General features: G+C 46.6%; 4 protein-coding genes across 4 annotated transcripts in view; all 4 read left to right on the top strand.

Annotated features, from left to right (window-relative positions):
* LOC146208620 (protein Wnt-5b-like) overlaps positions 1-6,500 on the top strand; it is a 378,372-nt gene extending 371,872 nt beyond the window's left edge. Inside the window, exon 7 of the mRNA XM_084595465.1 lies at positions 3,236-6,500. Coding sequence (XP_084451591.1) covers positions 3,236-3,432 — 197 coding nt within the window. The 3' untranslated portion in view covers positions 3,433-6,500. The remainder of the gene's footprint in view (positions 1-3,235) is intronic.
* Positions 6,501-12,126: 5,626 nt separating this feature from the next.
* LOC146208619 (uncharacterized) lies at positions 12,127-12,871 on the top strand. Its single transcript, XM_084587303.1, has one exon. The coding sequence runs from the start codon at positions 12,127-12,129 to the stop codon at positions 12,865-12,867; it is 741 nt and encodes a 246-aa protein (XP_084443429.1). The 3' UTR covers positions 12,868-12,871.
* Positions 12,872-12,910: 39 nt separating this feature from the next.
* Positions 12,911-16,009, top strand: LOC146208618 (uncharacterized). Its single transcript, XM_084578969.1, has 4 exons — positions 12,911-13,498; positions 14,588-14,663; positions 15,176-15,877; positions 15,912-16,009. The coding sequence occupies exons 1-4, from the start codon at positions 12,911-12,913 to the stop codon at positions 16,007-16,009; spliced, it is 1,464 nt and encodes a 487-aa protein (XP_084435095.1).
* Positions 16,010-93,070: 77,061 nt separating this feature from the next.
* Positions 93,071-142,273, top strand: LOC146208617 (protein Wnt-7b-like). The gene is made up of 6 exons (XM_084578957.1): positions 93,071-93,199; positions 96,960-96,997; positions 108,553-108,773; positions 116,109-116,307; positions 117,363-117,645; positions 140,225-142,273. Exons 1-6 carry the CDS (start codon positions 93,071-93,073, stop codon positions 140,819-140,821), a joined length of 1,467 nt encoding a protein of 488 aa, XP_084435083.1. The 3' UTR covers positions 140,822-142,273.
* The last annotated feature ends 1,906 nt before the right edge of the window (positions 142,274-144,179 follow it).

Below are 144,179 nucleotides of genomic sequence, written 5' to 3'. Positions count from 1 at the left end.
GCGGCTGCGTTTCGATGGAGGCGAAACGAAGTGGCGTCCGTGTGCTGTGCGATGTCAGCGCACGTTAAAGATCCCCAGGTGGTCGAAATTACTCCGTAGCCCTCCACTACGGGCCCCCCTTTCTCTCTATCCACTTTCACTCCCACCTTTATCCCTTCCCTTACGGCGCGGTTCAGGTGTCCACAGAGCAAGTGTGACAGATACTGCGCCTTTCCCTTCCTATGAACCAACCAACCAACCAACCAACCAACAACAACAACAACAAAAATCCGGTGGTGCGGTGGTAAGACGCCCGAATACTGTGCCGGAGTTCCCGGGTTCGAACCCGACCTTGGCGGCTGCGTTTCGATGGAGGCGAAACGAAGAGGCGTCCGTGTGCTGTGCGATGTCAGTGCTTTTGTTCTTGTGGCGGTAGGAAGAAGGAAAAAAAAAATGCACGAGCCTGCTACCGGCTCTGTTGTTGTGGCTGTAGGAAGAAGGAAAAAAAAAATGCACGGGCCTGCTACTGGCTCTGTTGCTGAGCCACCTTCCGGCTGCTGGTCGTGGACTCCAGGTCACGCCTGGCGGCGACTTCCGCTGCCCAGGTCGTAAGCCGCTGTTGAATATGCGGCTCCGAGCTGGCCAAAATAATTTTATTTATTTTTTTGGCCTTCACTAATAAAGTTTGTACCACCACCACCTGAGCCGCCACCGCTGCCTCGTGAGAAAATAGGTAGCTGAGCCATACCCGTTGCCTCGTGCGGACAAAAGAGACAATAGAGAAGAAAGAAAAAGAAGAGGGAGAGAAAGACGCGCGCCGCAACAGCCGTCGTCTACCACCGAAGCGGTGGCGGGTGTAATGACGGCCTACAACAGATAAAAATTCGGTGTCAGGCTAGCCCCCACCGCAAGCGGTGGTGACCTACCTGTAACAGCCCCACCAGGGCGAGGATCAGCCACCCTCCACCCCATGTCAGTACACGTTAAAGATCCCCAGGTGGTCGAAATTACTCCGAAGCCCTCCACTACGGCTCCTCTTTCTCTCTTTCCACTTTCACATCCCTTTGTTTTCTTACGGCGCGGTTCAGGTGTTACAGAAACAAGTGTGACAGATACGGCGCTTTTTTTTCCTGTGAACCAATTATTGTAGTTGAAAAAATTCGTGGAATGAAAAGGCAGCGTTAAATTCGCTATCGCGTGTAGTCTTAAACTGAAGCGGGCAGGGTTAAATGAGATCGAAGTAATTTAATAACAGAAAAGGTGGAGATTTCGACCAGCGGCAGGGGTCATGACTCGCTACTCCGCACTGGGGAAAGGAAGGAGAGCTGTTGAAAGAGTCTAGTGAGTAGGGGAAGATTTAAGAGGGGAGAGGAGTTCAGAAAATCCATAATACCAGTGTGAAATTGGTACATGAACATCTGAGATGAGCCTCAAAGAGCGCATTCGCCAAATGGTATTTCAAAGGCAGCCATAATGTGCATTCGCATTTCGTATGTCATTTACCAAGTGTGTACGACTCTTCCACACTCTAAAATGTATCTGCAAACATGGCGGCGCGCTCTGAAGTAGGACGTTTCCCTTTGGAGTGAACTTATCGTTGTCGCGAAGTTTTTCAGCACGTTCACTGGTAAACGCGCGCTAAGCTTTTGTTTGATCTCACTTTTCCTTAAAAAACATCAATTAGCTGGTAATGCTCTTTATGTTTTTATTTCATATCAGGATTCTGTTGCTCCTAGGCGTTAAGAGGAATGTCGGTTTATAGACAAAAATGGCTCCAGCGTTAAAAACCAGATGATGCCACTGATTGGTAGTTTCCTCCGCTTCTTTTTGTATGTACGCTGAACTTAAGTGCAGATGTTAGTGTAACGTCAAGGAAAATTCTACTCTGAAGCTTCTCAATGTTCATTGAATGTTCGGTGCTTCGACAGAATCTATTTAGACTCTTTTCGAACCATATCTGCATAGGCCGCAAGCAGACGAAGGTCAACGCCGCTTGCGGCGGGGACTAGCCAGCCACCGATTTTTCTGTTGTAGGCCGTCATTGCACCCGCCACCGTTTCGGTGGTGGACGACGGCTGTTGTTGCGGCGCGCGTCTTTCTCTCCCTCTTCTTTTATTTCTTCTCTCTTTTCTCTTTTAATAATTGTTTCAGAGGAAGGGAAAGGCGCAGTATCTGTCACACTTGTGTCTGTGGACACTTGAACCGCGCCGTAAGGGAAGTGAGGAAGATGGGGGTTAAAGTGGAAAGAGAGAAAGTGAGCCGTAGTTTGTCCAGCCCCGCCGGGGTGGTGCAGTGGTAAGACGCCCGGCTACTGTGCCGGAGTACCCGGGTTCGAACCCGACCTCGACGGCTGTGTTTCGATGGAGACGAAACGAAGAGGCGTCCGTGTGCTGTGCGATGTCAGCGCATGTTACAGATCTCCAGGTGGTCGAAATTACTCCGCAGCCCTCCACTACGGGTTCTCTTTCTCTCCCTCCACCTTCACTCCCACCTTCCTCCCTTCCCTTACGGCGCGGTTGAGGCGTCCACAGAGAACAAGTGAGTTACCGCGCCTTTCCCTTCCTAATCAATCAACCAGTATTTTATCCGCACGAGGCAGCGGAGGTGGCTCCGCTACCTATTTTCTCTTTTGTCCTCACGAGGAAGCGGAGGTGGCTCAGCTACAGAGCCAGTAGCAGGCCCATACGTCTTCTTTTCCTCTTCCTACAGCCACAACAACAACAACAACAGTGCAAACGACGAGGCGCGGCGGAACACGCTTAACGCAATCTCGTGACTGGCTGAGGATGGTCTGTAGTTTCCGGCCACACTTTTCAGTTGTTCTCTGCAGTTTTCCTTGCTAGTATGCCCCGCCGGGGTGGTGCAGTGGTAATACGCCCGACTACTGTGCCGGAGTACCCGGGTTCGAACCCGACCTCGGCGGCTGCGTTTCGATGGAGGCGAAACGAAGAGGCGTCCGTGTGCTGTGCGATGTCAGCGCACGTTAAAGATCCCCAGGTGGTCGAAATTACTCCGTAGCCCTCCACTACGGCTCCTCTTTCTCTCTTTCCACTTTCACTCCCACCCTCCTCCCTTCCCTTACGGCGCGGTTGCGGTGTCCACAGAAAACAAGTGAGACAGCTACCGCGCCTTTCCCTTCCTATAAAATAAATCAGTAAATCCTTGCTAGTATTATGGTTTGTTTCTGTATTCTCCTAATGCTGCAAATTCTTACTCCAAACGAAAAAAAAAAAAAAGAAATGAAACGTTTGCGCAGGTTCCCTGGGCACCGTCGGACGGCGCTGCAACAAAACCTCGTCGTTCACGGATGGCTGCGGGCTCATGTGCTGCGGCCGAGGCTACAACAGCCACAAGCTGAAGCTACGCGAGCGATGCAAGTGCAAATTTCACTGGTGCTGCTACGTCGAGTGCAAGACGTGTGTCAGCGTAATCGACGCGCAGACCTGCAAATAAGAGAGGGGATCCCACCAGCGACTCTGCCGTGGTTCGCGCCAGCAAAGCTGAACTTGAACCGATAAATGTGACAGCTTCTGTGTACTTCTCTAAACGGGATACAAGATCAACGACCAACGCTGACACATGTTTTCTTCTTCTCGCTAACTCGAAATATTCTGCAAGGTGCGAGACCCAAGTTGCGTGCCCAAGAATCTTCTCCTGGTTGCAGTGATGCTTCTGTGTCTCTGGAGGGAGGAAGGACTGCCTCATTCCTGTAATAACTAATGAGGCCAATGAAATGGATCACAAACTGATATTACCTTGCGTCAACACAGGATAGTTGTGACTACGAGCTAGGATTTCTCAGAAGTGGTCGGTGCCTGTGAAGTGGCCCATTTTGGATTTCTGACTTTGAACCAGCGATTCACTACGTTGAAAGGTGCACTCAGGTGGATAAATAGGTGCACAAGGGTGCGACGTTATTGCATGCATATCGTAATTGTGAAGCTATCCCTGTCCTGTGTCTGTCTGCCCAACCGCAACCTATCAGCACAGCGTGCAAGAAACTCACTGAGAAGGAAAAATTGTTAGCAGATATTTTGTCTGGTTACGATTCTTTTACCTCTCTTTTTTTTTTTTTCACACAGACGAGGATGAGTTTTCTTCGATGGTTTGTTCAAGATAGTGAGGTGACGTGAACGCTTCGGCCATTGTAGTGTCACGTGCATCTGTTTGTTGTAATCGTGTCAGGAAGCGGCGTGTTTTTGTGTTTCACTGTTGAAAACATAATACCAATCACCTGGTTTTATCTCGCATATTATTTATTCATTTTTACTGTTTTCCTCACGCTGTACTATCAGTGGTCACAATCGCGTGTTGCCGCTTTTAGATCGCTTTGGAATCAAAGTGCTCTAACGCTACATTGCACCCAGCGATTTTGTACAGGCACATTTGAAAAGCGCCACATTTATTCTCATATGTATCTGCTTAGCGCATACGGCAATGGTTAGTCGTCTGAGCGAGTTAAATTTCGATAGTGTCTATAGAGAGCGATGCTTGCAAGGAATAATACATCTCTTTAGCGTATTTGCATTCACTAGACATAGGAATATGCCAGCACTCTGCTAGTCAGTATAAGTAGGTGTTGCCGCTGACCTCAGCAGAAGCTTATTCACAGCGGCTGGTAGCCAAAATTACCCGTTAAGGTTCATGATCATAGCGGATTTTCAACAATGGCGCAAATTTAAAGAATTTCAACAAACACAGACATGTGATCAGTGGTCGTTTCATTGCTTTTTCAAAAATCCAATCGCGTGGCCTTGATTTGTTAAAGGGATTAGCTTCTATAGGTATAGCACGCCGAAGCGTTTAAAAACTCGCTTCTTCTTTAGCAAGAGTATGCGCACGTGGTATGTTTAGAAGCCACCGAATAGCGGCTGCAAACAACAACAACAAAAAGAAAACGAATACGAGAGACTGTTCCCCGTACACTGCTGATCAGGTCAGAGGTCATGGCCGGAACGTCCTGTGTTCCATGCGTGTCACATAAATGAACAAAAACTTGACGTGCCTGCTTTGAACACCGGATGTAACAGTTGGTAACCAACGTTCCCTTAATCGACGTGACAAAATACATCCTGATATTTTTTACAAGTTTAGTGGACTAACCCAGCCGGCCGCCGTACCAGTCACTCAGGAGCTCCATCAAAATTTGTAGAAGGGCTGGATAGATCACTCGGCGTTTACACTCCGAGCAGAACGCTGACGTGTCACGCAGGAGGGATCCATGTTCTAACCGCAGTGAGTGGCAAACGTAGGGTGTTGCTGATGTAAGTATGCATTCCTACCTTGCACAGTGTCCAGTCATTTGACGTGGGATAGGCTGATTCACGTTGTAGAAGACGTGAAAACGGACGCCTGTATTGGTGAACCAAGGAAACATTCGTTTTCGCCGCGCATAAGGTTGACTTTGACGGCATCACTGCTGGTGCAAATGGAGCACCGTCTACACAAACCCCGCAAAGGCTGCAACGCGCTAACTTCTTAAACTCTGACGGGAAGTTTAAGAATAAATGTGAATGGATGCGATAATTATACACCGCGGGTGCTAATAGGACGAGATATACGGTTATCCGCGCGGCAGATCTCAGATACTGTAGTGAGACAGTGGAGAAGAAGGGCGGAAGGAAGGTACAGGGTCGTCCACTTCTAGCTAGAACACGGTCACTGCTTTTAAAGCAACATTGTATCTGACGCAGGCAGATATCGATGCAAAGCGATGCAAGCACACAGAGACTGCTGCTTCACATGGCCAGCCACTTTAGATTACTGCGTGGCCGGGTCGGATGCAATGACACCTTGAAAGCAGTGACCGTGTTCTAGCTAGAAGTGGACGAGGCTGTACATTCAAAAACGGCGAAGCTGACATTCTTACGCTTGCATTGCCTGGCGGCGAAGGCACGTGCCCCTTTGCGGGACATGTCCTCGTACACCGCAAAAATCGTGCTTCTTGGAGCTGAGTACCAGGTTCAGTGATGGTGTTGCACGTGTCTATAGCTCCTTGTTAAACCGACACCGCAGTAAAAACAGCTGGAAATTCCCTTTAGCAGCTACAAATGCAAAAAAGAAATACACTCAGACTGTGCCAAGGAATATGCGCATGGGTGTATTTTGGAATCTTTATAAGAACTAATTTTTCCGATATGATTTGTATCATAACATGCACTTTTGCACCGGACTATGTATTCAAACCTTCAACTGTCAGTGGGCGTCAGTTCCTTGCAATTGCACGACCGCATGCACGCACCTAACGACTACTCCGTCGTGATGGCGCTCGATTACTGTGCCCAAGAATAATCCTAGCCGCGGCGGCCGATTTCCCATGGAGGCGAAAATCAAGGCTCCCGTGTGCTGTGCGATGCCATTGTACGGTAAAGAACCTTAGATGGTCGAACTTTTCGAAGGCCTCCACTACGGCGGTTCATAGCCTGAGTCGCTTCGGAACGTTAAACCTCGTCAACCAAGCCAAACTACTCAATGACTAATTAACCCCTCCCCCCCCCCCCCCCCACCTCGCTCCCTCTCCACACAGCACACTAACACAAATGAAATAAAAAGTACCTTTAGCCATCCTCTCCATGTCCGATTCGATTGCCTGAAAAAAATTCTCCATCAATATAGTACCCACACATCCTCACCGTTTTCAACGAAGGTATAGCTTTTAGAAACTTTTGTGCGGAAATTCGTGAAGTATATGCCTGCACGATGAGATTGCCATTGAGAAGGATAACCTCCAGTGTTAGTTTAGTCATGCTGCTTACCGGCACCTATAAAATCCGCCTTCGTGAGGCATGACTCATGCATCGACAAGAGCATGACGTACAGTGGCCAGGCCGTGAACTGAAAGCTTCCACAACCATGACCGCGATTTCCCTTGCCACAAAGCTTTGACTTTACTTTCATCTCGTGTACATTGCCTATGGAGTGCTCTGCGCTATGCTGTATTTTGTAAATAAAGTTCATGTCGATATATAAAAACATCAAGCTTGTCCCTAGTACAGAATTGTCATTTGTATGTCCTTGTAAAATTCAGGGACATTTGTTTGTGTTCCTGTCATCTTTGCACTACTGACCTTTCCATGTCTTCCCTTAAAGGCCCACTGTCTACCCTCCGGTCGAAAATATTTTCTTCCCCGGTGACTGTGAGACTTCGCCCCTAGAACGCAAGGCCGCTAAATGTTTTTGAAAAGAGTAACTAATAACGCAGTTGCAGCCAACGCAATCACCCGATTCTGTCATGCTTCTCTCCTTCCGTTCCCTCGCAAAGGTTTTTCACTCTCCTGCCCGAGGTCGTCTAGCCTCCGCAAGACAAATTCCCCTTCCTCCTCCGCGTTTGGCGGGAGGTGGGGCGTGGCACTCCGCGAGCGGGGGAAAAAAAAAAGAAAAAAAAAACGGCCGAGGGAGCGCGCGCCGCTGGATTCAGTCTGGCCGTGGCGAGGGAAAAGCGCGCAGCGAGCGGTAGACACCCATCCTTCTCCCGTCAGTCAGCGAGACGGACCAATGGACGTCGTTCGCGGTACGTACGTCATTACTGTGGCCCGTCGGGCCAGCGCAGGAAACGGGGAAGCTGGCTTCCCAAAGGAGAGCATGAGAGAGCTTTGAATTGTATTTTCGATGCTTTGCGGCGGGCGTGTCACTGTAGCATTTTGCACAGACTATCTCCAGTACCTGATTGAAACACTGGGCTCTTTTGCTTAAAAGGGCCTTCCCTGGACAGTGGCCCTTTAACACAAATCGTTACAATGTACTCATGTTCATAACACTCCTAAGACGAGATCATCTTTAAATGGTGCACGTGTTGAAATGGTATATAACGAATCGATCGCTATATCAAAATCTTCCTAAATATTCTTGGCAAGCACGTGCTAATATTACCTAATATACTAAACGCTTTCGGCCATAAAACCGATATATCAAAGTCCCGAGTATCCGCCGCTTGGCGTGAAATCCCAAGGTAAAAGAAAGCAACTGTCAATGAGACTCGTGCAGCGATTCGAATGAAGAGGCTTGTGGGTTCCAAGTACGTGTCACCTAATTTGTATTCACTCCATGCCAAATGCGAGGTGCATGTTCTAGCAGTGCGCCACCGCTACGGTGGAAAAGGGTTGTCTGTTTTATGCACTGTTCTAGATAGATTTAAATTGGTCGATGACTGAACGACCTCTCGACAGAAAAATTTCGTCTGCAATGGAGACTCACTATTGCTCGGAAAGCCAAACATCATGCCAAAGACGGCGTGAACATGAAGAAGAAGAAGAAGAAAAAGAAAAAGAAAGGCAAGTGGGTTTTCAATCTTCCCGCGGACTTAACGGCGGTGACCATCGACGATGGCGGCTGGGCGGTTTGGAGAATGCTTCACTGGCTTTGCCAGCAAACAGGAAAGTTATGTCTTCGAAGCAGCTGATTGGATTGGACTGGATTGGATTGGATTGAAAGGGGCATAAATGTAGCAATTGTTTATCGGGCACTACCTTGTTTTTGCTAATTTGGAACAAGATTAAAAATATATATTTATGGTTTAATCCTAGCCCAGTGAAACAAATTCAGAGATGTTCAGAGTCGCCTACGCTAATCTCCAGTATTTTTTCGTTCACTACAGTTGATTAATTACTAAAGATTAAATAGTTATTTTTTTAAATTATTGGCTTGAGAAAAAAAGTGTAAATGCAAAAGTTGCAGATCCTCTCAAAAACGAATAGCTACTTTGTTTCCAACACGCTACAACTTACTCCACCCCATTTGTCGGCCTTCAAAAAAATGCTATCACGTGGCCAGCTGTTATGTTTAAATCATTCGCGAAGTGCATACAACCAGCTTCATCGTAGTGAGCATGGCCCAGAAATGCGGGTTTTGTTATCGCAGACGCGTCTCGAGGCTTTAAAGTGACGCCACAGTCACGATGAAGTTTTTAATTTTTTTATTTATTGCGCCAGGTGTTGTTTTCGGCTGGTAAAGATATCACTTTACGTAAGCGCTAGTTTGATGAAAACAACTTAGCTAGCTTTTTTTAGAGAAGATCTTCATCTTTTGCATCGACACTTTTTCTCCCAAGCCAGTAATTTAAACAATAGTTAATTAGTATTTACTAATTAATGAACCGTAGTGAACGAAAAAATAGTGGAGGTTAGCATAGGAGACTCTGAACACCTCTGAATTTGTTTCACTGTGCTAGGGCAAACCGTATTTAAAAAAAAAAAAAAAAAACTTGGTGCAAGTTAGCTGGGACACCCTATATATCTGTATATGGTATAAGGTTTCTGGATAACCGGGAATATCGAGTAAATGTCTAATGAGGGCATTTTGGCTCGACTTTGCACGAGATGTGTTTGCGACTGAGATGTGTTTGCGTGTGTGCACGAAAAGATGATTCGAAATTAGGACATATTCTAGCGAATTAATTGAAACGATCTGCCTCCCTTCATAAAATGTAAATTTACTCACATTACGGCAAGCAAAATCTGGGCTTCGCTAAGCACCTATTCGGTTCCGCAGGAAACATGCGCCACCTCAAACATCCAAAGACGAGGCATTGTTCCTGGTGTCATGCATCCATTGCGCCCTTTAGCAAACTTTGGGGGTAACAGGTGCGATGCAACCCGGTGTTGTTATTTCTCTCTCCTCTCCCGCGATGTTCTATAGAAAATTATACTGGTCCCCTTTTGCTGCGACAAAACTTGAAAATAAATCATTAAATACATCAATCAAACAATCATTGGCCAAAGAATTCTGAAATGGCCCTCATTAAGCTTTTGTTATGCTGTCAGCTGTGAACTAAGCGCGTTGTTGCAGCACACGTGTGTAATACAAAGAAGCCTACCCATCGTCGTATATGGATGCTTTCTCTAGTCTTTGGAAGCCAGCTTTTCTGCAGAAAATCAAAAATTGTTCGTCCGGCCAGTTACAGAGGCAGGGATCAAGTGCAGCGTTGGAGGCACCAATAGTCATAACAATGTCTTGGCCTCTTCCTGCCCGCCAGTACCGATTCATCATCATCATCATCATCATCATCAGCCGGACTATACCCACTGCAGGACGAAGGCCACTCCCATAATCCTCCAATTAACCCGGTCCTGTGCGAGCTGCATCCCCTTTACCTCTGCGAACTTCTTAACCTCATCCGCCCACCTAACTATCTGCCGCACCCTGCTACGCTTTCCTTCCCTTGAAATCCAGTTTGTTGCCCTAAGCGACCATCGATTATCCTCTCTACGCACTACATGCACTGCTCATGCCCATTTATTTTCACTTATTTTCACTATAATGTCATTAACTCGAGTTATTTCTCTGACCAATTCTGCGCGCTTCCTAATTATTGGCGTCCTGCCCGCCAGTGCCGATTGTTGTCACGTAAATGAACTAAGAGCAGTTGTGTAAAATTAGTGCTTCGCAGGTGTGTCACGTGTTGCAGCCGAGCCAAGTTGTGGCTCTCCAAGTCGTGCACATTAGCTTTGGGATATAATGAGTATTCAGCGCTAGGGGGTAAGGTGGTATGGTAAGGTGGTAAGGGGGTTTTCGCTATGATGGAAAGCTGGCTTTCTCTGTTTTACAAAAAGTTAAAACAAATCTGTGAATAGTTTGTTTGTTTGTTTTGGCGGTTTAACGTCTCAAAGCGACTAAAGCTATGAGAGGCACCGTAATGGAGGGCTAGGGAAATTTCTTGGTGTTCTTTAATTGACTCTGAAAAGAATGAAAAGGAAGCAAATTTATCCTTGCGAACCTGCAGCCTACCACAGCAAGTTCACAAGAATAAATTCACAGATTTACGAAACGCCTGTGCGATACGCCGACGGTGAGCTCAACAGCTAATACTAGAAGTAAATAGTCATTGCGCCAGCTTTATTACAAGCGAGTGGCAGATAATTTCTGGAGCCTGCGAGGAATCAAAGTTTGAGGTGGAAGCCTTAAATGTTCTTTAGTTTCTTTTCACTTAGAGCTGTAGCGCATATCGCCATCACTCAAGACCAAATCTAGAAGCTAAAACCAGCTTTGCTTTGCAGTATTGTTATGCCAGTTCACGGAGTTTGCCGCCAAGATAAATTATGTATATAGATGAAAAAGCATCTTGTCACGCACGCTAACAAATATAAGCATAAGTTGTACTTTGTTAAGTACAAGACACCATATATTGCATATTTATAAATGCTGTACAGAATGTACAGGAGGTCACTCTCTATATCAATATCTCCTTAAATTGACTCTCTGTTTACAGTGAATTTTCTTCATCTTCTAAAGGCAGCTCTTTTTGCATAGAGGGTATGCGTTAACAAAGAGACACTGGAAAACTTTGCTGATAATTCGACCACGTTCCCACGTTCCCAGCAGGAGCATTGATTGCCCGAACGAAAATAAAATTTCCGTATTATTTTATCGCTTCGGCAAATCCTTCAGCGCTATTATGTTTTGCTGCTGTCGAAGTTAACTGGAACATTTGAGCACCTTTCAGAGCCAAAAACCCGAGCAGATTCGTCCGTGTGATCGGGCTAAAGTGCGTAGGTACTATAAAAAGCAAATGAATGGAAGCTTGCAAATGCTCTAGCGCAGACGGAAGAGTACGCACGGGGGGTATGAATTCGTCGAATGAAGCTTGGAATATGTTAACAAAAAAGAGGCTAGTCATTCACCAAGAAGTCGCTGATTCTATAATTATTACTCGCCTCTCTGCGTCATAAGCAACATGAATGTCACATTGAGCGAGATGCAGTCAGACGCTGTCATGTACGGAAGCCGTGTCTCTCATCCGTGTCTGTACGAGTATACAACTTCCTACTCTCGCTGCCGTGATGTAACTTAGGGTAAAATAAATTTAGTTGTCAAAGCGTGCCACAGTGTCTTTTCAGTTTTTGCGCATCTCCTTTATGAGATGCGCCAGACCGGAGGAGCATTATTTTTCATCGCAAATATTTTTTCTTTCCAGACAGCTATAAAATTTAGAGGTCAGAAGATCGCTCATGAAATCCATTATATCAGGCTTGTGTGATAGCCTGATGACGGAGCACATGTCATGCGCAGTGCTTGCGCCGCGCTATGGAAACCTATAAATACGATGGCCATCAATAAACATCGGCTCTTCTTGTTCTGGCCGCCATGCTGTCGAGTGCCTTCCTGACGATCTGATACATGGTGTCAGAAGTGGCCAGGTAGCCACGGTCGATGATGGACCTGCTGAAGCCCCCAGAACCCTTGCAGCTCTCGGGAAACCTGTCTCAGAACTGGAAGCGATTTAAGCAGAAACTGGAACTGTTCATCAAGGCGACCACGTCTAAAGAGGATCCTAGAACCGGTGCAGCAAAAGCAGCGCTCCTCTTAAGCGTTGCCGGAGATGACGCGCTTGAAGTCTTCAACACGTTCAAGTTTGTGGCTGGTGAAGACAAAGAAGATTATGACACCCTGGTCACGAAGTTTGAGGCCTACTGTGCTGAGGTAAGCAACGAAGTGCATAAGCGTTACGTATTTCGCTCGAGGAAGCAAGGGGATGGAGAACCGTTTGAAAAATTTATCCGAGATCTCAAGAAACAGGCAACGCAGCGCAACTTCGAAGGTCTGAACGATTCAATGATCAGAGATCAGATCGTCTTTGGGACGAACGATTCAAAGTTGCGTGAAAAATTGCTCCGTGAGAAGGGCCTAACATTGATAAAGGCTGAAGAAATGTGCCGAGTAGCGGAATCAGTGGCACGAAGAAATCAGATCTGGGAGAAGCCAGATAACAGTATTGACGCAGTCTCTCGGTATGTAGCGCCATGTCGTCACTGCATGGATCCACAAGAGAAGACTGCACTCGACAGAACTGCGTATCGCTGCAAGAAGTGCAACCGACGTGCACGAACAACGGCAGTGTCCGGCATATGGGAAAAGATGCAACTCCTGCCGAAAGCTCCACCATTTTGCAATTAGTTGTCCGGCCAAGGCAGTCGTCAGCGAAGTCAGCGAACTTAACATGAACGATGAGTTCGACGTTCTTGACGTTGGCATCGCAAGCAGCGACAGTAAGGACTGGACTGTGAAAGCCCAAATCGCAGGTCGTGAAGCACTCTTCAAGGTCGACACCGGATCACAGGCAAGCATTATACCCTTTTCAGTATACCGCAAGCTACACATTGCCGAACTGAACCCTACGAGCTCTGTGCTGCGAGCCTACAATGGAGGCGTCATCACAAACTTTGGAACAACCGTCCAAAAAGTGACAATTGGGAACGCCGCCACTACGGCAAAGTTTTACGTTGTGAAAAATGGTCGTCAGGCCATACTTGGGCTTGAAGCAAGCGAAGCATTGGGTCTGGTGCGGCGGTCAATCGACACTATCAGCGCTTCCGCTGAATATGGAGCACTTAAAGATTTTAAGCACGTCTTCGAAGGGTTAGGTTGCATGAAGCAACCCTACAGCATGGTACTGCAGCCAGCTGCTGTCCCGGTCGTCCAGCCAGCGCGGCGGGTGCCCCTGTCCTTGCGTCAACCCCTGCGTGACGAGCTTCAGAGAATGGAGGCGGCCGGCATCATCAAAAAGGAAGACAACCCTACCGACTGGGTGAGCCCTTTGGTCTTGGTCAAAGAGAAAGATGGCAGACTTAGGGTGTGCATGGATCCCAGAAGGATTAATGAGTATATAAAAAGGCTGCATTACCAGCTTCCCAGGCGAGAAGATATTGAAGCGGAATTGACAGGCGCCTGCTTCTTTAGCTGTCTAGACGCAAATTCTGGATTTCACCAGATACCACTCGACAAGAGAACATCAAAAATATGCACATTTGCCACTCCTTTCGGTAGATATCGTTACTTGCGTCTACCGTTCCGCATTGCATCTGCGCCGGAAGTTTTTCACAAAATGCTCGGCCAGATGCTTGAGGGGCTACCAGGAGTGCATGTGTATATCGACGACATTCTTGTGTGGGGGGCTACACGGCAAGAGCATGACGAGCGGCTAGTGGAAGTGTTAAAAGCCGCCGAAAAGGCAGGACTGACATTCAATGCCGAAAAATGAAAGTTTGGTCTAACCGAGGTTCAATTTCTGGGTGACGTGATTGGACAAACTGGAATTTCCCCAAGTCCGAAGCTAGTGCGCAATTTGGTTTAAATGCCAACGCCAAAAAGCAAAGCCGATGTACAGCGCATGTTAGGAGTAGTCAACTACTTTGGAAAATACGTGCCTTGCTTGTCTGACAGAACAGCGCTGCTACGAGCGCTTATCAAATCTCAAGTCGAGTTTGAATGGACCGAAAGTCACGAGAAAGAATGGAAAAGCGTCACGCAGGTACTCGCGACAGAGCCCGTATTAGCAATATTTGGCCCTAAAAAGGAAGCGAAAATAACATGCGATGCATCCGAAGATGGCGTTGGGGCGGCACTTCTGCAGTGTCACGGTGGTTCCTGGCGACCTGTGGCCTATGCATCCCGAGTGCTAACACTTCCTGAGCAACGTTACGCACAAATTGAGAAAGAAGCGCTCGGAATTTTGTTCGGCTGCGAGAAGTTTCACCAGTTTGTGTACGGACAGAGGGTTATTATTGAGACCGACCACAAACCACTTTTATCGATTTCTTCTAAAGGAATTTGTGACATGACCCCATGATTACACAGATTCTTTTTAAGACTTCTTAGGTACGGCTATGTGCTGCAGTACGTTCCGGGGAAGCACCTCGTCCTGGCGGACATGCTGTCACGAGCGACTCCGGCAGGCGAAGTTGACAATGCGGGTGCTACGGAAGATGTAGAAGTTCACGCACTTCAGCTCCTGAACTGCATGGTCACGGAAACAACACAACAGGAACTGGCGAAAGAAACAGCTCGGGATTGCTACTTGAACACTGTCGTCACCGACTTATCAACAGACAAATTAGAGGTGAACTGAAGCCTTTTTCATCTGAACTGTCCGTTATCAGCGGATTACTCTTCAAGGGTACGAAAGCCGTCATACCGAAGAGCATGCGACGGGAAATGCTAAAAAGAATTCATGCTGGTCACCTTGGTTTGAACAAATGCAAAGAAAGAGCCAGACGTCTCGTTTTTTGGCCGGACCTCAACAGTGACATCACTGAGCTGATTCAGAACTGTTCAACGTGCAGAAAGTTTGCGTACAAACAAGCCAAAGAGCCCTTGCTCATGCGCTTGGTGCCACAGTGTGCGTGGTACAGGGTCGGAGCGGACATATTTTGTTTTGGGAGACATTCTTATATTGCCGTATATGACTCTGTTTCAAACTTCCCAGATGTCGAGAAACTTCCAGACACAAGTGCAAAAAGCGTTGCGGCTCTCAGCGCTATTTTTGCTCGATATGGCGTTCCTGTGGAACTCTGCACGGATAATGGACCCCAGTTCTCAAGCCAAGAGTTCGCGGTCTTCTCCAAGCAGTTCGACTTCGCACACGTCACGTCCAGTCCCTACTACCCACAGTCTAACGGTCTCGCAGAAAAAGGTGTCCAAGTTGTGAAGCGCATAATGAAAAAAACAGATGATGCAGGAGACGACTTCTGGCTAGGCCTTCTAGCCTACCGCTCAACACCACTGGCCGATGGTCAATCCCCTGGTGAACTTTTTCAAGGGAGGCGCCTTCGATCTAATATTCCAGATTTCGGCAAAATCACGGCCACCCATGTGGTGAAGCATCGTCAGACATGCGAAGGGCGGCCGTTGCCACAACTTGCTAAAGGTGACGTGGTGCGACTAAGAGATACGACTTGGTCACAGAAAGGGAAGATTGTTGGACAAGCTGCTCCGAGGTCATACCACGTCATGACTGAAGATCGTCGTGTTCTTCGACGAAACAGGAGACACCTGCTTCACACTGACGAGAAGTATGCTGAAACAAGTGACGACGACACCGACAGCATTGGTAGCGTAACACCACAGCTTTCCAGCACTGACACTGCTACAACACAGCAGCCCTCTTCCAGCCCACTTCCAGCCCATGGTGCCACGCCCTCAGCGGCATGTCACCCTTCCAGATCCAACCAGGACGACCACCACTCTCAGAAGGTCGACTCGCACCATACGACCACCGCAGCGCCTTTATTATGATGCTGCTTTTAATCAATTAACATGAATATTTGCTTTGATCTTGTGTTAACCATGGAAGGATGTATCAGGCTTGTGTGATAGCCTGATAACGGAGCACATGTCATGCGCAGTGCTTGCGCCGCTCTATGGAAACCTATAAATACGATGGCCATCAATAAACATCGGCTCTTCTTGTTCTGGCCGCCATGCTGTCGAGTGCCTTCCTGACGATCTGATACATTCATCATTATTATTTTTCCTTTATCACTGTGAAAATAAAATTAGCGGACTTTTTAAGACCATTAATACAAGTAGTTCTATAGGCCCATTTACCGTCTCAACGGCATTCAAACGGTCCATGCAAGTAAATCGGGGGGTATGCGCAGCCTGCTTACGTTAGGATACGGCATAATGGCGATGGAAGTGCTGAAGAGGCGCTGAATGCTGTGGGGGAGGTCATCGGCACGCCCAGATAGATAGGACAGCCCGATGTCGTCGATGAGTCGGGTGACGTCGAACCGGACTGTACTGCTGGAAATCCCCTTTGCCTGTGGAAAAGGTTGCGGGTGCGAACGTAGTATATAGCTGTGGACAATGTGCATTTCATTGCAAAAGCATTTGACTCCAAGTGCAAACCAAATGAAGGAAATAATCGCCCAACGAAATATGCTTGATCATGTGCGCACAAAGCACTAATATCAGTTCAATATGTCTAGAAGTGCCTAGCGCTGGCGTTACCGGTCGAGGGATTGATAGGCAGCAAACAAGAATTCACTTTGCGTTTACTTTCGCCAAACGCGCCTTAGACCCGCAAAGAACAAAAGTTATAGAAATTCAGTTGTTGCGGTGCAGAATATTTATTAGAAACACACTCACGAAAGAAACGGCAACAGACCAGTCGGCGAAAGCAGGATTAACAGTTCCCGTGCGCCTTCCAAGAGCACGCGTCTTTATTCTTATCTGCAATAAATTACGAACCTAACTTAAATCTGCCCACGATGTCCATGAACATTTTGGTGGATAGCTTACGAATGAGTCTACTGCGATCCGAGAAATCAGCTATTTTAAAGCTAACATTTTTTTTTTCTCCGCCGTGACCGTTTTGTAAAAAGCAAAGGACAGTTTGATTGAATTATGGCAGTGACATCACAGTCTGCTGGCTCCATCGAGCGAATCAGCTTGATCGTCTTGGCGTACCTGGGTTCCTCAAATAATGTGATAAAAAGAGGACTGCAGGTGTTTAACAAAACATAAGAGTCACACACGTTGCTTAGCTCCGCGCACCTTTCCGAAGAAGATGAGGTGCTCCTCCACGGTAAGATCTCCGTATAGGATGTTGCCCCAGGGCAGTAGGTGAGCAGCGTCCTTGCTGCGTCGCCGTTCAGGACGACGTCGTGTGCGCCGACGGAAATGGTTCCAGATCTGGGCGGGCGCTATCGACCCTGGTAGGAAAGAGGTGCGCCAGTGGTGCACAGCGTTACATTAGACGCTCTTTACCGGCGCTTCTCAGACACACCCTCATGAGTCGCGCATACTTATTTGTCAATTTCAAAAAGCAATTAGGCAGACTTGAAGCCATATTGCACGGAAGGAGTGTCCTCTGAAAGCAGCAAATAAAGCGAAATACCGGAAGCCTGCCGGATTTCCCAAGCCCGTTAAAGCACCCCGTATTCCGTTCGACCAAATCGGCATGGATCTCCTTGACCCTTTCCCTTTGTCGCAGGCGGGAAACAAATGGATAGTAGTCGCTACTGACTACCTGACTCGATACGCTGAGACAAAGGCAATCCCTCATGCCACAGCTTCCGAAGTAGCCGAGTTCATGCACAACATAGTCTTGCGGCATGGCACCCCTTCATACGTCATTACCGACAGAGGGACAGCTTTCACTTCGCAGCTCATCGACCGCATATTTGAGCTGAGTAGCACGACCCATCGCAAGACCACAGCGTACCACCCACAAAGCAATGGTCTTACAGAAATATTGAATAAGACGATTGCCGACATGTTGTCAATGTACTTCGATGTGCAGCACAAGACCTGGCACGAGGTTCTGCCACGTCACATTTGCGTATAATATAGCCTTACAAGAAACAACGCGCTTCACATGAACCATTTCGACTTGTTTACCGGGACGCGAAGTTCAGAGCATGCTCGATTCCATGCTCCCGTGCCCAGATGACGACCAGCTTTCCTCAGATGCCCAGCAATATGCCATCCGCGCTGAGGGAGCCCGCCAGCTCACCCGTGTGCACATCGGGCGGCAGCAGACCACTGACGCGCACCGTTACTACCTCCGGCACCGCCAGGTTGACTACAAACCTGGAGACCAAGTCTGGGTATGGACACCAGTTCGCCGTCCAGGCTTGTCAGAGAAACTCCTTTCCCGCTACTTCGGGCCGTACAAAGTGTTGCGTCGTGTGAGTGACCTCAGTTATGAAGTTATTCTAGACGGTGCCGCACTTTAAAAACGTCGAAAGCCCAGCTCGGACATTGTGCACATTGTGCGGCTGAAGCCGTACTACCACAGATAGCGTATCGCCACCCGATGTGACCACTCTCTTGCTTTTCACACCGTTTTTACCGGCCGTCCTCATTTTTTTACCCTTTTTTTTCGGAAGGGGGGGGGGGGGAGGGGGTTAATGCCACCTAGCGTTGCCAGGTGGCGCATGACTGAGGTGTGAAAGGAGGACGAAGTTGAAAGGACGACGAAGTGTCGCTTGCGCTTTTGCGTCTGTGCTGCTTGCTGCCGTTGTGTCTGGGCTACCCCCTGCTATCCTTGGTATCCTTAGTCACTGTGTACATGACAATATATAAATAGAAAACTACATAGTATGCACCTTGAGCAAGTATACAAAGGGCGACCAATCATCATTTATATCATGACATTAGGTGAAATTTACGGGTTTTCATATTATTAGCACATGTCGACATGGTTCCCGTAATAGCACCACTTGCAAATTTCAAGTGCGAGAACGACCTTTACGCGGTTTATGCTTTCCTACCAAATAGACGCCGATAGCTGGGCGGTGCGCGACGTGCCGAAACCAATATAACAATTTAATAAGTCTAAAAGAAGAGGCACTTTGGCTCACTAAAATGCTTCAAGGCTGAAGCCTTTCCTGGCGCACTGTTAGGCATTGACTGCGAGACTGTTTGTGATGCCTATAACCAATTGCCCAATTAGCACAATCACACTAATTAGCTAATTAGTGTATTGTAGTTCAGTCATTTACCAGTACAAGGCATGCTTATCAGTAAACCTTAGCTCCGGTTCAGCAAGCGCAAACTTCCGCTAATTGTCTAATTAGTACTACTCAGTAGTGTAATTGACTCTGATTTCGCTCAATTGTAAGTACACCCTCGCTTGACTACGTCGACATTTAGGAAACTTATTAAGGATTAAAGGCTAATTTCCTAATTACCTAATTAACTAAACTCAGTCCCACTTGGAGCATCACTATACCATGCCTTTAATTGGTTGCATAGTTACTAGCCAAAGTAGAATTGGCCTCGTTTGAAATTCGCGCACTGTGACGTCACGACCATTCAGACCAATTGAAAAGCTTACATTTCTGTCTACAACGCCAGCTTACAACGGTGAGGCACTAGAGGCTTCCGCCTTAAAGTAGATAAAGTAGTTAATATGCCATTATTTCTTTTGAGCTCTTGCCAAAAATTTGAGCTCTTGCCAGCAGTATGAACACGAATACTTTGTTATGCTATTGAAATATGCTGCAAGTGATATGATTCTCGGTGGCGTTTTAACACTGCTGTACTTTATCATCTCTTCATCATACTTACCGATCCGCCATGGCAGATGATTGGTTTGGTTTTGTGGGGTTTAACGTCCCAAAGCGACTCAGGCTATGAGAGACGCCGTAGTGGAGGACTCCGGAAATTTCGACCACCTGGGGTTCTTTAACGTGTACTGACATCGCACAGCACACGGGCGCCTTGCTTTTCGCCTTCATCGAAAAGCTGCCGCCGAGGCCGGGATTCGATCCCGCGTCCTTGGGAACAGTAGTCGAGCGCCGTAACCACTGCGCCACCGCGGCAGGGTCCATGGCAGATGAGCAATGATTGTAGTGCTTCTGTACGGAGAACGAGGGCGTGGGTTGCCCACCGAAATAGAACATCGACATTTTGATGAGGATGAAAGTGTAACTCACTGGAGCACTAAAATCTCCGTGTATGCCAAGAAAATTCTTCGGGGAAGAAATTAGAGATTTCACGCTGCCAAGTGGATAAAATATGCCGCGTGGATGCAAGATAGGGCACTGGCAGTTGCGGAAAATAATAATTTTTAGCCAATTTTAAGACAGCTTTTCGTGGTGTCAATTTACCTTTAATCTAGCTTTGATACCCATATGTCAGTTAATACTGACAGTGAAACAGATGCAGCTAATGGTCACCTTTAAGCAAAAGCGTGCGTTCAGCAGATACGCACTCTCATCACTCTATTATCATACCTGACAAAGGAAAGCGAGTTTTCAAAAGCGCAGGCCCGGATTACGAAAAATGGGGGCTCTGGTCTAATGCACATGTAGGCCCTCCTCCCCCATTTTCGTCGCATGGAGGTCCTTCCCTTCTCCACTCGTGCACTGCACTACTGGAACATATACCCGAATATCATACTAAGTTCCCTAAATTAAAAAAAAAAAGAACAAGATGCGATCGGGGTTCATGCAACTGTTATGCATTAGCATTGGTATACAGAACAAAAATGCAACCACACCAGCGCTCAGACAAGGAGGTAACAGGGAATAGGGAGGCACTGTGGCCCATATCTTTTCTGTTGCCCACTCCGAAAGCGAGAGAAAGGGAGAGATGGAATCATTTGAAAGTTGGAGGTCGTGGGGTTTCTGGCGAGAAAAAAAGAAGATTCTCTTCCTCGTTACAAATTTTATACCAATTACATTTTTTTGCATGCTGCCTCCGCTCCCTTCCCCTTTCTCTCTGTCTCCCGACGCCGCTGAACAGAGGCACTGAAGGCAATTAAGCCATGAAAAACATTTCTCAAGTCCGCACGCAAACGCAGATCGCCTCCTAAGAAAGGGCCCTCATGATTGGCGGGGATTTAAACCAAGTTACATAAGCAGGGGTCCCATCTCATACTTGTGGTTTTCTCGCCTCACGTCTATCATTTTAGTTTACGCTGTGTGCGCATGGTTTCACACAGTTAAACGTACAAGAATAAATGTGCCCCCTGCCCCATTTCTTGGAGGCCCTAGGCTGCAGCCTCCCCAGTCCCGCTTTTAACCCAGAACTGCAACACTGGTTTGCATAAAGTCATGTTTTTTTTCTGCCCGGTAACAAGGCTGCACGCACGGTAAATCACAGCAGGTATCAATTGAACGAACACTTAACTTGTGAGCTGGGCCCATGTCTGCTGATCACTGCACCTAGTTAGGCTCATTATTATGGCGGCTTTTGACGATTACGTGCGTTAGACATAGAGGTCGGACTTTTTGATTATTTATTTTTTGATGTCTTTGGTAGCGTAGGAGGGCAATTAAACAGCTTCAGCTTTCATCGTTCTATCCCTATTCAGGTGACACTCGCGGCATTACAGGACCTCCAACGTTCTCAGCTTTAGTCGAGGTTGACGCTAGTGAACTCTCTCAAATAATCTCAAGTGCGTAGTGTAAATGCACTCGGAAGTATAAAATGTTGGACAGCAGTCTCCTTAGCGTAGCTGGTAGAGCCCAGGACGAGAACATCGTGGGCTTTTACCACACCGGCGGCTTATAACTGCTTTCTCCTCCACTTAGCAATCAGTTATCCGTTCCGCTATGAAGCGAATACACTTGTTATTTTCCATTAGTCATCTCCACAAATACAAAAAGCAAAATATTCTTCTATGCTTTCCTTCCGTGTCTGTTGGCTTCTGGGTCATTCCACGCGAATCGTCCAAGGCCCCAAATTCATCACTAATTGTTATCGGATGTGTTGGCAACTGTGCGAGAAATCTTTCGTCGAAGTATTTTTCTAAAAAAAAAAAAAATTGTTGTTGATGTAAGCGCTCTTTAAATTTTCCGCGAAGGCTGAAAAAAAAAAAAATCTACTTCAGGCAGGTCTCTTTTCACTAATTACCCGACGCATTGGACGTATAAGATAGTTTACAGCAACGTAAAGGTAGCCTTCCCTGTAATCTTTTTATCTGCCGACTCATTACTTCCAGAAACTGGCCCCAGAGTGAATATGCTAACCGTAATATTAGGCGGTGACACGTAGGTGTTCTGCAGTCAAATCACACTTCTGCAAGATCCGGCAAGCTCAAAAAATAATTTCTACTGCGAAACAAAATTTACTCGCATGAAAGCTTCTAGAATAAGACACTGAATAAGACATTGACTGAGTCATTTCAAGTGTTTTTATCTCGAAGGAGTTAATTTCTAATGCAGGCCTGAATATCAGAAATAATTCACTTTTCGTGGAGTCTGAAACTAATTGTTTTAAAAACCGGTTCGTTTGTCAACTTTAAGTTAGTCTAAACATTAACTACAGCAACCTGTGAAAGAGTAAAACAAAGTTCTCTTTGCTGAAACATCACTGAGATTAACTAAAAAAAAAAATCATAAGACGCCAATTTGTTTTTGCATTTTTAGTGGTCAAAGAAAACACGAGGAGTTCTTGTATTGTCCTATTCATCAAGCGACATGAAAGAACAATGCACGTGAAATATTCTTAAAAAATATCTGTAATTTCACGTTTTTTTCATGCTTTACTTCATATTTTTTGTTCTGATACCAACGTTTGCTCATTGGCGAAAAATTCGAAAAGCGCTTACGAGAAGAAAAATTTTTGACCAGAAAAATACTTCGACGAAAGATCTTTCGCACAATTGCCAAGACGAACAATTTTTTTTTTTTTCTTTCAAAAATTGGCGCTGTTCGGCCTGGGGCTTTAGACATTTCGAATGGAATGACCCCTTATTTAATGTGGCCAGCATATTTTGTTCATTTCGCTTTGGTATTCTGTGGCCGGGGCCCCAGTGGCATGGGAATATAAGCTCTGTTAGCTGGCCGCCTTCCTGAAAGCCCATCCAAGAGGGTTTACAATTCTTGAGGCAGAGTTGCCACCTGGCGAAGTGTTGCAAAAAGACCTTTCGCGCACTGCGGCCTCCGAGACTAGTGTCGTGCATTCTCCGCAGGAGGCCACGAAGAGGCGGAAAGGATAGAATGCTAGGGAGCCTAATAGACTGCCGTCTTGTGACGCCACCTGCCGCCTTTGCAAGAAGGCTTCAGCGGCAGGCGCGCTGCTTGATTTCACCACGGAGTGCTATGAGCCTACGCAAGTCACCTATCAATTGCTGTAGCACCAGCTGAAGGGTTGACCACTTGCTGCCAGGCACTCTTGATTATACTTTTGTAAAATTGAAGATAAGAACATTTAATCAGCTAAAATAGGAAATTGTACATATGAACCGACGTTGTTCACATCTGTGAAGACGACCTGGGTGTCACATCGGCTGCTTAGTGCGCCAAGTAAGCAGCTCGTGGCATAGAATCAATGCCGATTATTTGACCTGCATCTCTGCTGCCACTAATCTTAGCTTTATGAACTTCTCTGTTATACAAACCAGTGTAATTCTTAGTGTTCCTCATAATGTTAGCAAATAATATTTTGAGGGCTCATTTCATTTATTCACAGACTGTTGCCATGCTTGTTTTGCTCAATTTTTTTACTATCAGACGCTGATGCCCGCACCCCCTTTCATTGCTTTCAAAAAAAAAAAAAAAAAGAAATCTCGTAATAAAACAAGGGCTGCAAATTGAGATGTGCAATCCTAATCTTATATGCAGAGCTTAAAGTCATGGGGGTCTCTGTATCTAAAGAGGATTTAGCTGCGAAAATGTCATTTATATTTTATATTTTACTAAGTGCCCTTCGCACTAGCCTCTCGTGTCTATTAAGGAACGCTGCCTTTGTCCTCGGTGTCAAGAGCACTCTAAGATTCAGGTTTATTGAATCGTATATCATATGTCACAAGTGGCGACGCCTATTTCATAAATCGAGCAAATAAGAAATCGACTTCAGAACGAATTCCCTGCTTTGTATAAATCAATGCGTAAAGAAGGCCGTCACCCGCCGCCTCTTTGTTTGCTTATCTACCACACTTTTCACCCGTGCCCGCATCACTAAGGTCTCTCTGCCGTGGCGGACACAATATGTTCAAAACTCTTCCAATCGTCCAGTTAATTAACTCAAAAGCACTAATTAAAATTTTATTTATCACATTAGTCCTAATGGGGAGTTCGGAGCTGTGAATGGGACGATTCTGTATCACTTTTTGAAACGAATAAATCATTTTCAAATATCCGGCAACGCGAGGCTGGATATTTGAAATTTTTTTCTTTCCACACGAAACCGAAACTGAGGGCAAGGAACGCGCTGGAGCCTCGGTGCAGAAGCGACGTTCGATAATAGGGCGATTTTTTAAATCTACACCAGCTACACCAGTGCAGCAAGAATCCATTGTAGGTATAGGAAATTTCCTACACTGGTGTAGCTGGTGTAGGTTAAACAAATGGCCTTAATGACGCGATGCAGTCGAAACGGCGCCAAATTCGAAATTTTCGCACTGCTGTGACATGTCATGCCATTTATTTCGCTCCGTCGCTATAAAAAAAAAAAAAAAAAAAAAAAACTGTGACTCCGCTTTAACCATGAATATAGCCTTTCCCTTGCACCAAATATCTGGGCCAAATAAGGTGAATTACGTGACGCGCAATGCCGGTTGCAACTCGAACTGAGTACGGTGATAGTGAAAGGTATAGTGATCACTATACACACATCATCACCTGACACCGAGTCTGCACCGTTGTTACTGCGCGTCTTTTTGGGTTCGGTTTCGGTTGCGAGCGGAAAAAAGCGTCGTATTTCCTCACGCTTCAGCGCTTTAGGAAATAAGTTTTTTTTTTTTTTTTATTTAAGAAATGATATGGACATCGTGTCGCTCACGGCTTTAACCCCCCCCCCCCACCCCCCCCCCCCTCCTCCTTGAAACTAACACAACCACACAGACGAAAAAACTAAGCCGCACATTGCGTCCGCCGCGCCAGAAAGCTTGTTCCTGCAAATGTTTTTTTTTTTTCTTCCCTATTCCGAACTAACGGCAACCTCCATTAAAAAGCGGCCACCGCCGCCGGGATTCGATCCCACATCCTTGGTCGCAGCAGTCGAGCGCCCTAACCCCTGATCCACCGCGGCGGGTTCGAGGAAGGGAGTCCGCTGCTTTGAAGTTGGATACCGCTGAACGGTACGCACGTAATTAGGCTGAATAATGTGCAATTATTCAGCGTAATTACGAAGAATTATGCTGAATTATTTCAGTTGGGCACTTGCGCTAGCTGAGAAAAAAATAAAACAGATCTCATTTGAGAGACCTCCCAGGACGAAAATGATTTAAGTTATCAGTGAAGTCAGTCTTCTTGTCTGTACCTAAAGTTCGTGCCATCTTTCGTCACGCCTTGATAATCCCACCTGAGACATTAAAATCAAATGAAGCACCCTCATCATTTCATTTTACTGCGAGTAACCATCGCCATTGGCGACGCCCTTGTCTTTGCGCATGCACGGCACACTGAAGTGCGTCTTCAATCAGATCCCTGGCCGCGCAGCCACTTGCTTTCTAATAAGGTGTCGTTTTATTGCAGGCTATATTTTTACATTCACTTGTCCATTCATCTACACCGCTCGAAAAATGCTATCTCAGTCTGAGACGGGCTATATATATTCAAGAACATGTCAGAAATGCACCTGACGCCAATTTGTAAAGAACGTTTCTGTAAATAAATGGCAGCGATTGAGCTGAAAAGAAAATTAGGATGATTTGGATCAGCCAGAAATCAAACCTGAACCCTGAAAATTCCGCCACCGTTATGCTGTCCACAGGCTACGATGGCTCGTTGGCTCAATTTAAAGGCCCATATTTTGTGTGCGCGAAGTAACAGGAGGGGCCGCATAACGCAAATGTGTTCAACTATCCCTTCATCAAAACAAGGTACCCTTACGAGACAACGAAAAATAGACATTGTGATAGCATTGCTTTTTGTCGTTTTGGAACGTGCAGGATGTTTTTAATCATGATGCATTATCTGTTGCGTTCGAGCACGCGCTCGAAGATTTCATCACATGTGAGCTTATCCGCGCTTGCAAGTGCTTGCCGTGGCTGCATTTGTTTCCTTGGTGTGTGATTGTTTTTGTATGCTTGCTTGGCTCACTGCGTGCTTTCATACGTGAGACCAACCTCGCTTGGAACACATGTTACAAATGCGCAGTAAAGAAACAAATTGCGGGGTCATAACAGTTTTAAACTATATAGTTATCCGACCTCTGCTAAGCATCACTCTACACATCAGCCTGACGCCTGCGACGAGGCATAAATTGACGCACTTGGACCGGCACGCATCTCATCCATGGCGAGACTGCAGCATACCAAGCGCCGACGAAGCAGTTGTTAAGCCCACCGCTTAGCCACGTAATCACAGCACGTTAAAGAACCTGGGGTGGTCGAAACTTTCGGATCCCTCCACTACGGTTTCTATCCACTCAATGTCAAACGCGTGAGTGAACGACCTTGGAAGTTGAAGTGCGAATAGTAGAGCTCATACTCTAAATATAATTGTTTGATCTAAGACGCCAATATACACCCTACTTATTGCTGCAGCCAAGGGGGTGCTTGCAAAGGGCATGATGAAATGTTCGCAAATGTTTTTTTACTGAAATCCTTCTCTGTGGTGTTCTTTGCGTATGCATCGGATGAGAACTTTGAACAACATGCATGCATTTCAGATATGCTAATCTAGATGTAACCTAGGGACCTGTACGACAACCCAGACGGTTATCGCGCTGCTCCCATCTTGGTTGTTAAACAACGTTCCTAGTGACATTCGCAATACCACGGGAAGTTCAACGTCAAATTCTTTTCATGAGGGTGGTGCTGGTGAACACTTACAAAGATTAATCACACGCAATATACACGTTGAAATCGAATATAGAACAGCCGTCACTGTATACCTTACCAAGCACAGGAAGTGAAATTCGGAGGTCATGGGTTTGGATCCCAGCGATAACAAACAGGTGATATTTCCTCCACTTTGTACTGAGTTATCTGAATGATTATGTTATTATATCCCACAAATCCCCCCCCCCCCCCCCCCAAATAAAGATAAGAATCGCCTATGCTTACCTGGCTGAATATTGGCTGAATATTGTTGAGGTGTGCTTATATAGCAGATTTGAAAGAAGTCATTGTCAGCCAGAGCAAGAAAGCGTAGGTGATGGTTCTTTTAAGGCGAGAGTCTTTCTAGGTTCAAGGAGCGAAAATCTGTGTGCGGAAGCTGTGCGCGTGATCTGTGCGTCCCATCTGTGCTTTGACGTCCCACTCGCAAATAGCGTACGTGTGAGGAGGGAGATTAAGAATGAAAACGATTGATGGTGTTAGGTAATGAACAAAAGTTACAGACATTGATAAAAACATTGCGGATTAATAATGACTAAAATGACTTGGAACGACCACAACTGATTGGAAATAAGTAAAAATGCTTACCGATGAGTGAAAATGACTACAATGATTAGGCATGACTCATCATGAACGCCAATGACTACGAAACGACCAGTATGTCAAACGACGACTTGTAACGACCTCAAATAATTGCAAATGAGTAAAACTGCTTAGCCATAAGTGGCAATGACTATAATGACTAGGTGTGATTCATCATGACTACGAAACGACCAATATGCCAAGCGACGACTTGAATGCCCGAAACTGACTGGAAAGGAGCAAAAATGCTTAGATGAGAGGCAAATGATAGGAGAGGAAGGGTTTGCTTTCGCCGTTCTCCTCTTAAGAGACATCTAAGAGACCCTCGTGTATTTTTAATTTCTACTTTTTACATGAATTGGTAGTACCATGATTTTATAAGATATGATTAGCTAAACAGAAAGAAAAAAAAAGCACCAACCACTGCGAGCTGAGTTGGTAAGAGCACTAGATGCGAATTTTGGAATTCGTGGGTTCGGATCCCATCACGGACGTGTGGTTTGCCTTCTACTTTGTATTCAGTTATTTATCCGGTGAAATGATTGCAGTACTAATTAATCTTAATAGAAATTCAAGGAAACGATCCCCTATGCTTTCTTTGGCTTCGATGGCCATTGGCTTATTTCAGTATTGTGTCCTAGCAAGCTCCTAATTTTCCTTTAAAATCTGCCAGCTTAACATATATGTATACCACGTGTTTCAAGGAAGCCGGCCACTCATTTTTAAACCTAGGTTTTCTGATATATGAAGATGGCAACTGCGGCAGTTTACGGGTGTTGGTGGTCATCAGAAGACAGGGGAGTAATGTTAACTAGTGAGGATTTTAAACAATTTATGATAATCAAGTTTTGAACATTCATAGTTGGGTACCAATTTGCATTCATAGAGTTGTAGCTGGCTATTATTAGAAGCCACGTCAGTGTTTAGAACTTAAAAAAACTTGAGAACTTCCGGCGCTGTGGCACACGCGCAAAAATAAAAGAACACAGCAGCAACAAAACAGCACTGGGACAAGACAGCATGCAGAAGAAACATCACGACGACAGAATAGCACATGGGAAAACAGCACAGCGTCAGGAAGGCGTAGAGAAGTCCGCTGCCACGTTGCTCAATGTGTGCGTGCTGTGTCAGAAATAGTAACGAATTTTGGAAAAGTCAGCTCTGGCCCTGATATGACACCACGTGCGAAATTACGCGAGACATGCATAAAAAAAATCACAAACAAAGCACGTGAATATCGAGCATGCAAATTTGACGCAAAAGCACCATGCTGGGGAATGAGCAAACACGATGATAGACAGAACTACAAAAGGAATGAAATGGTCAAAAGGTTACCATTTAGGGTAACCTGACGTCATCAGCCTGTCGACCAATGGTGAAATTTTGTGGCCGCGATGGCAGGTGCTCTTCGAGGTGGCATTGGCGGGTAATTTCGCCGCTAATACATCCTCAGTCGATGAAGGCACGAGAACGCACTCTCACAGCCGGATTTAGAGGATGTGTTGTCATCGTCATCTTATATTCCTGTTACGCCAAAAAACTAGAGCGCTAGCGCTTCCTAGCTCCTCCCTCAATTTAGCGCTGTCGTCACCCTCACTCAGCGCACCTGCGTCGGCTTTTATAGGCAATACTGCGAGGTGTGGGAAATCCTCCTCCGCATTTAGAAGAGAGGAGAAAGGTGAGAAGAGTGTCACGCAGCACACCCTATTTACCGTGCTTGAAACGGTCGGCCAAACTGCTTGGCCATCGCAGTAATTCATTTAGCATCCAGTCACCGTGTTCCAGAAACATACAGGTAGGCGCGCAGCATTTTCTCGACTAAACATCGACCGATCGAAATTGTGTACCTGCGCTGCCTTTCGGCTGCACAATAAGTACTACATGTGCAGCCCGCCGCTATAGCGCTGGTATGTTGTATTTACACGTCAGCGGCCTCGATCTATGAGTGGCCATACTTCAGTAGCGCGGTTACTGGCAATATGACCGATAGAAGCCAACGAATTAGGTCGAATGGGTGATCCGCCATGGATCATTTTTAATCGTTGGAAAAGCATAGCTAATTGCACTTGTAGCGTGAGTGCTCAAGGCTCCCTGAATCGTCGTATTCTCTGACTTCCGCACTTCCGCGGCTATGGACATTCCTAATTCATGACTGAAAAAAACAAAAACAAAAAAAAGATGCCATCCTCGAAAGGCTTGATAATTAAATTAACGAAGCCGTATTAAATTTGCTATCTCTGCACGTACTACCGAACTATCGAGCAAATGACAGACATGCAGATGAACGGTTTCTAGCAATGCTCGCTACGTAGTTCTACCACCATTGCCCCGCTGTTGGACGAAGGGCTTGCAGAAGTAATCGCCAATGGACACAGCGGTGCTGATGAATGTAACGATGTGAGGTAACATTATCCCTGAAAATTATTCGGCACTTCCAGCTCATTGTAGTGTTTGCAAAGCGCCGACTGGGCGCCACTCCCATATTCTCCCTGTATCATCGCCTTCCATTGCAAGCAGCTTGAAATCTGCTTTTCTACGCTTATAATATAGATAGCGTTAGGCAACTCTCAAAATTCAAGCTACATTCAAATTGGCATCCGTAGCTTTTTCGATGTTCTGGTATGGCGGCTAACTCTTGGTCTATTATAGCGCCTGCGGGCATGCGCGAAAAGAACTGGGCTCGCTCAGTGCGTGCGGAGCCATGACGCTATCCTCCTGTGTGCGAATCTGTACGAGTCTTCCTTCCGTCCTCGTCTAAGTCACGCTGCTCTTCTTTAATATGGCATACCAACTCGCCCAACCATCAGTTCTAACGAGCTATCCTTCGGCGTGGCGTGGAGCCGTTGTCAACCGTCACGACCGGACTAGAGGCAGCGGCGCGCGCCATTGAGCCCGTCGCTCCTCTCCAGTCCGGGCCGTGAAACCGTAAGGGCGGCGGAAGAAAGCGAATAGTTACGGTGCGCGACGTTGCGCTAAGACGTCTGAATGAAGCCGTGGATGGATGGCTGGGTTTTTCAAATACAAGACTGTGATTTATTGCGAGGTCTATCGTATAAAAATGCACACCACTACTTTGATACCACAAATAATTTCTTGAGTTCGTCTATACGTATACTCTCGACCACGAGACGGTCGAGCGCATCTGTTTAAATGCTGTGGAGCTCCCTGCGTGTTTGATACTTCCGGTATTCAGATTGTGAGGAAGATCGCAGAACTTATTATCTATACATGCCACAAGATACTTATGAATATGCGTCTTTCTGAATATCTAATTGGATGCAGTTGAAGACCGCAAAGATTTAACGAGCCTTCTGTAGTATGCAGGACAAAACGCTGGTCTAGCTACTTTCTCAGAAAAGGGTTGAGCTCAGCGGTTGTCTGACTCTTCTATGATTGGAATTATATAGTGTCAGCTGAATATTTGCAGGACAATACTTGCACCAGCGGCTTGCGTGAAGATGTATTCTTTGAGTCAGTGTTGTAATTTTAGTTTCTGCGTCGGTGCACATGAGCTGTGTCGCCAAAGGTATCGCTTTATTTTGCTGGAGGTCATTCCAAAAATTTTGTTACTCTGCGAGTCGGTGATGGTACGTGATGGTTAGTGTACAACCCCAGAAAGACGGCATTAAATTCGACCACCAGGTTCTTAACGTGCGTTGACGTCGCACAAAGCACTGGCATTTTTTTTAGTCAGGTAGCGTCAAACATCTGTTCCTCGGAAAATCCAGTGTTGCCAGGGTTGTGGGTTAAAAATAACTTTCATGCCTCTGTCAGGCAGGTGGAGTTGGCAAGTGATATGGTAGGGCAATGATTGGTCGTTGGATTGTTAGACGTTATGACTCATGACTGCATGACACCAGCCCTACCCATCTCCTTAAAGGTGCAACTTAATTCCCCCCCCCCCCCCCCCCCTTTCCCTCTTTCCTCTACATGTATACATAGCCACCGCGGACGGGATGGAAGCCGCCACCCTTGATCAGCTTCCGAACGCCAGAACCATTGATCCATCTCGGCGGGTCGCACCGGAGATGTATACGTAAGAAGCGCGCACGGAACATCTACATTTTTCCACCCGTCCTTTCTCTATGTCAGCGCTTCTTTGTTGTGTCGTGTTGCGGCGCAGTCACCTTGAAGGGGCTTCGCGCTGCTCGAACGCAACAAATGTGTCACATGAACGAGTATATGCGCGAAAACAAACGACATGTTAATGCGGAATACAGAACGGCAAATGCAAAAAAAAAAAAAAAAAAAAAAGTCCATATGATTTTTCTACAAAAGCTTCGCACATCTCTCGAAAACTCCCGCGCCCAAATGCACTCAGTGCGACGAGCAGTCATTAACGCCCACGCTCGACCTGACTTTGCGCGTTGGAACGAGGCAGAGTGGAGCTGCGCCCTTGCTCGGCTTTATGACGTCACTGCGAATGCTGCTCCGCAAGTTTCCGCTTGAGAGCAGCTCGTAAACGGCCTCTGCCCAAGTGACGTTTAAAGTCGAGCGCCGCGGGCATTTACGGCTTGAAAGGAACCACCCCACCCGTGCTTCGTCATGTTGTCAACCGACTGTCAGGGGAGTTCGCGAGGCGCCAGAGACGTTAGAACTGCGACCACGGAGATGGAAATGTTTCTTGTATTTAGGCTCCAGCCTAAATCACCTTGAAAAGAAAAACATTAAAGTCGTCCTTTTTGTTTTATTTTTTCATTTAGGGAAATCCTCATGGCTATTTAACAAGAATCCAGATTTTGGTGGGGTGTATTTTATCGTTGTGCTAATGGCTAACTAGACACGATGCGGCTTTCGTAAAGAGAAAGGGGAGAAAAAACGCCCTAATAAGTGCTTCCACTTCCCAAATTAAATCCGCCATGGGAATGACCAGTGTCTTTCTCTTATTTTTTTTTTCAACGCTAATTAAGGCAGAGAAGATTCAACCTCGTCGTTGGGAATATGATTTAAATTTTCAGTTCAAGAACAAAAACTAAGCCGAGTTGTTGCGGCGCATTTTGCCGAACACCGCAAACAGAAATGAACCCCAAGAAAATACCGCAAAATTCGGCATACGGACCACCGTTTAAATTTCTAAATTCTGGTTTTTCGATTTATCGGTAAATACGGATTTCACAGCATTTTCATTCTGAATATCGGCCAGTATAACATGAAACGGGTAATGCAATTTTATAGGCGGAATTCCACACACACACACACGCGCACACACACACACACACACACACACACACACACACACACACACACACACACACACACACACACACACACACACACACACACACACACACACACACACACACACACACACACACACACACACACACACGCACACGCACACGCGCACGCACACGCACGCGCACGCGCACGCGCACGCGCACGCGCACGCGCACGCACACGCACACGCACACGCACACGCACACGCACACACGCGCACACACAAACACACACACACACACACACGCACACACACGCACACACACACACACACACGCACGCACACGCACGCACACGCACGCACACGCACACACACACACACACACAAAAGAAAAGAATTTATCCAGTTTAGATTGACCATGGTGGGCCATAAAACGGGTGCAGACTAGGCACAGGCCAAGATACAGTATACAGTGTTCGTCCATGTGCACTGTTTCCAGTCCCTTTACTGTTCGCGCTTCTCGTCACAAAAAGTTCTGATCAAGATGACGTTGAAACATTGACCTTGTTCTCGGACCTTTATTCGTAGCCTTAGCCGATCTCATCGTGCTGAATGACGTTAAAATAATGTTAGCGGTCAGTGGCAGTTCATGAAGCTGTCATCATGAGGTGAATCTCAATCTCATGACGTCACTTGACCTTCCGTCGGAATAAATCCTAAACTGGGCGTTCTTGTCTTCGCCTGCGATGGTGGAAAAGCACTGGGGTCAGATTATGTACCGGCCTCAATAACACAACATTCTCAACACGCTCAAAATTATTCGCTCCTACTGGTCGGCCCTGAGCGGCGGACAGGATGAGAAATAGGAGCTGGGCATTGGGAACGAGTTGAAATTATTTTCTTATTGATAGCGGAACGTAATCTGACCCCAGGCGTCGTCAGGTGAGAATGAAGCGCCTCAGAGAGCGTGATAACCGTGATGCTGAGAAGTGGGCTTAAAATACACTGAAGCTCTGTCGTGTGCGGAACGTTTGTACGTTCTTCAGTGAGTATTGATTCTTGGGCAGCAAATATCTATTAGGTGATAAAATTAAAACGAGTTTCATCCAAGTGAAAGGTTAGAAGGCCAGAGGGTTCCAATAAGCACATATACAAGCCTAACTGCTCGCCAGATGCCTGTAAAGACTCATTAGTTATCGCTCTGTTATTTTTAAAGCGGTATACACAATTTTTATACCATATGGTATATAGGTCTTTTTGAAGGATGTGAAACACTTTTCGATAGATCCCTGAAGTGGTGATACCGTGCGCTAGCGTCTGCACGTCGTCATCCACAACGTGAACCATGCTTTGATGAAACACTTGAGCATGTGATTATGCGATCAGCGCAGCGCCAGCTCCCCTAGCCTGGCCAAGTGTAACAGTGTTCATACAGCCTTACAGTGTGCTAGCCGCAGGGTCACGTGTCCGCTTTTTTTAGTTCTACGTGGGGTCCACATGGTGCGCACCAAATTTACGCACAAAGTAATGCGTTCTTCTAGAATCCAGGAAAATAAGCTGGTTAATAAATAATCAATTTCATTTGTATTTCCACTTGTGCCATAAAAATTAGAAATACTGTTTAAATAAAACAAAAATGCACATGCATTACAAGGACACAGTTTTTGCTGGAAAAGACAGTACAAAATCCCGACGAAAGACCAACACAGAATATTGGGTAATGATGCAATACATTTCATGAAATACATGAAAGATGACGTAAAAAGCGCGTATGCTACTGAGCACTCAACAAAATGGTATAGCAAGCAACGCAGCCCGACATACATAACAAAACGACTGTCCCATTGGTCAAGTTTTACAAAGTAAGTATTTAGTGTTTTACAAGTTACATGTGAATGTTTAACCTCTGGCTGCAAACTATTGCAAGCCTTGGCATCTGCAAATTTTACTAGCCGTTCACTGTAAATGTTATAATTCGATGGCGAGTTAAAGTTATCGATTTCGTATCCAAGTCCAACGTCAGCATAGAAACAACATAAAATTGGCATGCGAAGACATGGACTTTTTCTCGATGCAAACTTTCTGTGAATATGGGCTTGGTGCGCTGCAGTTTCCTAGGTACTGTCGGGGACAAAAGTCTGAATCGTGTAAGCTGGAAAGCGCACAACTTTTGTATCGGCCAATAGTCTCGGGCCATACTTGCCAATATAAAGTTGGACTTCAGTTCGTTCATGTGCGCTAGAAAAATAACGTTATAATTCATTTACATCATGCTTCTAGTCCGAAATCGCTAGTCCTGCGGTCCAGAGACTTTTGTCCCCGATAGTACATGTAGCGCCATCTGGGAGCCGTCACGTCAAATAGCAGATATTCAACCGTTGGCCTCCATGATCAGCTCCGGTACAACGGCGCGCTTGATCTCGGAGGCCACGGATTTAACCTTACTTCTGGCGGCATCTGGGAGCCACCGTGTCAAATCGCGGATGTTTAATCACACTTAAACATGGTTATAACGAGTGAGAGGGATTAAGACGCTCAGTTGGTGAACCTGAGTACCCGGGTACGACCCGTCCTGTTGGAATCCGCTACGATGGTTTGTTTAGTTTGAACACCAGTCAGATGTGCCACTCTCTGTTGGCTGGCGAAGTTTAGAGACCCGCCGGAGAGGCTGGCACATTGGAGCCGGACTCTGTTTGAATTACCCGCGCAAGACCACGTGGTTGTGACATCACGAAGCAGCTTAGCCAATCGGAGCGACGGCAGAAACAAGATCGGACAATCTTCTAGGTCGGCGTTAGTGCGCATATAAGTGTTTTCGCACTAATGGCTGAACAACTACCAGAACTACCAGAACATCATTGAAAACCGCAGAATCTTTCCTCAACCGTACTCGTCACTCAGAATAAGCACGCATCCTTCGCAGAGTCGACTCCACCCAGTTAATGCTTTGAAACTTTGGACGGCGCGCTGCCACCCACTGTTCCAACTCTCTGGAGATCAGGGCAGCGAAGCAGAACGGGGCACGTTGTATAACCATGTAACACTGACATTGCATCTCCTATTTTTCGTTGCCGTCCCATTTACTCATGCAGAGCTTGGCTTCATTCGGGCCCGCCAAATGATGAACGGGCCTTAGTGAAGCAAGCGCCCTTTGTCACTAGTGGCTAGGCCTTAGTGTCGGCCCTCAATGAGAAGTTCCTTCTCGCTCTCCACAGTTCAGAACCCTCTAAAACGAGCAGCGGGACGCGCCCTGGAGTAAGCCAGCCTCGACAAAACACGGCCTGTCGATGCTATACGACTTCTCGCACACGATCAAACGATTAGTTTTCGTTCCCGTAGTTCAGAATACACGCGTTAAGGGCAGACCGGAAGAAACTTGTACAGGTCGCACCACGTGTCGCGCGTACTCTCAGGATGAGACATACTGCTCGCACGTACTACGTGGCGCGTAAAATGAAGTAGAGCGAGCGGGCGGGAGAGTTGAATGGAATGACCGTGGGTGTTTTTTATACGCCCTTGATGCGGTGCGGGGTCGACCCCGCCGTGCAGGAAGTGCGCGCAACAGCGCTCCACGATGTCTCTACGACGTCGACGACGACTCCCCGAAGAGTCCGCGCAAGGCTAAATCTTCGTCGGTGCGGCCACGGCGGCGGCGGCCAGCTAGTACGCCGACCGAATTTGTAATGCGCTAGCGGCGCGCCGCTCGCTTCCCCAGTAGACAATGTTGGCTCGTATATACGCACATATAAAAACTTATACATAGAATTTGCACTCTTAAAGGAAACGGTGTGCCAAATATACATACATATCCCTAGACAGCGACGAGCCCGTACATATCACCTGTTTGATCGCGACTAGCCGCCTCCGAACAAGAAGACAAGGATCCGCGAACGGTGGTTGGGTGTCCCGACGTTGCCCTAGCAGAAATGCGCTTTGTCATCCAGTGGGGAGGTTTATAATGAGGGAGGAGTGTGGCTGCTCGGCGCACCGTTTATATATGTACTACGCGCAGCGCGCGCAAATGGGCGGGAGAAGAGGATGGAGCGTTGATCTTTTTCTTGTTTCTTTCTTTTTTTTTTTTTTTTTGCCGCCGTTCTTGCGGGGGTGGTGGACGACAGCCCCGGAAGTGTCTGCTGCGTGGTGAACCCGAAATGTGGGCAGCAGCAGCAGCGCGTGTGTCAGGCCTCAAAAAGTGGCCCGCGCGCGTTGAGCGCGCTCTCTTTCGGTGAGGTCGTCGCGTGGCGGTGCTAAGCAAACACGAGTTGGCGCGCGCGTCGACTTCTCGGCGCCCCATCCCCTTCCACCTCTTCCCCTCTCAACTTCTATCCTGTCTTTTCGGGGTCTACGTGCATAAGTTAGTCTGTCTGCCTTATCACCTTAGCACTGTTATGAAGGGCCTTTTAGAGTGGTAGTAATGCTATCGTCATATTGCCACGTGTCTAGCACAGCGACCGCGCGGCGCTAGGCACGTGGCAATATATCTCAGGGCGCATAGATCATTACCACAAAGTATGCGCGAAGCCCAGTCCAAAAACTTCATGCTGCCTTCTAGGAGCATAGGTTAATGCCTATCCTATGCCTGCTGGAGATCAAAGTTTTACCTCCGCCACATTCAAGTCGGTGTGAAACTAAAGAATGTTTTCGTTCTTTTTTCTCCAACATTTTTGATATTTGGAACCACCTTCCCAGGAAAGTATTTCACATTACCGACTTCATTTTTTTTTTTTTTAAGGCTGGTGTATCTGATTTTCTTTCCCAAACAGCTAATTTTCTATGCGAATACTTTCATTGTTTATATTTCTCGCAACGAAATGAGTTTGTTTCTTTGTTTTTTCGTCTCAAGCCTAACTTTTTTCTTCTCTCTGTTGCAGCGCTATCTCACGCAATGAATTTCCTCCCACTCCCTTCTGTAATGCCTTGGGGCCCTTATGACATTTAAAAAGAATAAACAAATAAACCCGATCTGTGCGCGAAACCTGCAGGCTCACACCGCAGCGACGCTTATGTCTGCGTCGGGGGTTTGCACTACTTCACGAGATCGCCGGACAAACAAAATCCTACGCTGCCAGTGGGTTCGAGCCGAGGCAGAGGCAAACAGATCATCGTGGTTGGTCACTGTATTAGACCACCGCACCATCTTGGTAGCCGGTCTCGTCACGTGCTTAAACTGTCAATTGTTGTTGGCCTCACAGATCACGCATACCCTAATGGGAATTGCAAAGACAAGCAGTGAATTGTGAGAGAAAATTTGTTTTGAGAAAGGAAAAAAAAAATGGTTGTTGGGGGACAATTAGGTTATAGACTCAATGGCTGCTGTTTGAAGCTCCCCTTGCAGTTACTTATTCGCTACATATATCAATTGCCCTTAATTACGAGTTCCTTAGCTTATGCCTCTAATATGCCACACATTCTAATTAGCATGCACCACTAAGCTGCCGCGTTATCCAGGGGCCTGTTGTAAGCGGTAACCCACACACACACACACACACACACACACACACACACACACACACACACACACACACACACACACACACACACACACACACACACACACACACACACACACACACACACACACACACACACACACACACACACACACACACACACACACACACACACACACACACACACACACACACACACACACACACACACACACACACACACACACACACACACACGCACACGCACACGCACACGCACACGCACACGCACACGCGCGCGCGCGCGCGCGCGCGCCCACACGTGTGTGTCGCCTTAGATAATATATATATATATATATATATATATATGAGAGTAGTGTGCATCAAATTGCTCTGAAAGGTTGATTTCTATTCCACACCTCTTACAAAATGAGCAAACCCAGTTACAGCCTCCTTCCAACTTTGTGTATCACGTGGTCTCGTTACATCACACTACCCATCGTCCAATCAGCGCTCGGTCATGTCACCTTCCGATTACCACCTGCCAGAGCCACGCCAGTGACTTTTCGTTGACGACGCCAACAACGCCGGATTTTTTGCTGGACAGGGGCTTACACTATCGCATTATTATCAAGTTGCGATAACAGGTTATTAGATGAAAGATCTGATGGCGGAAATATAAGGGGTCGCGACCCGCGAACTGTGAGGTTGAATACGGGACAATTTTTTAATGAAAGAATTCTGACATAGTGCGCATAACGTTTCGAGTTCAAACTGACTATGGAGCTCGATTAATCATATTATATAATGGAAATCTACAAGAAGAAATGGGCATAGGCTGGGAATGTAGTATGAAGAGAGGATAACCAACGGTACTTTAGGCTAACCAATTAGATTCTAAGAGAAGGAAAGCTTTGCTAGAGGCAACCGAAAGTTAGGTAGGCGGATGAGATCAAGAATTTCGTAGAGGTCAAGTGGATGCAGCTAGCACGGGACCGGGTTAATTGGAGGAATATGGGAGAGGCCTTCGCTCTGCAGTGGGTATGGTCCAGCTGATGACGATGACGACGACGACGACGACGATGATGATGATGATGATGATAGAACTCGGTCAATGAGCCTTCTTCTTCTTCTTCTTCTTCTTCTTCTTCTTCTTCTTCTTCTTCTTCTTCTTCTTCTTCTTCTTCTTCTTCTTCTTCTTCTTCTTCTTCTTCTTATTATTATTATTATTATTATTATTATTATTATTATTATTATTATTATTATTATTATTATTATTATTATTATTATTATTATTATTATTATTATTATTATTATTATTCTCCTTCATCTTCTTCTTCCATAACTCACTTTGGATTTAGGCAGCACTCGCCTATTGAACAGGGGCACTGCTGCGACAAAACAACGATAACGACGTAAACAAAAAGATTATATTAGGGATATCTGTAGGCTTTTCCAAAGCATTGGACAGAATAAACCATAGCACCCTTCTCTTACAGCTTTCAGCTTACGGTATCAGAAATGAAATGCCTAATTTAATTTCCAGTTGCCTCCTCAATAGTCTGATGTGTGTCACTATTGATAGCTTTCAGTCTTCGTATAAAACTCTTAAACTTAGAGTTCCTAAGGAGAGCTTGCTGGGCACTCTGCTATTGAATATGCACATTAACAATCTACTACATTTAGATAACGAAGTATAATACATGATGTGTGCGGATGGCATGAGCCCATTTTGTCCGGCCGCGACGTCAATGATTTAATCAGAAAGGAAATGAAGTGCTATGCTAAGTTACACGTATGGTTCACCAAAAAAGCACTACTGGTTAGCTCAAGTACAAAGAAAAGCTCTATATTTTAGAGCCAAGAACACGAAGTTATAATCTAAATAGTGATCTGAGATTAGGACCTAGTGCAATACAGATGGCTAGTGTGGTAAAATCCCAGGGGGTTTATTTTAGTCACTTCATGCTGTGTGACACTCACGTTAATTATGCATCAACAGACTAAACTAGCTAGTGATGTCAGAATTCTTAGAAAACTTCAACATACGTAACTGTAAGAACCAAGCTTCTGATGTAATTTGTGTTATCAGAATCTAATGTAAAATACTGCAGTTTAATCTGGGGCAGCTATACAGCTGCCAGCGGAAACAAACTACTAGTATTACAGAAAAGTTTATTAAAAGTGATAGCAAGTCTATTTACAATATCGTCATCTGATCCTTTATATTCAAAATAACATACAAAGATTATTATACCCCATTTTACGAGTTCCGCCTCCTTCAACTGCACAAATCGTTGTCCGAACGTCAAGCGCTGATGAAATCAGTGAATTAAGTAAAAATAGACACTTCCACCTAACCTGTCATCACGAACTAGTATGCACCACACCCTGGCGCTAATTACCGGTTCCAAACACTCACTTATGTGTTGCCGACGCTGCTTAACAAATTCGGACAACCCGATTTTTCCGGCCGTTTGCCTTGTTACCAACCACTAAAAAATTATTTCTTATTACCAGAAATATTTTTCGGCGTTTGCAGTAGTTGCGTTTCTGTTCATTGTGTACACATTTTCTACTTTTTGGCCTTTCTTTCAACTATTTTGATTAATTTTCGGGCTGGACTGGGGTTTCTTCAAAACAGCATCCTTCTAAATCTTCGCTGTACAAAAATTTCATATATTTTCGCTTGCAGTTGCAGACAAGCTGTGTATTCATATTTTAGAGATATTTTTCTGCAAATTGTGTATAATGTCAAAATGTCTTTTTTCTTTTTGTAGCCAAACAGGTCTTTGTTATCACTGCCAACGATGTTGTCCAAGAGGAGGGATTGCCGTCAAGCCGCTGTCCTGCGGCCTTTTTTTTTTTTCCTCTTCCTCAGCCATGTGAAGTACTACATGTGGGGAATAAATAAATACTAAAGGCTAGTTTCTTATATTTGTCACCGGTTGACTAGTGGTTAACATCTCCCCCAAGAAGACCGCTCTCTGTCAATAGCTTTTTCTCCAGCATGTCCGCAAAGTAAGACTATTCTAATATTCCGTCGGCGCCAGCAGCCAGCATATGACTGTGCTGTCGATGATACTACATTGCTGCATCAAAAATCTAACCATTATTTACTTCAAGTGGTGCTGATAAAATTAGCTGAAGTTCTTAATCTTACCGTGGTTCTTTCCAGCGTGCGTCATAGTCGAATACGTGAGCACACACACGCCTACGCAGATCAAATGAAATACAAGTGGAAAATTTGTAGTCACTCCTCTTTTCAAATCCGATGAACTATCGCTCAATGGCAATGACATGTATATCTTGCAAGCCGCATCAGTATATCCGCCCTTCCCGCGGGGCTCAGTGGTCAGGGCGCTCAAGTGCGGATTGCGGATGCCACGAACACGTGAATACCGGCTGAGTTGGCCGCTTTTCGATGGAGGCGAAAGGCAAGTTGCTCGTCTACTGTGCGGTGTCAGTGTACGTTAAAGAAACACAAGTTGCCAAAATTGCCGGAGCCTTCTACTACGGCGTCCCTCATGGATAGCCCGGATTTCTTTGAGACCTTAAACCTCGTAATCCAACCAAGTACGATTTTCACTATTGGGAAAAATGATTTTGAGTTTTCGAAAGCACACTGTGGAAGTGTCGATACGTTTCTTCCTGGACGCCAGTCTTCTCTTGTTTCTGATCTCGTGGATTACGCTTCAGTTGCTAACACAGTTATATTAGTGTAGATAACAAAAACCATCTGAGGCACTTCGGGTACTCCTATACGTGCACGAAAGCGAAAGAGTGCGTTTAGCTGCCGCGACGTCCGCTCCTTACGTTTCCTCCCGTGGCGCGCGCCACTACGTACGTGACCGGTAGCGCGATGCCCTCTGTGCTATTTCTGCTTCTTCCGCCAGCTGCGATAGGTCACGTGGTGTGGTGAGGGGATCAAGGTTGGTTTGGTTGGTTTGTGGGGTTTAACGTCCCAAAGCGACTCAGGCTATGAGAGACACCGTAGTGGAGGACTCCGGAAATTTCAACCACTTGGGGTTCTTTAACGTGCACTGACATCGCACAGCACACGGCCATGTTGCTTTTCGCCTCCATCGAAAAGCGTCCGCCGAGGCCGGGATTCGATCCCGCGCTCTTGGGCACAGTAGTCGAGCGCCGTAACCACTGCACCACCTTTAATATTGCATTTGGAAATACATATGTGAACGGTTCGAATCCGCATCGCAAACTAGCCTTACAACTTGACTGACGGATGCATGCAAACATTGGATGCGAAACGACACGACACGCCCGGAGCGCTGTTCGAATAACAGCTGCGTCACAATTTTAATGCAAAATTACAGGGTCTATCAAGATGCTTCTTAAGAAGTGAACGGCGAAAGCCGAGCAGTAGTAATTACTCGTCATTTGGTCATTACTACTAATTACTAAGCATTTTTAGTCATTTCTAATCAGTTGTAGTCGTTACAAGTCGTCGTTAGACATATGGGTCATTTCAAGTCATTAGTAGTCATTACAACCACTACCAATCTCTATTATCACTATCACTATTGTCACTACAATCACTATCAATTATTTTTATTTAATGAATCTGTATTTAACCTGTCCTTATACGGCGGACATTTCCTGATGACGCGCCCGGCGGACAAGTCCGGCGGTCACTATATATCTGCCGACGCGCCACGAGCCTAGAAAGGCTTTCGCCTTAATATATGGGAAATCTGGCGCCACATGCAGGTAAGTTAGTGATGCCGTAGTCGCAAATGACGCGCCAGAGGCGACAAGGGAAGGAAGGGCCCTGCCTGAGGGAAATCAGTTGTATATACCGTCGTCTCACTCGCCGTTTAGAAGGCTATCCAACGGTCGTGGAGAGTCCATCTTTTACGGGCGCAGTCTAGTGTTAACACCATATGGCTTTTCGTGTGGTGGATTGATAGCGCTCTTACTTTAAAAATGCATATCGTAACATTCTAAAGAAAGATTTCTGCATGCAGCCTGTCTCGGACCGATTGGAAACGGTTTCTAAAATTCGCTCCTGTTTTGGTCCCGTTCGAAAAACGAAAAAGTTTACAAAAAAAAAAAGAGTTGTGCTCGGTTTCGGTTCTGGACAAAAGTATTGGTTCATTTCTAGACTACTCAACCCTGGCGCCGCTTTAGCATCTTGATGGTACGTGGCAGGTCAGTGGAATCTAGTGTGAACCCCCTCAGGTTTTCTTTCAGCAAGTTTCCTCTCTGCCCCATTTTCTTCTTTCCTGCATTAAAAAAAAAAAAATCTAGTTTCAATGTTGGGGTTAATGTGCACACCCACAGTTATTAATTTTATTGAGCACCTGCTGTGCTCCTTATTCCAGAACCGCAGATTGGAGCTTGGCCGCGGCGTGCGTATATTATATGCAGACCAAATACAACTCCCGCATGGTGTGTGATCGATGTTACCGTATACGTCACAGAACCCACGGTGGCCTAAATTATTCTGATCCTTTCCGTTAGGGCCTTCCCCATTGCCCATGTTTCAGCTATGGATGGTATATCTACCAATTTACAATTGCTATTGAGCACTAACGCACCCTGAATAATACGTGAATAATGATGTTCAAATCAAGACCGAAGAGGAAAATGCCCTTCAAAGGAAGCACTCCTACCAATGACTTCACCTGATTTCTACGACATCGTGGCTCAAAGCTCTAGTCACACTATCGTAACAAAGTTGACTATGAATTAACCTCTGTTGAGGGGCATTTCGATCCCGTCTGCCTGTGGCTGTGTTTAAATGCAGATGAAATGGAGTGGGGTCCATGTGTTGTGCCAAATCAATCCAAGGTAAAGAACCCCAGACGGTCAAAATTTTCGGAGCCCTCCATTACGGCTTCTCTCATAGCGTGAGTCGCTTTGGGACGTTAAACCTCAACCATACCAACGAAATCAGCATTTGCCGCCTCAGTGTGCCCTGTCGCTCCTGCAATCGACTCAAGGTGGCAGCACAGGAATCGCCTTCTCAGACGCGTTGCGTGTACGCTAAAGATCAGTCTGCTCCCAAGTAAACCTGTGTGTTTTTAAAAATTTGGTAAAAGAAGTAATTCCTGACCCGTAAGCTTTTTCTTTCTGTCTGGTGCAAACTTTGTACTCTTCACTACGTACTGAAAGTCAGGGCCACTGTTCATATAACGTTTGGCGAGAGGACACTGCTGTATACGTGAGCCAAACGGGCCATACCCGAACTCAGATGTATCGATCAACGCGAAGCGAAGGCAGAGTGATGCCTGTCGCTTTTACACGGGTGACAAATTACTCCTGCTCGAAAAGTTGACAACGGAGAGCAGCACCTGTGTTACGTCGACAGCTTACACGTGTTCGGCACTGATTTATCAGCGTCTCATGTCCTCAGCATTTTAACGCGTGAAGAAGCTGGTATTCTTCGTTTTTGCAGCAACACGGAGCGCGTGTAATCGCGGTCGCAAAGAACACGGCAGCCACGCACGACACGTCCTACACTGCCTAGTGCCAGAGACATGACGTGTCTTCCCTGCGGCCTCTCTTTGAGCCCGCGCTCCCGCCTAAGCGCAGTCAAGGCAGCTAGCTACACTGCAAGAAGGATGTTCACAATGAGGAGGATGCGAGAGCGGACCACAGCAGCACTGCATATGCGAGACAGAACTGCGCGGAGGTAGAGGTCCCGCGGCATTTGCGTGGGCAGTCGCGACGGTGAGCCGTACGCCGATTAAACAGCCACATCCTCTGCCCTCACCCCCTCGCCCATTCCTTCTCCACCCCTTCTGTGAGCAGCAGGCCACATGACTCCTTTGCGCTGTTGAGTTTGGCCCGGTTGCGTCTGTCCGCACGATGAGGGGCGAATTTGCATCTTTATGTCCTCGGCTTCATCGCGGCGTACGTCCCCGTGATGGCACCGTCCCGAAAGGAGGCTTCCTCGTCCCTTCTTTTATACGAGCGAGCTTCGAATGCACGCCGCCGGCACCCTTTGTCGCCGATTTTGTTTCTGCATGTTTTTTTTTCTTCTCTACTTCTTAACACTGTTATTTGCATTTGGAGCTGACAACTGCGTAATATAGCGAGTCGTAACGTCGCTAAGTTCTTACCTGTCCGCCACGAAGACTCTTTCGACTGCGCCTCAATTGGGCAAAGAGAACGAAATGCGCAGAAGCGGCCAGCTTTGTCTTGGCGCCTTGTATTCAAGCTTCAGGGCATCATTATTCCTGCTTAGCTACGATGCAGACTTCTCTTCTTTATTTATTTACCGCCCCCCCCCCCCCCTCTCCCCGAAACACCATCTTGAGAGTATAAAGAAGAGAATATAAATTAGCGTTAGCCCGTGCAAATTGTTTCTCTCGTGGTCATGCCCTGTCTGACTCAAACTAAAATGTAAGATAGAGAACCCCCGTAACTCTACGCTACTGACCGCGCTACCGCTGCCGCCAGTTACGCTGTGTGTTTCTCACAAGTGGTTGGTGCTTGGTGAGGCGGGGAAGCAGCGGTATGTACCACAACGCTGTATATTACATGCGTACGCCGGCCCCTCGAGGATAGAGGGTGGTATGGTACAATTGCTTCACTACAGTGCCTTGCTGGGTTCAGATTTTACATTCAGTCCAGGAAGGAATGCGAAGTGCAGGCCAGTTGATTCGTCATGCGCATGCGTCGTGTGTGATGGGGACGGGATGTTGTTGACCTTCTTGGGCCATTTCTGTATTTTACTGTGCATTAAAGTTAGAATATTATTTAACTCTCATTAGCCAACAAAGTCGCTAAAGGGACCGACTCTAATGCAACAAGAAAAATTAGTTGTGGTTTAACTCTGGTTAACCTTTGTTGAATTGCGATAGCAACGGCGGAAGCTTCTTTTGCCTGCTACATTACTCCCCTATCACGACCTATCAGTGTAAGGTGCTACATTATTGGGGAGGCTTAAGAACATCCTTTAACAGTATGATGCGAGAGCGCAAGTTACCAGCCCACATATAAATGAGAAGGGTTAAATGGTGCTGAACCCAATGTGGAGCGAAGGCATTAGCTACCGGTGACCGAGCGTTCTTCTTCTTCTTCTTCTTCTTCTTCTTCTTCTTCTTCTTCTTCTTCTTCTTCTTCTTCTTCTTCTTCTTCTTCTTCTTCTTCTTCTTCTTCTTCTTCTTCTTCTTCTTCTTCTTCTTCTTCTTCTTCTTCTTCTTCTTCTTCTTCTTCTTCTTCTTCTTCTTCTTCTTCTTCTTCTTCTTCTTCTACTTCTTCTTCTTCCTCTTCTTCCTCTTCTTCTTCTTCTTCTTCTTCTTCTTCTTCTTCTTCTTCTTCTTCTTCTTCTTCTTCTTCTTCTTCTTCTTCTTCTTCTTCTTCTTCTTCTTCTTCTTCTTCTTCTTCTTCTTCTTCCCCCCCTCCTCCTCCTCCTCCTCCTAAAAACAAAACAAAAACAAAGAAGGGAAAAAGTCTAGCTGGCTAATCTGTGCTATACGTTTCGAGTGCACCATGAAAGCAATGGAATTTCTCAATGTGATTCTCTTAAACTTTCGTTAAGGCCCATATATCCTTCGAGGCTGCCATGAGCGGTTGCAAATACATACGTAGGTGCTATTCTGTTATCTCCGTGAGCTTAGGCGTGTACTGACAAGATGTTTTCTCGACCTGAAACCCCACTGCGTTAACAGCGCATGGAGACGTTGGCTGGCTTCTCGAAGTCCACAGACACAACTGCACCGGTGCGCAACTTACACGCGTACTTAGTACAGTCATACGTACGGGGCAGAGATCGGGATGAATGCATTTCAAGCTTTGAAAGGCTGCATTGGCGTCAGCACAATACATCGACCATCGGTGAGACAAAGCCTTTTCTTTGAATGGAAGTTCTGAAGTCATATTAGGAGTTTGTGGTGTACTTGTTCTCCACCGAACCGAACAGGTACACCGCTGCGAACTGGTGTAGTCGGCCACTGGAGCAGTACTGTGACTCCTGTACGCACGCGTTGAGAGAAGAAAAAAAATACCGAAGTGAAACAATACTGTTCAGCGCTCGTAAAACGAAACAATATGCTAAACGCACGCGCTAAACGGATAAAAAGCACATGCTGTATGCTTTCTTTTTATTTTCTCTTGTGACAAACTATATGTTTCCGTTCTAGGCAAAAGCTTCAAGGCGAGCCCGTATATACGCTTGCGTTACCTGCTATTGCGGAAGGAGCTCCTGGGACGGAGATCAGATCTCGTAAGGAGAAGCCCTGTACCGACACAACGGGAACGCTAACTCTTGCCCGGCCAGAAAACTGGCCGAAGCCCAAGATATGCCGGAGTGACTGTCAACCTCATCGCTAAGCCCTTGGCGAGACTCTGTCTTCTGAAACTTTCGGCCCTTGCGGGGCACCGAGCGGAGGCGTAGATTTAATGCCGGGATCGCTTGTTAGAAAAAATATATATATAAAGAAATGTAATAAACAAGGTTTGCATGCAAAGAAGACTGGCAATGGCCAATTTCCACTGTCTAGCAGAGGCAGGAGAAAGTCCTCTGGATAAAAAGAAAAGTTTAAATAACAAAAAATGTCCAACGGGAGAGAGGAACCATTACGACTCTATGCGTCAAAAAGAACGAAGGAGTAATGAAGCTATATATACGCCAAAGCGAAAGATCGAGAATAGATTATGGGTTGCGCCAATGTAAGAAGAGGATGTAGCAGTATATATACAAGAGGAGGTGAGAGAGAGTCATGAAAGTTGTGGAAGATTTTTACGAGTGTTTAGGAGTTCTTGGGGCTGTAGACAAAAAAGCCAGTTTCGTAAAAAAGAGGATCTCGGCAGGGTGTCAGCATGTGTGCTTGTTGCGCTTTTGGGCAACCAGGGACAGCACAGAGATAATGCGTGGGCAAATCGATGATCGCATGATGCAGTGGCCACTTGCGCGAGTATGTAAAGTGCTACACCGGCGTGCAATGAAAATGATGCTTGGGGGAGCCTGCAAGAACTACTTAAAATGTGTTTTGGGCAACATTTATTAAGCCATCGTAACAGCGCGGACATCACAGTCAAACGTAAACGCAGGGGATATTTTAGGCATTTAGCCATGGACACATTTCTGCACCCGACGAAGCAGCCAATTAACATCTTTAGTTCTTAACCAGTTCAAGTGTGAATGTCTAGAAAACTATATGTATACGAAAAAACGAACACCTTCCGTTTACATGGAGCATATATGTACCTGAGTAAGTTATTTGAACGAGGCAAACAATTAAATTTGGAGTCTGTTTTCTAACCGATTGAAGCTTTCGACGTTCTAAAAACGGGCATAGTGAAGCATGTGCACGACACTTAAGGTCTTTCCGCGCTTAGAAATTCTGAAACGTAGGAGACAACGTATTTATTTCTTTTTTCGCTTCAGCTCCGCTCAGGTGATTTCAAGAGACTAGCTGGCAATAGTTTCTGTTGAAACGAAGGCCCTTCACGATTCGTCATACGTGCCAAGGACACCGCGGCTGCTAACAGTGACTTCAGACGGACTCGCGATAAACGTGGGGGAGTGTTCGAGGTCACGATTTTCTTCTTCTACTCTCTAACCGGGAAGACATACACGTCTCAATAATTTTACTAAAGGGCCTTAGTCACCGTCGCAACGATGTGACGAAGGGCTCTAAGTACCGATTCGGTCGATATGGGTCGATGAATAAAAGATGCCTGCTCTTTGGTGCGCGGTACGCGTCGCGCTCGTAAACCTACAAACCGTAGGAACCCGACAGGCATCTAGCCAGAAGTGGGTTTATATGAAGGCGTGAACGAGGTGGAAATCTTTGAAATCGAAGCACGAGTGAAGGGCGCGCTGTGCCGTCGAAACGAAAGCCACAGCGTAGCTAATGTGGGCTGCACAAGCATAGGAAATACGTAAAGTTTTTTGATCGGGTGAGGTATAGTCTTAGCTTTCTTGGTATGTATTGGTGTTGGCCGTTGATTGCCTCACAAGGATATACGCAGAATTTCCAGGTGCCCATATATGGGCACTTGAGCCCTACATATGGAGCTTAAAGAGAAGATAGAATTGCTAGTCGAAACTAAATTTCGTGAAGTTGAAAGATCGTTCAAGAAGGTGAGAGGCCTACAAAGAGAACAGACTAAGGAAAAGAAAAGCTACAGCACAATTAATGAAGTTGCTTCTGAGTCACACTAATTCATTCACAGTTTGACAGATTTCCTGAAAGTAGAACTTTCAAGCCCGCCATCCCCAGTATGATAAAAAAAGCCCCACTAAGCTTGGCTCAAAAGCAAACCTCATAGGCCCTGAAACCTTTGCCAAAGGCTGTACAAAAAGGGAGTGCATAAATCATAAGTCATCGAAAGCAAGAATAGAGTAAAATTTCAGAATAGTGTTATATATCATGTGTTTCAAGATAGCCGGCCACTAATTTCTAAACGTAGGATTTTTGAGATATGAAGGCGGCTGCTGTGGTACATTTGTACCAGTGTGGCCAGCAAAGAATGCAAGCGCCAGTGAACAGAAAGAGCAAAAAAGAAAAAAAAACGAGCAGAAGAAACCATGCAAGGGTAAAGCGAAACCAGAATTTATAAAAGAAGCAAAAAACACCCTAATCCAAAATTTAGAATGAAGAGTAACATGCAAACTACAGTGAAGAAAAGTCGCTGCGTCCATCACCTGTCGTATAGTCAAGCCGTGATCATCTATACCGCAACACTAAGCTCTTTCGGCCTAACAGACATCTACATTTACTCCAAGAGTCTCTAGAGAGACTCTTTACAGAGTCCACTTTGTGTATTTGTAGGTGTATTGTATCATGGGTAAGGTGTATAACATTGATATAATGAGAATAGGAGTAAGCCAATCACTGTTTATGTGTACGTGTATGTGACTACATGACAGTATGGAAGATGTCAACAATAGTCGAAACATCATCCTGCCACATAGCAGCCCTTGCTTCGTTGTATCTTTCATTTCGCACAAAGCAATGTCTCCTATAACACCGGCTGAAGCACTTCTATGCATTGCGGTGACGTCATCAACGAGGCCCTGATTCACTCTGAATAGACAGGATAACTGCTTGCGGCGTACGCTGCTTGCTCTGAAGTGCGGCTTCTGTAGTAAATGGATTTCCATTTCTCCCTTCGTAAGTATTGCTCTCATTTCACGATGCACCTTACCCAAACTCCATATTACTCTGATTTGCGCCAAAGAGCGACGACCCTGTATACTTCAGTCAGATTCTACGCGATTCTTTCGAGCAGTCTTCACAAAAGGAATCATGTCCTCGTCGAAACGTACTTCACTTGAAGCAATTAATTTAGGAGATCGGTTTCGGCCCTGAGGGGCCCAACTAATGACGATGTCTTGCTCACGGCCCGAAGCGTACTCTCGTCATGCTCACCAAAAATTGAGACCGTGACGCAATAACCTGAGTGCGGTTCACACGGTGTCTCGCGGGTCGGATACGTGGCGTTAAGCATGTGTGTGGCTGCGGGCGAAATCGCGCTCCCTCGAAGATACGCGTCCCGTCCGCTTGTTCACGCCTCCGGGCTAGCCTTGTTAGGGTGGCGAGGGGAGAAACGCTTTTTCACGATGCCTTCGTCATGCGTCGCAATTTGTCTTTCAGCCTCGCGAGAAAGAATTGATAGAAAAGACACTCCTCGAATAGCTGCTGCCTCGAGAGAAGGAAGGGAAGTCATTGCTGCGGGCCATGTATGCCTGCGTCCCTGGCTTGATCCCTTGTTTTCATTCGTGACGTGTGCGGCACGTCGTGAGAGCATGCAGACCGCGATCGGAGGGGTCCGCTTTATTGGGTGGATCACGAAAGCGCGCATCATGGGAACGACCGGGCAAAGGCACGTAACTGCTCCAGCCGGTCGGGCTCGAAATGTAGCACATAGACACGCTCACGGGGTGAGAAACCACCCGTAACTAATGTAGGATCCAGCGTGAGGTTCGTGTCGAATTGAAAATCGCCCTGCTAGTTAACCTCAATTAGGTGTTTAAGCGAACATCATAAATGATCTCCGGGAGGCTCTTGGTAAGTGCGTAGGAACGGAGAGCATGATATCGAAGAACATTCAAAGGCTCTAAGTTCCTCATGTACAATTTGCTATATAGCAGCATTAGTACCGGACTATAGACAAGGATCGTCGTGTGTGGCGCGTTTCATTGGATGATAATGGGGCTGGTAGTTTGCCGTGACGTCAAACCACAGATCATCTTTAATCATTACAATAAGTTAGGGATACATGCTATCCTCGCTAGCGAACATTTTTATTAATGCGTTGAGGTGTCGGCCTCCTTCGGGTACACGTAGAATGGCGTGGATGGGCATTCTCTGAACTCGTTGAAAGTTTGACTGCAGAAAATATAAAGAAGTCTGCTTCTCTGCTGTATATATAAAAAAAAAGATAAAGAAAAGCAAACTCGGTATGCATGGTACTTTGGTATTAAATGGGAACATTACGACGTTAAGAAAACTCAGTAAGAAACGTTCAAACTTGGTGCAACGGGCACAATGTGGTGATGTCCAGAACGATCATAGATCCTCTTACATATTATAGGTATCGCTGTTAACTGCAGTCTTATGTTGATTTGCTTCGTGGTAACGAAGCGAAGCGTTATAAGCTAAAATTTACTTCCCATGAATGAGCCCATTTCATGTATAGTGCTAGTGGTACCACTAAGGTAAAAGCAGTACGCTGCAGTATAGTATGAAAGTACAAACAGGGCAGGCAATTACACACCCAAAAATCTTGGGCGCAGCCAAAAAACTTCGTTGTCTTACAATGAAACTGTAGACGCCGATATTCCTCCTATATACAAGCTGGATGACATTTATTCACCGTGGAAAAAGAAACGACAAAAAAAAAAAAGAAAACAGGCAGTAACTTAATTTTTCCCGCAAAAAAAAGAAAAAAAAAAAAAGCTGCTCCATGACATCCGACTGTTCGGTTGCCATCTTTTTATTTCTCTCTGATGTGGGCGTGTAAACAAGCCTCCGAATAAAAAGACGTCAGTTCCGAGTAATCCCGTGTGCTGTAGTTTAATTGCGTTCTTGCCTCGAAGTTTGCACCTCATTTTTTATGTCTTTTTCAAGATTATAGCATAATTAGTAGTGATACTTAAGAGTGCAAGATTTGTCACGTTCTCTCGCCGGAATACGTACAGTCTTTGCCAAAAGCAACCAGGCTGCGTGTAGCCAATTATTATTTTTTTTTTTCGAAATGTAAATAGTGAATATTGATGTATTTCCTCTACATAAGGTATGTTATGCGCAGTGTCTCTTGTTGTTAACAGTATACGTTTTCAGTTTTGTTCACTCGTCATCACACATGTCAATGTATAGTGTCCAATAAAACTTTTTCTAAACACACTTCTCAGCCGGATAGTAGAGAATTCTCACCACTTCCGAGGCTGTAAATCTGTTTAAAGTAAAGGCGAGCTCCAGTACTCACTTCTTAACAAGTTGTGATGCTATGAGTATCCACGTTAGCTTTAAAATACAAGCGAGAAGCAACACATGCAGCCTGGTTACTTTTGGCAAAGACAGTACCTACCATATCCGGATAGTGAAGCTGTTAGTTTCAGCATAACGTTATTGAATATTGTATAGACGGTTATGGGGTTCCCTGCTGGCATCTGGTAGAAGCGGCATACGGTAGCGCCGCACTCGGATCATCCGTTAACGGTAGACCGCAGGGCGCTCACGCTGGGCTGTGTAATACATCCAAGCCATGCAGGAAAGCCAGTCGCTCTTTCTCGGCAAGCGCCCCGAGTTGGGCGCGCCGTCCGCCCCATCCCAAGAAGCGTCGGGTGGGCGAGAGGGTGTCGACTGCGGACCAATGGGACGTCCCGCGCGCTGGCCGCGTCGTTTACGACTGGTCCGAGTGCGGGGAGGGAAAGGATACGCCGCGGACGACGTCGAACAAGCTAAAGACGAAGCAAAGGAACCCGGCAGCACACATTCAATCGAGCAGAGAATAAAACCAACATAAAACACGAGCACACACGCACACGCACACACACACAGACGCACACACGCACCACTCTTGATTTTGTTTTTCCTTCTCCTCTGCTTTCCGCGCCGCTGAGAAAGGGGATTACCGAGGCAGCCGGCGGCGCACCTGAGCGAGTCGCACAGCGTGGCGACAGTGGCGGAAGACGTGGACGCGCGTGCCGAAGTTGCTGGACGTCGGCTCTGCTCGCAGTTCCCGCCTCTCTTACATCGCATGTGCCTGTCGCGTGCGCCGAGTGTTCCGGCGAAAGTGATTGTGCGGCCGATACCTGCTTCAACGTAGTATTTTCAGCGTGGAAGTTCACAAGCGGGACACCGTGCTTCTGTCTTGAACTTCTCGATGACCCTTGGCCTGGGACTGTTGGAGCAAGGGCACCTAGTCTGAAGGTACCTTCACAAAAGCGGAACTTCCGTCTCCGCCGCAGCTGAGCTCGTAGCTCGTGCTTAGGAAGGTTCGAACAGCCGCGCTTAATTCCTCGACCATGTTCTTTTTACGCAAGGAGCAGTTGCCTGGACATTTGTATCGTGTTTGCAAGAAATCGAGTTTATTCGTGACCTAGTGCCATTCTCGTGAATGGTTGCAAGACAGAGAAGCAAGAACGTGTCGCTTGTCTCTCTTTTCGTTTTCTTTCGGATCCGAGGCGAATAAGCCGACACATCGCCCAGGAAGAGCAAAACCTCACGTAACGCCGCCGTTGGCGGAAATAGTACACCGGTCACCAGTACAGGCCCGCCCACAGGAGAGGACCGCCCGAGGAGACTAGTCTTCCCACGTCTCGGTGACTCAGTGCAGCAGTGGATGCTTCCTGCGATGGGCCAGGCGTCCGCGCATAGCGCCAGCAAGTGATGCCTGTCTCGAGTGTCGATGGACGGCTCTAGGTTCAGGCCTCCCGAGCCTGGGCCATGCCGCCAACTACATAGGTCGGGGTCATGGTCCGAAGCATAGGCGGAATCCATGGCACGTTGTCGGCGCGCCACGCCAAGATCACGTTGATCCTCTTCGCACTGCTCGACAACGCTCGGTGAGTGATCGCTGCCTTGTTTACCGTGTAGACGCACTCTTTCGTTACGGTCTCTCTTTTTTTTTTCTTCCAAAACGAATCTTTTTGCTCCTGAGTCATTGTCCACCATTGCCTTTGATATCAGAGCCAGCAGCACCTATCGCTCGCGCTGTACCAGTGTTTGCGAAAAAACTTAATCGTAAAAGACTATCTTTAATGAATTCCAGCCCAGTTGCAAGGTGACGGGTGTGCTGTGTTATTCAGCGACATAATCGTCTCACATTTCAGGGCTCCAACGGTCGCTTCACATGAGAACCCAATAATAAGAAAAATATCAAATGGCAGGAAACAATTTATTGCAGACCAACTACATCAGCTGTAACTTTAAAGCTAAACCAATCATCCAGAGCAAGGAAAATCAAGTTGTAAATAAAGACTCGGTAACGACATTTGGCTAAGGAGATGAGACATCTACTTCAAAAATAGGCGAATAGCCTTTCGCAGCTAAGAGTTCTCCCCCTCCGCCTACCAGGCTATCGTATGTTTCTCCTTTTTTAGTTGCCTGTCTGTAACGACATGCTAGATTTCCTGTTTTTACCTACGTGACCCGTAAAGAAAGCAAAAAAAAAAAAATAGACCAACAGGTTTAAACAAAGTGTAAAAAAGGAAAAATAATTTTTCCCACCGCTGTCTTCGCCTTGTTAAATCTATTATTTATGTGGAAAACTTCGAAGGGTGGCTGTTATACGATTGTTCGGTCCCCTCCTGGAGCACCGGCCTCCACCTCGTTTCAGGCCTTTCCCTTAGCGAGCCGTTATTTATGGTTATAGCCCTTCACTGTGTAGGTCACATCGTGGCCCCGATGCACAGATCCAATAAACGTCAAAGATAGGCGCATTCTCTCTGAACGCGGCGCCGCTCACTTGTCACCTCCCTCCACTACCCCTTTCCCTTCAATATCGAGCGAACGAACTACGTTGTTATATCTTCCTGTCGCTTCTCGTGATTATCGACAACAGCCTTCCTCATAGCTGGTGCGCGGCTGTCCACTCGTGAGAGGTCCTTGTTACACGCTTGCTCACGAAAACAGGATGCGGCGGCAACAGGTTATCGTGATTAACGACATTCAATCGCAGAAAGGGATGACGCTAATGTCCCTTCATTTGATCGTTGAATTCTTTAATGACTCCACATACACAGTTTAAATTAATCATTTTTCTGCGCGAGCGGTAATGGCCGCTCGTAATTACGACAAGAATTCCCACGATTAGCTGCTTAGCTGCCGCTAAAAAAAAAAAAAAAAAAAAAAAAAAGAATGTGTGTGCGCGAGCATGGTGGTACCCATTACTGCAATCAAGTTTCCTATATGAGCTGCCGGTTGGCATGCCTTCGCGTCCGTTTCTCGCCTATGGTGGTCACGTTTACTGCAGCGACTTTCCCACAACTTCGATGTCGATGAGTACCGGTTCTTCTTTCAGGCATTCGAGTTGCATTTTTGTTCCTCCGGCGAAATGTGAGGCTGCACAGCTTTTCCGAGTCCATTGACTACCGCAGCCAAAATTTATGCTAACTGCTTATAGCGCTGCTCGTGCTTTTCCCGAGGCACGTCGTGTCCTTAACGTTCACGGCCGTTAGGTTAAGAACTCGACGCAGGAGCTGCAGGCAGTGATTTATGAACTTAGGACAGTCAAGAACGCGCGAAGCAAGCTTGCAATATACTTTCTTATTGCAGATCGACTTGATTACCCCAGCATACCGCGAATTCCTTGGCGCCTTGGCTGCTTGTGGAATTCGAAGAACTTTTGTGTCGTTACTTTTTACTCTATTACATTTCAGTGTGCATTTGGTGATGTTATTGCGTACTATGGCCAATACAAGTTTCTTCTATTTTTTTTTTTTTCCCTCCATTGGTGCCACTTCGGTTCGGCAGTGAAATGTATACAGCTGACGTGCTTAAGAAGCAGTGTAACGCCCGATGCACGGGCAAGCTCCATGAGATAAAGTACATCGCTGGGGAACGGGACATAGACTGAAATATACAAACGAAGCGGAGGGACGAGATGCTGGGACTCGTCTTTCGTTTTCGAAGATACTAATCTGTAGCTTAAACTTATGTAGCGCCTCAACGCACTCCCCTGCATTATAAACATTACAAATAACGGCGAATCGACACCAATAAATTGAATGACATAAAATGTATAGGGTACTGAGGAATACGTATTCGTATATATTACTGCGAAATCGAGCTCTCTGGAAGAGAATAAGAAAGAAAATCTACGGCAACCATTTTGCTAAATAGCAACCTAATCTCTCTACAGACTGCCTCGGCGGCCGCTTTTCGCTGGCGGCGAAAAGCAAGGCGCCCGTGTGCTGTGCGATGTCAGTGCACGTTAAAGAACCCCAGGTGGTCGAAATTTCCGGAGTCCTCCACTACGGCGTCTCTCATAGCCTGAGTTACTTTGGGACGTTAAACTCCACAAACCAAACCAAACCAGACTCTTGTCACCGTTTTCGCCTAAGTCGACGAAATAACGTAGAACGAGCTTCGAGGTTTCTTTTCTTCGATTCCCCTTATCGCCGTTAATATACAGCCTTTTGAATTAATATGCACAGTAACGGAAGTCAGCTCTTCCTTGTCGCGTTGACGTTGTTATTAGGGCGCTCGGCTTCTGTACCCAAGGATGCAGGATCGAATTTCGGCCACAGCGGCCACTTTTCGATGTAGGCGAAAAGTAATGCGCCCGTGTGCTGTGCGATGCCAGTGCAGGATAAAAATCCCCGAGTGGTCGAAACTACCGGAGCCCTGCACCACGGCGTCTCTCATAACCTAAGTTGCTTTGGGACGTTAAACCTCACAAAAAAAACAAAAAACAAAAACAAAAAAAGAACAAACAAGAAGCAAGCTCTTACAACCTTTTGCCGATCCGCATTGACTAAAATCGCAGTGTGACTGTCGCTTTTTTTTTTCATTTTATTGTATTACATTATGTTTAATTGCATTAACGTTGTATTTCACCCATTTTCATTGCATTTACTATCCCCGCTCCATCTTTAAAAAATGATTAGAGGACTGTAAGGGTGAAATAAACGATAACGCCGATGATCAGCATAAAACAATGAGCAATTATGTAGTCACTATTGTAGCTTTTATCTCAATAATCATAAAGAACGTCGCTACGTTACCGGGAATTTGTGGCGAGGTATCATCGCGCATGACAGGCTACAGTTTCACGTACGTAGCGCCACACATGCGCATAGTCAGCGGTGCTGTTGCCGTAGCATAGTATATTGGTGCAATGCTTCAGCTCATTGGAGAAACGACAGAGCTAATGTTTTCGCGCGAACTTTGAGATCGATAGAGGTATTCATTGCGGCCATAACTGCCATAGCGAATGGGAGCGAGCACGGTGTCTGCATGCAGTTGCAGGCACTTTCCTTCGCCATGCAGAAGACGTTTTTGCGACAGGCATTACACGAGTGCCAGCATCTCACAAAAAAAAAAAAAAGCGGTCGCGAACAGGTCACTACTATTCGCATAGCATCCCTGCAGCTAGTGGGCATCACACTTCACAGTGAGTCGATGAAGTAGAACAGAGGCAGCTCTCATGGCTTGATAAATTGTACTATACCTTCACAACTTGCAATTGGCCAGATTTTCTAAATCCAGCTTCCTGATAGCTCAAACATGTGAACGTCTATACAAAGTATCGTATCACGAGTGGAAGTGCCAGGCATTATTGAAAGGTACTGACGTCACTGTTCGGTGATGAACCACTTATGGCTACTTGCGGCTTAAAGCCCGCAAATAACTCCGAGAAATGCACCACATGACGATGTCCAAAGTTTAACCAGTTTCCTTTTCCTTACCATGACATAGGCGTCATAACTCGGGAGCACAGCCCTTCATTCACTTCTGTTGGTCAGTGAGTGTCAATGTGTTCAGTCGATGACACATGTTGACATTTATGAGATAATTTCGAGGTGGTCGCGAACACCATGTTTAAAGAAAGTAGTTTCCGAAACCTATAAAATGAGTAATAAAATAAACAAACAAAATAAATGGTTTGTTCAGCAAACTTCTGTTTTCATCATTTATGTAAAGTATAAGATGAGACTGAACCGTATACCGTACTATAGTACATCCCAGGTAGACGCATAATTTCAAGCGAACTTTCCCATGTTCATTTTACCATGCGTACAACATTATGCGCGCCTATTAGAGTCAACTGCCTCGTCGCAACGTTCTTGAAGTAAGGATGAATGGCCGATTGATTTGGTTCTTTTGTATACATAAGTTCGTCATTATAATACACTTTTGTTTATTCACCGTGTACACTTATGTTAGGTAAACGATGCGTTTGATAATTTCCCGAGCCAATCAATAAGCACAGTCATGCCTCATTAATACGACCCTCGTTATTAAGGAGGACTCTAATCATGAACAGTTTTCTTCTGGAGACGAAACGTTTCCCATGCATTTACGCATCTTTATTGTAGAAACTCCCTATGCGGGTAGTGTATAAGAAAAAAATGCGCGAAATCCATTGGGGCAGATGTATTTTTGGCACATTAATATTGGCCCTGAACAGAACAAAATATATATACTTCCCAAACCGGCTGCTTCGTTTTTTTGCAGGATGAGCGCAGTACGTACTGTAGAGAAACGCAATTAAAAAGTGGAAATGACTGATTTATGGCCCTTTAATTTTGTGGGTTCATGCTTTGCATTCGGAAATTGTTTAGTCGATGCACCGCCTTCACATTTCCTGTACGGCATGAATGGATGCGAAAAAGAACTCTACAGCTTTTGCCACTCTAAACGACACATTCAGTAGCTATCAGCCGACTGAGTGACACCGTTATACAGCCACGGCTCGTAGGATGTGAACTTTAACAGCAGAATCTGTGTCGTTTGTCATCGAGGTGCCATCAAGTGTATCATATAATATTACTCGTTACATGTTCCAGTATTTATTTAAAGTATAATATCGACCGGGAAAATGGCCTTTTATAGTTTCTAAAGTTGTCTAATTCCACTCCACTGTCCACCACTACGCACAAAAGAAAACTGCAATCACTGCGCGTCTTTTTTTATGCCTTTTTCCTTTCTGGCGTTTCGAATTTGCGGGGTACTCCTTTTTGGTGACAGTTTTCGTTTTCTTTACGCAAACCATGGTCTCCATCTTAACCAGACAAGGCTGCACCGCTTTAAGTGATTCGCAGTCTATAGCCATACGGTTGATTTTTACCTGCAGTCATAGCGCACTACTATCTCTCTTCTCTCGCTCCTGCCAACCGCACGCTCGATGTTAACTCCACATCGACCTCCGTGATAACCATCTTTAAGCGCCTGTATCACGTGTCCCTGGGAGCGCAGGCACTCAGGCATCCTCCTTCCTCGGTAAGCCCGATAATTATTTAAATGTCACCTGAAACGTTTAACGAGATCGAAGCCACATGCTTCCCACTATAGCGTGCACATTCTCTGGTGCTCCGGCTGCTTATCTAAAACACTATTACAGGTAAAATAGGAAGACGCGGCTTTTTACTGCAATGACAGTGGAGAGAGAGAAAGAGGAAGGTTATGTGAACACAGAGAACACCCAGAGGAATAGTTTTGTTGCCATGCCACTGTGCACTGGAAGGAAGCTCAGGTAGGGGTAATTAACCACGCACCCGATTAGAGTGGGAACCAAATAACACAGAGAAATGGGAAAGTATAGTAGGGAACTTGGCCATGAAACTTGACTGTGCAACAGTTCATGTGTTGAAGCAAACAGTGCCTAAAGTTAAAACGTGAAGCTAACTCCCCGCAGAAATGAAAACAAATTAAGAGGCCGTTGTGGATTGGCGTCTCGGCTTATATCCTCGCAAAATCGCCACGTTAACACAACGTTACTCGTGTACGGTGCGCTTGAAATGTCCCTACCCATGCTTTTTGGTGTGTGTGATTGGAACGGACGACCAAGCCGCGTGATGGGTTTCCTATCTTGCTGTACAATTTGCGTACTTGCGTACGCAAATTTGCGTACAAGTCGAGAACAGCATAAAAGCTCCTCTCTTCTCGATGTTAAGCACCTGCTTCAATTGCCCTGGACAGCGAGAACGCGGTCGCATGTCTCCGCTGTGGACGCACTGGCGTTGTCTCCGGCGCCGCTAGTCGAGAAACTGCCCGCAAGCGAGTACCCTGACCTCTGAGTCTGTCTCTTCTTCATTCCAGCAGCAACCACCCAACCACTGCTCTCAGGCAACCTATCTTAAGGCATGGATTCTTACGTGGATTTTTTTTTATCTTAAAAAACAACTCCTATATATAGCTATAGATCCTGTACGACAACGCTGCCTAGCTGATCTGATATCAGGTTTCATGTCCTTGTCGGACACTTCGTGCATTATGATGCGAATTTCACGTTTGAAGCGCTGTCAAAAAAAATAATAATAAAGGGTCCATTCCACAGCCTACATGTATGCCCCTCAAGATTAGAGAGTACATTGAATGTCGCCTGATAAAGTCGTCTTTTCAATTATTGTGCTGCAATAAGGGCGCTTTGAGGAGTTTTGTAAGTTCACTTTTCTGTGTAAACCGGCTTCCTGTTCTCTATCTTATACTGCCAGATAACTCCCAAGTTTCTCGTCTTTTGCCGAGACATCATTTGGGATTTTTACTTTAATATGGCCTTGTGCCCCATATGTATTTCATCAAATATGCATCATGGAACGTAGTTGATGCATTTTTCCGTCGGCATGGCGGCCTGTATAGCACAGTACACGGAAAAGGTCATAGGAAAAAAATCACACTCCCAGATTACTTGGTTACACTTTTTAATTGCAAGGAAAGCGGGGAAGATAGTAAGATACCGTTACGAGCATATTGGTTAGAAGTGTGCACCCGTCCGATGCGAAATTCTAACTGAGTTTTAGAATTTATCCTGCTATTACACCGACTATAGTTAACACTGCAGCGGAAATCAATAGTGGGTTTCTGATAAAAATTGTGAGGGAACTGTGGAATATCGCAAGGTACTATTGCGAACATAATGTTGAGAATAGCCTAATCTTCCCATATGTAGCAAAAATGTTTTATATTCCGTCCTGTCCTCACACCGAATGTATAGTTAAGACTGAAATATAAAAACATTGGAGTGATTCTTTTACAAGTAGCAGAACACTGCGAGCGTCCTGAGACAGAATCTGCGCATAGATTGATTGTTATGATGAAGTCTTACGATGTGCGAGAAAAATGCATTCATAAACAACCTCCGGTTAAAAAACAAATCCTCGTGTGCCGAAATGCTGATTATGTATTAAATAAATGGCTATATTATCATTCCTTTTTTCCTGCCTAAGTTCTAGGAAGCTTCACACCTAATAAATATGACGTGATTAAAGCAACGCCAACTGACGTAACTTTGGCTTAAGTCTCGAGAGGATTCTTAGCCTTGGATCTCGTCTTTTGTTTTGCTCTGAACTGGCCACCATAAAAGTGCAAAGCCGTTCATTTTAATTGAAGCGTTCATTTATGGGGAGCAATATCAAGTAAAACAGGCCACATGTAGGAAATGAACCCATTGTAGAAAACCAAAACAAAAATAAAGCAATTTGCTCCCAATGGCTACTACCGTGGCAGCGGACAGAGCCTTTGATCTCGCAATGGTTTGTATAGCTGCCGTGGACGGGCAATTGCGAGGTTCTAGCAAGTTTCGATATATATATATCGTAGGTAGGTGTAACATTAAGAGATAGGAAGCGTGCAGAGTGATTAAAATTACAAATTAAATTGCCTGGGAACCGACTGCGGCGTGCTATGACTGTCTGCATGGAACTGTGAATTCCGTCTGTAAAGTTTCTGAATTGGAGGTTGGTGAAGGGTCCTGCGAACAAGGCCGGACATATCTAACCATGTGATGGAAACTGACGATTTCAACTACCATGCGTTTCGACGAGGCTAACAGCGTAAATACTTTTGTCGTTTCCAGCTAACCACTACATGGTTTAACGGAATGAGGCGAAATATTCTAGCATCATGCCGTATGTTATTACCTCCTACCGAGAAAGAGCGAAATTTTCCAAACCAAAAACCGCATACCAACACGTCTGCAAATAATTTAGACAAATTGACCCAGTATTCCTTTTTAAATTTTTTCTGCAATCGGCGAGTGTTCAATCGATTAAACAACCGTTTTAAAGGGTTCACCAGCGGCCATTTATTAAAAACAGGAGTGATGCGAGAAATCGTTTAAGCATTATTCGAATTCACACTTACAGCGATCGTAATCAGTTTTCTTCAGTGGTGTACCAAAAATTAGAGCCGCTCCAGCTCACGCATTAATTTGAAGGCGATGAGTTCTCGTCCCGCTGAGGTATCCAGTGGCCACTAGAATCCCTCCGCCCCATACTTTCCCACGGGAGCGCTGGCTGACCCTGTTATTATCCCCGGGTGACGTACGAAGTGCCGTCCGCTCGCTGGGGCGTCAGCGATTAGGCTCTATATGCCACAAGCGCAGAAAGACGCGCCGATAAAACAGAGTAAACGACTCTCAAGATCGTGGCAGAAAAAATGAAGCAAAAATGAAACCTCGGCGAATCACTTTACAAGGCCCAACCGCTGGGTGTGCTGATGCGCCGCCGGGTACGCTTCCTTCGCGGTAGTAATTGTTAGGCGGTCCGGAGCAATCAATGAAGCGACTTTTAATAGCCCACCATTAGGCTAACCCTCACCGGCATCACACTGCGCCCATCGCCTCCAACCAGATATATACAACGGCGCGGTATATGAAGCAGAGGCGATATAGCCTATAGGAGTGGGCACTGCGGTAGGCAGCAGACGACTTCATTTCTGATCGCACTGACTGCGAAAAAAAAGAGACCCACTTATAAATGCGACAAAAAATAACAACAAATGCAGCAACTTCTATTAGTAGAATTTTTTTATTTTTGTCGTTGTAAGCAGAATACGGAAGATGTCATTTCGGAGGAGTCATCATCATCATCATCAGCCTGACTATACCAACTGCAGGGCGAAGGCCTCTCCCATATTTCTCCACTTAACCCGGTTCTGTGCTAGCTGCATCCACTTGACCCCTGCGAACTTCTTAACCTCCTCCGCCCACCTAACTTTCAGCCGCCCTCTGCTACGCTTTCCTTCCCTTGGAATCCAGTTTGTTACCCTAAGCGACCATCGGTTACACTCTCTTCGCACTACATGTCCTGCCCATGTCCATTTCTTCTTCTTAATTTCCGCTAGAATGCCGGTAACTTGAGTTATTTCTCTGACCCACTCTGGTTGGAAGTGTTGAACTCAATTTTTGAGAGGCGGGGATATGTCTTCGCTTTATCCCAGTGTTGACGTTGTGCGACTCAGTTTTGTGTGAACGCTGCGTAAGCCCCGAAACGAGACATGATAAACACGGTGAAGTATAGTGCACCAGCCGTATATGTTGTTGCAATCAAAAGAAAGATATAAAAGAGGTAAAGTGAAGGAGGGCCAACATTGAGAGTTCTAATGTATCGGCGGAAGTGTCGCAACTATACAGGTTAATGTTGACGCTCTTCAGTGGCGCAGTAGGAGTCTCAATATTGAAATACTTGGTGTAGCTGAGAGTGATAGTGAGGACCTACTGAACAAGGCTGACGACGCAGCAAGAAAACTCGAAGTAGAAGCCCTGGACAAGCAGAATGTGGTGGCACTTCAAAGACTGCAAGCGAAGCCTGGAAACACTGATGATAGGAACGAACTGAAAGACGCATGGCTGGCGAATGAAAATCATTCAGGGGCGGCCAGAATAACATCTATATATCGTGAACCCCCGTTCGAACAAACGTCTTTATTCCAGGCCGTATAACTGGAACTCATTGCGCGATCTTCAGAACACCGATGAACGATGACGATGACGGATATATACCAAGGGAAGAAGTGAAACAGCGCACCATGCTCACACAAATCCCCTCAGCAAGAAAGCTGCCACCCTGGCTGCTCTTTAGTCTTGGCAACACCCCTTTTTTATTTTTTTTTATTTTCCTTTTTCTTTTTGTTTACCCTTCTCTTCATTTCGGCCTCATTTCGGCCTGATCCGGAGATGTCTGTTGATCGCCCGCTACAAAGGGTTGTGGCCACCAATATCACCATCATAATCATCACCATCACCATCAAGAAGTGAGTCGGCGTGCGTACGGCTTCATGCGTGAAACGTGAACAACCTCTTCTGAACGTCGACGTCAATCCGCGACTGTATGCGAGGGGACAACACGATATTCGCGGGGGTTGTTTGTTAGAGCACGGTGTAATGATCATTGCATGCAGCGGTGGAGAAACTTCTCGCACAATCCAGAAGTGTGGATTAGCGTCCAGGAGAGAAATTCATCACCTGGCGAAAAGGAGACAGTGCGGTGGTGTTGGTTATGGCATTGGTTGCGTTCTTAATCGGCTGCTTCAGCGTTGCGGCGAGCAATTTTGTCGTCAATGGGCCACGATCAGCAAACGGTCGCCCAAAGGTGTGGATGGAGAGGAGGATCAGAGAGTGTCGAGTAGTGTTGTGGCTCATGGTCATAAACAAAGAAAGGGCTGTGACCAGTGGTACGTTGAACGGTGGAATCATATGCATATGTAACAAAAGACAAAACGTTGTCACAGTTTTTTATGAGCGGCACAGACGTATACATGGAAATCATGTCAGACAAGGTGCGATGAGAGGGCTCGATGAGGCCATCGGTCTGATGATGATAGCTGGATGATTGATGTCTTGTGGACGGTGTTGGCGGCACGGAATACTTCCTCAAGGACTTGAGAAAGAAATGTCTTCTCACAGTCGCAAATCGGGATACGAAGAGCACAATGGCGCAAGACGATCGCCCGCAGTACAAACTCAGCAACTTCAGAAGCGGCCCCGAAACGAAGAGGAACTGCTTCAGTGTGCCGCGTCAGATGATCTGTGGCGGTGACAACCCAGCGGTGACCGGTAGGCTTGAGAGGTAGGGGCCAAATAAATCAATGGCGACAGAATCAAAAGGCGCAGATGGACAAGGAAGACGTTGCAGGGTGGCCCCCTGCAGGAAGAGAGGTTGGCCGCTTACGATGCTGGCAAGACACACAGGATGATGAGTATTTGGCGACGCTGGTAGATAAAGCCCGGGCTAAAAGTAGTGGCTTTTTATACGGTCGTATTTCATGTGGTGGCCTAAATGACTAGCAATGACATCGTCATGGTAAGGCTCTAACACTCGATGATGGAGAGATAGTGGTACAACGAGAACCCACTGGGCAGTAACCATAAGCGTTCGAGCGTTTCGTGTTGAAACCGAAAGAGGCGGAGCTGACAACGCAAGCGATTGTCGGGGGCCACTGATTGACTGCTGAGGCGAGTGATAATTGTACTGCAGCAAGGATCGGCCTGCTGCAAGGCTGGGAAATCAATGCTGATGTCCAGCGGAGGCACATCAATGGGTGCAACTTCTAGACAATGATCAGAAGGCTGGCGTAAGGGGCAGATCGTAGAGGCCGTATTTGGTTTGGTAGGAGTAGAAGACAGCGGGCAGCGAAAGAGGGCGTCAACATCGAGGTGTTCGCATTTGTAGGTGATGGTGAAGGTATACTGTTTCAGAATTAGCACCCAGTGACCCAGCCGACCTGCTAAGTTCTTTAACGACAACAGTCAACAGAGTGCATGATGGTCTGTGACGATGCTGAACTGGCTGCCATACAAATAGGGTCTATATTTTTGGATAGGCCAAACCGCGGCAAGACATTCTTGCTCCGTAATGTTGTAGTTACGTTCAGTTGCTGTGGGAGAACAGCTAGCGTATGCCACAACCTGTTGTTCAGACGCAGTGTTGCGTTGCAGAAGAATCGCACCAATGCCTTGCCCACTGGCGTCGGGATGAAGAATCACGGGCTCTGCCTCATCAAAATGTCAAAGCACAGGAGTTGAAGTGAGCACTTGCTTGAGAGATTGGAAGGCCTTTTTACGCTTAGTTGACCATGCATAAGAAGAGCGCTTCATACTTCAGGAGGTTCTGCAAAGGAGCTGCAATTGAAGCAACTGAGTTTCGTATAAAACGTCGAAGTACGACGCCAACTCTTAGGAAGCAGCGGAATTATTTCCGAGGTTTGGGCGTATACAAAAATTATGTACAGCTGCAATTTTTGACGGGGTCAGGCTGAATGCCCCCCGGCTTGCTAGCGACATGACCGACGACTTCGATGGCTTTGCTTGCGATGTGGCACTTCTTAGTACTCAGCTGGAGACCAGCTTGTGCAAGACATGTCAGGACTTCTGTGAAAAGGTTCAAGTGCTGGGTGAAGTCCGAAGATGATACCGTTTAGATAAGGCAAGGGCGTCTTCATTTCATTCCTCGAAGCACGGTGTCTGTCATGTGCTCGAAGGTGGCAGGAACACTGCATAACCCGAACGGCATCAAGTTAAATTCATAAAGCCCGTCAGGGGTAGCAAAAGCGGTCTTGTTCTTGTCGAATTCATGTACGGGAATTTGTCAGTATCCTGAGCGCAGGTCGCGACTGGAAAAATACTCAGCTTCTTGGAGGCAGTCCAATGCGTCGTCGATGCCAGGCAGCGGGTAAACATCTTTCTGGGTTATCTTGTTAAGGTCCCGGTAATCCCCGCAGAAATGCAGAGAACCATCCTTTTTTTCCTGACGAGAACAATTCAAATAATTTAAGGCTTTCCGTAAAAAAGTATAAAAAATTTGGGAGGACAAAGAATGCATTTTATTTGTAAATATGTTTGTCTTGTGCAAAGTTATGCTCGTGCTTCCTGCAGTGTTAAAGGGCACTGAGTCAAATAATAGTAGGCAAAGAAAGCACTTATCCGGAGGCTATACTACTAGGAGAGTGACATCATGTCTTCATTGTGGAGCAGCTGTGATGGGTCAACAGCTGCATAGCAGTCCTCCATAGCAACGCTACGCAACTCCATAGCAGCGCTTTGCGAATCAATGGCAGGTTCTGCAGTGTGAGTCTGAGAGCCAAACAGCTAACTAATAAATGACATTTAATTGACGATTTGAAGGCTTCTTAAAACGAAATGCAATCAAATATAGATTTAAAAAAAGTTAGTACAGTAAGAGGTAACAAATTCATGTCTCAATCCGCTACTCGAAAATTCTGCGACAGAAAAAAAAAAAAAAAAAAAAAAAACATCTTCAATACCGCTTTCTCACGACATTTTCTCCTTAACTCGGTGCTAAAATACGGCTGTTACTAAACGTATAAGTGATCGGCAGCGTATTATTTTGTCGGTCACTGAGCACAGTAAATTTGTTTTCTTTGTTCTCGGATAAAAAAATTGAATGAGAAATATCTGAATTTATTCTTTCAACAACACCAAATTTCACCTCAACAAGTGTTTCATTATTTTAGTTCGACCCGTCTCATGAGTGGTGTTTCCCGCTGAAAGGAGGAAAAGCTTATTTAGAAAATAAATGCGCAAGTTAGGAATAATCCGTGAGGGGATCCTTCAGTTGCATGTTAGTGGGGCATTACCTTCTCGTCGTTGCTAATACCCTATATTTTCTACATTTATTCATATTCCCTCAAGGCTAGATTAACCACAATATATTTGTGGTTAAAAAATAAAATAAAAATGAATAACGTGCATTAAAACGTCCTTGAAAATGCCTCTTAAAAACTAAACATTTTCGAAATAATGGGTTATTATAGACATACAAGATCTTACGAAAAAGGTGGTTCCATTTGCAAAATACAAGAGGAATAATTGACAAAAAAAAATTCCCTTACGACGATCGAGACTGACTTTTCGATTGAGCATGCTCAGTGCAGTGGGTTCGATATAGCAGTTCAATAACTGGCTCACTGTGCAGTATGAAATGGTGAACATGTTTATGAAACAATTCCTAGCAAGAAATTTTACGGCGAGGTGCTAAAGACGAAAACCCGATGTAAACTTTCACGACTGATATACTAAACTTTGAGGTGTAATTGAAAAAAACAAAATGAAGCGAGTGGAATTGTTTTGACGCGGCAGTGTTAAATGCCCGTTCTCCAGTAAATCCGGTGTCGGCGTTCGGTTCTAGAAGGTGGTAGGTGGCATGTGACATGGCCGAACACTGACTGGCCGTCGGGCTGAGTGACGTCACGAGGCCACGTAACTTGGCCGAGTTTGAAGGCTCTATCCAACTCTAGCTTCGCTATTGAGATGGGTGGGTGAGATCGAAATCCAGCCTTCCCAGAACGTTTGGACCCCGAGTCAGTCGTGAGTGCTGCCCTCACGGCACGCATGCATGCTCTCAGGGCTTGGTTAAAGCGGGATTTATATCTGCGATGGGTAGTCTATCATAAAACGCAATATCTAATGCTAATGAGCACGCGGGGTATAAGCGCACATTAAACGACTACTGATTATGGGATGAGCAATGTGTATGTACGCCACCGTGGATCTCCAAGGGAGTCGGCAAAGGTCAGCCATTAACGAGTGTTATAATAGAGCGAGCCTATCGGTTCGGAGGATAAGGGAATAGCCGGACGCAAGTACGCATGCGCTTAATGCTTCCTTGAACGAGCGAAGGGTGCGGATAGGTGCGGTTAGCGTTCTCATATGCGTTCGGACCCTATTCTAAATCTGCGTATTAAGTATGTCGCGTCATAGCCTTAAATACGCAGCTTAAGTGTCATCCCAACTTTTTTATTACTCAAGTTTGAGCCGTATAAGTTTCTTTAAAACCAGTTTATTGCAGGGTGGAGCACTGTATGATTTACTGCGTAGGTAATTTAACACGTGATAATGACTACTGATAGTATAGTAACTCTTGAGGTATTTGAAAGCGCTAATGAATTCTAAAGCGGTGTTATTTATGCGGTAAACCGTACCCAGTGCATGAATTTGCACTTGTTAATGTGAAGTTCAGTGATCCCCGTGTTATACCAGCTCATTGCAGTAGTTACATCAGTTCGCAGAACAGTGACGTTATGATTGTTAATTGATGAAAAATAACGCAGTTGTTCGCAAAAAAGAAATAGAAGAGTATGCAACAGAATGCAGGTCGTTTATACAGATAAGGAACAGAAGTGGACCAAGAACAAATCACAGCGGTACACCTGAGTGTACAGGTGCCTGCATATGTAAACGGAGCACGCTTTACCTTTAAAATTACAATGACGTCTTCTGTATTGCAGATAAAAAAAGTTGGCAGAGGCTTAGCTTGGTTAAGCCCGGTAGGTTGCGAAAGCAATACCCATGGCTACGCCCAGGTTCAGCTAATGTTTGGCTGGTGGTGGTGCTTATGGATATGCTTGTTATGGTTAGACTGTGGTAGTTATACAATGATTCACTCTGGATACGACATGGCGCTCTTCGTTTGTCTCCATAGCTCGCCGTTGTTTCATTCGCTCATTACGGCGAGCTGCCTTAGCAGTAGCCGGCATCGTAGTCACGCGCACCGCCGTCTCTCACGGACGGCGCGAGTCGGTCGCCGCTTTATACAGCTGTATAAGGTCACAACACCTGTGGCGCTCCTGGCGGAGAGAACGGGAGTTAGGCCGCCGTTCATGCGCACCGCCGTCTCTCACGGACGGCGCGAGTTGGTCGCCCAGCTTTGAGGCGTGACGTCATAACACCTGTGGCGCTCCTGGCGGAGAGAGCCGGAGTTAGGCCGCCGTTCATGCGCACCGCCGTCTCTCACGGACGGCGCGAGTTGGTCGCCCAGCTTTGAGCAGTGACGTAATAACACCTGTGGCGCTCCTGGCGGAGAGAGCGGGAGTTAGGCCGCCGTTCATGAGTTGGTCGCCCAGCTTTGAGGTGTGACGTCACACAGAGGTCATGCAAAGGCTGTTCAAGCAAAGGCTTGAAAGTGAGAGTAGTATTGCTTTCGCAATAAAAAACATCATTTGTCCAAGTGAATGTACGCTGGCATCTACTATCAGCCTGCACGTACCATGACTTCCAATTTCAGTTATGCAACACGTGGAAATGTTTAGAAGGAAGTAGCGTGTTCCATTTATTTTTGTCCGCACCGGTACATGCGCAAGCGGGCAGTTATATCCGTCAGCTGCAACAAGTTGCGAGCTATTATAGTAAATAAATAATCAATCCGGTTTAGAAGCCTGCAGACAATATATAACTGTCTTAACTCGTGAAAGAGGAGCTTGCAAGAAAATATGTCGAATGTTTTAGAGAATCTAGAGAGTACAATCGGAAAGAGGTGAACGGTCTAAAATGGGGTGCAATTTGTGAGTGAAGTATTCAAACTAATTGGCACGTAGATGTTATTTTCGAAAGCTATGTTAAAACGAGGTGAAACAATAAGTTTGATTCCAGGAAGTTAACGAATTGCGAGAATGTTACATGTTTTGGTAGCTTGCAGCAACTCCTTTTAGAAAAATGGGTTGGTATAATTCGCGGTATTAGTTTTATTGTAGGGTTTATGTACTGGAACCTCCCTCCCTGTTTTGGAAGCAGTAGAAAGTATGATATATTCAGTAACTACTGAAAAAGTTAAATTGCTAAGCTAGAAGCGCGTATTTCTCTAAAACTCGGGTGTTATGTCATCGTAACCAAGGAAGGTGGGATTATGCCAATTATCAATTAACTTAATACCTTGCGCGTCAATGCATTTAATCGTAATTGCAATGATTTGTTGGCCGGGCGAGGGGGAGGGGGGTAGGGGCGGTGGTTATAGACGTACAGCATAGCTCTCCCTCGTACTGCTCGTTGTCGAACTCCCCAAAGAAGAATCCCAGTTCAGTGATCCGAAAATGGAGAAGTCAGGCGCAAATGACAAAACTGAGTTTGGATCCCAAAGGTGGGGGACTTAGTACTGTGAAAAAAATTAGAACAGTTCAACGCTGCTGAACCGAATATTAAGCGAAAGCAATAGCTTCGGGTGACCGAGCATTCTTCTTCTTCTTGTTGTTCTTCCTCTTCTTCCTCATCTTCTTCCTCCTCTTCCTCTTCTTCCTCCTCTTCCAGAGGGGTAACGAAATGCCAAGGTCCTGGCAGGCTGATTCTAACATAAGCGTCCCATGTGAAACGAGAGACCCAAGTTGACAGCTCCTGCCAGCCCACATATACAGCCCCTCTTTAACCAAGCCGTATGAACGTGCCTTATTGGGCTCTAGGAGTAACGTGAATATGCCAGGGTCCTGGCAGTCCGATTCTGACATAACCGTCCCATGTGAAACGAGAGACCCAAGTTGGCAGCTCCTGCCCCCTTGGGGTCGTCTACGGGGGTCGTCTAAAGGTCAAAGGTCAATGGTGGTCACCGCCGAGCCACGCTGACGGCTCAAACTGCGAGCCGTATTGCTTTCGCAATAAAACTCTAGCAACAGGGCTGGAGGGGAAATGGTTACCTTGATGACTCCTGCTATACTAGAATACAAGCGACACTGGCTGCACTCAACGCGTGGCGGCCGGGGCGCTGGCTTCGTCGAAACAGTTATCTGAGGAGACTTGACCTTTACTTTTCCTCTATGAATGCTTCTATGGGTTTCCAGTTTACTACTTTTCTTGCCACCCAAAGGCTGAACGCAAATATATTTTTGTACATTGGTGAAGGAAAAAGCAGAGTTACCTCTGGAAGATGTAGTAAATTGTGGTTAGAAGCTGCACGCATTTATTTGCAACTTAAAGCCTATAGAAGGCCGTAAATGCTTTCTTAGTGTCTAGACTTCAAGCGGATTTTTAGGATGCGCAAATAGTTGGCTCCAGACTCACAGACGACACTGGTTCGTTAATGTAACTATTAATGCGATAGCACTAATCCGGAAAATACGACCTCGAGCGAAATCCTTCCTTGGTTGTGGAGCCATAACCGCGCATAGTAGACGCTGCATAGCAAAATTATAATAGTTAGACAAGCATATAGTCATGGCACAGTGCTTATATATGCGATAGCCCTGACCGGGGTCAGCCAAGGCTTGACCTTTGACAAGTCATGCCCCTTGATCTTGACAATTACAGCGAAATCGGCTCCGATGCAAGTGTCGACGTTGAGGCAATCATGGCACTGCAGTTGTGCAGCCGATGAATAAAAGCAGATATCTAATTGGTGATTAGCGTAGTATGTCTAATTCAAGCCAACTACACCAAGATAGACGAAGAGCTAAGATGACCTGTGCAGTACCGCTTTCACAAGATACTAGAATTGTAGCCAAAATTCTGAACATTTTTTTCTCTTTAGATTCTTATATAGGTAAAAATTGACAAAAGCTCTTGTATGCCTGCAGCCGTGGCCGTCCGGTACATAGCTATCTGAAAAAAACTTGAAGAGCTAAGCATTCTTCCAGGCACGCGCTGTATTTTCTTTCACAAGTTCTGCATACTAACTGCCTCCAAGAATAGCGTTGACAAAATGAACACGTAAGGCGAACGGCAAGCAAGTAACACTCAAGATAAGCCAGATAAGAAAATATGAAAACTTGTATACACGATAGCGTAAAATAGTAAGAAAGGGTGTGTTACTTGAGGCTGAAAAATTGAGTGTCTTTCGGGAATCGCATGCTGGATGCCAAGTCAGATGAACTGTCAAGATGAGCTACTCTTTCTTCTTTTTTTCACGTTGTTTCATTGGTCGATTTATAGAGAATATTTAACGTCATAAAGTAATGCAGGCTATGACAGATGCCGTAGAGGAAGGCTCCGGAAATTTCGACCACCTGATGTTAATTAACTTGGGCTGGCATCGCGCAGCCCACGGGCAAACACGGGCGCCTAGCTTCACGCCTGCCTCCATCGAAAAGCGACCGTCGCGACCGGGATATATATATATTTCTCTTTCGAACTCACTAAACCTAGCTCCAGTAGCAGCTTTTCTTAAACTAAGCCTTAACTCTATAATCACCTTCACACCACTTGGGGCTTCACATAAGACTTAATAGTTTTGGATTACGCGGGATGGGCCTAATTTACAGTCTTTCCAAATAAAAAAAATAACATTCAGCGATCAAGACCATACCAATATGTAGTAATAAAGTAAGTCTTTATTGTCGCTATAGCACCCTTCGCTAATCGCTATCTGAAGATGCGTTCAATTAAATAATTTAGTCCTACAACGCTCGAACGCATGCAGTGGAGCGGAGAGGGGAGTTGTGGGGTGTGTTAGAACGGCGCCGTGTCAGATTTGTGTAACAGTTTCTGTGAAGCAATAACCACCGGCGTACGTCTATAGCTTCGAAGCAGCGAGGGCGGGCCAGCGTAATAACGACTTCGGCGGACGGCGAACAGGCTTGCCTCGCGCCGTGGGTAGCCACATCCACCCTGTGACACCTTGGGTAACACACTCACCAATAGCGGCGTGATGGTCATTTTCGCGGACAGTAATTGGGAGAAACGTGCGCACGCTGGTGCCCCCTTGTCCGCTGCACAGTAGTAGCCTCACGTGAATGACGGCCCGCTCGTGAGAAGGCGAGAAAAAATGGTTATTACGGTTGTGCGTCGGTCCGTGCCTTGTCATTACCTGGCCGCTAATTTACGCCTTACTGCGCGGCCGGGGGTAAAGCGGACCCACTCACGACGCTGGCGCCCACACAATGTTGCTGTCACCCTCCCCCCCCCCCCCCCTTCTCTCCTTTTCCTCTGCCCCTTAACATCGTGGAGAGCTTCACTGTTCACATTTATCTATCAAGCCTGCAGCACAAACACACAGTGTACTTCGTACGTGACTTATCAAATAGCTATTTCGTGACGTCTATTGTGTCTTCAAGGAGATAAAAAAAAAAAAAAATCCGATTTGTATTACCACAGCAGGACTCTTCAAGTATGGAATGCATCGGAGCGAAAGCACCTTGAAGCTACATCCGGATGTGTACGGAAAGAAATTTACATGCTTTATGTCTGACCTTATAGCCATATAAGCCACCGGCTGTGAGGTTAGGGTTGTTGTTGTTTTTATTTATTTCTCTTTACTCAGCCTGATCAACGTGACAGATTTGCTTTATGGGGCTTAACGTCCCAAAGCGGCTCAGGGTTCGACAAACACCGTAGTGGAAGGCTCCGTGTGATTTCGACGAGCCATAGGTTTCTCTAACCTGAACTCACATCGCACATTATACGAGCGCCTTATACTTTTCGCCTCCATCGAAAAGGGCCACAGCGGCCGGAAGTTTTCATTTCACGTCCCTGAATTTACCAGCTGGTCAAGCGCCGTAACCACCGGCCCACCACGGCGGAGAGAACAAGATAACTTACACGCATGAGCCCCTACGTGACTTAACCGTCAAAGCCACGAGTTCTTCGAAAACTCACTCCACTATAGCACCCGTGACATTCTGACTTTGGGATTTTTTCTTTAATTTTGCCCTATTAAAGCTTTTGCATATAGTCGATTTGAAACGCTCTACATCTCACGATTTCCTTGCAAAAGATTGTGTTCAGAAATCTTGCTCAGGGCATCTAATTTAGTTATATACGCATATGTGGGTTCTGAGTATAGACTTCGTATTGAATAGATAATCCTCATTGCTTGTTGGCGCCCTTCGTAATGTTGGCGCTAGATATGGACATATACACTGTTTTCACGTTACTCACAGATGATTTAGCTTGGAACACAGTCATCTTCGCACAATAGCACATCCAGCGCACTTGCAGTCGGAGCCTGAAGCTTGCATGCTACGAAATGGTTAACCTGCAGAAAGCTACAGTGGTATAGCAATCCACGTCCACATGGATATATAGTGTTTGCAATCGTGCTGTCATCTGCAAGCCTAAATAGTTTCGAATATGCCTGCCTCCCGCAAAAAAAAAAAAAAAAGAAAGAAAAAACAACCAGTGGCCAGTTTGCTGCGAGTTTCTTATAACCCAATCAACGTGAAATTTCTGCGACATTGTACACCATTTTAAAGAAACCGTGCATAGTCAAACGCCTGAAATATAGGCTTCCGGGCGCAGTTCTGTAACCCCAGCATATGTATCATGAGCGAGTTATGGTTTGGGTGATATTGTCGTTCATTTCCTTGACGCTTATTTGCGTGTACTAGGCAATCAGAGTGGCACCGACTGGACGCACGTCTTTTACCAAAACATAAGTGTGGTACGTTATTTTCAGGCACTTGTTTTTCTACCATTTTCCTCATCACTGACACACACACACACACACACACACACACACACACACACACACACACACACACACACACACACACACACACACACACACACACACACACACACGCACGCACGCACGCACGCACGCACGCACACACACACACACACACGCACGCACGCACGCACGCACGCACGCACGCGCACACACACACACACACACACACACACACACACACACACACACACACACACACACACACACACACACACACACACACACACACACACACACACACACACACACACACACACACACACACACACACACACACACACACACACACACACACACACACACACACACACACACACACACACACACACACACACACACACACACACACACACACACACACACACACACACACACACACACACACACACACACACACACACACACACACACACACACACACACACACACACACACACACACACACACACACACACACACACACACACACACACACACACACACACACACACACACACACACACACACACACACACACACACACACACACACACACACACACACACACACACACACACACACACACACACACACACACACACACACACACACACACACACACACACACACACACACACACACACACACACACACACACACACACACACACACACACACACACACACACACACACACACACACACACACACACACACACACACACACACACACACACACACACACACACACACACACACACACACACACACACACACACACTGTTACGACCAAGCATCCGCAATTGCGCGCTCTATTGTTCGCCTGTGGGCATGGATAAGTTTTGTGAATATGTGGTGATGGTCCAATGGCTCTAAGTGAGCCTGTTTCCAGGAATCCTGTTTTGTAAGCATGTTTTGCTTTGTGGACAACCTGCAAATGCCAAATTGACCCTGTCAAGAGAACGTCTGGAAAAACACAAAGAAACGTCCCCCTGCGGGAAATAGCAGGAAGTGCTTTCTTTCTTTTGTCCACCCTTCCAGTCGAGAAGTGCTATCCTCCAGTGATGAATGCCTCCTATCCAAAGGAGACGACAGAGTGACATGTCCGCTGACGTGCAGGACAAGAAAGGAGCATGACTCATACGGCCATTAAGTGATTTCCCGGGAATGCAGGAAAGATTTGCAATTGTCGAAAAGGGACCATGTTGGGAGCCCTATGCGGCGCCACGTGCACTCGGGTTTCTGAGAAGTAAAACCCCTTGTCAGAACCAGCCTGTGGTTTCTTTGCTGAAGAATAGAAATGTACCTCCTCTCCTCGCCGTACCCAAGCTTTTCCCGCCAACAAGTGATCACGCCCAACGAATGAATGCCGGACCAGTCAGTGCTTCAGACCATCAGTGCAGTGAAGTGTTCGATTGGATGCCGATACCTGAGGGGCGTGCCCTGGATTTGGTTGGTCAGCATCTTCAGAGAGGGGCTGGACATAGGGGGTTTTTAAGGACGCTGCAGAGCACGAAATGTCGCTCTGGGCCCTGGGTAAACGGCTCATCCAGTCGCTTCTCGCTATGAACTCTTAACGCTTGTCATTTTGCTGATGTACCCTTCTTCTTCATGTAAATATTCTTGTAAATACGTTTTCTCAAAGTGCCAGTAAACCTGCTTGTACATATTTTACCAACTTCGAAGATTCAGTCCTTCTTCAACCCGGAGTCTCTGCACGCTACCAAGTGAAGGCCGGGTCGCCATAGCCCCAGCGTCACGACAACTGGTGACCAGCGTTGGGATCTGAATCTACAAGCCACAACATCTGGTGATTGGAGGTGGATCTGAAGCTACAAGCCACAACATCTGGTGATCGGAGGTGGCATCTCAAGCAACAAGCAGGCGCAACAATCGGCCAACAAGAGGGCAGCTCGGAACATCGATCGCATGTGTGGGTGAGTGCTTGGCTTTTCTTCTGATGTGGACCAGGTTCTAGAACAGGGTTAGATTTTAAGAACTGGTAAAAAGTGTTGAAACGCCTTTAGGTTTGGTAGTTTGCACTGTTGTTTTGGAAGTAGCCGACACTCGGAGCGATCATGGACCTACAAAAGCTGCAGAAACCGGAACTGTTGCTATTGTGTGAGGAATTGGGAATTAATACAAGTGGTTTGGCACGAAAACCCTTGATTATAAAGGCAATCACTGATCTGGGAACCGATGATGAGGAGCTCAGTGAAGCATGGAACCTCATCGGGCAAAAAAAGGAACAGCTCAGACAGCAGAAAGAGGAAAGGGAGCGCGAACGTCAGAGGGAAAAAGAGGAAAGGGAGCGCGAACGTCAGAGGGAAAAAGAGGAAAGAGAGCGTGAACTTGAGAGGGAAAAAGAGGAAAGGGAGCACGAACGTGAGAAGCTTGAAAGAGAAGCAAAAAAGCTGGACCAAGAAATTGAGCTCCGGAAATTAGAACTAGAGTTGAGCAAGAGGTCGGGCGATTGTCCCCAGCTAGCGGTACCTCGTCTCAACAAGGAGGCAGATTTCAAGATGTCAAAGTACATGCAGCCATATGTGATATCAGGGGATATCGGTCTGTATCTGGCTAACTTTGAGCGAACCTGCGAAAAACTGTCCTTCCAGCGAGACACTTGGTCTCAGAGATTATTGACGGTTCTGCCCAGCGAGGCAGCGGAGGTTGTCGCGCGGCTAAGCAAGGAGGACGCGGACAACTACGAGAAGGTCAAAGCTTGCCTTCTGAGAAAGTATAGGCTTAGCGCCGAGGCGTTCAGACAACGTTTTCGGAACGCTACTAAGTCCAGGGACGAGAGTTACCCTGAATTCCTGTACAATTTAAGAGTAAATTTGGGCGAGTGGCTAAAGAGCACAGATTCCTACAGTGATAGGGACGCTGTAGTCGAGCGAATTCTTTTGGAGCAGTTTTATAACTGCCTCCCAGAAAAAGAAAGAAATTGGTTACAGGACAGAGGCGAAATTAAGTCGGCAACTGAAGCTGCCGAACTTATTGAGGAGTATGCTTCGCGCCGACAATTCAGCAACCCAGCAGTGGATAGGCCCCGCAATCCCAAGTTCAGTGTGAAAAACCGTCAGGAAAGGCACTTTGCTAGAGTTGGAAACGAAGAAATGAAGGTTTCTTCAGGCAAATTCCCTAGAAAGGACGGCAGTGAGAAAAGTGGGGAAGTGACCAACGTGCAGAACACAAAGAATAAGCTTGAGGCTAGGAAGCCGCTCACATGCTTTAGGTGTAATGAGCAGGGTCACATTGCCGTCAACTGCCGGAAAGAAAAGATTGCTTTCTCGTATGTCAGGGACTGCGATGAAAATATGCAGCTTTTAGAACCCTACCTGCATGACCAGTCAACGGGAAGCCTTGCAAGGTACTGCGCGATTCGGCCGCAACGATGGATGTTGTCCATCCGGCGTATGTATCGCCTTCCGACTATACAGGACAGTGTGCATGGATCCGACAGGTAGTTGAGGAACAGAGTGTGTGCTTGCCGATCGCGAACGTGGTCATCGAGGGCCCTTTCGGCGAGTTAACAACCGAGGCTGCTGTTTCAGGAAAGCTTCCTAAAAGCTATCCGTATTTGTTTTCCAACAAATCGGACATGCTACTGCGAAAGAGGGGCATCCTGTTCGGAGACAGAGTTGTGCAAGCATTAACACGTTCAAAGGCGCGAGAACTAGCTACACTGCTCATACCAGAAAATTCCACAGCGGAGGAAACGGCAGTTAAAACAGTGGTCTATGTGGAAGATAGCGGGTCAGAAAACTTTGAGAGCGAGGCATCTCAAATAAGTCAACTTGAAAGTGAATTTGATGAGACGCGGAATGAGGACGTTCTTGAGAATAACGTCTTGCCGCCAGTGTCTAGGAATCTCACGAGACTTTTAAGTGGAACCCGAGAGGACTTAGCTATAGAGCAAGCCAATGATCCCAAGATACAGGAGATAAGGGAGCGCCACCGCGCCACTAAGACAGCAAACAATATTTCTTTCGAGATGAGAAAGGGAGTGCTGTATCGCTTATTCAAGGATAAGCGCGGAGTAGAGCGGGACCAATTAGTTGTTCCCCAAAAGTACCGCGGAGACTTACTGCGACTTTCCCATGGCAGCTCGTGGTCATGTCACCTTGGAATAAAGAAAACAAAGCAGAGGCTGTTGCAAGAATACTATTGGCCTGGATGTTTTAAGGACACGGAAAATTTTGTACGGTCATGCGACACGTGCCAGCGGGTTGGAAAGGCGCAAGATAAGTGGAAAGCGCCGATGGTGTTAGTACCAATCATTACCGAGCCGTTTCACCGGTTAGTAATAGATGTAGTTGGGCCACTTCCTGTGACAGAGTCAGGGTACCGTTATATCCTCACTATGTTATGCCCAGCCACAAAGTTTCCAGAGGCTGTTCCGCTGCGCGAGGTGACGTCCGAGAGTGTAGTGGATTCGCTGCTGTCAGTGTTTGCACGAGTTGGATTCCCTTCCGAGGTCCAAAGTGATCAGGGTAGCGTTTTCACGAGTGTCCTCACCACCTCATTTCTCGAGCGATGCGGCATTAAGGTAGTGCATAGCTCGATCCATCATCCGCAGAGCAACAGCGTAGAAAGATGGCACTCTGTTCTCAAACGAGTCCTGAGGGGACTGTGCTATGAAAACAAGCGCGAATGGGATACCTGCCTGCCTGCAGCGCTTTTCGCTTTGCGGTCAGTGCCGCACGAATCCACTGGATTTAGCCCAGCCGAGTTGGTGTACGGAAGGTCACTGCGCTCACCTTTGCGAATGGTGCGCGAAGCCTGGGAGGGGCGCGGAGAAGACCCAACAGTAGTAGAATTCATTCTGAACCTCTTGAATCGCTTACATAACACTAAGGAACTCGTTGAGGCCAGCATGAAGTCAGCCCAGGCTCGTTCCAAGGTGTACTATGATAAGACAGCCCGTCAAAGGACGTTTTGTATCGGGGACCAGGTGATGTTGCTGAGAAGTTCAAGGCAGAATAAGCTCGAAGTACAGTGGGAAGGACCGGCTGAAGTCGTTGCAAAGCTTTCTAACACTAACTACGCAGTGAAAATTCCCGGTAGGCGTAAAGAAGTGCGCATTTATCATTGCAATCTTATGAAGCCTTATGTGCAGAGGGAAGCCGTGGTAAATCTAACGTTAAACCTTCCCGAGGAGATGGGGGACAACTTGATTTGCCTCAGCGGAAAAGGAAGCAACGCTCAGGAGCTTCTCAAAAAGACGGAGCAAAGAGGAGAACTAAAGAAATCCCAACTGTCCGATCTGGGCGAGATAATAACAGAGTTTGAGGCCTGCTTCGTGGACAGGCCAGGCAGAACTGATTTGACTGAGCACGATATTGAGCTGACTTCAGACGTGCCAGTGCGATCAAGGTGCTACCGATTTTCTCCAAGGCAAAGAGAAATTCTGGATATGGAAGTAACTCGCATGCTGGAATTGGGAGTAATAAAACCCTCGGAAAGCGATTATGCTTCGCCTATGATCTTAGTAGAAGCTCCAGGTAAAGACCCTAGGCCTGTGGTAGACTACCGAAAGCTAAATTCTCTCACCAGGGATCAAGTGTATCCTATTCCGAATATTGAGGAGAGAGTAGAACAGGTCAGTAGAGCGGCATATGTGACTACGCTGGACCTTACTCGAGGATACTGGCAAGTACCGCTCACTGAACGCGCCAGCAGATACGCGGCTTTCGTCACTCCGACGGGCAGCTACCAGCCAACAATGATGAGTTTCGGGCTCAAAAATGCTCCATTTTGTTTTTCACGACTCATGGATAGGGGTTTAAAGGGGTGTGAAACATTCGCGGTGCCTTATTTAGACGACATTGCGGTTTTTTCCGACTCATGGGCGGACCATATGGTACATCTAAGAGCTGTACTGAGCCTTTTGCGTCAAGCTGGACTAACCGTAAAGGCCGAGAAATGTTGCCTGGCAAGGGCGACCGTGGACTACTTGGGTCACAATGTAGGTCAAGGTTTCAGGAAACCCAGCGAGATTAAGATTTCTGCGGTAGCAGACTACCCGCGGCCGAGCACGAAGACGGAAATTCGAACATTCCTAGGTCTGACGGGATACTACAATCACTACATCCCTAACTATTCATCTTTGGCTAGCCCTCTGACCGACGCTCTCCGCAAGACAGAACCGACAAATGTAGTCTGGGACGAACAAAAGGAAGCCTCCTTCGTAAACCTGAAGGCTGTGCTGATTAGCCGTCCGGTATTGCGAGCTCCAGACTATGGCCGAGAATTCACGGTCCAGTGTGATGCCAGTGATCGAGGGTTAGGTGCTGTTCTCTGCCAGAGAGATGACGACGGTAATGAGCACCCCGTGCTCTACTTGAGCAGAAAACTGAGTTCTAGAGAGAGGGCTTATTGCGCGTCAGAGAAAGAATGCGCTTGCATTGTATGGGCCATTCAAAAATTGCAGTGCTATCTTGGAGGGGCCAAATTCACCGTAGAGACGGACCATTGTCCCCTGGCTTGGCTGCAAACTGCGACATCGAAGAACAGTCGCCTTCTTAGGTGGAGCTTGATTTTACAGCAGTACAATTTTGAAATAAGATACAAAAAGGGGAAGTTAAATGGGAATGCGGACGCGCTTAGCCGCTGTTTCTAAGCAGTCCGAGGTGTTCCTCACCATGTATCGAAATTGATAATCAGGTTTTTTTTTTTTTCCGTGCGCTTGTATATGTGTGACTATGTAAAGCAGCACGTTTGGTTTTCTAGGCATACGTGGGTCCTGAACGTCTTGAGAGTGGGCTTTTCTCGAACAACAATGGCAGTTTTCTTTTGACCTGGTCTCTTCAGACGGGAGCCGAGTGCTTGCTTCGACATGTGGTTGAGTTTCAGACAGCTCGAGCAATTTGGCCTACAACAATCAAGACAACGCGACAAGCAACAGCGAGCTTCAAGCGTTCACGTGCAGACCATTAAGTCGTCTCTTCATGCAGCAGCTGGGACTGCTGCCCTCCGAGACTCTTCTGGCGGGGGAGGAGGCTGTTACGACCAAGCATCCGCAATTGCGCGCTCTATTGTTCGCCTGTGGGCATGGATAAGTTTTGTGAATATGTGGTGATGGTCCAATGGCTCTAAGTGAGCCTGTTTCCAGGAATCCTGTTTTGTAAGCATGTTTTGCTTTGTGGACAACCTGCAAATGCCAAATTGACCCTGTCAAGAGAACGTCTGGAAAAACACAAAGAAACGTCCCCCTGCGGGAAATAGCAGGAAGTGCTTTCTTTCTTTTGTCCACCCTTCCAGTCGAGAAGTGCTATCCTCCAGTGATGAATGCCTCCTATCCAAAGGAGACGACAGAGTGACATGTCCGCTGACGTGCAGGACAAGAAAGGAGCATGACTCATACGGCCATTAAGTGATTTCCCGGGAATGCAGGAAAGATTTGCAATTGTCGAAAAGGGACCATGTTGGGAGCCCTATGCGGCGCCACGTGCACTCGGGTTTCTGAGAAGTAAAACCCCTTGTCAGAACCAGCCTGTGGTTTCTTTGCTGAAGAATAGAAATGTACCTCCTCTCCTCGCCGTACCCAAGCTTTTCCCGCCAACAAGTGATCACGCCCAACGAATGAATGCCGGACCAGTCAGTGCTTCAGACCATCAGTGCAGTGAAGTGTTCGATTGGATGCCGATACCTGAGGGGCGTGCCCTGGATTTGGTTGGTCAGCATCTTCAGAGAGGGGCTGGACATAGGGGGTTTTTAAGGACGCTGCAGAGCACGAAATGTCGCTCTGGGCCCTGGGTAAACGGCTCATCCAGTCGCTTCTCGCTATGAACTCTTAACGCTTGTCATTTTGCTGATGTACCCTTCTTCTTCATGTAAATATTCTTGTAAATACGTTTTCTCAAAGTGCCAGTAAACCTGCTTGTACATATTTTACCAACTTCGAAGATTCAGTCCTTCTTCAACCCGGAGTCTCTGCACGCTACCAAGTGAAGGCCGGGTCGCCATAGCCCCAGCGTCACGACAACACACACACACACACACACACACACACACACACACACACACACACACACACACACACACACACACACACACACACACACACACACACACACACACACACACACACACACACACACACACACACACACACATCCGCGCGCAATGTGGATAGAACAACCGGTATTATCCTCCACTTTCGGGGGCAGAATATTTTTTGCGATTCCCAGCAAAGGATATCTGAGATAACTATTTTCATTTTGTGTGGTTCGTTTTAAGCTTTGTGTGAAGGTCGAATTCTTACAGCGATGGGCATTTACCAAGGCTTCGCAGCCCATTCGTGCGACGAGTGTCAAACAGCAATGACATTTTATACGTTGAATATATTTCCATGTTATGCTCTCCGCGATATTGAAGGAAACTTAGCCTCAGGGAGGAAGCTTGCAAATGACGCCGTCATGTGTTTATGCACAAACAACTACCTTGCATGCGGTACACAGCTTGCCCTTTCTCACAGCACGGAAGTTGGCTCTGAGCACGGACGTTGGCTCTGGGAAAGACCCACCCGCAGCGCATGAAACAAATGAAGTATGATTACTAAGATAGTGTGCTGCAGTAAGCCACTTCGTGGAAACCTGAATCTCTGTGTAAAAAAAGTCCATCGGTGTATGCGCATGCGCAAAGCATTTGCGCTGAGAAAAAAAAATTAATTTGTCCCCCTTGGGTAAAATGGGCCAATGACTGCGGCGCGTATTTATGCCGACGTTCGAGAAAATGTAGGGCTCATCAATTCGTTTTATGGTCACGAGGTCTTTCGTTCAGTACCGCACGTGAGATTAAATTACGCTAATTACGAAAGTTTTTCAGAAGCGTAGCTAATAAAGCTAGGCTTAAACACGTACTCAAACCTATCACACGACCATTTTCCTTTCAGAATCTATATAATTAAAAATGAAGTGAAAGATGTGACATTCATTCTTTGCTCGTTTTGCGATATTTAGCCTTGTTGCTTGAGGTATCCGGAGACATTTCAGCATTGTGCTTCATTTTGGCAATATTGTTTAATTTTTGTTTTCATTGCAACGGAGTTAATTAAATACACCGATGAATCGCTGACAGCTTAGGAAGATTAGAGCTAAGTTTAAGTCGCTGCTTCTTCAAGTGGGAAATACCGCAACAAGGAGCCGGTCATAGCGCCAGTCTGTATTCGAGTAAGCGCTCGTGTGTGTATCCCTCATTTTGTCCTTGTCTTCTTTGCGCTATGGTTCCTAAAATGCAAATGCACCAACTCGCCCACTTCAGCATTCTTGTGGGTATACCAGTGATGAACGATATTTTTGCTTAGTGACAACATGATGAATGAGGGGATTATTCAGCATGAAGGTACATTCATCATTCTGTCTTACTGCATCCGCCGGATACTGGTAGAGCTCAAAGGGCTAACCATCAAGTGTGTAATTTTATAAATTTGGCCGTTGGCCGGCTCCGCATCATGGACGTTTAAGGCCTGTGCGATATAGAAATGGCCGCCCCAAACAAGTGAACAGTGTTAAAGCTATCATTATTTAGTCATTTTCTATGTTCGTTATCTGATAATCATATATAAACCGTCATATATCACGACGTAGAGATTGCTGAACACGTATAACGAACTGTACACAACATGCCGCATGAATCATGATACCCTCTTTAGTCGCAGAAGCCTGATGCTTGGAAACTGACGCGATAAATATTGTGTCGCAGTAGTCAAGTACTGGTTGTATAGGAAACTTCGTCGTACCCTTAACGAGACAGCCGCCGTGCAAACAATTCACAATGCTTGCACGCGACTATCGCAGGCTATCTAACGGCACTGACCGCGTTACGACAGAGCAGCCAGCATTGCTTCGCGAAGAAAGCCCTCCTGTGCGTGAGCTCAGAGGAAAGTAGGCATTATCTACGCTTTCTCCCTTTACATCATTCATCTCGAAGACGTATGTTGATGGAATGACTCGTTGTACTCAGACAGAGCAGTCCGCGCACCGATAACCATGGTCTCCCTAAAGATCAGGCATTCCTAAATACGCACTAACCGTCCCATTACGCCTGCAATTTATACCGGGAAACTCGGGTGTGCATATACGCTGCCGTTTCTTCTTAATCTGCTGCCGGAGAATGATTACCTGGGCACGGTCGGATCGCACTCGACTCGGGCTTGATCAGAGAGCGGTGGGAGGGTAAATATAAAAGCGGATGATAAAGACGATGTTCAAGCTGCCGTAGACGACTCATCTCCTGGACCGGAAACGGTGGCCGCCCCCTCCGCACGCGGCGGTCCCTTTGTTCCCCGACTGTATTTGGCCGTGAGAGAACAACGTTGATTGAGATGGAAGGAACAGAGGGTCATCCGCCGGCTGCTGCGAGTGCCAGAAATGCATGGTCCGTAGTTGCGGGATTAAAAGCACGCGGCCGAACATACAGAGTTAGTTCCTTTTTTGGTTGCACATGCGCGCGCCTAGAAATAGCGTGAAGCTTCCCCTCCCCATTGCACAGGACTGCAGCTCATGAAGATAAACGACCGAGTTGCAAGGGTGGGTGTGAGACGTGATAGGAACGTACAAAAAAAAAAAAAAAAAACACTCACGGAGATGGCAGAATCTTTGCTTTTTCCTTTCAGACCGCGGTAAACGAATTATGCCGAAGCATTTCTGGAGCCGTGAACCTCGTTAAATTTAGTGCCGAACGCGCTCCAACCTAACCGTTGAGAAGAATGAACAATAGTACTCGTAAAAGTGCTATGTAAATAAGGGTCTTGATAGTGCCTACAGTTTCATTAGCTGCTGACTCAAACTGATAAGAATCGTGACAACGCCTTCGATCCGTCGAGGATAAATGAAGGATGGTCACTTTGAGCATACTGTTTGACGAAATCTTACAAAAAGGAGTTATTCCGCGGCAAATGAAATTTCTGTGGTATAACTCAGGTTTATCGTTTTTTTAATTCACCTTGTTTGCTGTCACAACGTGTTGAATATGCACTAGCCATTTTATGATAGTATCGTAGCATGTGTTAGAATTGGTTCATGCTTATGAGTCGAATTCTGTACGTACGTCTTGTGTGTATTGCGGTAAATTACACCAGACCTCAATCTTAGCGTTGTGAACTGCGTCAGTTGTACTGGAGAGCCTGTGACTACATAAGGTCCTACCTTTTATCTCTGTGTTCTTATTTAGCGAGAAAGAGAAAAAAAAATGCGGCTTGAGCTTCAAACACACAATAGTTTCTTTTTCCGGTTTCCCCGGATAATTGTACACATCATTATCAATCTGACGGATACAAGCTTTTGACTTGACAACTTCTATTCTTCAAATCTACTTCTATTCAACTTCTATTCTATTCTTGTCATATCAACCTAATATCTTCCCTGATCTGCAGTGTGTTCTTTCCCATCCTAAATCTAATCTTCAAGAGACTTAAAAAAAGAAAACTGAACTAATAGCTGTTTTCAAAAAAAGGCGACAAACGTCACCTAGTTACCGTCCCGTTGCTATTTGCTTCCTTTTCTAGCAAAATGTTTAAAAATTATTCGTCTTACAAAATATAGCATATTATATTCTAATCAGTTCGGCTTTCAGTCTGGTTTTTCAAGTGAAATTAGAAAATTAACGAAGTTATTGATCACGAGAATATTACTGGCTCAATATTCAGGGACCTTTCAAAAGTACTTGATTCAATGACAACATCCTTTTTAACACCCCGCCGGGGTGGCGCAGTGGTTACGGCGCTCGACTACTGTTCCCAAGGACGCGGGATCGAATCCCGGCCTCGGCGGCAGCTTTTCGGTGGAGGCGAAAAGCAAGGCGCCCGCCTGCTGTGCGATGTCAGTGCACGTTAAAGAACCCCAGGTGGTCGAAATTTCCGGAGTCCTCCACTACGGCGTCTCTCATAGCCTGAGTCGCTTTGGGACGTTAAACCCCACAAACCAACCAACCAACATCCTTTTTAACAAATAAAACATCCTTGAGGTATCTCGTCCTGCAGTAACATTTATTCACAGTTACTTAACTAGATACAAACAACTGGAATTTCTGGTACTTACTCTGCACCGACGACTATTAACGTTTGCGTTCGTTAGGGTTCCAGTGTGCGGCTTCTTTTCCGCATATACTTTATTGATCTGCCACCTTGCCTTACTTCTGAATGTATGAGGATGATAGCATCGAACAAGTGCGTAGATTCTTCAACACATAAATTGAATGCTGATGCGGCAAACGTAATAAACCTGGTTTCGAAACAACATTCTGACTATTAATGCCACAAATACTGAGCTTTTTCTTTTTTTTTTTTAATTTTCTCATTGCGTTATTCCTGTGCCTACACATACCTCCCTCGGCTCTCGGATATGTTTTGCTACTGATCATGAGACGTTTCGTGAGTCAGAACTAGATTGCTACCTAAAATTCCACAGACATATACTGTCTAGGAAAAAAAAAAAAAAAAGAAACCAAATCGCGTAAAGATGCTCATTAACGTATGTAATTAGTTCAGTTTGCAAGCACTCTTCTACGCTTTCATCCATAATCATTATTTATTGTCTTTCTTATTGGGGAAGCACTTACAGAACACATATATCATCGCTACAATACATGCATTATTACGTCCAATAATTATTGATGTAAGTGTTCTGCACCATTACTGGCTCATAATATCCTAGAAATTTCATACATATTTCCTTATTCTTCTGGCATTCTCATCTTTAGGTTCACGTAAAGATCACTTCTCATTCCGATAATTACTAGTGTCCAGTTTCCTCGCCAAAGTTTCCCTCGCTCCTCATGCCAAAACAATTTTTTTTTCTACCGAAGCCTAGAACAAATTAGGGTAAATATACGGTTAATTTCTCTGCCTAATTTTGTGATATTTGTTGCCATTTAATATAAAGCAATTCTCTAACATTCATGCTGTTGAACGTAGTTTTAGCATTTTTTCAATTACGCAAAACAACTTTTTTCGTTGGCAAGAACATGCGGGGCACTCGAAATTTTTTCCTCGATTTATGCATTCAGAAAACATTTGGCCAAATTATGTTTCGTTTATGGTTATATTGTCTAGTATTTCGGCAGGTTTAAAGAGGTAATTTTTCAACAACTTCAGTTTTATCCGCTATTGTTTGTATGTTGTTCTTTGCAAGCTTGTAACAGGGGGTCCGCCGTGCTGCCATTAGCTTTGCGACCTTCTTTTGCATTTATCAAATATGTGTATACAGTGATCGATCGTTTATAATAAAATGATTGCCATTCTTAAAAAAAAAAGAATAAAATCTAATGAGTTCAGCCTCTCACTGCCACGGAGCCATTTTCGTTCTGCTTAATGCTGCTCAGATTGCGACCTAACGCTGGTAACGCTGGAGGTGCGTGACCGTCTTGTTCGCTGCTTCGATAAAAATTTCCGCAAGCAAAATTTTAACTTTTATTGGTGTTCGCTCAGTACACGCACACTTTAGGGCACAAGCACCGCTGGCAACCTGTACGTCTGTGGACCGGCGCACAAGTGCCGCACACCTGTTGGCGGGAAATATACGGCTGCAGTTAACAGTGCTCTTTTATCTAATGCGCGGAGGCAGCAACCGGCCATCTTTACGAGCGATGCCTAATTTCCCTTGACGTGACTTAACGCTGCCATCCGTTTTCTTGAACAAAAAAAAAAGAAAAGAAGAAAACAAAACAGCATATTGGAGATTCTATCATCCGAAGTGGGCGCACCAATGTTGCTGCATTTATTTGCTTATTTTCGTGAGACGCAAGGCAGGCAGGTCAGTACGTTTACATTCGGTTTGCTGCTTTCCGTTCTGGAAGCCAGAACAACCTCCTGGTACGTAAAAAGCACAGTGCAAATAGAGACAAGAGTAAATGAATGAAGAAACCCAACGCGATGTTGTATATTCGATGCGCTTCTTTCTCCTTTTCCCTGCCTCTTGTTGGAGTATTTTTTTTTTTCCTGTACGCTCGTCTCAAGTCCTACCTTTTACTGACTACCTGTCCAGCCTCACCGGTCTTGTTTCCGTACCTTCGTACCTCGCACCTCGCGCGTTGTGGTGTACCCGTCCGCATTCGATAAGGTAGGCTGACAGGAGAAGAAAAAAAAAAAACCGAGCGTGTCCGGTACACATATGCGAGTGGAGCGCGTTTGGGTCTGTGTTCGCTATAGCCCAAGATCTAAAGAAGGTTATGGAGCCCGCGTGACTCTCTGCGCGTGGCCCTCGCGTGTTCCAGGCATTCCTATGTGAACGCGATTTCTGGACAGGTCTGTCCTCCGGCACGGCCGCCACCGGGTTATGGCCCGTAAAACAGGTCTCAGCCTGTCTTCAAAGCTTCCGCGGCTGTCCAGTGAAACGCTCAACGACAGGCGAGCGCAGCCTTGCGTGCCTGCTTCGAAGCCAATAGCCGGGGGCCCACTCCCACGGTGTTCGCGAATGGAACGCGCTCAGTGGGCGTCTCAGTCGTGGCGACTTCTTTTACGACAGCACGAAGTACTTTTTTAATCCTGCTAAACACGTGCTTTTCGAAAGTGCTGCCTCTTGTAGGCTTGTCTGTATTGCGAGGCCGCTTCGCGTTCCCCGCCCTCGTGCCAAAAACAAAAGCAATATCCCAAAGGGAAGAGTGTGTGTGTGCGAGATCTATAGAGCTGAATACAATGTCTGGCTCCTGCTCAGAACTCCGTGATGTAACAGAAATGTTTAAACCTGTACTCGTAGGTCGGTAGTACAGTTGTTGAGGTTGCATTAAAAGCACGTGAAAAAAAAAACGACGATTGCGATAACACCAGAAACTCTTGGAGCGCAGTACTTCACGTCGCACACAACAGCGTCTTCGTCGACAGCGGCGTGGGTGAAAGGCATGCTCTGATGTCAGCAGTAAAGTCCCACAATTCACAGAACTTCCGGAAGAGCAGCGGCAAGTAGCCGCCAATCGAAGAAACTTTAAGAACACGAATTACACCGCAATTAAACGCGCTAATTTTCGATGCTTCTCTGCCACAGCTTATTAGCCCGCATTTTTGAACACGAAAAGCGGATAGTTGAAATCCATTTGATCTGTTTCTCTCTCTCTCTCTCTCTCTTGCATTGCTCAGCCATATATTTTTCTGCACGTGCACTGTGCCGGAGTTCCCGGGATCGAATCCCGGCCTCGGCGGCTGCGTTTCGATGGAGGCGAAACGAAGTGGCGTCCGTGTGCTGTGCGATGTCAGCGCACGTTAAAGATCCCCAGGTGGTCGAAATTACTCCGTAGCCCTCCACTATGGCTCCTCTTTCTCTCTTTCCACTTTCATTCCCACCTTCCTCCCTTCCCTTACGGCGCGGTTCGGGTGTCCACAGAGCAAGTGTGACAGTTACTGCGCCTTTCCCTTCCTGTGAACCAATTTAATTTTTCTGCACGTGCAACGTAAGGGACACTTAAGTTTTGTTTTTAAGAATGGGATGTTATAGAGTTAAGGGGTCCCTCAGGATCCTTACACTACCGTTCAACAAAGTGTCCCAAAGGTCGATGTTTCGTGTGACCGTGGAAGGTTACCCGAAGCCGTGCACAATCTAGCAACCCAGGTTGGCCACCCCATAGGTGTCCACCGCTCAGGCTGGCGATGATGCCGCTAGGCTAACAGATGCCTAAGAGCTTGGACTTAAGAAAGTAAAAAGTCATGTAATGGACACGGTATATGTTTTGCCGCAAACTAGCTGTGTACCCCTGAGCGTTTGTCGAGGCACGAATCGGAGCTTCCTCCCGGACAACACAAAAACTGCGTAGTCTATTTCATTACGAAAGGTCGCTAATACATATAAAGATTAGGCCGTATGAAGCTGGCAGTGGCACAAGTGAGCTCAACATTATACTGAGCAATAAATCAATAAAGCGTAACACTAATGCATTAAATATATCGAAATACAGCTACGGATTTCCTCTTTTCCACGCAAATAGCTAAAAAAAAGTATCAAATGGACACGATGAGAAATGCAATGGCGAAGGAAGTGAATTACTTTTCACGCTACTATAGGTAACATTACAGCTACTTTCTGCCGTCGTTTTCGCGTCCAACCTTACTACATTTCGCGGGAACCGGTTGGACCAGAGCCACCTGAAATATAGTTTGTTCTTTCACACAGTCATGTAATTTGCAGTGTAATTAGACAAGATCTCCACCAAGCTAAAAGCACTCGCTATACGTATGCAGCTACCCCGGAAGACTGTCCGTACATGGCTGATGTACACTGTCCCTCTCCTTCACACACCATGCGCCAAGGGTCGACCAAGTAGACTCGAGCACAAACGGCATGCGGCGGGACAATATCCACGTCCTGACGGATTGCAGTAATAGCTGCGTAGTCGTGCGGAAACGCCTGAGCGTCCTTCCCAAAACAATAAGACCCAAGTCCTTGGAGGAGTGGCTGACGGGCTCCTCGCCTGACAACATAAAAACCACCGTGGAGCTATAGCCACGCGGCTCTGCCTGAACGATCAGAGTAAACAGCGAGTGACTACAGACTATAGTAGCTTTGCACTAATAGGGCTGAGCCTCCATCACTCTTACTAAGACAAGGAAAAAATGTAGCACAACGTCAGTTTCCCGCAGTTATAATTTCTCTGCCATGTCGTACACATGTTCCGGTTGTCCAAAAGGGTGACAGATACACAAAGCCACACAAAAGACAGTGCCCTGTGCAACCGCTGCTTACGTGCGGGAGGCGTACGGAGTAAGGAAGAGCCAAAGACAAGACTTTCTCCACTTCACCTCTGCGGTTAATTTCCTTTTGTAGACACCGCGAACTGTAATCTACAGCTATACTACAACTATGCATTGTTACTCAAGGCCGCTTGCACAAAGCTCTTTGTTATTGGACTGCGACGGAGCAGCGGAGTAAGTGTCACTCATTCTTTTGCATGGCTACCATGATTCTTTCGGACTCTGCCGCTGTATTGTCACAAACTAAACTCACCTACCAGATGTTCTCGAAACCCGGTCTCAGGTTTAGCATTGCGATTCCCCATCGCGCATGGCTCTTGGTGTTACACAGTATAGACGGTCCACTGGCATGTCCGCTACTCTGAGACTGTGCCATTCAAAAGTACTGCTAAGCACGTGATAGCGCGCATTTGATCCTGACAGTGACGGTCATATTTCGATGGCGGCGAAGTACACACGCGCCTTTATATATATATACAGAGTCGGTAAACATACAAAATGTCACGTGGTTGAAATGAAGCGCCGGAATTCTTGACTTTGGACTCCATCTTACTCAATGTATCCTCGGCTTTCCGACGTAAAAATCGACAACTTATATTAATATTGTAAGGTGGGCGGAATAGCTGCTCGCGATAATTCGGAGATAACATTTGACACAAATGGTCGGGTAAAACATCTCAACATGTGAAAAGGTCATTGTCAATTCGTGTTTCGGGCGAGCATGTCGTTTAAGCCAGAGCAAGTGAAGGGAAGTCAAAGGGTGACATAATATGTGCGTGTTTTACTGAGTATTTTCTTTATAATGATTTATTGACTGAATAAATAAATATACGATTGATTTATTGCCTGCAGAATTATTTTATTGAATAATTCATTGATCGGAGCGCTCTGCTGACTGTAGTTCATTGTACAATTCTTCCACCACCACCTGCTTCCTCCGCTCATAAGCTTGGTTGCGCTGCGTTAACCCATAATTTTCACGCGGCCGTTTATTGTCCTAACTTGTGGCTCTGCCCCTATTCCTGGGACGGTTCTGAAACCGTTCAAGCAGTGTAACTCGTCAAGTGCTGTTTCCATCTAGACCCTGCATCTTTCACATCTGTCTTAAGCAACTGCCGACGCTCGAAAACTACTGTCCAGATCACTCGCCTCGGACAGAACAAGCCCACCCAACAGTAGCTCGCTCCATCCTTGGTCGCGCCGAATTTCACGCTTTGACTCGCACCGGAGACGACCACAACCAAGCGGTTATGCGCGGCGACTGCGTCGTCCCGACGGCGGGAATGCATCGCATCAACCGGGGCATGATTTACGCGCCCTCAGCCGTATTTATAGGCCCTCGTCGCGTCCGCACCGTGCCGGTGTGGGTAGGCGGGCAGCTATCGGTCGGACGCATCTCTGTGCCGCCGAGGGTGAGTTATGCCCGACGCGTGGGGGGCCGGCGTACGCGACACGCGCGCTCATCGCTCATGAAACGAGTCAGCACCCAATTCAGAGGCGAGATACGGGACCTCGGCCCAGACGGCCGGGCTGCTGCGGAGACACGCGAAGAATCGAGGTTGGCCCGGATAGAGCGCGAAGCCGTCGCCGCCGAACCAAACTGCGGGCGGTCGGCCCCGACAACTGCGTCATCGGGGCGCATCTCGTTCCGCCCACGGTGCGGCGCGGTGTATGAGAGATCGCACCAGACGTCGTTGTCAGCGGCCGCAGCGGCATCGGTGTCATCTGCCTCGTGACCACCGTATACTGCGGGCGTACAGCATCCCAGCTGTCGCAGGCTCGTTAAAGTTATAAATGCTTAACTAAGCACGTCGAGTTCGAACAAAGCTTCAAAAGAAGCTCATTCAAGCGATAGCATACATATACGTTCGTTCGGTCGGAAACACGTCGCCGTCGCCATAACCCATATTTGAGAAAAAAAGCCTCGGAAAAAGTGCTCACGTGATATAGTTTCAAAATTGTGGTGTAATCACATTTTGCAGAGTTCAAGGTGGTGTCATACTATTTCGCCTTCCATTTAGCACCAATATGACAATCAATCTGGAAGCTAGTTCGCGATAGATATATTCGAGCCGACGACATACACATCTCCAATTGTATATCGTTCATTGTAAGTGTATACGTGCATACCGAGAAGTGAGACAGATACTGCGCCTTCCAATCCCCCCAAACCAATTAAAGACATTTAACACTTTGCCAAACTGTGCGCCAGTCTCTGAATACCGAAAATTCGTGAAATGACATATGACTGTGCTAGCCTCACCTGGGTGGTGCAGTGGTGAGACGCCCGACTACTGTGCCGGAGTTCCCAGGTTCGAGCCCGACCGCGGCGGCTGCGTTTCGATGGAGGCGAAGCGAAGGGGCGTCCGTGTGCTGTGCGATGATTGATTTATAGGAAGGGAAAGGCGCGGTAACTGTCTCACTTGTTTACTATGGACACCTCAACCGCACCGCGCCGTAGGGAAGGGAGAATGGTGGGAGTGAAAGTGGAAAGGGAGAAAGAGGAGCCGTAGTAGAGGGCTGCAGAGTAATTTCGACCACCGATCTTTAGCGTGCGCTGACATCGCACAGCACACGGATGTCAGCGTTGTTGTGTTGTGGCTGTAGGAAGAAGGAAAAGAAAATGCACGGGCCTGCTACTGGCTCTGTAGCTAAGCCAACTCCGCTGCCTGATTTAAAAAACTGATTTATTTATAGGAAGGGAAAGGCGAGGTAACTGTCTCACTTGTTTTCTGTGGACACCGCAACCGCGCCGTAAGGGAAGGGAGGAAGGTGGGAGTGGAAAGAGAGAAAGAGGAGCCGTAGTGGAGGGCTACGGAGTAATTTCGACCACCTGGGTATCTTTAACGTGCGCTGACATCGCACAGCACATGGACGCCTCTTAGTTTCGCCTCCATCGAAACGTAGCCGCCGAGGTCGGGATCGAACCCGGGTGCTCCGGCACAGTAGTCGGGCGTCTTACCTGCACCACCCCGGCGGGGCCCTCCGCTGCCTCGTGCGGACAGATGAGAAAATAGAGAAGAAAGGAAAAAGAGGGAGAGAAATACGCACGCCGCAACAACAGCCGTCGTCCACCATCGAAGCAGTGGCGGGTGCAATGACGGCCTACAACAGATCACATTCGATGGCTGGCTAGCCCCGGCTGCAAGCGGCGTTGGCCTACCGTCCCAGCCCCATAGGGCCATGAACTGCCACCCTTCACCACATCCCTCGATGTGAGCGCACGTTAAAGAAAAGATCGTCCATGTGCTGTGCGATGTCAGCGCACGTTAAAGATCCCCGGGTGGTCGAAATTACTCCGTAGCCCTCCACTATGGCTCCTCTTTCTTTCCACTTCCACCCCCACCTTACTCCCTTCCCGTACGGCGCGGTTGAGGTGTCCACATAAAACAAGTGAGACAGTTACCGCGCCTTTCTCTTCCTATCAATCAATCAGTATTTTTTTTTTCAATCAATCAGAAAAGATCCCCAGGTGGTCGAAATTACTCCGTAACCCTCCACTATGGCTCCTCTTTCTCTCTTTCTACTTTCACTCCCACCTTCCTCCCTTCCCTTATGGCGCGGTTCCGGTGTCCACAGACCAAGTGTGACAGATACTGCGCCTTTCCTTTCCTGTGAACCAGTTATTATTATTATTATTATTATGACTGTGTTAAAGGCGGTATCGCGATCGCATGTGTTTTATTGAAAAGGTTAAGCTTCCTCCAAAACTTTTTTGCTAGTGATGTGCGAATAATCGAATATTTCGGATAGCGAATATAATATCCTTCTCTTTGATTCATAGAACTGTTGAAGTGGGTGCATGCTCAAAATTAAAAAAAAAAACAAAAAACAAAAGCAGGCTTTAAATTTTTGAATAATTGGCGCAAAGTTCGAATAGGCGCCACCGTATGTTTTTTTTTTGTTTGTTTGTTTTTCGCAACTGCTTCAGGAACATAAATACAAAAATGTCCCGTATCATGCGTTCGCGATCTGTGTTCTTGGGGTTCAGAACCGCGAAGCGGTACATTTGCCTGGCGGCATTCATAATGCTCGAATGCCTTGGAGAATGGACAACACTGCAGAACCCGCTCAGGAATTAAACCCCCGGCTTTATGCCCGATCTCGGTTCCTGTGGCTGAGGAGCTCCCCAGATTTGCAATTGAAATTAGGACCTGGAGAAAAGTATTCAAATTAAGAGGTTAATTATCTTAATTTCAAGAAAGGGGAGGGATATTGAGGTTACAAAAGAAGCAATATATTTTTTTCTCATATGTGTCGTTCATGCGTTGCGTGTGACTAGAAACGTTTATGACTCCGAAATTCTAACAGTCAATTAACTTTACTCGATCAAGCGGGTAATTATGACCAGACCAAAGAAGCCCCGGGGCCGCTGATGCAGTGGTTAGGGCTCTCGACTATACTGTGCCCAAGGATGCGGGATCGAATCAGCCGCGGCGGCCGCTTTTCGATAGAGGCGAAAAACAAGGCGCTTGTGCGCTGCGCGATGTCAGTGCACGATGAAGAACCCCAGGGGGTCGAAATTTCTGGAGCCCTCCACTACGGCGTCTCTCATAGCGTGAGTCGATTTGGGACGTTAAACGCTATACACTAAAACTAAGGGGGTACCAGTGCAAAGAAATTACGCGGCTGTTAGCCCTACCAGCAACAAGCTTTACAAAAGAAAACGTAAGTATTAAAAACCATTTGCATATACGCGGACGTAGAAAAATAAAAGGAATAACGCCCTAAAACACGCATAACAGTGTACTAGGCACGAATTCGTTACGAAATAAGAAGGTTCCAATAGAAAAAAAAAAACTGTTGTGGTTATAGCTGGTTTTGGAATCAGTGCATTACCACTATGCATTTTTAATGCTAAAGTCGTTTAGGTAAAGTACTGTAGCAATAAACACCAAGGCAAACTGCAATAGTACTATTGTGACGGTGACCTGCGCGGGATACTATTGTGGCTACGCTGTCTTCTAGGCAGGCCATGGCAGCACATGACAGCTTACTATTGGCGTGCATCATTATATCTAGCTCCTTAATGTTACCATCCCTTATATCTGGCAGTGACTGGTCTAGGTGTCAGCAGCGGGTTATGAATACGAGGAGACCTTGACCTGTATTCCAGGTTATTCTTGCCAAAACAAACACGCATTTTTCTAGCTCTTGTACCTTTTGGCACAGAAAGATCTCGAGATCGGGAACAAAGTCAAGCCATTGCCGTAAGTCCCAAGGCATGAAGCTGGTTTTGCTCATGTACTTGCAAAACTGCCCTTCGTGTGCACTGACCGCAGCAGAACGACGTTGAATAACAACTTCACACTTTTCGTTACAGCTTTTCTATACGGGTCATGCAAATCTTTCCTCCTACAGATCTCGCAGGTTGGTTATAGCAGCTTATAATTAAGGCACGCTTCCATGAAAGGCTACCTCATCCGTTCGCTAGTCGAGCATTCAACGTTACAGAGCCCCGCGTTTTTCTCCTCCACGCCCGAGTCCTTTTCGGCGCAGTGCAAATTTTGCGGCCAGAGGGCAAACTTATACCATATGGTATGGGCTTGTCAACAAAATACCAGTATTAACAAAATAAATCAGCCAACGTGTGAAGGCTGGGAGGCGGCTCTGTCCAGCTCGGACCTCAAGGAACAACGAGCCCTCGTCGAAAGAGCACGGGCAGCTGCTTTTACCAACGGTGTCCCAGATTTACACTGTACCCAGACTAGGGACCCGCCTTCCCTTAATCTAAGCAAATGTGGCTTTCAATAAACGTTTTCCTCATCATCATCATCATCATCATCATCATCATCATCATCATCATCATCATCATCATCATCCATACCCTCATCCTCTTTTTTGTTTTAGCTCCCGATAAGTGCCAAAGTTCGGCGTCCAAATTCGCCGCTCGGGCACTGCATGCGTACAAGAGATGCGAACGTGTTCATCAGCGCTTCTGTCACACCCGCCCGCGGACGCCCAGAGCAAAGATGGGTGCGCGCGCCTCAATCCACGGGACTCGCGAGGCACGCCAAAGAAAAGTACAGCGGTGATTACATTCCACTGTGATTATTAAATAAGGAAGGGCATCCAATTAACGCCGCGCTATTTCGTATACCTCGAGTCACTACAGCCGGATTTGTAATTAAACACAAAATCAACAAAGAAAAATTAAATGCGAAGAAGAAACGATAAGCGGAGCTATAGCTGCTGCCGTGTCTGCGTCCTAATCACTTTGGCGAGCTGCAGCGACCCAACACGGCGTGTGAGCGGACGACACAGATCTCAGTGGAACCCAGAAAGCGAGTCCGCTGTATACATGTATGCAGTATAAATGGAAGGGGGCGCGTGCGTTCGTACACACGCACTGACTCAAGCAAACAACATTGCGTGCATCTGAAAGCGGCGGCGGCCGCGGGTCAATGATTAATGACGACACGGTCTCGCTTCCGCAGGTGGTGGCCGCCGCCTCAGGCTTGTTTCTTCGCAGTGTTGGCTCGCGGAGGTTTCCGCTGTGAATCTCTCCCTTCTCCCTCGTGTCCTCTCTTCCTCCACCACTAACATCTACCCTCTCCCTTCTCCATTTGTCCACCTCGTGCTCGAGATAACGTCTATTCGCGGTGTAAGCGTGTGGAAAAGACACCGTGCCTTGAAATATCAAGCACGGGTTTCCGTATAGCCGGGTCCGGATTCGTGCCTCGCATGTGCGAGCGAGTACGCTGATCGCGTGTGTTTCGCAAATCTTCGACCGGGGATTTGCACAAAGTCGTCCATTACTGTCCGCTAGCACCTTGCGCGAGGTAGTGCATGGCCAGAGGGCAAACACGACCGAACAGAATGACTCGAATAACCGGAGAGGGAGGGACAACTGCTCGGGGTTACTGCTCCTTCTCAACTTGATCGCGCGCGCGACCGAATCGAACTTGGCAGCGCGGTGCAAGCGCATATACTGCGTTGTCGTGTGACCACTCGAATATGAATGCGAAGCGTGTTCGCTAATGCGGAGCGAGACACCCCCGCCGAGCTCCGTGAGTGCGAAGCAAGGGTAGCGATATAAACTGCTCCCCGCTGTATACTTGTAGATTTGGCGTCGCCTTCTTTGCCTGTACACTTGTGCTTCGAGTCTCAGCCTGCGTGGTTTCGAAGTCTGCGGACGCATCGCCGTGGGCGGTCCACCCCTTTTTTGTGGGTGTGGATACACGCGGCCATAAAGAATAACCGTGGAAAACCCTGTCGCACTGTGTGCACTGCTCGAGCAGACAAATGCGAGGAGAAAGTGAGAAAGACAGCAGCAGGTGGAAAGGGCAGCAAAAGGTCACGGTGCGAAAGCCCGTATTTTTTATTTCGACTTTGGTGGTCCCCCAAAGCGCGTTGAATAAGTGTAGTGCCGGACGAAGAAAGGAATTTTCCCCGCCATTTGCAAGAAACGCACACCCACGCAAATTCCCGTCTCGTGGATCGCGCACGAAATTAACGCTTTGAGGTGCCCTATCCGCTCGTAAACGTGAGAACAATTAGCATAAGTCGTGAGAGCCGTTTCCTCTCTAAAGCCCTTTTGACCGACGGAGGTCTGTAACCATACCTCCCATACTGCAGTCTGGAAGTCCTGCAGGCCTTACCCGGGCTTTCAAATGGTCGCTGGCCAGCGCCTACAGACCGGGCTGGTTACAAGCAGCTTGCTCTCAAGGACCATTGACGAAGATGAAGATGTGGTTACTCCTGGTAGCTTAATGGAGACTCTTTTTCTCGCTCTGGCCACGGAGAATCTTGCCATGCAAGGGGCCCCCTGACGGCCTACCGGGCACTCAACCAGACTCAGCCGCGTGCGTACGAACACCGCCCGCTGGGTTTCACAGCGCGTGCCGTGGCCCCAGGTGATCCCACCTGCGGTCAGCTTCGGCTGATTTATGACGCATCCATATGGGCTACGGCGGACTAAGAAAGACAAAGTACCGTGGTAATCGGGGCCAAACAAAAGCGCCCCGCCCCGCCCTAATAGACAAGGGCACATCATATAGGCAAAATAATAATAATAAAATTAAAGTGTACACTCAAGTAGGCAAGCCCGTGCGCTGACGAAGCCGATTGTTATAGGATTCAGTATGGTGGTCATGTGATTCACGGCGCTCTGTATACTACATATACGGCCACAAACAGCAAGCGAACATCATATAGGCCCCGCCCCTTAGCTCGGAACCTATCATCAGGGATGCGCGGCCAATTCATCACTGGGAAAGAAGTCAGCGGGATGACGTTTCTGCGTAGGCGGAGGTGGGGTGCTTGCGGAGCATGTGGAGATTAGCCGAGAGGCATGGCCCGACTGTCCGCCGCGCGACGGAGCCGGCCGCGGAACCGGCCGCTCACGTATGCCGTACGTGCCCGCCCGCCATGCTCGCTACCCTTGCTCCGGGTTTCGGTTTCCGTAAACCCCAATTAGCGGCTGTGTTGCCCGCCGGAGCGGACGGAACCCGATTTGCTTAGACACACATAACACACCCCGAAGCGGATACTCGCCTACGCGACTCCGGGGGAGAACGCTGAGAAAGGGCTAAGACAGTACACAGGGAACGCTGTCTTGTATGGGGCGATACGAGAAGAGGCTGTGTCCGGCAGGTCGAGCAAATGCGTTCCCTGTTCAAAGAGAGCTGCTGCTGCTGCTGCTGATGCTGCCCGAAAGAGGGGAGATAGTTGTCGAAATCTGGGGAGGCCTAAAGAGAGATATGCAGAAGGAAAACTAGGAGGATAAAACTTAGCAATGTAGGCGACTTTCACTATTTTCAGCGAGGTCTAATGGCAGCTCAGCAGTCTCGGGACGCCGAATGAAACAAGAAGCCGACGAGACGGGGCCCCCGCTCGCTACTTTCGCCCGTCACCATTCAGTCCTTTGTGATGCTATAGAACCGCGAACAAGAGGGATCCCTGAAAGACTACCAGACTTTTTGACCTTCTTTGAAGTGAACGTCAGCTGTCCATTCTTGAAGAGCGCCTGTCGGAAGTACCATAAGCTGCAGGTCCTCCAGGGTCCTCCAGGACCACCTGACCGCAGAGAGCACATCTTCGAGAGGTCACTAACCACGTACCATTGTCGGTGCTATCATTGTCATTGACTTTGTGTTTCGGAGCTCTAAAATACATACGCCAATTAAGGTAGTCGAAGAGCCCTCTCCAGTCATTCTTGTCTATATATCCAAGGAGACGACTGGGGAGGGCCTTGAAGTGTGAGGACCATTTTAGCTTAGGTTAATGAGGAGATGACGCAAAAATGCGTTTCTTTTTTTCTTTGTTTGTTGCTGGATGTAACATCTATACCCGGCACAGACAGCGAAAAGGACGAGCATGCCCCCTGGCGGGCTTTTACAACATTCCTTCTTGTTTCTTTGTACTAATTTTATTAAGTAACACAGATATAATAATGTCGAAATTTGGGCTTGTTGGTTCATACTTCCAAGCTGTAGCGCACACAAGACGAGGAACTGAGAACGAGAGGACACACACAGCGCTAACTTCCAACAGCGGAGCAGTTGGAAGTTAGCGCTGTGTGTGTCTTCTCGTTCTCAGTTCCTCGCCTTGTGTGCGCTACAGCTTGGACAGATATATCATAACGACTGTGGAACTGCGTTGTCCAAGAGTCGTTTTTTTTTTTTAGCCTCTTTTCTTGTTTCCCTAAGGGGAACTATGTTTTTGGGGCGTCTCAGGGGAATTTGTTTCTTACCTAAATGAAAGAGTTATGTTATAGGTTTCTCTGCGCTGATCGCGGAAAACCGTGGCGAGATTTATAGCTTGCCACATCCAGCAAAATATGAGCATACAGAGCCCCCATACTTCTCCCCACGCTTAATTCCAAGATCGTGGACATCTCTTTAAAGCACGACTGTGAAGCCGCTTCCATCGCATTCAAAATGCACACGAAGGGTGCACTCCAGTTATTTATTTAGTAATACTGCAGCTCAATACTTTGGCACAAGCAGGAGAGGCTATTCACAAACAAAAAGAAGACACGAAAAAGCGTATAAAATGTAACATGAAATGAACATAATGCACAAAAATAACCACAAATGAAACGTCAATATCGCTAACTTAATAATAATAATAATAATAATAATAATAATAATAATAATAATAATAATAATAATAATAATAATAATAATAATAATAATAATAATAATAATAATAATAGCTGGTTCACAGGAAGGTAAAAGCGCAGTATCTGTCACACTTATTTCTGTGGACGCCTGAACCGCGCCGTAAGGAAAGAGAGGAAGGTGGGAGTGAAAGTGGATAGAGAGAAAGAGGAGCCGTAGTGGAGGGCTACGGAGTAATTTCGACCACCTGGAGATCTTTAACGTGCGCTGACATCGCACAGCACACGGACGCCTCTTCGTTTCGCCTCCATCGAAACGCACAAAAATGATTTTGCAATGCAACCATGAAATCGTTGGACTGAAATACATCAATTGGAAGTGAATTCCACTCGTTCATCATTCGAGGGAAAAAACTGTACCTGTAAGCGTTTGTTTTCGCGAAGATCGGTGCAAGCAAATAATCATGACTGTGTCGTGTTCTCCTCGTAGAAGGCCGACATACGGACGCTGGTAGCGTCATATTATTTTTTTCAGAAACAGTATTATGTAGTAGTACAAGACGATTAATTTTTCTGCGTATTTCGAGTGTCTGCATTCCATTCTGTAACATTATTAAGGACGGCGAAACCTTCCTGGCATATTTCCCGTATATAAATCGCACTGCTTTTCTCTGGACTCGCTCGAGTTACACCTAGCACGTATAAAATTACCGATTGATACATTTACTGGAGCGACGTCTGTACGCCTCGGGCAATAAATACCGAACTATGGAAATTTGGGCAAGTGGGTACTAATTCGCTCTGGACAACGCGGACTGAAAGGAAAAAAAAAAGGAATATGGCAGCATTGGCAGGAAGAGCACACTTCAATTGAGGTTTTTCACAGCAATCGACGTTTATAAGAGAGATTTATGCGACCGTTCGGCAGTTGCGCCGCGTCCGTTGGCGGCGCTGTACGTGGTTATTGATTTAAATACCTGTACTTAAAAAGCGTGGACTCACAATGGAGGAAAAGAATTAGGAAACTAACTAGTAAGTATGCTAGTCACAAGGACGGAGAAATAAAGAGCATTAAGCAACAGGTGAAAAACACAGAAGGTAAAAATTGGATAAATTCGATGGAAAAGAAACAGAGTGTGGAATTATACCGAAAGTGGAAAATGAAGATCAGGAAGGAAGATTTCTTTGATAACTCAAGAGGCAGTGCCCTACTTTTTGAAGCTAGATCAGGGTGCCTTAGAACACGCAGCTACAAAAAAAATATTAACAATTGAGATGACGCATGTGCTGTATGTGGAAACTCCAGTGAAACAATTGACCATATTATACTCGAATGTAATGGTATCCATCCGGAAGTTGATGCAGGCGCAATCACTGTTCCTGAAGCTCTGGGGTTTAGAGATACTAGTGGCCGGATGATTAAAGCGGCGGTGGAAACTAGCAAAAAACGACTGGAAGATTGGTGGCTTAAAAGCAGAGAAGTGACATAATGTTAGTAATGTAGGAACAAAAAATTTTTTCATGCAGTCCTTAAAGCATTCGTCCAGCAGTCGACTTAATTCCATAAATTTTCTTTTTTTCCGCACACAGTTGAGATGTGGAATGAACTTGACGGTTCGCAGGGTGAGTACTTTGTTCAAAAAGTACAGAGGACAAGCTGTCGGGCTAGTTGGTTTTCCATAGTTTTTGCAGCGCGTAGCCGGACAAGGACAAAAACGTAGGAACAAGTAAGACGCACAGGCGCTGAAATAAAGTTGTAGTTTATGTCCTGTGCGTCTTACCTGTTCCTACGTCTTTGTCCTTGTCGGCTACGCGCTGCAAAAACTAAAAAGTGCCTCTTCAGGTATGATAATATTATTTTTTCGTTTTATGTAACCGCTCCTGCAATAATAATAATAATAATAATAATAATAATAATAATAATAATAATAATAATAATAATAATAATAATAATAATAATAATAATAATAATAATAATAATAATAATAATAATAATAATTGGTTCACAGGAAAGGAAAGGCGCTGTATCTGTCACACACGCTCTGTAGACACCTGAATCGCGCCGTAAGGAAAGAGGGGAAGGTGGGAGTGAAATAACAAAGAGAGAAAGGGGTGCCGTAGTGGAGGGCTACGAAGTAAGTTTGACCACCTGGGGATCTTTAACGTGTGGTCGAAATTACTTCTGTAATATGTCAAAACATGTGACAGCAGTATCTGTAAATAAATAAATAAATTCAGCTTATGATGATCACGACAACGACGCGTCTTCAAACTTCGGCGCCCAGGAAAGCAACAAACAGGAAGGTACCAGAATTGTACCCTTCTGACCCTTGTACCCCTTGTACCCCTATCTCTTTCCTCCTGCTCCGCCGGGGTGGCGCAGTGGTTACGGCGCTCGACTACTATTCCCAAGGATACGGGATCGAATCCCGGCCTCGGCGGCCGCTTTTCTATGGAGGCCAAAAGCAAGGCGCCCGTGTGCTGTGCGATGTCAGCGCACGTTAAAGAACCCCAGGTAGTCTAAATTTCCGGAGCCCTCCACTACGGCGTCTCTCATAGTCTGAGTCGCTTTGGGGCGTTAAACCACAAAAACCAAACCAAACCAAACCATCCACTCCCTTTGTCTTCCTCAGCTGGCATTATACTGCCTCGAATGCAGGCCAGCCGGAACAAAGCTGAGAATAAAGGGAAAGGGATGGACGAGCCCGTTCTGCCGGCGTCATCAGACATGCGACGCTCGTCGTGCTAAGCGAGTTGCCACGTCCTCCGTCTCGTGATAACGAGTCCTGGCTGGCAAGCGCGACTCACTTAGTGGGCGCGATATCGAGGGAGAGTATTTCGTACTCTGCAGCAGCCATACACTCCGTGAGCGGGGCTTTAGTCACGTCGTAGAATCGATAGAGTCGCAGACGTGCCGTGCTTTGCCGATCACATCGCGGCCGCGCTGTCGCCGCGTCGACAGCGCTGACGGCTTTGGCCGATCGCTTGCATGCGTTTCGAGCCGTATTAAAGACCCAGACAGCCTATACCTCCCGCGAGTGGCTTTTACGTGTGTGTCGTTGTTAGGGAGGCCGCGGCGTATATATGCGTTGTTGGGAATTTCAGTATTAAGCGACAGTTTGCTTGCTCTCTGCGTGCGAGGTTCGCTGTATTTTACGAACTATAGCGTGCATATCAATTGGGATCCGCTCTCCTTCTAAACGGACGGCGAGACTAAAAAGTGGCGATAAGAAAGACCCGAATAGACACCGCTTTGCGACAATCTCCCTCACTTTTTTTTTTTTTTTCTTGCCTCGGAGTAAGTGCTCGCTTTCTTCGGCTGATTGTGAGATTTGGAGACGAGGTCAGGTTTGGTTGCATTAGCTAAGCAGCGGGGGAACTCAGTTATATACTTAGTATGTTGGAGCTGCTCCTATCGCTGTTGCAAGCGAACTGTGAGACTTGTAGCCATCTATTACGGCCTTCGGACAGCACCGTTTATGGTCAGATACACTCATATATACATAAACTAAATGCATGGGCGTGAACCAGGAGTTAAGGTTTTTTAGCAGGTTTCCACACAGTACACGCCGTCCGCGATGCTTTTGTGCTAGGGAAGTTTAAAACAGTGGATAGCTATTTGACTATTAAACCTTAAAAGGAGTTTTAAAAAGGAAATTTATCTGTTCTGTATGGAGAGTACTTACCTTCCACAGCTTCTACATCTGCCTCCTACTCCTACCCCTTTCTTTATCGCATTTAGCGTCGGCTCATGTTCGCACTCCGGAGCGTCCATTTTAAACGTTACCTCGCGTTTATCACCATAAACGTTGTCCTTGAACTTTCGAGGCCGCTTTTAAGAGCTACTTGGCTTTAGAGTATTTTGTGCTTACATATACGATCATATGCTCTTGTACCGAATGCTGTATACTTTAAGGTTTAGAGTAGATATGGTAACTCTGTTTCTACTGAAACTCCTTCGTGGATAACAGTTTTAACTTTTGTTTTGTTTTGTTTTGCACTCGACAGTACGTTTCCAACGCCGGCTGCTTGCGTAGCCTATCATGCAAGGCCAGACGCATTAGCGCCTGCATTACAAAACAAAATAAGAACTGCATAAGAATTCATGCATTTATGTCTGAAAATTCACAGCAAAGCAGTCATAACAAATTACAGACCGCAAGGTGCGGCTATGTAACGATTTTATCTGAAGTTCTTTAATATTTGGCCGTATAGCTGAAAGGCGGCGATTCGCATCGGTATTTGCTTTCTTTTTCGGTATCATTTGCTACGAAACTAATGCGCAGATACTCCTCCCCATCCTTTCTTTCTTTATTTTTACTGAGAACACACGAAAATCCACCCTTTATCTTTGACAAAAAAAAAAAAAAAAAGTTCTGTTCCGAGATTTTAAGCTATAGGTTAATAATGGTAGATGTAAGGAAATAGCTTTTTTCGGTGGGGTATGCATATACCTTCATGATGAGGTATAACGATCGACTGTAGTTATGTCTCTCCTGACAAACAGAGTTGTGTGCGTGTACGGTCACAATAGCACGTGCGCTGAGACGGCCACTAAGGCAATATGACAACGTTTTCTTGGCGCGCTGATTTGCGCTTCTGGCACTAGTTGCGCTTAATCGCAACACGACTTTTTTAATGGCGCTATACAAATGCGCCCACATTTACCTTGAACGCAGAATTTGCGCTAGCTCACTTCGCGAAGCGCTGAAAAACCGACAGTACTTAAAGAATCTGTATTTAGGCAACAGCCTAAAGTTAAGGGTTGCCTCGAGCTCGTCCTTGTACTTCTATATATGTGCGTATTATTACCACGTGTTCTGCCAATATAGACAGTGTACCTCTCATAATCACCCCCCTCCCCCCCCCCCCCCCCGACCCCCGCCCTGTAACACATAATGTCGAGAGTGACTGAAGCGAAAAACACTTATGAGTCACAATAACCTCATACAGATTTCTCATACTAAACTCGTAGAAATCAAATATCTCGTACAAATATCATTGATCGCATGGGAAATATATGAAATTGTATGAGATTTGTATAAGTTTAGTATGAGAAATCTGTATGAGATTACTGTGACTCATACGGTTTTTAGCTAAGGAGTGTAGTTTAAACTATGAATAAAAGAGCGAATCGCACGCAGGGTGGTTTGCATATTGTGGCGAGCTGCAGCACCACTGTCCAAGCACATGAGGGTTGGACTCGCTAAATGAACTTTTTGTTTTATACTTGTATAGGCCGCAAGTTAAAGTAAATCGACCATGATAGAGCAGTTTTAAGTGTTTCGTATTGAAATCTACCATCGCAGTAGAAGTGAAGTATTTCGGTAACATGGTAGACCGCGTTCACTACTTGTTTTCCGACTGCAGTGTTCAGCCGCCTTGTAACAAAGCATTGTAGAGACTTGCGGGGACCCAAATTTGTTTCCGATACTATGATAGAATAGAATAGAAAAGAATACAGTAGAATAGAATAGAATAGAATTATTTTCATGTATTACGCATACATCAAGAGGTGGGAGAAAAAGCTGTCATCATGCAGCTTGACATAGGCTCCCGCCCCCTATACAAGAGCAGAGCCTCAGCTACAAATGTACAAAACGTCAATAAAGCAAATTTGCTTTATTGAATGAATTGAATGAAAACATGAATGAATTGTAATCAAAATAGCAAAAAGTTTAGAATGAATGAAAAACAGATAGTAGGAAATCTCCACAGTGAATTGAGAAGAAAGCAGCACAAAAATTATATAACAAGAAATTAGTCATATTAGAGCATATGAATAATTTTATGCAAGTGAAGAAAAGCATGACAAAAACAATCAGTTCAGCGATAATAATGACGGGTTCTCAATGTTAATTCCCTCTTTCCTGACACATATTCGGAATGGCACAACATTTCAATGCTGAAATTGGTCCGTGAACGTGGCACAAATCAAAATTCGGGATGCCGTGTTGAATAATAGTGACTGTTAGTTCTTAAACATGCTATATATGTCAGCAAATTTAATTCATGTTTTTGTTGGATTCTGAATGTTTTGCAAAGGCGATATTTGTATAGGTGAGATAACGCAATTAAACCAAACATTTTCAACAAAAAGTCAGAGTTGTGAGTTGAATAATTATTAGAGGTAGCTTTATTCAGCCTATTTCGTAGTTCTATTAGCTCTGACATATTTATTGCAGTCGTTGTACCCCGCACCAAAAGGCAGTACTGTATATGGGAAAGAAAAAGGGAATGATAAGACAAGTCTAGTGCTTATATATAATAACTGCCTGTTGCGAAACAATGTGCCTATTAAACGTGCCCATTTACTTACGACATGGTCGACGTGCGTGTCCCATCGCATATTTACTTTAAAAATTTACCTAGTGTTTTGAAACAATTGGCTATCTCAATAGGCTTATTATTCAATACTAAGGGACAAATAAGGTCCACTTGCTTCCCTTTTGCTTGAAAAATTACGGCCGTAGTTTTTTCAGCATTAATAACTGTTGCGTTACTAAAAGTCCATTCTTGTAGTTTCTTTAACGCGTCGTTCGCCCACCGGCACCGTACCTCACTATGATGATAGCTATATTGATATCCCTTTTTTTATTCCCCTTTTTCACTTCCTCCGTCCTTTTCGTCCCAGCATCGACCGCCGAGCAAGTTTCCGCGCGTTGCCTTTCTTCATAACCTCCTCCTCCTCCTGTCGTGCAGGCTCAGCGCGGCTCTAGCCCCAGAGCTCATCTGCCAGCGGATCCGGGGCCTGACGGTGGCCCAGCGACGCTTCTGCGCGGCGCGGCCCGACGTGATGGTGGCCGTCGGAGAGGGCGCCCTGCTGGGGCTGGCCGAATGCCGCCGACAGTTCCGACACCGCCGATGGAACTGCTCCGACACGGGCGCCTACGAGTCTGGCTTTGGGCAGCTATTCACCGTCGGTACGTGTATATGTAATACGTGCGTATTTTACAGTTTACAGTTGGGCGATTGTCGGTGGGAGTGTCCCATTTGCATCGCAAGGCTTTCATGGTCAAATCCGAAACGTTCATATGACACTAATCTGAAAGTAATTAGATATTGATCACGTTGCGAACTTTCAAATTTTTGCCTTCTTAACCATCACAAGACCAAAATTCACTACAATAGGATGAGTTAAGCTTTGATACACGAAGAAGCAGAGACTCTGCTTGGAGCACCTGTTGTGGTGTATATGTCAGTGAACAAGCATATGCTAAGATCTGGCCTGAAAACAACAGGGACAACCTTCCGACCAACCTACCTCCCTGCATCCCCCCCCCCCCCCATCCCTATCTCTCTCTCTCTCTCTCTCTCTCTCTCTTGGTCCTCAAGACAAGAATTTTCGGCCTATATGACAGTGATTTCATATTTTAGCAAGTCTGATTCATTGGCTTTTTAATTCAGGGTGTACTCTAATTTCGCGGGCTCCCATTCTCTTCCTACTTGTTACGTGCGAATCGGACACAGTGCCTAGTCTGACTGAATCTATTTCAGAGCGTTAGCCTTTTATCCTAATTCCTTCCTCAGTTTTAAACCATCAGTACAAGCGCCGTCCGCAGCGCTTTCCTTGTCATCGCGCCAAGGGGCTGTGAGGCTGTGGTCTTATGAATGTACCTTTTTGCATTCCTATTTGGCATTTAAACGTCTTAACATGAGTAAAAGGTATGCATTTAATAAAAATCTGACCGCCAAAAGCAAGAAAACTAACAAAGGCTAGAAAGTGAGTTAATCTGCACAAAAAACTAGGGCGTGTACATTCGCAATCAACATAGCCTGATTGCCATGGCAAGGCGATGGGGACGGGGGTTCCCTGACATACTGATGCCGTTGGAGTTCCTTGAGGCGAAAAACGTTTGAGAATTCCTGCTTTAACATTTCAGTAGAATGCATAATTTATCGGCACAAAAAGCCCTGGAAAAATATGCATTCTACTTAGCGAGACCAACTAGTCCGTCTCGTTATATTTCAGCTTTGCGAAAGCGTAGCGGCGATTCCCGTGTAGAGAGATGCTACAATAGAGATATCATTCGCTTTTCTCAATCCAGCGCGACTCAGTGGACACATCAAAAAGCAGTCGTAAAGAGAAAGTGGATTCAACTAGCCGGAAAGCTCGCGTATTCTTTTTATTTTACCCTTCTTTTGATAGATCAACATTTACAGAGAAATGACGCTAGCAGACGACGAACAAGGATGAGGCGGACACACACGATCATTAGAGAGTTTTAGCACTGCGTACGTAAGCATATGCAGAACCCTTGCGTACGTAGGCGGCCTGCGTGCTGCTTACTGCGCATGCGTCATACGCATCACGATTCTTGCGTACTGCGTATACGTTGCTCGCGTACGCAGAAATCCCTACCTCTGCGTTCGCTGAACCGTCTGCGTGTTGCTCTCGCGTAGGAGAAAGCTCGACAGATACGTTTGGCTATGTGGCCGCGCATGATATGCAGCAAACACGCAGCGCGTGTTCCTTTCTTTTCTTTTCATTACAGGCGATTTGACGTTTCGCAAGAAGTAAAATCTAATTCATTTGTTGCTCCGCAGTAGAGGGCGCGGATTGCCTTATGCGACGCACAAATTGTCTATGAATGCGCTGCGCGAACGCTCGAACTTCTAGCTGGTGTATTTCGTCGCCAGGATCTCTGAAACTTGAAGCAGTAAGTACGACGTTTCCCGTGGGCTTTACACCTATAGACAAACGCAGTATTCAAGAATATGTGGAAGCGAAAGATTTCAAAGCCATTTTATGTCTTCACGGGGGGCACCTATGATTTTGTTTTTGGTATAGAGCAACTACAAACATCCTAGAACAGACTGTGAAAATATGAAATGCCATTTCAAAGGCGGAGTATCTATATAACGCTGCGTGACTTATAGGGGTACGAGCTGGTAGGGATCTTAGAAAATATGTAAACACAACTTACCGCAATATCTTTCTTGTTTAGTACAGTACCAATGGAGGCTGCTTATCATTAAATGTTGACGAGTGCTTTGAATAAATGTGTGACAAAGTATGCTGAGTCCTTCCGCGGGTAATCTATAAACGGCGCTAAAATACGTGTTGTGAAGCCGCACATGCCGCTCACACGCTCGCTATGCGCTGGGTGCTTCTCCCAATCGCGGAAGCTTCTCGTATACAGCTGCCGTATGTACTAAATTTTCTTAATACCTTTCATTCAAAGTAAGCAGCCCATAGACAAAACTACATTCAAAAGGCATTTTTAAACTTCGGAGGGGAACGGTCCATTGTAGCAGACGGCGGCGCAGCCGACGCTCTTTTCGATCGCAGACGACGCTGGCGACCGCGAATGACATTCGTGTGAGCAGACGGACTGCTGGTCGTCTGCTATTGTGCACGGTTCGTTTTTCGTGCCGAGCGATGACTGCTTTTAGCTTAAAAGCTTGTATCATTTGAGCGGCCGCCTTTAAGAGGGAACGTTGAAACTTTCGGAAGAGCAGACAGCTAAACTTCAGGCGTATGCAGGTTTTTACAACGCAGATTCATCGAGGCGCGTGAAATATTGGCTCCAAAAAAGCTGTAGCATATTTTGTCATACTTTTTCTTCAAAATATTCGCTAACTTTTAACCATCTGCCGTGTTCATTGGGGCTGGCCTAAACCGGAAAATTATTTTGGTAAGTTTTCTTTGCCTATGGGCCATGGTGTCGACTTTTACGGCATGCGTTTCGTGGCATTTTAAATATACTCCGCCTCTCTAATGAGACTTCGTATAGTTTTGCAGTGTATTCCCCGAGGTTCATAGTTACTTTGCACTGAATGATGATATCATAGGCGCACTGTTAACTCGGAAAACTGCTTTGGCATATGACATTGTTTCTTTCGGAAAAACGGTTTGTTTCTTCGAATTTTAAATTTGCACGGGGTTGTATTGTTAATTTTCGTTTTCTACTACGTTTGCTGGGGGTAGTGCTCCGATTCGGTTAAAGTTATTAATTATATCCTCATCCTCTGTAACAACGACGAACCAAATCAGCACCTTTGCAACATGGGTTCCATCTCTCGCCTGTCGGAAAAACAAAGAAGCAGGAGTTCCTGCGCTGGAAAATTTAGTTCTTGAATGGCTGCGAGATGGCACTGCACAGGCCACTGCGCTTGCCGCGTTAGCTTTCAGACCCCTGCGTACGTATACGCTTCCGCAAAAGTCTTTCTGTGGCATGTACGCGACCGTGGCGTAGCGTTCCGCAAAGTACGTGGGCTGTGCGTACGTAGCGCTCAATACGCAGTACTAAAACTCTCTATTGTCCGTCGTCTGCTAGCGTTCTTTCTCTGACAATGATTAACCAACTCGTCCAGCAACATATCTTTATCAGCTTCCCGGTTGAATCAGGCACAGGCGACTGTCGCCTAATTTCTGAAGTTCTCACTGAGCGCTCGTATCACAGCGACCAAGTCCGAAACTTTCCTCGCTCAGAGGCGACATCCATATCAATTAATTTCACGAGTTTCTTAGAGCTCAAGTGAGGTGCAGCCGATAAGTCGTCCCCTCAAATCACCACAAACTGGGCTTCGGTCACTGGGGCGTTGAGAATAGAAGCCAGCATTGCTTTTCCACTGCCGCTCTCAATTCGCTGCACGGACGGAAGAGATTACAGGCGTGATCAACAAAGGCTGCGAACGATGGTGGATGTGCGGCCTCCCAATGTGCCTCCGCGTCTCGGGTTGATGCATGGCCGCCGAGAGAGAACGCTCGCGTCTCGAATAACAACTGCACGCTCGCGGCCCACGCCACTACATAGCGCACGAGACCACCTTTCCACCTGCCTTCTTTAAACCTCTTCCTTCAACAAGAACAAGAAAACAACCAGCCCACAAAAACGGCGCACGCGTGCGCGAGCGCCCAACTGCCTCCGTCAACCGGCCCGCGCTGGGGCGTTCTTCACAAAGCCTCAGCCGCTGCTCGGCGCCGGCGCGACGTTTAGCGTTGGCGTCGCGTCGCACAGTGTGGGTAATACACGGTCCGGCCCTCCTCGTCTTGGCGTGCATCTTCTTCCACCCGTAGAGTGGTCGTCATGCCGGCGGCGCCCCGAGGATTGCGCGCGGCCATGCGTGAACGCCAATTGCCGCGACGCGCGGCGCAGATGAAAGACGAGGCCGCCGCCGAGTGGGAGGTTCCCGCGACGACGCGGCAGAAGCAGCAACGTCGGTGCATGCGAGCGGCGTGCCTGGCCCCCATTTCTTTTTTTTAGCTTTTTTCTCGTCTTGACGCAGCATAAATGGCTCGTTTGGGCGAATGTAAACACGAGAGACGCGCGGCCTTCCTGTGTTACGCGGGCAAGGGACGAGTCCAGAGCACGCGCGACTCGATCGCTTCTTCCATCAGTTTGACCTTTCCCTTTCCCGTCAGAGAGTAAGAGAAAGGCTAGCGGAGCACTGTGTTGGTATGCGCTGCGTGATGAGATCCCGAGGAAAGAACTTGTCGAGATATTTAGCGCAGTCTCAAGGTCGGAATTTGACTGGGACTTTTGACCACTCGTGAGGCAGTCACGAAGGGCTCTGGATGCGTGCCGTCGTTGGTAGGCCAAAATATTCGGCGATCACCTTGTCGAAGCGAGACTTCTGAATTTACGATTGCAGAGAATTTCAGAAATGCCTCCTGGTCCAGCAACATACTACATGTGATTTCAATAAAAAGGGAACAGCAGCTGCGTGGCGTTCAAACAGTTCATCTGCAAGAAAAGGGAGAGAAGAGGTATAGGGACACTTAAGGGTATGACGCTGGTCATGCGACCGGGTTAAAATCTATGGACCATATGCCGGCTCCACTTGCGAAACGTAGCTCGCGGACATGCACCTTAAACAAAGCATATGAACGTGTCTGAGCGCTCTAAGGAGTGGCGTGTCTTCGAGACCTTCCAGCGGATTCGATTCCCCTTTCAGCCTCCCATCTCGAAGGAGAAGCCCGACTTGATAGCGCTTGCGAACTCCGCCATGTCATGTGGTCTCGTAACCTCACACAATCCGCCGACCAGTTAGTGAACTCTCATGCAACCTGCAGCTACCACATGCAAAGAAGTTCGGTTTTGTTTGTGGGGTTTTAACGTGCCAAAAGCTGTGAAAGGCGCCATAGTGGAGGGCTCCGGAAATTTCGACCACCTGGGGCTCTTTATCCCCAATAATGTAGCACCTTACACTGATAGGGTGCGATAGGGGAATAATGTAGCAGCAAAAGGAGCCTCCGCTGTCGCTTTCGCAGTTCAACTAGGGTTAACCAGAGTTAAACACAACTAATTTTTTTTTCACTTGATGCTTTTTTTCCTCCCGTCATTTCTTGGTAGCTGCGCAAATTGCATTTTATTCTGTCCCAAACAGCGGCCGCGAAGCATCCTTTCAATCAGATAAAGGCTTCATTCATTCATTCATTCATTCATTCATTCATTCATTCATTCATTCATTCATTCATTCATTCATTCATTCTGGCTGGATTTTGTGGCTTGCTGCTAATAATTTTATGCTTTACGTTTCCTAAACTTACACTCTGCTTTCTTTTAGTTGCTTTTATGACCACCTAAATATTTCTATGCTTTTACACTTGTTGCATTTTGAATATTTAGGTTTATTTGACGTGCCGCGCTGGATAGAATGACGTGCGCTCGCTTGCGTGTTGTTGTTGTGGCTGTAGGAAGAAGGAAAAGCAAACTTGGCCCTGTAGCTGAGCCACCTGTTGTGGCTGTAGGAAGAAGGAAAAGAAAATGCACGGGCCTGCTACTGGCTCTGTAGCTGAGCCACCTCCGCTGCCTCGTGCAGACAGAAGGGAAAATAGACAAGAAAACAGAAGAGGAAGAGAAAGACGCGCGCCGCAACAACGGCCGTCGTCCACCACCACAGAAGCGGTGGCGGGTGCAATGACGGCCTACAACGAATAAAAATTCTGTGACAGGCCAGCCCCCGCCGCAAGCGGCGGTGACCTATACCTGTCGCAGCCACCTCCTGCCTCGTGTGGACAGAAGAGAGAAAGTAAAGAAAGAAAATGAAGACGAAGAGAAAGACGCGCGCCGCAACAGTCGTCGTCCACCACCGAAGCGGTGGCGGGTGATCCGCTGACAGGAGGTAGTTTTCAGCGCTGTGCTCCGGCGCGGTGGCTCAGTGGTTAGGACACTCTACTGCTGAACCCAAGGACGGGATATCAAATCCCGGCAACGGCGACCGCTTTTCGATGAAGCGAAAAGCAAGGCGCCTGTGCAATCTGTGATGTCAATGCACGTAAAAAAAACCCAGGTCGTCGAAGCTTCCGGAGCCCTCCCCCACGGCGTACGTCACATGTAGGCTTAGTAGCTTCGGATGCTAAGCCCTATAAAACAAACAAAACTATATAGTTTTCGGCGCTGGCTTTTTTTTTTTTTTTTTTTTCTCCGCACTCGTCGATAGCATAGGGGCATCGCTGCGCTGATCTCTCCGCCTCCTAAGGTACAGCTTTTCTTTCTCGCCTATATACGAAGTCGCGGTGAGATTTTCACGCCATAGGTTCACTCACTGCAGGCGCCTCGGAGATCGCTTGAAAGCCACACATAGATACACGCCGGTTATTTGCACTTAATGGCGCTCGCTCTGTTAGTTCTTGTCTAGGCACTATAGTTCTTGAAATTGCGAGAAGACTCGTGAATATTTCCTGTTGCCTTTCTTCCCAGTTCTCTGTCACAAAATTCTTTTCAAGAACTGAACATTCACCCTATGAAACACCACCTGTCTTCCATCAGCACCCAGTTGACGCCTTTAGAACTGGTGTGCCTCTGTGTGTGTATGTATGTGTGCGTGGGGTGGGGGGGGGGGGGGGGTGATGATGATGATGATGGTAGACATCTTGTTCACTTGCTGGTTTTCTTCCATTTTATGAACCGGTCCAGTGGACACTGCCTTAATCCGGTGAAGGTTTGGACCCGCTCCTCTGGGAATGGCAGCGCTAGCCGACGAATTAAGCTGTCCGAGGATATTTTTGTCTCAACCTTATGTCCCTGACAGTGCTAATAACTTAAACCTTCCGCTCTAAAGCAATCTTAATACTCGCGAGAGCGTAACCTGAGATTTAGAGGCACCTCGTAGTGAGTCATGACGTCATTTTGAAATTCGAAAAGATTGATTTTTATTCTTCAAAAATGTATCGTTTGGAAGTGTGTGTGCGCGTCCCTGCTTCATCCATCGCTACGTGTATTTGCACGCGTTTTCTCGTCTGGCATAGACGAAACGAGTCGCACAATTAGCCTCGGACTAGAGCTGTGCGCGCTTGTTTGTAACTGCAGGAAGCCGCGAGGCGGCGTTCGTGTATGCCATCAGCTCGGCCGCCGTAACGTACACTGTGACGCGGGCGTGCACGCGGGGCCAGCTGGCGCGCTGCGGCTGCGACCGGACTCCGCACGAGGAACCGCAGCTACGCACCCACTACGCACATCGACTCATCAGCCCCGTGGTGGAGGCGCCACCGGCCGAGCCGGTCACCTTGTGAGTCCCACTATCTCGCCTCATTGCGTATGCGTGCGTGCGTGTGTGTGTGTGTGTGCGTGCGTGCGTGCGTGTGTGTGTGTGTGCGTGTGTGCGTGTGTGCGTGTGTGCGTGTGCGCGTGTGTGCGTGTGTGCGCGTGTGCGCGCGTGTGTGTGTGTGCGTGTGTGTGTGTGTGTGTGTGTGTGTGTGTGTGTGTGTGTGTGTGTGTGTGTGTGTGTGTGTGTGTGTGTGTGTGTGTGTGTGTGTGTGTGTGTGTGTGTGTGTGTGTGTGTGCGTGCGTGCGCTGCCTCGTTTTTAGTTTACATCTTTGGCATGCTGATGCCTCCTAACTGTCGAAAGCTGAGGCATATCTTAGATCCAGACATCGCATATAATGGTTATCTATGAAAGGGCAAAACCTGAGCATTTTTGAGCTGAAAGACAGGGCAGTCTCACTTCTAAGGTTATTAGGAAAATACGGGAGATGGGAAGGAACGACATTTCCCCAACCTTCATTGGCTAGAAGGTTCCCTGTCAGAGAGGTCGTCGTCTCCTTCGTCATCTTTGTTGGAACTCTCAGTAAAGGGCCCCGCTGGCCACCGCTATCCGGCCGGCAGCTTTACATCAGCCGTTGCTTGTTGGTCAGCTTTGTGCTAAACGAGGCTGCCATCCATGGGGAAAGGTGGGGCATGGTGGAGGTTGTACGCCGCCGGATCGGTATTAGACGGGCCCCAACGACGTGGTATAGTGCGGGTCGGAGTTCTTGGCCATCGTGGAGGCTTCAAGTGTACGAAAAGTGGTTGTCACCAATGCGGCTCGCTGATAGAATATACGAGCCATCAAAGTGGATCAGACACCATTTTTGGCACCCAAGGCATCTACCAGCACAATTTACGAGCATCATTTTGTTTCAAATTGTTAATGGGCAAAGTTGTTTACCTCTCATCTGCTTTTTGTGCCTCAGTTTTCGCAGCGTATTTGTGTAACTGTCCACTTATAGTGCCAACAGCCCCATTTTATGTGAAGATTCCTTTATTAATCATGGCTGCAGCTGTTCTCTGCTTCCGCGACGCAGCGCCCGAGGGGCGCAGTTTGTGCGGGACTCGTGGTCTTCCCCGGCACCTGTTCGGGGCGGTGAAGCTGTAGCCAGCCACAATCACGGCAGCCGCGGCCTGACCGCCGACGAGCTGCTGGCGCTGTCCACGCTGTCGGCGGGGGACCCAAGCTGGAAGTGGGGCGGCTGTAGCGCGCACGTCAAACGCGGCATGCGGCTCGCACGCCGATTCCTCGACGTCCGCGAGGTGGAGACCGATGAGAGGGCGCTCATGAACCTTCACAACAACCGGGCCGGAAGAAAGGTGAGCCCTTTTCATCTCAATGCTCATCATCCCTTCGCGGTCAAGTATGGTTTTTTGAAAAAGGTGTAGCACCAAAACGGACGACACTCAGAAAGAGAAAACAGGGCAGGCGCGGACAGGCGAAGGGTGGGACTGCATGGATCCCATTTACAGCGCCACAATAATAAAGCCTGTGTGGGAAAAGACGGGAACTTGTGCAAAATAAGGCTGAAGGAGACAAAAATCTGAAACAGGAGTAGGGATAAGATAGCCCGGGAACTGCTATTTAATGAAAAAAGTAGTGATTGTGTAAGCACATCATCTATTGAAATGTATAGTAATGAAAGGGCGTTTTTAGATATATACGTACGTGCCTAGATTTTTTGTGCAGTTTTGATGATGTACCCGTCGCGTGTATGAAATTGATTACTGCTATCTGGTTTCCTATGCCTTATATTCACTTCCTTCTGTGGGTGAATAAACAGTTGCAAGTTGCGCCTGTCCTGTTTGTCTCTTTCTGAGTGTCGTCCGTTTTGGCGCTACATATTTTTCAATGGAATATGCACCAATTAGCCCTCCAACAAGTATTATTGAGCTATCAAGCAAGATCTCTGTTTACAGCTGTAGGCGCGCTACTTCCCCGTGGGCATGTATGATCACTTTTCGCGAAGATTTGAATCGACTCATGACAGCGGGACGAAAGGGTGATATTTATTGCACATGTTTGCGCGGGTTATGAAAGACGCTGTACATTCAGAGATCTGGATTGATACTGCCCATTTCAACTTCTATAACGCACGCTGAAATAGCAATGACCACGGCCGTTTTAATTTTACCCTCAAAACACGGTTCTCGGGCAGGAATTAACAGTATCAAGATTTAAGACATGACTGAAACCCCGTTATCTAACGTCACCGAGCCGCGTGAATCTGATCGTAAGTCTCAATAATAGTATGAAATTAATATATTCAAATACATGGTTGCAACTCATATAGTCTATATGACTCTAAATCAGGGTCATATATTAATCTGGAGCTCTCGCTTGACGCGATTTCTTCTGAATCCATGCATTTTGCAGGGGGCCTGGGAATTTTCAGGCAAGTTATAGTTCGTCGCGTTTAGCGATATATAGTACTATACACTAACCAGGCTCGTGTTCACTATGACCATTATCATGCGTATTCACCAGAACCATCATTGATCCTGCTTGGCAGCAGGATCACATAATCATAGGGGAGGAAGTCATACAAGTCGAGCGTCTTATCGTGTGATTCGCTACGACTATATACGGCTACGCTGTGGTCCCATAGACCAAGAAAAGTCCTCTCTGCGGCCGATGCCCTACATGGAACCATTCTTTCTCGGGTTTAATGTCCGCGGACAGTCGATGATCTCGCTCCTGGATGACGGTGAATGGTGCAGACACCGACACCTCTCTTCTTGGGGGAAACGCGACAAAGTGCGCTGTACGCAGAAAACAGCTGCATGTGCGCTTCTTCCACCGGCATTCAGAGGCCGCAGCTGTCGCTTTCTTCCGGCTCCGGGAGGACACGTACGGTTACGGCGAACAAGAGGGCAATTCGGCGGCAGCGGCGATGCCTCCTCCACCGCCTTCTCGCCCTCTTATTATTATCCCGGGCACAGATCTTCTCTCATGGGCGTATCCTCTGGCTGGAGGCCTCATTGTGAGGTCGGCCAGGGTCGCCCGCGCACCACCGGAGAGAGTGGGTCCCATGCCCTGGCGAGGTCCTGTTTTGCGTGTACGCGCCTTTCATTTTATTGGCGCACACCGCCGTTGACTCCGATTTCCTTTTTGTCTTGTCTCTTTCTCCTCCCATTTTTTCTTTTAATCTTTATTTTATGTTGTGGTCGCAGCCCTTTGTGCCCGGCGTACGCTGTTCAGCGGTACGAATTCCCCCGGCTGAACCTTCTACTTCAGATATAGCTCTCCCCTATGCGTAGCCTTCCTCCACCGACTGTTGCGTGGTCTCCGCCGCCGTATGTGGTCGTAAAGCCCGGGACCATATATATGCGGCTTTCGCTTCTTTGCTCCCTCCTTCCGCGAGTATCCGCCGTATTATTCAGATCCTGGGAAAAAAAGAATCCCTCGCACGCCAGCGGCTCAGCGCCGATGTCGGAGCGTCAGATGCGGACAATGATTCGCTGCGGTGGACCTCAGCGCACTCTCGCAAAGAGACGCTAAACTGGAGGTTTCCATCATGCGTCGGTGAATGGACCGCATGAATGCCACGCACGCGCTCTCGGCCTCAACCCCCCTCCCCCTTCAACCCACGTAGGCCTTTGGTCGTGCGAGGCGGTAAAGCGATGTTTATTTCGCCGCCATCTCTCTGGCTGGGTCCCTATTTTCGGGCGATAACGGGTAAATAAAGAGGTGGGAACCCTTTGGACCCCGCGGCCACTCAACGAGTGGGTGCCGGCGTGTCTGATTTTGATCTTTTTACGAGCAGATGGAGGGGCATTGGGCAGGACACGAAATAAGTAAAACAAAATAATAAATGCGATGCGGATGCTTGCTACCGTAAGCCTGCTTCGCTTTTAAAGCAAACAAGCAAGCAAGAAGATGCATCAGCATTCCGCGAGCATTTTATAGAAGCAACATCTAAGGAGAAAAATGTTTACGCTGATTAGGCACTTCGGATGCAGCACCTGGTACGATTTGAGAACTGCCATAGTTCTGGTTGGAGGCCACTTCTTCGAGGGTCGGCGGATCTACCGTAAGGCCGATAATTTGGGCATAAATTTTATGCGCCAAAGACCAAAAATAATACGATCTATTATGGCCGTAAATAGTTGCGTCCTTTATTCTGCTACGTGTATCCCTTTTCAGCGAGCCATATAGCTCCAGCACTGAATCAGTTGGAGTCATGCTTTAATAAATTTTGGTAATCGAAATAATGAAAGCCACTATAGATTGAGAGAAACGCCAAGCGTACTGCTATGATTACGACCCAGTGTTAACAATCCTATAGCCCGAAATGAAAGCATGGCTAAGTACAGTCGGGACCGAAAGTGACGCATACAAGCGCCTTTGCTTGGCTCATGATTTCGTGACGCCTTCGGCGTTTTCTTCAAGCAAGGGCGTCAGGGGATTCCTAACCTGAAGTCAAAGGCTATATGCTTTTTATCTCCGTCTGTGCGTTAAGAATTCTACTCTAAGAGCGTGCTTAAGCATATACATAGTAAGGAGAGATATTTTGCGCGAATTTTGCACATGTATACATTTTTTCGAGCTTATTGCCCCGTAGTTCTATTCCCTCAGCTTGAAGGAGTTTCTATGGCTAAATGCTTAATAGACTAATTACTTAATTACGCATAATCAACCTAGCTATCTAAATATGGTTAACACTTTAGATATCTAATTAGGTTTTGCTACATAAGGAGGCACGCGCATTTCTTCAGAATGCTTTTGTTGGCTCAGTGTGTGCGTGTTCATGAAGTACAATGACTTGCACGCTCACACCCTGCATTTGACTATCCTACATCCATACAACACAGTCCTCCATAAGATATTGCCATAGCGTGGATTTTTTTGTTTGTTTGCAATTTTTGCTGAAGCGAGTCTTCGCTTACAAACACATATGATAATTACTAAAAACCACATCGTACTTCCAGCGTTAAAAATTATTTGTTCCAGTTACCTCGGAGTGACAACATGGGCAATTTGTACAGTCTGTGGAGCCTTCTCATTGTCATTTCTAGGCAGTAGATATGTTAACTGAAAAGGGAAGGGGGAGTGGGTCACGTCTGAAACTTCATTTTGTTCAGCGCGAAAAACGATGACAGGGGAAGAAGCACACACATGAAGCTCGCGCACACACATGAAGCTCGCGCAGGCGCACAAATTATGAAGAATACGTTAAAAAAATCAAGCCTAAACACACGCATGCATAAACTTCATTGCACTTGAATAGTACTGTCAAGATAATCAGTTCTGGTGACACGCCACCGAAGATTTCGCGACACACGAGGTGAGCGATGTGGCTATACGCTTCCACTATTTCCCGGCACAGCTGATTCCTGTGCCTGAAGACAACGTCCCGAAGTCTTCGATCCGGTGCACACAAGGTATCATTTTCTTGTTTTAGTCGCGGCAAAGTACAGCGAAACTTGAAGGGGCGGCCGAGGTCCCCAGCGACCTCTGGTGTTCTCTCAGGCGGACGCTAACGCACCTTCCAGTCTGCCCGTAATAAATTTTTCCACGAGAGATGTGTACTTTATACACAACCCCCATGTTGCACGGCACGTATCTCTTAGCATGTATGGCAGTGCACGCTCCTTCAATGAGCCTAGACTCATCCAATTTTTTTCTCGACGATGGCACAAATCTTTCCGACTTTGTTCTAAACAGTAAAGAAACTCTTGAATCTCGAACCTGCCTGCAACTATTTTGAGTTGCTGGAAGACGCCGTGCAGATATGGCATGTGCAATATTTTTCCTTTTGTCACTGGCACTTTCTCGGACTTATGAAGAACACCGCTTCATCTTCCCCACGAACCTCTCCAGAAACTCAACCTCTTTGAGTCTTGCAACCTGTGCTTATAAACTGTCCTCTACGAGGTGTGGGCAAGACTTGTTCAGTGACGACCCATAAGCATGACATGGCTATGTCATCTTTAACATATATTCATCGAGTGGCCAGAATTGTGCCTTGCGATCACGGTGCATGTTAGAACACGTATGATCTTTTTAAAAAAATAAAAATATTATTGCCCAGAAACTGGATATGCCGACTATCGAGTAGCTCAAAAGTAAATTGCAAGCACTTTCACTTTTCCTTGAAAAGTTTGAACAGGTCTACTGAAGTTTTCGTGTCATTCCATTATCTAGTAAAATCCAGGGTGGTTGTTCACAGATCTTCGAGCGTCTTGTCCACCATCCAGAGGAATATGTCGCCGGGGATTGGGACAACCCTTGAACCTATAAACACATGTGACCGCTTAACGTAGGACCGATTGTCCCACTTCACGAAGGTCGAAAACAGAGATAAAGAAGGCGTTCAAGAAAACGATCAACATAGACACTGTACTGGAATTCACAAACGCAACATCGTCACTGCTGTCGATTACGCACTGTTTCGCTTTCTTCACCAGGTTGCCTTGTGAAAGCGAGTAGAAGATGTTCTCTACTTCAATGTTCAAAGCAGAGTAGGTTCCTGGAACCTGCTGAGTAAGGAACCCGACAGTGCTGCTGCACCCGAGGTCAGGGTCCAGAATTGTTATACTTCAGTTGTTTCCGCAAAAAACCAGACATCTCCAAATGCCACGTTGACCATTCGGAGACAATAACACGGAACGGAATACCTGTCTTGTGTGAATTAGCGGTGAAAAACAGATCCGGTCGGCAACTCTCGCTCGCCTTCACTCTTGTGTATCACCACTTCAGATTGCATTTACTCAGTAGAGCGAGTGAATGCAATCATGGTCAAAGGCATGTGAATGAAGCCTTTGACCGTGTCTTCATTCACATTTACTTCTCTGAAGTTTTTTTGCATCGCTTGAGATTCTGGTTGAAAATGTCTTGTGGAACCACAACGAAAAAACCTTCCTTATCGGAGGCCAAAGGCATCAGTCCAAAGGCAGACAAATAATCAACCATAGCCTTCATAATGGCCTGGCCACTTCTACATTTCTTATTGTACTTTAGACCTTCCTGAAGTGAAACGAACGGTCCTACGTTAGCCACCAGGACTGTCTATGGGTTCAAGGGTTGCCCCAATCCTCAGCGACATACCTTTTGGTCGTGCACAAGACGAACTAAGACGACATCAAGCTTCTATAGCAATCTAAATGTTCCAGTATGCGACTAACTGCTATTCACTAGAGGAGGGAGTGACATACAGGTATGATACCTCCAGTAACCTGTTGAAGTTTTTCAAGAATGGAAAGGGCTTGAAATTTACTTTCGAGTTTCCTGATAGTCACCACATCCAGTTTCTGGGCATTAATTTGTTCTGTAACGAAGATCACGGGTGTTGAAAGTACGCACCGTGATCGCAGAAACCCCTTTTGAGCCACAATCCTGGTCATTCGAGAGGCTTCTGAAAGATGGCACAGCCACATGATGCCTTCGATCGTCACTGAATAAGTCATGCATGCCCAGACCTGGTAGAAAACATATTCAACGCACAGGTTGCAAGGCTTAAAAAGGCTGGATTTCTCGAATAGTCTCGCCTTCCTGGAGGAGAGAAGTTGCTGAAGATAAGGCGGGGCTGCCGAAAAGCCCGAGAAAGTGCCAGGGACAAAAGGAAAGCATGCCCCTGTCCCATATCTACGTGGCGTCTCCCATCGTCTCAAAAAAGTTTCAGTCAAGTTCGGCACGCATTGGTTTTTACTGCTGAGAACAAGGTCGGCAAGATATGTGCAGCGGCCGGTCGGGAAAGTACTGGATGAGTCGAGGCCAATTGCAGAAGCCTGAGCTATCCGGCACGCCAAAATGCACTGCAAAACGGGGGCTGCGTATAAAGTACCCGTCTCGCGTGAAAAAGTTTATTATGGGCAGACTGGAAGGTGCCTCCACGTTCACCTGAGAACACGGCAGGTCGCTGGGAACCTTCAACCGCTTCTTCAAATGTCGTTGTATGTACACTGCGGCGATTATAACAATGAGAATGATACCTTTTTTGTGTGCACCGCATCTCAGGCATGCCGACTGCAGCATATGAGTCAGCTGAGCCGGGAAATATCTCCACACCGTGCACCTCGTGTGTCGCGAAACCTTTGGTGGCGTCACACCAGCTAGAACTGGATTATCTTCACAGTACTGCTCCGCTGCAATGAAGTTACAGGCACACGTTTAGTTCGTTTTGCTTTTTTGTATATATCTTTTCATTTTTCGATCACTTGCGCACTGGTTTTTGAAGCCTTTAAATAACGAGTCCTTCCTAATTAAAATTTCAATCGGCAGTCAGCGCTTTGTTCGAGTGTGTGTTTCTTTGCCTTCATTTTTTGCGCAGTACAAAAGGCTGAACGTTCATCATGCCGCCTAGTTTTCGTTGTGCTGAAACGTCTGGCATACCAGGCTGCAGTCTCTTGGAAGCTATTTTGTTGTGCGCTGCCAGTTCAAGACTCGTGTAGGAACAGTTAGTGCATGTTAAACGTTGCAATGGACGTGAGCCGATATATTCTAGACAATATTACAGCTACACGGTCGGCACTACAGCTGTAGCCCGCAATATAGCGCACAACGAAACATAAAAAGCAACAGGGCTCAAAAGAACTACGTAAACACCAAGCCCATCACGACCCACCAGGTCGTAAGCCATAAACTGCCCATTCTTTACAAGCGAAATCAGGAGAAATCTTCTTCCCACAGAAACCGAGCAAGCACACCGCGCATCACGCCCAAATCAACGGACCTCTTTATCGGACCTCGCTCGCGAGCGACTAGGAAGGTTACACTGTACGCTCTCCGACCCCGGACACGCACATATATATCCAGAGACGTTCGTACGCACACCCAATGATCCTGTCTGCCCCGCCGTGCAGTAGCCGATAAGCCGAGCACAAGCATCAATTCTCCCCTTGTCCTCTTCTTTTCTGTGCGCACGTATGTGCTTCGTTGTGTTCGTCCAGCTATAGCCCAGCGACTGTGGCGGAGCAGCCCGATCGGGCATCCCACGCGATGGCGGAGGAACGCGCTCTCGCGGAACCAATGCTCGGGTGGCCGTCGGGACACACCCTCCGTGGGATCAGTCAGATGGGCGGCCGAACCAATTAAGCGCGGCCGCAGCTGAAGCGATACGTGGCGGTGAGACGGGAGGCCCACCGCAAGAAACAGCGTGTGCGCGCGCTTCCGTGCCATCGATCACTGCTCGCTCGGTTACAGGAGGCGAAGAAGGTCTTGTCCGGCCGAACCGTTCGTTCTCTACCTCGTTGATCCGGTATGCAGGCGCCGGAGCGCACGCGACGTGCATGGCCAAGTTCGGCGTCGTCACCGCGTCTTGTTTGCACAAGCGATAATCGAGAGAGCGCGAGGCCGGTTTCTTCTCATGTGCGGGCCCGTCGGCGCCGCTTCTGTTTCAACGACGCCCGCTGGGAGTCGAGCCGTGTGCTGAAGTGACGTTGCCACGCTGCTGGTGGTTGATGGGTGCCCTATGTGTCGCTTATGCACGGCGTTACACCAATACATGCCGTCTAGAGCAGAAAATACAAATTAATCAAAATGTCTTACCTAGCGAAATAATCGAAGAATATTTACAGATGCTCTTGAACGAGGCATAGGCCGCCTATAACCGGATATATTCGTTTCAAGAGCGACTTAAGATATAAGAGAAATTCTTTAAAAAAAGCAGTTGCAGGCATCGATTAAAATGAATACGTGAACTTCGTCTCATGCAGATGTGCTTTCCGTACCTGAGCGTCCGCGGTGATTTCTTTTTCAAGAGCACGAAGTAGCCCATATACTCGCATATTTCATGTACTTCGAGTCCCGTTTAATATTAAGCTTTCTCAGCCAGCGCAGCTCTAGGTTCATTGAGATTTACTTTATTTTATTCATCACGCTGTGTTTATTAAAATGCCCTATATTTGCGCTTATATAACCAATATTCATAGTTTGTTAATTTGCTCGCAACCATAATTCTTTTGTATGCATAGAATAAAACTCTTTTTGAAGAGACGATATGGTAAGGAGCGAGAACACAGAGGGCGGGGATTGAGGCGGTCCAGAACGCAGCACAGCGCTAGTCTGTTGTCGCCAAACACAAGGCCCATTCACGCAGCGTTCCGATATCTCCGCGTAACCACGTGCATCTGGAGCAGTGCCGTCAGTCATGTTATTGCAAAATGAATGCCACTCAGGAAAAGCAACGCTGAGCGGCCCGACCGCAGATGGCAAATCCAAACTGGTTTATGCAGAAAAGAGAGAAAAAAAGAGCTATATATTTCTTTGATTTTTTTTAGTAAGTGCTGAAATTAAAAAAAAAAAAAAAAAAAAAAAACATTAGTTGGGGTTTAACTCCGGTTAACCCTAGTTGAATTGCGATAACAACGGCGGGAGCTCCTTTTGCCTACTACATTATTCCTCTATCCCGCCCTATCAGTGTGAGGTGCTACATTATTGGGGACACTTAAGCTCATTCTTTAACAGTACGACGCAAGAGCGTAAGCTACCAGCCCACATATAAATGAGAAGGGTTCAATGCTGCTGAATCGAATGTGGAGAGAAAGCATTAGCTGCCGGTGATGATGATGATGATGACCTCAGACAAAATGGCACATACCCACGGCGGGGGATTGGCCAGGGTGCATTGTAGACTGTAAATAGTGTGAGCACTGTGTGGCGCTTCATCTTCCACACGGCTGAACGTGCTGCTTCATCTTCATCCTGCTCCCTCTTGTAAATACCCATCGTCATCGCGGAGTGTGTTTGGCTGCAGTGTGCGACCAAGGCTTCAGGTCTGCAACTGGTCAAGGACTGGAGTATTCAGCTAAATATGGGTGTTTAACTAGAATCTGTAAAAAATAAAAAGGAAAATAAAAAGCAATGAATTCATAGCTAGCATAGTAATCTACCTGTTGAAATTATGTAATTATGGATAGAATCGCACACTGATTTTAAGGTATATCTCTTGACGATTGCCTCGAAGGAGAGGAGAACTGGAGTGGTTAGTGGAAGGCCTAATCTCGAAAGGGAAGCCGCTAAGTAAAGTTTGCGGAGAGATGCGAACCTCCTGCAGAAGTGGAAAAAAATGATCTATGGATTCAATTTCTTTGCAAGACTCACAGAGGTTAGTAGCGGATAGCCCCGAACGACATAAATACAGATTTAGTTTCGGTAATCAGCAGCGCAAGAGAGTGATAGATACTTCACATAGCCTTGAAACACACATGCGGCCACGCCAAGGCCATCTGAGGCGTTGGTAATTTGGTGCAGAAAGGAGAGGCTCGTGACTGAGGTGATGGAGACTTTGGAAATTTTTAAATCGTGCTAACGTTAAGTAAACGGTATTAGGTATGCACGGAGCAAGAGGTCCACCAAGAGCGGATTTTGCTTAAAAAAATCTGCCCTTTCAATATATGTAATTGAAAGGACAGATTTTTTTTATATATGTAATACCACAGTGGCCAGGGACCCAGTGAAAACGCAAATCTGTAACGTGAGGAGGAAAAAAAAAGATAAACAGAACGGCAAAGCAGAGTGCCCTCGAATTTTCGATCGATGACAGCACGGATAGGCTATCAGAGAGAAAAATAACCTTTGAAATATTACTAGGGATATTTGTCAAGGCCAACTCAATGGCCAGAAACTCAGCAGTCCGCTTCTTCGTATTATTCTTCGTCTTCATTTTCTTCTTCGTCTTCATTATCTTCTTTTTCTTCTTCTCTGTCTTCATCTTCTTCGTGTTCGTCTTCTTCGTCTCTGCCTTCTTCTTCGTTTTCTTCGTGGCTGCTCAAGGTCAAACGTGGCCCGGGAAGGGCCACGTTTGACCTTGAGCAGCCACGAAGAAAACGAAGAAGGCAGAGACGAAGAAGACGAACACGAAGAAGATGAAGACAGAGAAGAAGACGAAGAAGATAATGAAGACGAAGAAGAAAATGAAGACGAAGAATAATACGAAGAAGCGGACTGCTGAGTTTCTGGCCATTGACACGTTTGACCTTGAACAACCGCGAAGAAAAACTTTGATTGTTAAGCCGCTCCCCAGAAACATGAATTGGGAGTATAATCAGGGGAGGCGTGAAGCCAGGGCCAAATTTATGCAAAACTATGGCAGTAACACAGGCACATATTACGTGGATGCAGCGGGTCCCACTAAGGATGGCACCTGCATCATTGCTGTTGTGCACGAAGGAAGGCAGGTGAACGGGCTCTCAGTAAAAAAAAAAAACGACGCGCTAATGTTGGAGGAAGTGGCGATTGCACTGGCCGCCACCCACTGCGACGCAGCCTATAATGTCGGACTCGCAACAGGCCTGCCGAAATTACGTGCGGGGTAGGATAGCACCATTCACCCGCAGAATATTATTGGCATATACGAAAAATTCATATTCGGCTACTAGTAAAAAAACAGGTTATATGGATGCCCGGTCACCAGGGGGTGGAGGGGAACGAGACCGCTCACGCGGCTACCCGAGCGTTCCACCCCCGGGGTTCCGCTCAATCCTCCGGTTCTACCGAGGCAACCATACCAATCCCGCTCATAACTTATGCAGACATTACCAATTATTTACGCCTCTGCAGGAGGGCACTTCCGGGACCCGCCAAAGGTCTCGACAAATCTGAGGAATGCCACCTTAGACGGCTCCAAGTCGGGTCTTTTCTAAATCCCGCCATACTAAAACACGTGGACCCGACATTTACGGGTATAGGTGTAAATTCTGAGGTAAGTATACTGACCTATACCACATGGCGTGGGCCTGCCAGCAAAATACAAAAATAAAAGTTATAAAACAGCTAACTAGAGAGGGCTGGTAGGCGGCCCTGTCCAGCTCGGACCTGGAGACCCAGCGTGCCCTGGTCCAGAGAGCTCGGGCAGCGGCGGCGGCCGATGGCGTCCCGGAATAGTGTCTGTCACTCAGCTCCACAACCATACGCACCTCCCTTCCCAAATCATTTAATTATAAATAAATGTTTTCTCCCCCTGCTCCCGGGACTACGCGACGGACCGAAACCTAGCGTTATTGCTATCGCGATAAAAATATTTAAAAAAACAGCACATCAAAGCATTACGGCGAAAACCGTTAGAAGCTCATGAGTGTGTAGAGGATTTGTGCATCCGCGGAGGGTGTCACACCGTAATTGTCGAGAAATGAATTGATTGATGAGTAAATGAATGGGTGCATGAGGTAGAGAATGAAAAAAATTTGTGTGAAAAATTTTGTTTATGTGCAGTAATTAATTATTTAGAGCCAAAACAGTCAATGGCCAAAACAGTCAATGGCCAAAACAGTCAATGGGATTCCTCCAATTAACCCGGTTCTGTGCTAGCTCCATCCACTTGACCCCTGCGAACTTATTAACCTCATCCTCCCACCTAACTTTCTGCCGCCCCCTGCTACGCTTTCCTTCCCTTGGAATCCAGTTTGTTACCCTAAGCGACCATCGGTTATCCTCTCTTCAAACTACATGTCCTGCCCATGCCCATTTCTTCTTGATTTCCACTATAATGTCGGTAACCTGAGTTATTTCTCTGACCCACTCTGCACGTTTCCTATCTCTTAATGTTACCCCTACCATTTTTCGCTCCATCTCACGAGCATTGGATCCTAAATAGACGCTCATATCAGCCGTGCTTCTGCAGTGAGCAGTAGCAGACTCTCCAACTAGCTGCTTCAACACGTGTTACGTGCAAGGCAAGCAAAAACGACGCAGTTTAAGAAATAGGCTGTCGCAACAATAAAACCGTGGATTAAAGTTGGAGCGTATACACTATGCACTTGCCTAAGTTCATCGTTTCGCAAACTTTCTCTCATCTGCTGCCGTGGAGTGCCGTATGTTACCGGCAACAACTACACCGAGAAAGAAACCGCATTACTATCGATATAGCGCAAACGTAAAACTTGTTATCTTGCGTGTTTGTGCAAGACGACGACCCATGCGTTGACAATGCCGAATTCCACTATCGGGTGCCGTAAACTGTGGAATGCTTTAAAAACGTCCACAAGTGGCGCAAGCGCCTATATCGATACACTCGCGACGTTCCTCGCACGACAAATTCCTAGATGCAATCTTTCTAAGTGAAAGTTTCAAAGAGGCGAAGTACACTGTCCACACTGTAACTGGCACTACGAACTCATCCACGCAGAACCCCCCCCCCCCCCCCCCCCCCCTCATCTAGAGACGAAAGAAGAGAGATACTGAAATGGTATACGAATAGAAAGGAATGAAAATAAAACATACCCCTTCCCCACAGGGTCTCGTAATTTGAAGACCAAGGTACGACATGAGGGCCAGGTGTAGGGAAAGCGTAAGTTCGGTGATTATCTTCTCATTACCACCGTTTACCTTCTTCCCACTGCTTCACGCTGCGCGCGTACTGTATCAAAAAAAAAAAAGAAAAAAAAAAAAGAACGCGACCCTAAACGCTGCATAAATCACTGACCCTTAAAACCCGAACCGACCGGAGATTTATGCGGCAGCAGCGGCTCCTTAAATACCGGACATGATTGTGGGTACATGTACAATTAGGCGAGAGCACAATTTTGACGCTGCGTGCCTAAAAGAGTCATTCTCGAAGCGAGCTCAACAACAGGTCTCAACTTCCTGAGTTGTTTATTCGAGACCTCTTTATTATTTCCCCTACGCAGTGCGAGGTCGTCGTCGCCGACTATAATCCCACCAGCTCACCAAAAAGAAAGAGGAAACACGTACCACTCCTGTCGCAAGCTTGCCACACGTGTTAGACCTCGCTGCGGTTCATGGAGGGTGCTGCTGGGTCGCTTTAATTTAGCGGTGATAAACAACAATATTTCAGTTGTTGTTGTTTTTTTAAGCACTTCTTTCTTTTGTGCTTCAATGCCGCTTCTCTGCCTTAATATGCTAGAGGAGAAGCGGAGAATGAGGAAAGCCGAATAGAGTCAGTGGAAAATATCACCATTATACCTTTCCTGCACCGCTATACTTCAGATATTTGCTTACTGGTTAAGAGGAATAGTTTACTGCATTTGATCCCAGGTTTTAAAAGCAAGGGAGCGCTTGTAATAAAAATGCTCGAGCAATATCAGCAATGAAGTATAGAGAAAATGACAGACCTATTTTTCTTACCATATTTCGCTTTTTGGAGTTTTTCCTATGGCCCCTAGACCTTATTTCTTGTTTGCTGTTTTCTTCTTTTTAAAGCTTAATTAACGACCTGAAGTAAGACATTCAAAGATTAGTTTGATTTGGTTTATGGGGTTTGATGTCCCAAAGCAACTCAGGCTATCAGAGACACCGTAGTGGAGGAGGAGGACTCCTGAAATTTCGACCACCTAGGGTTCTTCAACGTCATTCGCAGATCATGGAGGAAATGGCGAGCTTATCATGAAATTCTTTGCAGTTTTTATCGGTCTAGGCCAGGCCCCACATGTGTACAGGGCTTATGACGTGTTCGAAACCAGTTATATAATCTGACCGACACATGGAGGACCGAACAGCCTTCAGCGAAATTATCTGCGCTTTCTGGGGTCAGTTTTGCTATCTCACTCGTTGTGGGTGGTTCAGAATGGGAGCTATTGTGTTTTGCGAGCGTACAGCCTCTCATCTGCGCTCGCAACATTTGGTTCTGCAGCGGCACCTGTTATGGGCCCTCTTCTCCGTTCCACCGTTTCGACGGTGGCGTCTTCGGCGTAAAGCTGCTGCACACTGATTAGCCGCCATGCAATGGTACCGTGCATAACGTCACCGCAGCCCGCCACACTGGTTGGTCCGGATGCAGTGACCTAACTTATGACCTGGTTTTATCGGGCTGAGGCAACGCTCCACTCTGAGTGGTGTGACCACTGTGATGTCACAAGTTACGGCAACATCACGCGCACTGTTTCGAAATAGAAGACAGCAAAAAAAAAAAAAAAGATAGAGAATTCGAAAGCACTGAGAGTTCTGTCATGTCTCCTGGCGGATTCGCCAGACACTACACTCACGGACCTCGCCCGCACTCGCCAAGATGGCATAGGCGTATAGCGTATTTAGCTTGGTTATTCACCGCAGAATGCGAATGTGTGCTGCAGTTTTACACGAGTCGGGATCGGGTGCAGCGATGTAAAATATTCACACAAGAACCCTTCGAGCGCATGCAATAAAAAAAAAACGGCGATGATATGCTCTCGTGCCTACGACAGGGAAGCTGGCCTGTTCATTGGGTTGTGAGCTCGAAACCCGGTCTCATCATTGCTTTTTTATTATTATTTTGTCCATTCATCGTTCGTGCGGGCAAGATCTGTCCGCAATTCCTGTCCCCGCCACTCACGAGACAAGAAATGTTTTCGGATTAATAAATTACATCCTATTCAGCACCGCAGACAGCTGTTGCCGATTCTAGCGTTATCTCCGCTTCCTCCAAATAAATTACCCTTTTGCTGCCCCTAAACGCTTGAGCTGAGCGGAGTTTCGTGAACCTCTCTTTGTCAGGGGAGAGAAGGCCTTGCACTGTGTTAAGTTCAAAGCTTTCCCTACCATGCACAAAAGCAGAACGCACACTGAACACGTGGCTCCGCAGCAGCGTTTTCTCTAATGCGATACAGCCTCAAACGCTCCGGCGGTTAGCCATAAAAAAAAATATAAAGCGCTTTCTATGGTTATCGTAAGTAATTTATCATTCAGTTGTCGTTTTCTTTTTCCGTATCATGAAGCTCGAAGGCCGGTTTAGCGGGGTGACGTATACGTTGCGCTTGGTTTAACCTGGCTTGCGTTTTCAATTCGTTTTTCGTTTTAATTAAGCCTTAGCCTCCCGAACACAGTTATTTCCTCGAACTATTCGCAAGCGCCCTGCTTGATGAGGGGACAACGCTCCCAAGTTTGCGTTATCGCATAGAAAAATTGAGTGATTAGATCCTTAATTTCACGCAACACGAACTTCCGTATGTTCGCAATAACGCTCTGACGCCTCACTGATTAATGATAATAATACGGTTGAACAACTGCAGTGCAAAAAGGAAGAAAACTTTTTCCTGCGCGAGTTTACCCCCACTAGCTCTGGAGTATCCAACTTTTGTATGATGAGTCGTGTTGTTTCATTCCCGTTGTGTTTTTCCTTGCTTTTGATTTATAGAGATTACTCCGACTTTCGCAGAGGCAAAATCCTGCATACCTCGTGAATTCTCCCGCCTACCTACCCCCTTGCCACCGAAATTCATTGCCTCCTGCTTTGCTCGAGCTCCCAAACAATCTCATCGCTGTCATGCGCACCCTCTAGGCAACCAAGTCTCTTCATGACCGGAGCTCCTTTGTAGGCCGCCATTTTGAGAATATTGAAAGCCCCACAACCCCTCCTATTTATTACGATACCTATAGCCACTAGCCTTTGAACACAATCTCATCACGAGCTTCACAGGCGTTGCCCTTTGTCCGAAAGCTCTACATAATACAGCAACTCTCGCTGATTATCCCCCTGAATACGTATAACAAGGAATCGCTCACGACTCGGCATTTGTCTTACACTGCATTTCACCTTTTTCTTGAATAGGCTGCCATTAGAGGGCCAAGGCCACCCCTACCTCCCCAAATAGAAGGAAGCGACCCCTGTAGTTGTTCGTACTCTATAGAAGTGGAGAGGTGGAAAAAAAGGCCGTTGTGTCGATTTATGGACGCGAACTGACCGCAATAAATAAACGGCCACGGTAGTTGGCCGAGAGCCGTAAATCTCACTCACGACCGCGTCTATAAAGTCGAGCGCGGTGATAAAGTTATCTTTCGCAGCGAACCGAATACAAATGTTGGTGCGTTTAAGAGCACCGCAGGTGGCTTGCGTTGTGGCATGAAATATGGAGGCCCAGGACGTGCGTATATACGAACAGCTTGCGGAGCCACCCGTAACCGTTCATCGTACTGACGTCGCGAGAATAAGGAAAACGCTAATCGTCTTAGACGTCGTTTCCCATGTAGGCCTTCAGTTCTGCGGATGAATTTGAGATCGATGCTGACGAGTCACGCGCAGATGTGTACGGCCACGGGCGCTATTCAGTCTTTGGCGCAACCTTAAAGAGACGATGGAATGCCGAAACGTCGTAAACGATCGTACACGACGAAGAGCCTCTCCAGCTGAATGTCGATCATTTGTGCCAGCTGCATGTAGATGCACGTGCAGTTCACGGTAGAAGCCTTGAATTCTACAAGAATTCTACAAGTTATTTATGCGCTTCCTGACCTTCTTTTATATTTGTATCCTTGTCGACAGGATTCCTGGCTGACCATGAATAATATTTAATTTTGTTGATTGAAATGGCAATTATACTCCATAGGAGCGTTCTCTATAGAAGTGTGCTCTATAGGAGCGTGCTCTATGTAGAAGCGTTGTTGCAACACATACGTTTCTGGTTTAACACACATGAATTTGGTTGAGGACGAAGTTTCCGAAATGGGTTTTCTGTATACCCCCAGTCGAAACAAACTACAGAACTGTGTCAACAATACGACAAAATATCCTGTAGTTCTGTCGTAACCATCAGATTATTCTGTAGTTCTGTAGTACTTTCCTGTAGTTCAGTAGTTCTGTGGTTTTTCTGTAGTATATTTCGGTTGTCTGTAGTTCTGTAGCACTTTTCTGTTGTAACTACAGAAATTTCTGATGTTGCTACAGAATGTTCTGTTGTCACAACAGGTTTCCTGTCAAAAACCTCACAGAAATTCTGTCGTAACATAAGAATATTTTCAGTAGTTTTTTTCGACTGGGCCTATCTAAAATGGGTTCCTGTTTGTCCTCCTGTTCTTGGTTAGTGTCCCGTTTTGACTCTTCAAGCAGGAGTGGTAGTAAATCTCGTCGTATTTTTCCTGGAATATCAGTCTTAGCGCTAAGTCGTAGGATTTGAGTTGGATTTCTTTTGTACGCCTGTTTCTTGTTACCGCAGGTTTACGGTCTGCGTGTTTAGATCATATCTCAGTGCGAAAGAAAAAAAGAAACATGTTCCCAGTGAATGCAGGTATGATATTAAGAACTGCTTGTGGCATTGCCTATTCCGAAGTTTTTGTGACGAAGATGAACTGAACGCTTTCTCGAGTAATGAGTGCGCAGCTCCTTGTTAATGGACCGTATACTCCCTCTTTATTTTGAGTCTTTTGAGTGTCATAATGCATTACAGTACTATTTTGAGTGTCATAATAGATCATATAGTGTGAGGTCAGACGCAAGCACTCGGTAACACACTCTGATGGGCTGGTTGATTTTAAGGAACTAAACTCAGCACTAAACTAACTAAATCACTTACTAGTTTTACTTATTTTTCCGTGAATGAAAAAAAAAAGACTGCAACGTTGTCAGTGCAATGTGAAAACAACAAAATATATACAGAAGCAATGATGGCTCACTAGTACAAGATGGCTAACTTAACATCTGCTGAAAACCTGTCCGCAACACGTACCAAAATGCAAACTTCGCAGATGCAAGACGCAAAAATTAAAAACAAAACAAAGAGAAGGCATTGTGTACACAAGGGAGATGCTGTTTTAAGATACCTATAGTTAACTGGCGATGGTGATTCCTGTACAGATGAAAAGAGGACGTATAGTCTGCATCAGAATGGACATCCTGGGAAATGTTGATTCTTGTACCGCGTTCTGTGTCTAAACAGCAAAAAGAGAACAAATGCACTGCCCATAAGGAACTGTTTAGACGACACTTTATACGATACTTTTCTCTGGAAGATACCTCCAAGAGACATTGGTCACCAAGGAACCCATCACTACGTCGACTAATCTTGTATCTGGGCTAGATATATTGCTTTGAAACAAGCGCGCTAAAAACACACTCGAAACGACAGAACAAGCGCTTGTCCTGTCGTTTTCTTCGTTTCCTATGTGTTTATAGTGCACTTGTTTTCCCCTTCCAAAACTGTGCCGACTCTTTAATTGCTCTGCTTCAAATCATACTTTATTTCCGCGCTGCCAAATGGAACTATCCCGATCCCGGCCACGTAGATCACAGCCGCGGCGGCCGCTTTTCGATGGAGGCGAAAAGTAAGGCGCCCGTGTGCTGTACGTTGTCAGTGCACGTTAAAGAACCTCCACTACGATGTCTCTCATAGCCTGTGTAGCTCTGGGACGCTAAACCTATTCACCAAACCAAATCTATTACTCCCAGCAATCGATAACTTATCGCTATTCCAAAGCACGAGGACATCTTTTGCGCTGTAGGGACAATGGCATACCAACATGCCCAGGCTTCGACTAGCCGCCAACTATTGCGCCACAAGACTCACAATAAAAGGTGCTGCTGGGATTACGCATTGAATCGCCTCGCGTGTTTCCGCGTTGTTTTTCCTCCATCTGTACCAAGAAGATGCGCTTCTACAGCTCGGTCAGACGGAAGCAGTCGTCACACCGCAACCTGTGTCAGGCTATACGCGTTATTCGTGGACTGTGCCACCTCTCCTCTCAGTCCTTCTCTCTCCTGGCACCTTCTTCATTTGCCGACGGCGGCAGCCCGGCGAGAATTCTTGCACGAGGAGGGAGACTTGACCGCACATCCACAGGCAGGCGTCCTCCGCCGTTGCTTCTTGCGGATCGCTCATCTCGCAGCCCGGCGGGAGCCTTGCGCGGAGAACGCTGCAGCCCCACGCAAGCCATAAACTCGCTCGCTGCGTCGCCGAGCAAGTGTGCGGATGAGTAACGCGCCCGTCGCCGACCGAGACAGGCGGACACACCACTGTGCGCTCACCAGCGTCATTTCTTGCCGCTCGCGCACGCCTTGGCCTTCCATTCGTGTTTCTCTCTCTCTCTCTCTATCTCTCTCTCTCTCTCTCTCTCTCTCTCTCTCTCTCTCTCTCTCTCTCTCTCTCTCTATCTATCTATCTATCTATCTATCTATCTATCTATCTATCTATCTATCTATCTATCTATCTATCTATCTATCTATCTATCTATCTATCTATCTATCTATCTATCTATCTATCTATCTATCTATCTATCTATCTATCTATCTATCTATCTATCTATCTATCTATCTATCTATCTATCTATCTATCTATCTATCTATCTATCTATCTCTCTCTCTCTCTCTCTCTCTCTCTCTTTTTTGTCACTCCCGTTTCCTACCTCTTTGAACTAGAATGGGTTTCTGATTTGACTCATGGAGGCGACAGATGAGGGGTCTTTCGTCGCTAGTCAATTGATCGAAACTAACACGCCTGGGTCTACTTCACAGGGACAAATATCCCAGTCGACAATTTAGTCTGGTACTGAGGCAGCTACGTCGAGTCCGTCCTGCTATGGCGTGAATGCTTCGAATAATGCTGGCATATGTGTACTTCTTCCTACTAGTCCAGCTGTCACACAACGCACGCACGCCTCCAACGCACGTCTGGTGCTCCTACATTCTGGCGGATGGTGATGACAATAATCAAAACTTTATTAAGGCGAAAGTCTTACTAGGCTATGTCGGCAATGTTGCGTGTACAGAACGTGTCCGCGGCCTTTGTGCCGTTTATAGAAGAGGTAGGATCAAACGAATGGTTGCGAGTGATAGAGGGTGATGTGAGGATGCTGCAGAAAAAAACCTATGCCAATAGGATGATTAGTTAATTAATTAGAGCCATGAATCTAAAAGTAAAATTAGAAGTCAAAATAGCCATACGACTAATGTTGGCGTCCAATTGATGTGACGTCACGTAAACCGGAAGTGGATGTGTTTCTGGCTTAATGCGCCAAATAAGTGATAGTGAAAAGAAGTGTATAATTAGTGTCAGTATCAAATTAAAAAAAAAAAACGAAAGCACTGCAGAATCTGCACTAGAGAAATGCGTAAGCCTGAGCGTTGCTGCGTTGTCTACGAGATGTACTTGTCAGCGAGATTCCGCGAGTGACAGATACTGCGCGTTCCCTTTCCTGTAAACCAATTCTACGGAACGCTGATTGTGTTCGACAAGGGGTGCGCGATGTACTCTGCGCAGCTGCAACTGGTCTTTTTCTCTTCGTCTTCCAGATTTCACCCTAACTTATTTAGCCGAGTTATTAGCTGTAGTTCTTGTCCTGCGTAGGCTCCCAAATTCTTATTCAACGGCTTTAATACTTACCGACTCATTATCGATCTGCACTTCCCCATCTGCGTCTATTGAGTCGCAGTTAGTCACACATTTAAATTCCTCATCCCTCCTCGTGTTCAATCGGTTAGGATAGAATGGGTTCCTGCATGGTCACGGGGGCCTTCATTTCAATGAGTCTGCTAATGCTTTAGCGAAAGCAGCCCTGAGTGGTCCGATCATTAAGCTCCTTCCAACCTGTGCGATCGTCAAGGCAGCACGTTTTAGTAATTATATTATAAGGCGGGAATTTTGCACTAATGCCCTTACTTCAATAAATGATTTTCATCACCTTCTATTCCTTTGGAGGAGTAAAACCTGGCGGTTTTGTACACTTGAAGTTTCCTTCAAGCGACTGTCGTGTTCCTCAACTAAGCTTTTACCTTTACAGGCCTGGTCTTGCAACCTCTCCCTTGTGCCAATATTGTGATGAGCCAGAAGCAACTGAACATTTTTTGCTCTTCTGTCGCCGATATACATCGCTAAGGAAGCGGCTTTTAGAAATTTCATTACAAAAACTTAGCTTGCACTTGTCGTCACCGGTTGTTCTGTCTCCTGGTTGTTCTTACAGATCAAAACGTTTTCCGTCATAACTGGTTGCTATAATTTTGTCTTTTATCGTTGATATAGTTTTTGTTATTCCGCCCCGCCGTGGTGATGCAGTAGCTATAGGGCGCTCGGCTACTGTGCCCAGGGACGCGGAATCGAATCCCCGCCTTGGCTGCCGCTTTTCGATGGAAGCGATGGAGGCTAAAAGAAAGGCGCCCGTGTGCTGTGCGATGTCAGTGCACGTTAAAGAACTCCAGGTGGTCAAATTATCCGGAGCCCTTCACTACGGCGTCTCTCGTCGCCTGAGTCGCTTTGGGACGTTAAGCCCTACAAACCAAACCAATCCGTTTGTTATTACTAATTAAGTATTTATTTATTATTTTTGATCTCACTAATAAAAATTTCAGCAAGCCCATGCACCACCCGCAACCATCACTGTCACTGAACCGAATTTTATCAAAATTCTAATCTCAGTTATACAGAATGGAATCTCAGAAACTGTAATCACCGTCTGGTCGTGACCAATCCCCCTTGTGAGTATGCCCAATGTTATGAGGACAACAACAACAACAACATCCAAGCTTTCGCATTTCTCCATTGCAGATTCTGCAGTGCTCTCAGAATTTTTGCTCCGAAAGAAGGGAACTGATGGAGCGTAGTTTTTGAAGCAGAGGTTCTTTGCGAGGCATTTTTTTTAGCTGAACTTTACTTACGTATCCCTGAGGAAGGTAAACGCAATTGTTTCACTGTTCATCTGCCGAGTGTTGAATGCCAGACTTAGCGCCGCGCTTGTATAGTGACCGCCGAAACGAAAATAGTTGAGTATAACTAAGAGTAAGTTGGGCATCTGCACTGCATAAACTACCGTAAATAGCACTGGGCCACACGTATTCAAAAACAACGTTTGCTAGATCTTCGATCTATAGACGTTGATCAAAAGTGCGTACAAAATACTTATTCATTATATGCGGTTACAAAGTCCGCAAGCGGCGGACAATCGCGCAGGTATACCTTGCGTTTATTTATTTATCATGCATCGTTTATTTATACCAGCTGCTTCGGTTACATAGTCTTTGCCCACGATCCTAGGTCACTGGATTTTTCTCCATTCAATTATCGATCAAGGCTGCCATGTTGCGTTTAAATCTCACCGTGAATTTCCAAACAGTATCTGCCTTTAGGTGACGGCAGCATGGGAAATCTTACATGGACATCGGAAATAAATATCGTAGCCAATCGGCAGTAAAATAACTTAATTCTTAATTGTGTGCATATAAAGCGCCTGTTGGTAACCCGAGCCACGCAAGTATATACGTTACATCTGAGCGGACATCCTTTCACTGAACGTCCTCGCTGATCACCGCGACCTACCTTATTTCAGGCCGTCAAGTTCACCCTGCTGACGGAGTGCAAGTGCCACGGAGTGTCCGGCTCCTGCTCGCTAAAGACCTGCTGGAAGCGACTGCCCCCCTTCACCCACGTGGGTGACTACCTGGTCGAGCGCTACCGGCGCGCCAAGCGGGCACTGCCTTACTACGGCCGCTCCAGGGCCTCCCTGGATCCGAACAGGCGGAGGCCGGTTCACCTCAAGCTGCACGAGAAGCACCTGCGTCCGGCCCCCGTCAAGACCTCGGCATCAAAGAGGCGCTCGTCAAGCGCATTCGCCGACGAGCCAGACTCGCACGAAGTGCAGTGGGCGGACGTGGTGGTCCAGCCCAAGCCCCGCGACCTCGTGTTCCTGGAGGACTCGCCTAACTACTGCGTACGAGACGTGGAGCGCGGCTCGGCGGGCACGGCGGGCCGCGTCTGCAACAGGACCTCGACGGGCTCGGACAGCTGCCGGTTTCTGTGCTGTGGTCGCGGCTTTGAGACTCACTACAGGACCAGGACGCAGCAGTGCCACTGCAAGTTCCACTGGTGCTGCTTCGTGCGTTGCGACACGTGCGCGGAGAAAGTGCGCGAGAGCATTTGTAAGTGACCCGACGCCTATAGTGCTGTAAATCGATTCGGAGTGCTTTGGGCGCGCGTGCATTCTGCGCTGTGAATCGTGCGTGCCGTGTGTGTCGTGTGTGCTTCGGGCGCACGTCTGCGTTCAGAGGCCATTCTTATCGGAACGCCGTGTCCTTGGCATAGCTATGGATTTCCGGTGTACTGTACACGAAGACGAGCCTGTGCCCATGTTCCAGATTCCCCAGTCGACATTACCGGATGCTTTCTGTGCGTGCTGTGTGATGGATAGTGGCTCACCCGAAACCAATCTTCTTTTGACGGACAGACCTTGAGGGTGCTTCACAGTCGTAAATTTATCAGAGTCGTTTAGATGACCTGCTTTAATCAGCAACTACTAGGTGCTATTTCGCTCACGGACGACAATTCTTATTCTTATTATTGCGTTAAAATGCGGACAAAAAGTTTCTATTAAAATGTATTTAGCCATTGATACCATTTAGAAATGAATTCAGTCGCGTGGCCGAGTATAGCTACAGCTTTTAATGCGCTTTTTCACTCAACCAACGCGCAGCCTTGGTGCTCTTCCGGACGACGTTTGCCTTGAACCCAAATTAGTTCACCCATTGAAGACCTACTTAAGAATAATGTGATATTTTCTGTGTTCACTGCATCAGACTCACTTTGCAGCTTTGACCCAAGGAGCGGCCTTGTTGCACCAGCACCACTCACTGTCGGATGCCGTACTTCAGCCAAGGGCGAATAAGGCGCGGGCCTGTGCTGACCAAATTACTTCGTTCGCACCCTTCTGTTTGCCTTCCATTTGAGCGCTATTGCCGCTACAGCAGCGGAAGAAGGCAGCGGAAATGGCGAGGAGACATTGCACCACCTGTGATGTGTGAAATTAAGGCCACGAGACTGTACGCGGACGCAATAGCCTCTTCGAAGTACTGTCACTGTGCGCGTGATGAATGTGCCTTGTGGATGAAAAGTGGCACGTTGCGGAGATCAAATATGGCGCCTAAAACAAAACAAAAAAGAAAGGTCATTCGCTTTATCTGCTTATATCTCAAGGTTTACAGCTTGCTTTCCTTTCCCTGTTGAGAGTCACTGTAAATTCAGAGCACACTTTAGAGAACTGCAATACGTTTTGTACAAGTAATATATGCACAGCGCTTAAGTGTTATCGCTAAGAAGACACTAAACATTCCTCATGGTGGAAGGGCACAAATGAGCTCTTATTTGCTGAAGTCTTGGGTGTGATGGGGGGCAGCGGTATTATGTGAACTTTACTGCAGCCGCTCAGGGCACCAAATTAGTCATCGCCAATGTTGAACATGTGTAAGCTTATCACCAATGTTGAACATGTGTAAGCTTATTCAAAGGGCTGGACATCCGCCAGAAGCGATAATGTCGAAAATCCTAACTTTCAAGCCGCATAGAGCTTGTGGCACCATTTTACGAGAATAAAATTTATTTTTGAAAAGCCTCGATTGTAGATTGTACGTCTCGTGTGTGTGTGTGTGTGTGTGTGTGTGTGTGTGTGTGTGCGTGTGCGTGTGCGTGTGCGTGTGCGTGTGCGTGTGCGTGTGCGTGTGGGTGTGGGTGTGGGTGTGTGTGTGTGTGTGTGTGTGTGTGTGTGTGTGTGTGTGTGTGTGTGTGTGTGTGTGTGTGTGTGTGTGTGTGTGTGTGTGTGTGTGTGTGTGTGTGTGTGTGTGTGTGTGTGTGTGTGTGTGTGTGTGTGTGTGTGTGTGTGTGTGTGTGTGTGTGTGTGTGTGTGTGTGTGTGTGTGTGTGTGTGTGTGTGTGTGTGTGTGTGTGTGTGTGTGTGTGTGTGTGTGTGTGTGTGTGTGTGTGTGTGTGTGAGTGAGTGGGTGGGTGAGTGAGTGAGTGAGTGAGTGAGTGAGTGAGTGAGTGAGTGAGTGAGTGAGTGGGTGAGTGAGAGAGAGGAGGGGTGCGATTAAGGGAGACGGTACAAGATATGACCTATCTCTGTCGTGAAGTCATTTACTAAATTGAACATGCGTCACACCATAACTGTATGGTCTTATGTGCAAAGAATTTTTATGCAAGTGACGTGCGGATACAAAGGTTTCACTCGTTTCTCGAAGGGTTACATAGAAACTTAAGAAACTATCGACATGATTTGTTTTTCTATTTTTCTCCTCATATTGATATCACGTGCCTACGTGTACTTCAATAGCATCCTTTTGATAATATGCTATCATTTACTGCGAGGATTATGTCATATGAAGTGAAAGCAGCGGTAAAAAACAATGGCTTACCTCATTTGTTTGCTGCCTAACTTGTATCATATGGCTGTTTACTTGATTTGCGTTAAGTAAACATTCTAAGCTGAGTATACGTGGCCGGTGGAAGGTAGATCTCATGGTTAGTCATAAGTGCACGTTACAGTGGAAAAATGTTCGGTAAGAAACTGCGCAAACGTAGCGTTTTCGGTTGGACGGTTCGCAAATAGTGTTGAAGCTGATGTTCTCAGCTAAATAATAATAATAATAATAATAATAATAATAACAATAATAATAATAATAATAATAATAATAATAATAATAATAATAATAATAATAATAATAATAATAATAATAATAATAATAATAATAATTGGTTCACAGGGCATAGCCAGCCATCGAATTTTTATCTGTTGTAGACCGTCATTGCACTCGCCACTGCTTAGATGGTGGACGACAGCTGTTGTTGCGGCGCGCGTCTTTCTCTCCCTCTTATTTTTTTTTCTTCTCTATTTGCCCCGCCGGGATGGTGCAGTGGTAAGACGTTTCGATGGAGGCGAAACGAAGAGGCGTCGTGTGCTGTGCGATGTCAGTGCACGTTAAAGATCCCCAGGTGGTCTAAATTACTCCGTAGCCCTCCACTACTGCTCCTCTTTCTCTCTTTACACTTTCACTCCCATCTTCCTCCCTTCCCTTACGGCGCGGTTGCGGTGTCCACAGAAATCAAGTGAGACAGTTACCGCGCCTTTCCCTTCCTATAAATAAATCAGTTAAATCAGTGGTAAGACGCCCGAATACTGTGCCAGAGTACCCGGGTTCGAACCCGACCTCGGCAGCTGCGTTTCGATGGAGGCGAAACGAAGAGGCGTCTGTGTGCTGTGCGATGTCAGCGCACGTTGAAGATCCCCAGGTGGGCGAAATTACTCCACAACCCTCCACTACGGCTCCTCTTTCTCTCTTTCCACTTTCACTCCCACCTTCCTCCCTTCCCTTACGGCGCGGCTGCGGTGTCCACAGAAAACAAGTGAGACAGTTACCGTGCCTTCCGCTTCCTATGAATCAATCAATCAGTTTTCTCTTCTGTCCGCGCGAGGCAATGCAGGTGGCTCAGCTACAGAGCCAGTAGCAGGCCTGTACATTT

This window comes from Amblyomma maculatum, chromosome 1 (assembly GCF_055883805.1).
Source record: "Amblyomma maculatum isolate TAMU_Amacu chromosome 1, ASM5588380v1, whole genome shotgun sequence".
Classification (NCBI taxonomy): domain Eukaryota; kingdom Metazoa; phylum Arthropoda; class Arachnida; order Ixodida; family Ixodidae; genus Amblyomma; species Amblyomma maculatum.
Note: the sequence above shows the minus strand (reverse complement) of the source record. Positions and strands in the feature narration are given on the sequence as shown.

Bases quoted from the DNA above. Each gene is read 5' to 3' on its own strand.
- LOC146208619 (XM_084587303.1), top strand. From the start codon at position 12,127: ATGGACCTGCTGAAGCCCCCAGAACCCTTGCAGCTCTCGGGAAACCTG.
- LOC146208617 (XM_084578957.1), top strand. From the start codon at position 93,071: ATGCATCGCATCAACCGGGGCATGATTTACGCGCCCTCAGCCGTATTT. The intron at 108,774-116,108 runs GTACGTGTATAT...TTGTAACTGCAG, and splicing joins TGGGCAGCTATTCACCGTCG to GAAGCCGCGAGGCGGCGTTC. The intron at 117,646-140,224 runs GTGAGCCCTTTT...ACCTTATTTCAG, and splicing joins ACAACCGGGCCGGAAGAAAG to GCCGTCAAGTTCACCCTGCT.
- LOC146208618 (XM_084578969.1), top strand. From the start codon at position 12,911: ATGAACGATGAGTTCGACGTTCTTGACGTTGGCATCGCAAGCAGCGAC. The intron at 13,499-14,587 runs GTGAGCCCTTTG...TATGTGCTGCAG, and splicing joins AAGACAACCCTACCGACTGG to TACGTTCCGGGGAAGCACCT. The intron at 14,664-15,175 runs GTGCTACGGAAG...CAAACTTCCCAG, and splicing joins AGGCGAAGTTGACAATGCGG to ATGTCGAGAAACTTCCAGAC.